General features: G+C 43.0%; 2 protein-coding genes across 5 annotated transcripts in view; both read left to right on the top strand.

The window, feature by feature from the left end:
- LRIG2 (leucine rich repeats and immunoglobulin like domains 2) overlaps nt 1–16,327 on the top strand; it is a 23,066-nt gene extending 6,739 nt beyond the window's left edge. Inside the window, exons 7-18 of the mRNA XM_066565202.1 lie at nt 553–696; nt 930–1,073; nt 3,193–3,273; nt 4,104–4,175; nt 4,315–4,383; nt 5,878–6,041; nt 7,285–7,605; nt 8,661–8,942; nt 10,165–10,614; nt 11,088–11,237; nt 12,115–12,396; nt 13,295–16,327. Coding sequence (XP_066421299.1) covers nt 553–696; nt 930–1,073; nt 3,193–3,273; nt 4,104–4,175; nt 4,315–4,383; nt 5,878–6,041; nt 7,285–7,605; nt 8,661–8,942; nt 10,165–10,614; nt 11,088–11,237; nt 12,115–12,396; nt 13,295–13,521 — 2,386 coding nt within the window. The 3' untranslated portion in view covers nt 13,522–16,327. The remainder of the gene's footprint in view (nt 1–552; nt 697–929; nt 1,074–3,192; nt 3,274–4,103; nt 4,176–4,314; nt 4,384–5,877; nt 6,042–7,284; nt 7,606–8,660; nt 8,943–10,164; nt 10,615–11,087; nt 11,238–12,114; nt 12,397–13,294) is intronic.
- Nucleotides 16,328–34,190: 17,863 nt separating this feature from the next.
- On the top strand, nt 34,191–91,655 carry MAGI3 (membrane associated guanylate kinase, WW and PDZ domain containing 3). Of its 4 annotated transcripts, none has more exons than XM_066565123.1 (22): nt 34,191–34,549; nt 61,094–61,210; nt 62,616–62,735; nt 64,119–64,328; nt 65,615–65,789; nt 66,551–66,630; nt 68,018–68,075; nt 69,126–69,220; nt 69,821–70,009; nt 71,388–71,987; nt 73,009–73,040; nt 74,767–74,917; nt 75,430–75,521; nt 77,202–77,394; nt 78,110–78,295; nt 80,044–80,229; nt 83,660–83,753; nt 83,844–83,964; nt 84,473–84,616; nt 86,756–86,894; nt 88,155–88,244; nt 88,654–88,767. In XM_066565123.1, the coding sequence occupies exons 1-21, from the start codon at nt 34,228–34,230 to the stop codon at nt 88,202–88,204; spliced, it is 3,354 nt and encodes a 1,117-aa protein (XP_066421220.1). In that variant the 5' UTR covers nt 34,191–34,227; the 3' UTR covers nt 88,205–88,244; nt 88,654–88,767. The 4 variants fall into 4 exon arrangements, with proteins under 4 accessions (XP_066421220.1, XP_066421219.1, XP_066421217.1 ...); XM_066565122.1 differs by having other exon boundaries at nt 74,764–74,917; XM_066565120.1 differs by having other exon boundaries at nt 73,009–73,055; nt 74,764–74,917.
- Nucleotides 91,656–142,687: the final 51,032 nt, after the last annotated feature.

The raw sequence follows: 142,687 nt of genomic DNA, 5'->3' as shown, positions 1-142,687 counted from the left end.
CTGAATAGGTTGAATAGAGCAACCTGGTCTAGTGGAAGGTGTCCCTGCCCATGGCTGGGAGCTGGAATTGGAAGATCTTTGAGGTCCCTCCAACACAAACCAGTCTTGTGATTCCTTTATATTGGTCCTCTTTCCAGCTTCTTCCTACGTGTTGATCAAGAATGTTTGCCTCTGTAGTTGCTTTTTGCTGGTTTTTATTTGCAGTCCCCATAGCACGGGGTTGTTCTTTCCTCCATGACTTTGACAGTGTGAACACAAGGATGTATGATGTGATGTTAGCAGAAGACTTCTTTTTTAAAAAGTTATTTTTGAGAATAGAGATTATAGTTTTGTTTCTGCCACTCATCCCTGAAGCTGGTGTTTAGTTACTCAGTTCTTCATATACTTTAGTTACTTTTTTTAAAATTTAACAGGATTGAAAGAATCATGCATTTTGTGTTGTCTGAGGCTTAAAGTTAATAAATAATTTTGACATCCATAAGGTGAAATTTTGTAAGTAGATGTTTCATTTATTATCTATTTGGCAAATGTTTTTTCCGTCTAATTCATTAGAGAACTGGAACATAATAACTTAACAGAAGTAAACAAGGGTTGGCTGTATGGGCTGCGGACATTGCAACAACTCTATGTTAGCCAGAATGCCATCACCAGGATCAGCCCAGATGCATGGGAATTCTGCCAAAGACTTGCTGAGCTGTAAGTCCTGGGCTACTGTTCATTGGGGATTTTTGAAATGTTGCAGTTATTGATTGGCAAGAATGAATTACTGAAGGAAGTACTCAATTTCCTTGCTAGGCCCATGGCAATGATGTATTTTAATTATAAGTGTTCTGTTAGAGAAATTAGAACACAATAGTCAATCAAGTCAGATAGTATCTTAATAATTAATCCCCCTGCATGCCATTAAAGTGTGTGTTGAATGTTTTCAGAGACTTGTCATACAATCAGCTCACTCGCCTCAAGGAATCTGCCTTTGTGGGACTTGGTTTATTGGAGAAGCTAAACCTGAGTGACAATCGCATTAATCACATTGCTGATGGTGTCTTTAGAGGTCTGACAAATCTTCAAACCTTGTAAGTACAGAAAACTTCAAACAGACGTTTCAGTTTAATGCAATTTTAGTTTAAGTGGAGCTTTTGGAAGTAGAGATAATGGATATTGCACTGTGGGAGCCTGAGATCATTGTTGGTGGTGTCCTGCCTGCAGGTGTGGAAGGGCTGATAATCTTTTGGTTGCCAAGATGACAGAATTCCAGCCCAGCTAAAACAAGCCAACTGCTCAATAGCAGAGGTATAAGAAACAATGACTTGGTGACCTTGGGTACTCAGATGTGTGTTCTGTGGCTTCTGAGAGGTGTGGGTACCTTGTGTATCCAGTTGTGAAGCAAATAGCCTGGAGCTCTTTATTCTAGAGGGTTTCCCTAGGTTTGGAACCTCAGAAACCAAGGACTGAACCTTTCTGTGTTGTAGAAGGTGTGGTTTAGCCCATCTTGCTCATGTTCTGACCTCACAAACATAACTGGGGGTGTAGAGTTGCTTCTTGCTGTTTAAGGCACAGCTTTGCACTTGCCAGAACCTTTTCTGGCAGATCTTGGATATTTCTGAAGAGATCCAGTCCTGTCCCAAGTAGCTCTGAACAGTTGTAATTATCTTAAACAACAGTACTTGAGAAAGGAGTGAAAATTTATAACCCCTCTGTCACTTCATTAAATAAATGCTTAATTAAGCAAATTCACCGGAGAGGTTCATGTAAGCAGTCATACTCTGTTAACTTTAATACAACCTTTTAATTAAATAATTAAACCTAATTTCTTAGATTTAGAGTAGCATGAAAAAGAACAAGAGCAGATTAATTAGTAAGTTGTCCTGGGCTCTCAGGGATGTCAACAGTGAGGGCCTGGCCCTTTGCTTTGGGACTGGAATGTGCAGGATGGAGAGCAGGGGTGATTAACAAGGCTCCAAGCATTAGTGCCCAGCCAGGCATGAGGAGCCAACTCCTCTCTCACACAATGAGGGGTTTTCTTTTGGGCTGCTCACTCATTTTGCTGAGTGGTCTGAGTAGTGGAGTGTAAAAATACCTCAAAAAATGAGAGATAGCATGTGGTTTTTGTTCCATTGTTGGTTGTGTGCTGGTTGTTTGGTGCTACAGCTGGTGTATGTATTTCTGTGTGTGATTTTAACAGGACTTTATTTCAGAGTAAGAAAAGTAAGAAAATTGTTGTTACCACTGATGATATCCTGGAGGTTGATCCCAGTCTCTTCCACAATGGTGTTCTACACAGTTTACAGTCTCACATAATGGGAAAGTAGATACCTCATTTTCCCCTCATTAGCACAGGGAAAGAGGTGCTTGTATGAGTGGTATATACAGTTGCCTGTGTATGCAGCTAGATTTGTGTCAGTTGACTTGTTTGGAAGCTTTATCTAGCTGTTCGTAGAATATTTTTTATTAGCATGATTTCCTTTAAATACACTCCTCTCTATGCATGGTGGTATCAAAACAGCTGCTTTTGGCTCAGTCCATGCCATTCAGGCTAAAAATGCAAGTGAATTTATTTCATCTTCTTTCTGAAGAGCATTTAATCCTCTCCAAACTGTATTATTGCTGTATTGCTTTTGCTGTTCAGACCTTTCTTCTCCATGAGGGGCTGAAGTGCTATGCTGAGGTCAACCAGAAATACCATTAGCTGATAACAAGATTTGTGAGCAGAATATCAACTTCATCTTGAAAAAGCCACCAAGGTGTGCCTGACAGGCCTACACTGTAGCCTGGGTGTAATTCCTTAATATGCTAATGCTGGTATAAGCCTGTTACTTGTGAAGGTTAATGCTGCTGGTGTATTGGTTAATTCCCTTACATGAACCAACTTGCTTCAAGAGCCTCTCCCAGCTCCTGGCATATAGTCCATCACATGAAAAGTACTGGTCAGACTGGGGCTTTCCTTAAATGCCACATCAAGAAGTTCTGCTGTGGAATTTGTTTGTGGTGCTTACTGCAGCACTTATCATGAAGTTTTCCCTTTTGCCCCTCTGAAGTGAGAAATTCATTTCCTGACAAGTTTAGTTTTGTAAAAGTTTGAAACCTTGCGGGTGTGCCAGAGCCCCATACCTGGCCTGTCTTCCCCAGCTCACCACTAGCCCTGGTTAGAATGATGTTCCAAGTCTTCTTTCTGAGAAATGTCTTCTCCTGCAGGGACTTGCGGAACAATGAGATCTCCTGGGCCATAGAAGATGCAAATGAAGCTTTTGTGGGACTCAGCAGGCTGGATAAACTGTATGTATTACAAATTAGGGGAGCAACAGCATTTCCCAAGCATGCAGAGAGGGAGAGTGCAAAATATTAAGTAATTGCCAGTCAATGACATGAGGTAGAAAGCCTTTCTCACAGTGTTTCCACTTGTGTGTAACAACCACTCGATGTAGTCCTGAGTTCCTTGTTCAGGGGCATTAGATCCATGTAGCACTGCATTTCCTTACAGCACCAATTTGATGAGATGAAGCATAAGTATTTGACTGCATTTATTATTGAATACTTCACACCCTCTGTGTGGTGATTGTCATTTTTTGTGTTTCTGTGGTTTGGGTAAAAGTTACTACTTATCAAAAAAACAACCCCCAAAATACAAAGTATTTTTGAGCAAATTTGAAACACTATTGCATTAACAAACTGCTTGATACTTAGACTGTGCCCTTTTCATCCAGTGCCACGTGTTTTCTGGGAAGCTCCATCCTGTGTAGTTACAAACTTTGTTTATAACAAATAGCCTGGTGTGAGGGTGCGGTCCAGGAAGTTGTGTGGTGGTAGCAGGTTGGTATTAGGAAGTTATTGCTCCATTCCCAAATTCTACTTACTGCTCTTTCATCCTCCTGACTTAAATTATCTTCTGACACATTTCTGACCCAAATCTCTAAGTTGAAAATAGAAAAGAAGCCCTGTTCTCAGGAAAAATAGTTGAGCCTTTAAGCTAAAAAGAATAGTGTTTAGTCCTGTATCTCAGCTACAATTAGAAAAAAATGTAGTTAAGCATCATAGGGTATTTCTTTTGGGTCTTGTTTCTGAACTCATAATGACATTCAGACTGGTTTCTGGGCCTTTATTTTCAGAATCTTGCAAGGAAACCAAATTAAGTCAATTACCAAAAAAGCATTCTCTGGTCTCGAAGGACTTGAACATCTGTAAGTATTTTAATTTGTAGAACTCCTAATTATTTGTCAACTTTAGTCTTGTGTTCTTTGTGAGATTTTCAAGTATTTAACTGAAGGCAGCATATGAAATCACACTGACTCCTCATTGTACTCTTTGCTTAACTTACAGAGATTTAAGCAACAATGCAATAATGTCCATCCAAGAAAATGCCTTTGCCCAGGCTCAGCTGAAGGAGCTGTAAGTTCATAACAATTATTTAGAGATTCTTTACTAGCCCTACCTTGGAAAGAATTCTTCAGCCATTGTAGGGTTGTTTGAAGTTGTCTGAAGTGTGCCTGCTTTCATCATGAAATATTTGCAGCAATGCTGGTAAAATATCAACTCCAAGTTGGTAGCAAAATATTTAGATTTAAGGTTTGATAAAATCTTCAACTGCATTTCCTTATTTGCAGTTAGGAGGAGTTAACTTTTTCTTGCAGTACTGAACCATTAAGCTTTTCCTATCCTGATTTTGCAGCAGGCTCAGTGCTGCATGTAGGCAGTGAACAAAACAAATAATTCATCAGGAATCTCTCAGGGGGATTAGCAAATCCTGTGTTTTTCTTCCTATTTATGGGGGCTAGGGAAAGGCTTTAAAATTCACAGCTAGACAAGATTTTCTATGTGCTCAGCAGATGTTTAAGCTGATAGGGTCTCTTGTGGTCTTTAGACATCTGAAGTAGTATAATGTGAAATGACCTTCACACCCAAGACTAATACTACTGTAATGCAGTCCTTTCTGTGAGATAAAGTCTCTGACTGTTGTAATCTGGTCTAAAACTGTTTACTACTCCATTAGTTAACCTTGGCCAGATGGACTTAGTCTGCAAGATCTGCTGCTGTGAGGAGACTGTTTCAGGTATTAAAGTTGCCTTCTCTGATGTATTTTAAAAGTGATGAGACATTGATATATGCAGGCAAAGAGCAGGATGGAATCCTGGCTTGTTTGGTGCCTCTTTTCTCCCATGACTGGCTGCATCTTAGGATACATCATTAGGATACATTCTTATTAAATGCTAGACTGTCTCAAGTCAGTCAAACTCATATTTGGAGTATTTGGCAAAGAAAATTCAGCCCCCATGTCTTGAAGGCAGTTCAGAGGTGGCGTCTGGCTCTCCAGCGAATGAGTAATAATACTTGGGAAACTTTGAAAGCAGATGGTAGGAAAGAAGAGACCCATCATTGCTTTCTGTCGGTAGGTCTTCTGTCAAGCAGAGAAAACAAGCTGTTGCAGTTGATATCTGTATGAAATAAATCACTTTTGGCATTAAATATTTATCAGCTGGCATTAAAATGAGAATTGAGGCTTTTGCTCATTTCATAATGGCAGTTGTGTTTAGTTTGAAACATGGAGCTGCGCTGCAATGTTATGTTCTTTTAATTGCTTTAAAGAGGGATGAGATAATTGTAAAGACAGGCTTAGTGGTTTTGGGATTGTTTTTTTAGAAGTTGAAACTCTGAGTTTATATTCTCCAGGATTAAAATGAAATGTTAGGTTTTAATGATGATATAGAGGGATTGATTCTAGCATAAATACCCAAGATTTTATAATAAATACCTATAAGTATAAAATAATACTGTAAATATGATATGTCTGTATGTGTATGCTTTAAGTCGCTTTGCTGTGTGAAATCACATGTATGCATGTGAACTAACCTTCACTCACCCTTTTGTTTTGCTCTGTTTCTGCAGAGTGTTGAACACAAGCAGTTTGCTTTGTGATTGCCAGTTGAAATGGCTGCCCCAGTGGCTCAGTGAGAACCATTTGCTGCGGGCTGTCAGTGTCAGCTGTGCTCACCCTGACTGGTTGGCAGGACAAAGCCTTCTCAGTGTGGACCCTGATGACTTTGTTTGTGGTTTGTATTTTTAGTGACTTTTGATACAAAAGCACAGTAACACAAGTCATGTAGCTGAAATCAGGCTGCAGTTCTGAGGAGGTACTTGGTCCTGGCCATGGTGCCCATGTACATCCCTGAGTCTGCTGTAAGTTTGGGGTTTAATTCTGCATCTCTTTGCTCTGTTTTGTGGTGTTTGAGCACTGAAGTTAACCTGAAGGAGTAGTGCTGTTGGGCATTGTTTTTTATTTAGCTTACTAGTAAGAAAGGATTATGCTTTCATTCTCCCTGCTTATGACTACCTTTAGCTTTGTAAGGTCTGTTTGACATTTTCTTCCTGCTTCTTGCCCGTACCAGCAGAATATTGCAGAATCATAAAATAGTTTGGGTTGGAAGGGACCTTAAAGATCATCCAGTTCCAACCCGTGCCCTAGACAGGGACACCTTCCATGAGAACAGGTTGCACGAAGCCCTGTTCAACCTGGCCACGAGCTCTTCCAGGAATGGGACAGCCACAGCTCTGGGCAGAAATTAGAGTAGTTCAGGCTCTGGCACATTTTCTGGTGCTCCATAACTGTGATGTTTATGGTGATCTGAAACTCTTTGCCCAGAGTCTGCATGAAACCTGTGGCAGGCCTGATGTTTCCTTTTCCTGGTGGGCAAATTTTAAAACAGTTACTTGTGTATGTGCAATTCTTTCATTGCTTTGGTGGCAAAGGCTACAATAGTAATCGTGTAGGTGCATGCACCTACTTCTCCACTCCAGTACCACCACAGTGGCATCTGACAGAGCTCTGCATGTGCCTGTGGGAGTGTCTTGGCTGAATTTATGGATATGGAAACCATTTTCATCGAGTGGGATGAGTTAGTGGAGTTCCAGCTTGTTATGCTTTGTGCTTGTAGAACTTCAAGGCTCTTCAGGGTATTTAAACTATCTGAAAGTAAGTCTCAGTCCTTCATAAAATGGTCTGGCTCTTCAGCTGAGCAGGATTTTTGAGTGTGATCTAAATGTAGCAAGTTTCAGAAGCTGGACAAAAGGCAGGGCTGCTCAGCACCACATTTCTACACTGATTGTTTTCAATGCTGGTTCTTCTGCGTCCTTCACAGCTTGATTTCCAGCTCAAAATAGCTGAATTTGTGCCCCTCAAGCACGACATCTGTTCCCAAAGTTTTGGTTTTGTTTGCATTCTTTTGAGTGAGTTTTCTTGCAATATTAATTCAAGTTTAAGAGGAAAGTAGCTGATCTTCGTGCTTTTCTTTTCAGATAATTTCCCTAAACCACAGATCAGAGTGCACCCAGAGACCACGGTGGCCCTGCGAGGCACAAATGTGACCCTGATGTGCACTGCTGTGAGCAGCAGTGACTCCCCCATGGCCACAGCCTGGCGCAAAGACAGCGAAGTCCTCTATGATGCCGACGTTGAGAACTTTGCCAGGTACCAGCAGCAAAGTGGGGAGGTGCTGGAATACACCACTGTCCTGCACCTCTTCAATGTGAATTTCACTGATGAAGGGAAATACCAGTGCATTGTCACCAATCACTTTGGCTCCAATTATTCCAACAAAGCCAAGCTGACTGTCAATGGTAAGTGATAATGGTAAAAAAGGAGAAACACTCTGAACCTAAAACTCCATTTAAGTAGCTACAAGTCTATTTTTCGCAAGCTGGCCCAAAATACTCTTGCAAATATCAATTGGATTTAGATGTATCACACATAATTTTATAAAGCTGGAAAGAAGTGATTTTTTTTTTTTTGTGGATGAAAAGCCTCTGTTCACTTTTTTGACAGTGGCGTTTATCTCCCATGCTTGATTAGAACACAATTAGTTGTTCATTTTGTTAATTGGAGGTGGAATTCTTTAAACTAAAAGCTCCCTCTACTGTCTCCTCAGAACTCAGCACCTTTCCCACATGTTTGTAAAACTGGGGAAGACTCATCAGAAAATAAGTGGTAAAAACTCTGAAAAGTCAGAAGTGAAGTATTTTTTTTTATTTTTAGCCATCATGATTGTCTTCTTACCTCCCCTTCCCTCAAAATAAACAATGTTCACATCAGTCAGCAGACCACTGGTCCCCACAGTACCTCAGAGAAGAGGTGATGAGATGGAAGCATGCCTTCCCTGTTAGCAGAGAAGAAAAATGTGGCAAAGACTTTTCCCTTGATTCTTTCCATGAGAAATCATCTTCTTCCCTTCATCATCTTAGAGGAACTTAAGGGCTTTAAACTGAAAGAGAGTACATTTGCATTGGATAGTAGGAAGAAATTTCTCCCCGTGAGGTTGGCACAGGTTGCCCAGAGCAGCTGTGGCTGCCCCATCCCTCTAAGTGTTCAAGGCCAGGCTGGATAGGGCTTGGAGCAAGCTGGGAGATGGGAAGGTGTCCTTGCTCTTGTCTTAAGGATCTCTTCCAAATCAAAGCATTCTGTGGTTCTATGAACACTGTAGGTGTACTGCATTTAAATTTTGGGAGAAAGGCTCTTAAAACTAACCACTGAAAATTTGTGCAGTTCTTCAGAAGAATCTGTTGCTCTCTCTTATGGAGTGTTTCAGATATGTTTTCAAATTTGCTCTCTACTGTGGAGATTTTGCTGCATTTTACCTGATAATGAAAATGCTGAATTGATGTCCCCTTTGTTCCAGAGCTCCCTTCTTTCCTGAAAACTCCCATGGATCTCACTATCCGCACCGGGGCCATGGCCCGCCTGGAGTGTGCTGCTGAGGGCCACCCACCCCCACAGATCTCCTGGCAGAAAGATGGTGGCACAGACTTCCCTGCTGCAAGAGAGAGGAGGATGCATGTCATGCCTGAGGACGATGTGTTCTTCATTGCAAATGTGAAGATGGAAGACATGGGGATCTACAGCTGCATGGCCCAGAACATCGCAGGGGGACTGTCAGCCAATGCTACCCTGACTGTGCTGGGTAAGTGTGACTGGCCTGTACTGGCAGATGGGTCCCTGCACATCTGCGGTGGAAGTGTAGCTTAGCTATAAGTAGCAAGTTGAAATGGTGGAGAATGAAGTTAAAATACAAGGAGCAGCATTTGGTGTGATGTTTACACAGTGAAGCTTTAGAACCTGAGTTGCAGAGCTGCCTGGTGGAGTTGGAGTTAGTGTGATCTTTGCAGGGAGCTGAGGGGCATATCTTAGTCCAGCAGTGTAGGTCAGGCAAGTAATTGGTGTCGCCTTATAGCAAATTTTGTCACAGGTAACAAACTTGCCACAAAGAAGACCAATGGGATTTTGGGATGCATGCGAAAGAGCATTGCCAGTAGGTCAGCGAGGTGATCCTGCCCCTCTGCTCAGCCCTAGTGAGGCACATCTGGAGTGCTGTGTCCAGTTCTGAGCTCCTCAGGACAAGAGGGAGAGTCCCTGGAGCAAGTCCAGCAGAGGCTACAGAGATGATGAAGGGACTGGAGCATCACTCTTAGAAGGAAATGGTGAATGGTTGGACTTGATAATCTTAGAGGCCTTTTCAAACCTAAATGATTTCATGATTCTGTGAAAGGCTTATGGAACTGGGCTTGTTCAATCTTGAGAAAAGATGGCTGAGAGGAGCCCTCATCAGTCTGTGTCCGTGTCTGCAGGGAGGGGTCAGAGGATGGACCTGGCTCTGCTTGGTGCTGCTCAGCAATGGGACAAGAGGCCCAGGGCAGAAACTGATGCACAGCAAGCTCTGCATGAATGTGAGGAAGAACTTCTTTACTGTGCAGGAACAGGCTGCCCAGAGTGGAGTCTCCCTAGCTGGAGATGTTCCTGGATGCAATCCTGTCCCATGTACTCTGGGATGACCCTGCTTGAGCAGGGAGGTAGGACCAGATGACCCACTATAGTCCCTTCCAAGCTGACCCATCCTGTGAACTATGCTGAGTAATAATGGAAGGTCAGTTCCTTCCAGACTCTTAACATTATGGCCAAATTTAGAATTGGAGTGGCACAGGTTTCCCAAAGCAACTGCAGCTGCCCCATCCCAGGAAGTGCTTGAAATGCTTGGGTGGGCCTTGGAGCAACTTGGTCTAGTGGAAGGTGTCCCTGTCTATGGCAGGGGATGGGACGGGATGATCTTTGAGTTTCCTTCCAGCCCAAACCATTATATTTTTCCATGATTCTTTAAAGTTATCTTACAATTTCACTTTTTGTCCCAGAAACTCCTTCCTTCATGAGGCCCCTGGAGGACAGGACAGTGACCCGAGGTGAAACTGCCGTCCTGCAGTGCATAGCTGGTGGCAGTCCTGCCCCTCGCCTCAACTGGACCAAGGACGATGGTCCCTTGACAGTCACCGAGCGGCATTTCTTCGCTGCAGCAAATCAGCTCCTCATCATTGTGGATGCAGGACTGGAGGATGCTGGGAAGTACACATGCATCATGTCCAACACACTGGGCACTGAGCGTGGCCATATTTACCTAAATGTCCTGGCTTCCCCCAACTGTGATTCTTCCCAGAGTGCCATTGTCCATGAAGACGATGGCTGGACAACAGTAGGGATTGTGATTATCGTTGTTGTGTGTTGTGTGGTGGGAACGTCCTTGGTGTGGGTTATCGTCATCTACCACATGAGGAGAAAGAATGAGGACTACAGCATCACTAACACAGGTTAAGTGTCAAATCAACTGTCTCTGGTCCTGTTTTTAGTCAAAAACACTTTAAATTTCTGGATTTGTTACAAATGGATAAGATTAAAGAACTGAAGATTTCCTTCTAAAATCCCTTCAGGGTTTTGCTCAAATTCCTCCATTTTAGAAGTTCTTTTAAATACCAGAAGTGTGCTAATTCTATTCCTTATACACTAGGTTTGCCCTACATTGAGGGAAAACAGTAAAGTTTGGAAGTAGATATTTGAATAAATTTAGAAATGTTTTCAGGGCCTGGAATAATAGGTGTAAAGTATCTTTCTGGCCCTGTCAGCTTTGAACTGGCTGTCTGGATTTGTAATTACTGAGGTAGAAAAACGATACCTACATTCAAGTTGAAATTCTGGATATTCTTGTTAATGTGGGGAATAGTGGTGTTAATACCTTGAAATCTTCACACTGTTTAATGTTGCCAATGTTAATTCTGCCTTGCAGAGGAGATGAACCTACCTGCTGACATTCCCAGCTACCTGTCCTCCCAAGGAACACTGTCTGAGCCTCAGGAAGGCTACACTAGCTTGGAGGCAGGGAGCCATCAGCAGCTGATGCCTCCAGCTGGCAGCTACATGCACAAAGGCACAGATGGTAAGCAAAGGCCTCAGGTGTATTGCCAGTGCCTCATCAGGATGCCAATGCACAGTCTCATCCTCACAGGTTAAGTGTCAAGATAGATCTTTATCCTGTTTCTTTCCTTTGGCATCTCAAGAGCCCAGGCAGAAGAGGTGGAAAATAGATTTTGCTTGGCAGATGACTAGCTGTGACTCCTATCCTTGGTATAAGGTTGGCTGGTTGGTTTGTTTTAAGGTTGGTTGGCTTGTTACAGTTTTAACTAAAGGGTCTGCACTATTTCCCTACCTCGTTTGGACATTTTTCTGGATGTTCGTGTCATTGAGATGCCTTCTTTGTCATCAAAATGCTGAGGACTCATCACTCGTTACATAGGCTGGCTTGAAAATTGATCCTCAGTGTAAATTTTTCACACCCATCCATGGTCCCTCCAGCCCAGTCCCACTGCACTAGAGTCTGTATGAGGAAGGAGTTGAGAAGCAGCTCATCTAAGTGACTGGTTTATCATCAGCTCTGATCTGTGTGGGCATGCAGGGGCAAGTCAGGTCCAAGCTGGATGTGGGCAGGTATCCCAGTTTAATCCCTAGGCTGTTTCACCCTGGTGCCCAAGCTGGCTGCACCTGCATTGAACTTTTTTGCCCATGAAATAGGGGAACATGTCTATGGTTCCTCTGGTCAGCTTCAGAAGGGGACTGCTGTGGAGAATTTGGATGGGGGAACCTGGGGGATTTCTCATGTGACCTCTCAAGCCAAGTACTCTGTTACTCCCTTAACTCTAAAAAGAGCCTTCAATCTGTGCTGCTGTAATAAATGATCATACCAGGACATAAAGCCTGTGAAAATCTGGCATCCTCATCCTTTTGAGAGTATTTTATTTTTCCATTGTGTTCATCAGGTGGTGCAGCACCATTAGTGATCTGCTCCGATTGTTATGACAATGCCAACATCTACTCCCGGACCCGAGAGTACTGTCCCTATGCCTTCATCACCGAGGAGGACCCCCTGGATCAAAGCCTCCCGAATCTCATGGTGCAGATGCCCAAGGAAACGTACACAGCACACACCCACAATGAAACCAATGCTCTGGGTAATCTCTTAGGAGACAGAGATGTGCCTGTCCTCCTTGCCAACCATGACAAAAAAAGTGATAAGAAAATCTCTTCCCAGCAGATTATTGGTGAGTGCCCACTTTTCCTTTTGTTGCTTTGTATTCCCTAATAACTTTGGCTTTCATTATGCTGCCCTTCACTATTGACAAACAGCTTCAAGTGCCAGTAGTTTGTGGAATAACTCACATGTTAAAACACTTGTTCTCCAAATGCCCATGTTGCATCAGCAAGCAACAGCTTGCATCCAGTACCTGAGATTGAAGAGGGTGATGTTAAAAAGATAGAATTTCTTAATTTGCAGGTTTAAGTTTGTGGAATGTGAGTCTTTGCTTATACTTCAAGGACATGTGTTAACCAAAAGTTGGAGCTTCACATAAGAAATTCAAATAGCCTTTCTGTTTGAGCTGGCCTTAAGTTCAAAGAACTCCCTAAATTGGTTATTTTTCTGTTGACTTTCTTCCAGATCACCTTTTTAAAAATTCACACTGAAGCTCTATGTGTTCCTGGTTACCGTAAGAGATTGCTGGAAAAGGAGAGCATCTAGTAAAATATGCTCTCAAAACCAGAGAAAATAATCTCAGAAGGATTGTAATTGCCGAGTCACAGAGCTCAAATCTTTTTAAAATCTCAGTGTGATTGATCTCTGCTCTTTATGAGCAGTGACAGCACCTGAGGAACAGCTGGAGCTGTGTCAGGAATGGTTTGAATTGGGTATCAGGAAAAGGTCCTTCCTCCAGTGGGTGGTTGGGCACTGCCCAGGTTCCCCAGGGAATGGTCATGGCCCCAAGGCTGCCAGAGCTCAAAGAATGTTTGGACAACGCTCTTCAGGCACAGGGTGGAATTTGTTGGGGTGTCTGTGCAGGGCCAGGAGTTGGACTCCACGATCCTTGAGGGTCCCTTCCAACTTAGGATATTCCTTGACTCTATGAACTTGCTTCTGTTTATCTTCTAATTTTTCTCCCTCAGAACCCTTCCAGGTTCCTCTGTGGGGAGGCAGCAAAGACCTGGCTTGCTCTCACCCGCAGTTCCTGCACCATCCGTTGGCCCACGAGGCGTCACAGCCACTCCGGAGCGACAGTATTGCCAACAGTGGCCGGGACCAGGCATCACCCAGGTCCTGCCGCAGGCTGCGGGAGGAGAGTTTTGATTTTAACAGGACACGGAACATTCATGACCACAGTGAAACCACATAAAACACTCGCAAAGCCTTGAAAGCAAATCCACGTTTTGACTGACTGTATTTACTACCTCAGTACTAACCTAACCCCAAGGCCAAAGATGCTTGTGTACGTGTCTGCAAGTACTAAAGAGTCAGACTCTCTTAGAGGAGATGGCACATGCCCTTTTTTCTGCAATTTTTCCATTGGAAATGGGAATGTGCACCAGAGAACACATGGAAAATTAGTGCTATCTACAAAAATAACATTAAAACATGGATTGTGTGATGCTGGAAGCAGTCTTTGTGGTGGTGCATGTTTTGGAAAGCTCTGAAGAATGTGTGTAGCTATTTCAGTGTTTTGTCTGCTTGGAAACAAACCATCAGGGCCTCCTCATGGAATTCCCCCGGAACTGTAAGTGTAAAACTCTTGGCCAGCTTTTCCTTCCTTAGACTGTTGGCAGGTGTCTGTTGCCAGTCTGAATTTGGGGCTTGTTTTCTTCTAGGAATAATGGACTCTAGTTGTAAATAAACTCGCATTTATAAATATTTTGTATACACTAAGCATATAAATGTGTTGACTGTAATGTAAATTATTTTTTATTATGCTAAAGTATGTATCATACTGTTAGTCTTGACAGCTGCATATTAAGCCATATGGGGAGCTTGGGGGGACTGAAAGCTTGTTTGTGAGGGAGTAGAGCTGTCTTTGTTTTGAAAAGTGCATTTACTTATAGATATGTGGTAGAACTGTGATATTGATGAATTTCATTGTTGCCTACAACTGTGTGCCTGGCTGCAAGCTGATTCATTTCATGATAGTAGCAGAATTTCAAGGTTTATCTAAGCTTTTATCTATGAAAAAACCCTTTGTATTGTATCTGCTGAGAGGGTCTCCAGCTGACAGTTAAGTTAACTTTTAAAAAGAATGTGGTGATGAAAAGCATGAGGTAAATTGAGAGAGCACTTGGTGAATACTTATTTCTTCTGCATAGCCAAAGGCATATGGAATTTAAAACACCGATCCTTTTCTGTTGTAAAATATCAGGCTACATTGTTGAACTAATAGTTCCCTTAAATCTTGGTGTGGTCAAAATATTTAAATATTTGACAGGTGAGAAATGATACAATGCAGGGAACCCCTCACTACTGAAAGATCTTGCTGACACAGAGGAAGCTCAGACTCCATAGTTTCAGTGAGATGTGCCTGAGAAAATGAGGATGACAAATGACATTATAAAGGCTTCCTGGAAAGTTGTTCTTTTTGGGGGAAAATGCCCCTTTTTGGTAGAAGGTGTTAAAAGACTCCTCAGGGATGGGTTTTCAGCAGGTACATTGTGCTCTGTCACGCCTTTAGAGTGAGGTGCTTCCTTCCTGGTCACTACTGTCTGCTTTGGAGCTATAGGATTTGGACCCAAATAAAGCCATCTGTGTGATATTTTTATAAAGAAACCCCTTTTTGGCCCAGCTCAGTTGTAGGTATGTGAGAATTCCCATTGATCCATTCCTGGACTGATAGATTTGCGACTCAATTGTTAGGTCTAGTCGTGCAGAATCACAGCAGAATTTAGAGACTGAAGTATTTGAGTAAATGAGTGGGGAAACACTGGGATTAATGATGCTTTTCCCATGACTCTTTGGACAGGAATAATAGTCAAAACCTTGCAAATGAGTAAATATTTTTAAGGCCTTTTCCCATGCTCTCAAAGCCAGCATGGCTGCTTTGGTAGACAGCAGCTTTAGTGGGGAGGGGATGCAATTGTCCTTGACCTTTTGGTAAAATAGAGAGAAACACTGGTTTGTAAATTTTGGAATTCTGACAGGTGAAATCTTTAAAAAAAGAGAAATTTATCAGTTCATTTCTTTCTGGTTTTATTTCCTCCAGACTTTTCCTTCCCAGACAGCATTTAAGGCACAGTGCTTATTCTGAATCCAAAGTGCTCCCTGCTGCAAGGACCCAGCACTGTCAGTTTAAATCCAGATGAAAAAGGTCAGGTCATGCCATGAAACTATAGCAGCAGCAAAGCCTTATCATTTTGGGCTGCTCTCTCAGCCAGTAGTCACTCAGGCTACTGGGACAAGGTGCTGCTGGCATCTGTGATTGCCAGCAGTGGGAAAACCGCGTCCCTGCTGCTGCTCTCTCAGCGCCATTTGGCAAATGCTTATTCCTGTTTCTTTCATTCCTCTCTCGCTTTGTAGAAGCTGAGCTCACACATCTGTCACAGTGCAGCTGGCATCATCCAGACCCTGAGAGTACTTGGGGTACAACTCTCTGGAGCAAGAGAATTCACTTTAGGTAGGTGAGACCTGCTTGTCCTGGGTCAGGGCTTTAAAATCGCTACTGTCTGTACCAGGACTATACTGGCTGTCAGAGAGTGCAGCTAAAGCTGCTCTGATTTCTGTGAGAGATTGGCCTATAAAAGCTGAATCCTGATTTAAGACATTTACATCCTTCCATGAGCATTTAAAGTCCATAAGCTGGTTGTAAATAGCTGATGCTTGTAAGTAGGTGACACTTTGCTGCACTGTGGAAAAACTTCTTTGGTAGACTTGGAGGAGAAAATCATGTGTGTCTTGTTTTCCCTTTGTAGAGGGACAGAGTGGCCTTTCTTTTTTTCAGTAAAAACAAGCAATTGCCTCAATCAATGCCAAAGCACTACCGGTACAGGAACTGAGGGGGTTCAGAAGCAGCAAGAGCAAAGCTGCTTCTGTTCCCTCTTGCTATTTCCTATTGTCTATTTATATTTTTTTTTCACAGCAGAATGTATATTTTGTATAGCATATGTAATATATGATTGTCCATTGTAACATATGTCCAAACAATAAAATGCTGTATACATTGAGCATTCAGTGTAACTCTGTTAGTTTGCAAATTGAATCATTATATTTTTTCCTATGGTATTTAATTTTCATAGGGGGAAAAAAATAGAGTAAACTTTGCCAACTGGACATGGTTCTGGGACTCTGAGATTTGGACAAGGTGACCTCTGGAGGATGTTTGCATCTCAACCATTTTCTGATTCTGTGGTTGTCATTTCAGTTTTCCTGCAGGAAGTACCTGTACCCTTTTTGGAAAATGGAGGAGGGGTGGTTCTTCCACAGTAGTGTTAACTCTGTGCCAGGAGCCTTGCACATCACTGTGCTCCCCACACTTTTCTCCTGCTTTTCCAATGCTGCCCTCCTGCACTCTGGATCCTCTGAAAAGATGATTTTCTTTCTAGCAATGAACTGTCAGCACAAGTTAGTGGGAGCATCTCCCACATGCCAGCTCAGCTGCAGGAGGTGCCGCTAGCCCAATCCCTCCTGAAAACCAGCATGAGCTTTTTATTCCTTTGAATAACTCCCTCTCTCTCTCCCTGCATTCTCCTGCTGGTTCACGTTCTGATAATCACCTTTGTTTTCCTGTGCTCTGTCCTGTGTTCTTCACTCTTGTACCTGTTCCCAGATCTTAGCACTGACTAGCTTTTCCCAGGTTAACTTGAGCTCCTGCAGCTGCTTCATCCCCGACTCCTGCTTACAGATGTTTACACCCAGGGAGAGGGCTCCCAAGACCTGCATGTGCCTTGTTCCCCCCACCCTAGACATGCTGACCTTCATGCTTATTCTGGACTAGGACTTTGCACAAGGGCATGCAGTGTCAGGACAAGGGGGAAAGGCCTTAAGCTGATGAGGGAAGGTTTAGAGTAGATATTAAGAAGAAATTCTTCCCTGTAAGCGTGCTGAGGCCTTGGCACAGATTTTCCAGAGCAGCCGTGGCTGCCCCATCCATTGAAGTGTCCAAGGCCAGGTTGGGCAGGGCTTGGGGCAGCCTGGTCTACTGGAAGGTGAACCTGCTCATGGGCAGGGGGTGGAACGAGATGAGCTTTTAGGTCCCTTCCAACCTAAAACATTCCATGATTCTGTGATTTATCAGCTCACATTCCTGATAATCAGGGATTCCTTCAGCCTCTGCCTGGACTAGGACACTACCTGGCTGGGCAGGGGACAGCAGAGTCCCCTGGCACCTCAGGAGGACCCCCTTATATTTTTAAACCATATTTGGGTTTCCCTGGAGCTGAAGCATTCAGAGTGTCCACAGCATTCCCCAGATCCCAGCTTTTTGTGTCCTCCTAAGTATTTTCAAGCCACCTCAATTGCAGGAGAATGGCCTCAATTATCCTAACCAGCCCCACAAGCCCTGATTTATCCAGGAGTGTTATGGAACTCCACCCCTGTGATCATTTCAACAAGATGCTCAGGAAAAACCAGCTACTGCCTTCCCAGGCAAGTTCAGCTCTCCCTAGCACAGTGTCAGAGCCAACAGCTATTGCAGATAAGATCATGAATAGTTAATGTTCTCAGTTACCCAAGCATATTTAAAAATTAACACAAGCCTGGTGCTGATGAGAGTAAAAAACTGGGTTATCAAAGACAGGAAAAAAAACAGAAAACAATTGCATTTGCCCTTGGGCTTCACTAATGACTGGGTTTTTGTGGAGGATCCTAGTCCTTCCTCTCTTTAAGCCTTCAGTGGTTTAATACTGGATGCTTCATTAAAGCACCTTCCCTTTTGCCTGCCAGGTTCTCCTTCCCTCCTGCAGGAGTTTCTGGCCCCTTTGGATGTGTCTCCAGGCTCCAGTGTGATGGTTGGTGCCGTGAGCATAGGCCTGGGCACCGTGGAGTGAAGGAGCTGATGAGCACAGGGGGGTGGGCAGGGTTGTGGGACATGAGCAGGGGCAGGGGACTGGGTGAAGCCCCCTCTGGGAGCAGCCCCATGTGTCCCTGGGGTACCTCCAGACACCCACTTGGAAAAGTTACCCCCTCATTTGTGGGTTGATGTCGTCACCTTCTGTTAAATTGACCCTCAAGTCCCTCAGGTCTGGTCTTAGCAAGGGAATAAACAAATAGCTGAGTTGGAAGGAGAAGACAGTCCTTGGGTTCACGGGACCCTCAGCCTTGGGGGCTTTGGACTCCAATCTCAAAGCAGCCAGGGCTGTTACCTGCATTGGAAGCCCCATGAACTCCAGATTGCTCTTCCCTGCACATAGGAAGCTGGAAGATACACAGAGTCCTTTTTCAGAATGTACCCACATATTCATAAGCAGACAAATAAACTCCAAATCCTAATTTTTATGGCTTTGGCCCTGAAGTGGCTCACTGGGAACACCAGCAGCAGGGATCACAACCCCAATTGCACAATTGTTGGCTCCATGTGGAGGGGGTAACTTCAGACAGACAGCAGGATATGTTGTTCCTGTGTGGCTTCATGATGGGAATTACAGTCTTCATGTGGGGTTCCCCCCAGTCCCTCACAGTAATCGTCTGCCTGTAGCACCCACCACACTGTCAGTCAGACCCTCATTCCAAAATGGGGGATCCCCAAGGTCCTTAGCGAGAGTCAGGGACACCCTCTCTGGAGGAGAAGGTCTGTGTGAGGGGGATGGGATGGAAGCATTTCTGGTTAGTGGGAAGCCCTCACTCAGCAGAGCTCAATAACTCATTGAAAAACACTCCTGCAGCACTGCCTCTCTCCCAGGCAAGTCCTCTCAACCACACTTGTGGTCATGGAGCTGGCAAGTTTCTGAGCTGGCTGAGGTGACACCAGGGTCCTCTCATCCTCCCTGTGGCCACATCCTGAACCTGAGATCCTACGGTGCCGGTATGCCCCATGAGCAGTGATACCTGGCTCCTTGCTGCACTCCTGCCCTCCCTTTCAGGTTCTGCTTAGATCTGGCTGTTCTGATTTCTTGCTCCTGGTTAAGGAACACAAAGTTTGTGACAGACGCCTTTGCCATTATTCTTCCCTTAATGTTGTTGTTGTTTTGTGTTACTGTCAAATTGCATCTTCCCAAAGTCCTTCCCATCTTGTCAGCTGCAGATGAAGCGCACGAAGGGCTGAGTAATCTCCTGGCTCTGACTGGGGAAATTGCCTTTTATTATTGATGAGGCAGCACTGCCTTTGGAGGACACAACTCCACTGTGAGCTGGAGCAGGAGCTGGGGAGCAATGCTCAGCCCTGCCAGTGCCTGTGGGTGCTCCCAGGGAAGTCAACCTGCCTCTGGCCTGAGCAGGTGGTGAAAAGAACCAAGCAATGCTGCATCAAGGTGGATCTGAGGCTGGGAAACTCCCGTCGGGCACCTCTCCTGGAGGAGAAGCCTGCTGCAGTAAAGAGGCTGATGCTGCTTGGAGCATCCCTGCTTCTCCTCCTGCACCTCACAGGGAGCAAGGAAACCACTTTCCCACTTTGTGCTTGTCCCCGTTGCAGGTGAGCAGTGTGGCACCTAGAGGCATGGCTCAAAGACAAGCCCTGTGAGGATGGGACAGTGGGCAGAGAAAATGTGCTATCCTGGCTGATTTGGGCTGGGGGCTGCTGTGCACAGAGGTGAGCTGTGCACGTCCACATCCAAGCTCCCATTTTGTTCAATCCCCTTGGGTCCTGGTGGGGCATCACGGGGAGAGAAATCTGGGTAATGGTAAAAACTCTCTCTCCGAAGAATAAATATTTATGTGTGTTTACAGTGTGTTCCTGCTCCTGGCTGCACAGGAGGGGCTGCTCGGAGCAGTGAGTGTCCACACACGTGTTGTGGAGTGAAGACGTAGGTGTGACAAGGTGGCCATGGGCCCCTCAGCCACGGGCGATACAGACATGACTGGGTCTGGCTCCTGTGCCCATGGCTCTGCTGCTGCTCTTGGAGGGCCTTGGTTTGTTCCCACCTGAGATTGGCACTGGCTAATGGCCCAGTGGGGTACCTGTCGCAGGAGCTGGAGGAAAAGGGTAGAGGGTGCTGACTGGGAAGGGAGCATATAGGGGAAGGACATTGCTCCTCTGAGCACTAGTATCCCCTTTCTAGGGTGGATCTTGAGCTGCTGAGGAACTCTAGTTACACTTCACTCCATGAACAGTCCCACCTTTGCAAAGTGACTGACACTTCCCATGATGTGCTAAAAGGTCCTTGGCACCAGAACAGTTCCTGCAGCATGGTTCAGCTGGTGTGAGCTGCTCCTACCCCCAAAACTGTGTACAACAGACCTGGACTGCTGCAAAACAAGAGGAGCAGGGCAGACCCTGCTCCCAGGTGTGGGAAGCGGCAGCTCGGAGATCCATGAGGCACAGGGCAGGTGGTGCATTCCAGGATGCAGCTTTACAAGAACTGCCTGGATCTTCCCATACATATTTATACCCTCCTGTGCCACATAGGAGTGTGGCCAATGCTCAGCTGTTCCTTTGGCCTTTCTCCCAGGCAGCCACACAAGGATCTGCCAACAGTGGGCACAGGGATGACACCCCTGGTGCCGATGCTGCATCCTGGGACCCTCCACAGGACCTGCTGCCACCACTGGTACATGTCACAAACTGTGTTAACCCTGCTTTGTGGGTGCTGTGGAGCAGGACAGACTGTTGAGCACAGCGTCCAGCTGCCCAAACAGGATCCAGGCTCTTTGCAGCACTGAGTTCATTCTGCTTCCATGAAGGTCATTCCCTTGGTGTGGGCCTCCTCCTGCTCGGTTTGCTGGCGGAAGTCCAAAGTCCAAGGCGGTCCATATCCCAGTGGTGCTGTAAGCAGAGCACTGTGGCTGGGAAGGGGCTGAGGGCTCTGTGCTAGTGCCCTTTGGTGATGAATTGAGCAGAAAACTGCCGAGTCAACACAAGCTCAGCAAGATACTCTTGTTGGAAGCCACCATAGCAAGTGCTACTATTTTGCTGATAAATCTGATTTTTAAATGAGCTGCATGTCAGGCTGGTAAATAATGCATCTTGTAAATGAAGAGAGCTGTAACCAGGCTAGAACAAGCAGCCAGTGCTGCAGGTACTGCAAGTCCTGCACAGCAGGGAAAGCAGTGGCAGCCGTTCTTGGGAGCACATTCCCTGAACTGCTTCTCAAATTGTTAGTTCCCACAGCACATTCCACGAGCTTTTCACATAAGCACAAATCCAGGAGTAGCAGTGATGGCAACAAAAAGGTTTTATACATATGAACTTCAGAGAGCAATAGGGAAAGCAGGAGGCTCTTGAGGCAACAGTCCTTGGGAGAGATGAATCTTTTTCATTTCAGGAGCATTTGCAGCCACATCAGAGCCATTCTGGTGGTCTTCTTGCTCCAGATCCTGACAGACAGCTTTTCCTAGACTCTTACCACCAATACTTGAGTAGAACTGATTGTTAATTACTATTAAAATTCCCAGGAGCTGCACAGTACTGTGTGCTTCCTACCTGCCTGGAACAGATGGGGCAGAAACTCCCTGAGGTCTTGGATACATGTGGCTTTGCACTGGATAAAACTCCCTGTTACCTCCAGCTTTTTGTGGGGAATTCCAGCCCTGAGTGGGATGTGCTGGGGAGGCGGGGGGGGGGGGGGGGGGGGGTCAGTCCTGGGTGCAGCTCTGAGCTCAGTGCTATGATCTGAAGGGTTTAGAGAACCCTTAAAGAGAACTTTAAATCACCATGGCTGATCAGTCTTGAAAACCACTTGTGCTGAGGGCTGTCACTGCATCCCCGTGCATATGCTAGCCATACGGAGTCCCAAAGTTGTCCTGATTGGGTTCCAGCTCCTCCACAGATGCTTCAGGTTCTTTGGGTGCATCAGCCAGAGAAGAGATCTGTGCAAGGGAAGGATTTGGAGTCAGAAAGCACTTGGACTGCATAGCAGCTGGAGTGCGTCCTGATGAACAGGTTTCCTCAGGGCTGCAGGGGAATAAACCTGGGGCAGATCCCAGTTTGTTTTTTAAGTCCTGTCCCCATCACATCTGGTGGCGACCTGGGACCTTCTGCAAAGCAGGGACACTGGCACAGAGCAGCATTAATGCAAACACCCCAGGAGCGAGGCTGGAGCTTGGTTTGGTGGCAAAGCTCCAGGAACCCTGACTTCCCAGGAAGGCTGCTGCCCATCTCTGGAACAGGCAATGGCACAGGCTGCTCAGAGCAGCTGTGGCTGCCTCATCCCTGGAAGTGCTCAAGACCAAGTTGGACAGGACTTGGAGCAACCTGATCTAGCGGAAGGTGTCCCTGCTCATCACGGGGGGTGGGGTGGGGGGGGTGTGGAATGGGATGCGCTTGAAGGTGCTTCCAGCACAAACCGTCCTGTGATTCTATGATCTTTGGGCGGGCTGCAAGGAGCAGAGTTGGTCAGTGATTATGTGCTATTGGAAGCAATTACTGATCAACAAAGTGCCTTGAGGTAGCCTGAGGCTGCGGGAGGGGTGTGAAACCAGTACAATGGTCTCCTTGAACACTGCTGAATGTGCAGGGAAGAGTTAATGGCTACTTAAAACTCTGGATGATTTCCAGGGTGATAGTCAAGGTGCTTGTGAACTGGTGTTGAAAGACAAATTCTTCATTGCCAATCCAGCTACCATCCTTGTTCAGTTAAACTCTGCAGCAGATCTCCCACAAAGCTAATTTTCTGCTTCTCTGGCTTAATTCTATTCATATTTTAGAGGGTAATTAGCATCACTTGGTGTCCTTATATGCCCAACTCAAACAATTGCACCTAGATTCAGGAGTGAAAGTTAATGCCTCTCCATGTAGGTTAGTGCCACAATTTATGAGGAGGGCTGGGGCCAAGCAGAGGTGGGAACCAGGGCACCGTTGCCACTGCTGCTGCCAGAAGCCTGGTGCTTGCTCTAGTGCAAAGATTCCCCAGTTTCCATTTGAGCTGTTTTCTGGATGCTGTGGCTGGCAGCAGTGAGCCCACAGTGCCAGCGGCTGCCTCTGCTACTCAGCAATGGTCAGAGGGGTGCAGGACAGGCCTGATTGTGCCCGGCAGCGTGTGACAGCAAAAGGATGCCAAGGGCACACCATGGGCACACATTGGTTTCAGGGTCATGGGGGACAGTGACAGGGCTGTCACCTGCCACACAGTCAGAGAGGCTCAGCCAGCAAACAGTACCCAGCAAAAGGCAACCAGACATTGTGTTTGGAGGCCTCATTTATGGAGCTGCTGATGAGGCATCAGTGATTTGATAATGTCAAGGACTAGAAAGTAAATGCTTCCACTATAAATCTTGTCTGCTTTAAAAGTAGGTTATACTTTCAAAGTGTGCTTTAATTCTTAGGAATTTGATATTTCTATGTCAATTGTAAGACAAGTAATTGGATGATGAGCAGGTTGTTACTGGAACCTGAGATTAAAGGCAGGATTTGAAATGCTGTGTTGCGTGAAGATGGGTGTTTTTGTTCGCTGCAAATGTGACTCTGGAGGTTTTGCTGGCACCATTTCTTTTTGAAATTGTGGTAGCATAGAATATCCTGAGCTGGAAGGGACCTGCATGGATCAGCTCCTGGCCCTGCACAGGAAAACCCCAAAATCCATCCTGTGCTTGAGAGCATTGTCCAAATGCTTCTTGCATTCTGGCAGCCTTGTGACCATTCACAGGGGAGCCTGTTCCAGCGCTCAACCACCCTCTGGGGAAAAATCTTTACCAAATATCCAGCCGAAACCTCTCAGCACCCATGGAATGGCCCTGGCAGAGAAGACCACTCTCCCAGGAGTGCACCTGCCATGCCCAGGGTACTCACCCACAGAGTGGTGTGTCCATGGAGGGAGCAGCTCCAGACCTGGGCTGAATCCTCCCTGGGAGTGGGTTGTTTTAATCGCACCAAGCAGTTTATCTTGAGGGTATCAAAAGCTCTTTTGGCTGGGAGACACTTGGGCTGCTTCTAGCAAAAACTCTGCCTCCTCCTACCCTCATTCTCCCCTTCCTGCGTAGGGAAGGAGTTTTCCACATCCCATGAGCAACATTTCCCTGGTCTGTCCCTTTCCAAATTGCAAGCTGCACTACTGAAAGCTGGCATCAAGACTCTGAGGTGAGCACGAGCTGGCAGAATCCAAGCCCTCCCTGTGGGGCCGCAACCCCAGAGCCCCTTGACATGCACCATAGCTGTAACACCTTGGCCGTGGATTCCCCTGAATGGATGAAGCATCACTGGTAGAGGTCCTGGGGCACCCTCTGTGAAACTGCTCTCACCTGAGGGGTGCCAGAACCATGCAGCTCAGTCCCAGAGCTCCATGCCCAGCCTGCCTGAGCTGAGAGGAAAATGGGCTCCGTTTAATGACAAGAATTTCATCTTCCAGCCTTAAACTTTCTGTAAACCAGCAGCTGCTGGACAGATGAGCTGGACTCCTGTGCCTAATGTAGATTGATAGCAGAGCAACTTTTCTGTCTTAATTTGCAATGACCTAGAGAATTAGCAGAGAGGATCTGTTATCCTGCCAGTGCACTAATGACTCTGGCAAGAGAAGGGCTCCCGAGGGAAGCAGTGGTATTTGGTAACCTTTCCCCAGTTTGCTTTACATAATAACACACTCCTCCAAATGTCCTCAGCATGACTGGCCATACCCCTTCACCTGCACACACCTTGATATTTCACTTTTTAAATTTCAAGACTATTGCACAGTAAGAAAAGGTGCTGAATGCCTCATGTCATTCATCTTCCCTCTCCCTTCAGAGGCTATCCTTAGCCATGCCATTGGTTTAGCAATGCAAAGGGAGGTACTTTTCCTTTTCAAGGTCTCTAAAGATTTCCTGTATCCATATGTCCAGCTAGAAAAGAGAAACAACCTGAATCTGCCTGCCAGTCTACCCTTCAGCTCACTGCTTTTCTCCAAAATGGATTGCAAGGCTGGGAGCATAGCAGAGATCCTCTCCAGGGGCATTTCTAAAGGCAGTGGGACAGCTGAGCACACAGTGTGCTGAGGATCAGGCAGGACACTCCAATGACATACCATCCCAATGAGTGTCACTGCAAAATATCATGGAGTAGCCATGGAAAAAAGGACCTGGGGCTGCTGGACATGCACTAGCCACATGTGCTGGGACCCAGAAACCACCCTGAGCCCTGGGCTGATCACACAGTGTGGGCAGCAGGGGAGGGGGGATTCTGCCCTGCTCAGGTGAGATCTCACCTGCAGAGCTGCTTCCAGCTTTGGGAACCAACATCAGGAAGATGTGGAGCTGCTGGAGCAAGGCCAGAGGAGGCCACTGAGATGCTCCAATGGCAGCCAGGCTCCTGCCAAGGACAGGGATGGGGAGGATGGTGTCACCGATGTGTCCCTGCTGGCTGCCGGGTAACAAGTGTCTGCTCTCGTTCACCTGACAGTACTCCAGAACACAATGCACCTTCCCTCAAGAGCAGGCTGCAGCTGGCAGCCCTTCATTTCTCAGGCTTAAAAATAGTCAGAGGAGTTATAAACAACCTTGCACATAACACAACAGAAATCTTGTTTTTCATCCTCTCTGTGTTCCTTGTGGGAACAAAGGCTCTTATCTCCTTTCTGTGCTCGGTTGACCGCTCTGTGCAGGAGAGAGACATGAACAATACAGCACATCCAGCACCTTGCCTTGTGTAAAGGAAATTATCTATTTATTTATTTCTGCTTCTGTGATGCTCCAAGTTCTTCAGGGGAACCAGGATGAAGCAATGAAGCAGCAGCTCAGCAGCCACTGGACAATTGTGTGGAGACTGGTAGCCACCAGCCTCTGAACTTTCAAAAAAATCTGCTTACAGAGGGCAGACTTTGGCTCTTTCTCAAGAGCTCCTTCCAAATCCAAGGGCTGTCTGGAAGACTCACATTAATAAACAGTTGCACATTTACAGTTATGAAGTTTTTATCTTCTGCTAAAAGGTATGAATTATGCATCGGGGAAATACATGAGTTAGTAGTGTGTAAAGAGCTCAGAGCAGCCCACGGATCCACTGTGTGGAGGTGCCATGAGCCCTGTGGTTCCCCTGTCTCTGCCAACCCCATTCCGGCTGTTGGCAAGTCGGTGCACAGGCTCCTGTGCCGGTTTGGTCCATGCCGGTTCCCAGGCTGGCCTGGGAAGTCTGTGAGCATGTCTGGCTCTGCTCTCCCTGGGAATGACACAGCAGCCAGTGCTGGTCCTGCTCTTGCTGTGCCACCAGCTTTACCACATCGGGCTTTCCCCACAGAGTGGTGATAGTGAAAACCAGAGCCACACTATTTTGCTGTAATAAGGCATTTTCTTTAATCTTTCAGAGCCTTCCCTTCACTGCCACAGGGGAAAGCTCTTGATGGTGGCTTCAAGTCTGGCAGTAGGTTTGGTTTTTGGGGACCTGACTATACGGGACTGAGTGGTTCATCCCACCCATGTGCTGCAGCTATGGCAGCATTGCCTTCCCGTCCTTGTTCCCTAAATCAGCTGCTGTTAAAGCTTTGTCTATAGCTCTGCTTAACTAACAGAGTGTTGCATGTAAAGGTTCTTATTTATTATTTGGCAGATGGGGGTCTGTTAAATTCCAGTTAGAAATGAGTTGTGGGAAGATCAGGCTCTTTGCAGAAGCTTCCTCCTAAAACAATGGAATGGGACCAGGGACATGGAACTCATGCACCCCATGGCACTGTCCTGGGAATGAGGGAGAGCAATTGTCAAAATTAACTTCATAGAATCATGAAATGGTTTGGATTGGAAGGACCGTGAAAGCTCATTCCCTCACCCCTGCCACGGGCAGGGACTCCTTTCCCAGGCCAGGTTGCTCCTCACCACACAGGATTCTGTGCCACAACTCCCTGGTCCTGTTGTGCCACTCAGGCACGTGATGCTCTCCTGCTTTATGTATGCTGTAAATCCTGAGAGATTTCTTGTCTTTTTTCTCTTCCTTCTCTCCATGCACAGCCCCTGAATAGCCACCTCTCTGCCTGCTGCTCTGTATGGAATTTTTACTGGTGTAATGCATATTTTGACAAGGATTGTGAAGGCCCGAGGGTGACAAATATTAATTGCACACTGAATTTTCCACTCATTACTAGGACAAAGCTTCCCATGAAATAATTCAGAAGTGGAAGAGATGCTGAGGAAACAACTTCTCCAGAATAGTGTCCTGGCTCCCATGAGCTGAAGGAGAGAGTTTCGAATAAGCAACAGGCAAACAGTTTGACATAGTTTTATTTTCTCCCAGCACCACTGTGATCTATAAGCCATGGCAGGCAGATTTTTCCAAAGAAGCTATAAGAACTCATTAATATTCATGTTGTTTAATCATGAGGCAGCAGTGGCGCAGCAGTGATAATACCCAATGAGTTTTGATGCACTGAGCTCACATGCCTAGAGGCTCCAGCTCTGTCAGCTGGGCTGCTAGGTGATGGACAAGATGCTCTGCTCCTCTTGTCTTGCTCGGGCTTGTCTCCCACCAATCCAGCCACTGCTCTTTTCCATCAGTCTGCATCTCAGCCAGAGGCTGTGCTCTGGGAAAAGCCTCGCTGCTGTGTTTACCCATGCAAGACAATCCTTGGAACCTGCTTCATGGCACCAGGCAGCATTCAACATGAACCTGCAGTTAATTATGCGTTCTTGCTAAAATGGTTGAGTAGCCTACATTCTGATTGCTGTAATTGCATCCTAATGAATTTATGTGTCAGCTTGTTACATGCAACTTTGGTGTTCTGTAAATACCAAATTAAGTTGATTGTTCAGTCTTGAGGCACCTGAGGCACAAGTAGTCTACAATCAACTTCCCAAATGGAGAAGGCTGGACTTGATTATCTTGGAGGTCTTTTCCAAGTTTAATGATTCTATGATTCTATTCTATAATTATTCCAGGAGCTTAGATGGGGAAGGGCTCAGTGCCAGACCTTGCCAGGGACAGAGTTGGGCTCTGCTGGGCAAACAGTGGGATGTGGCTCCAGTGCCAGACCAGTGTTGGGCAACCCCTGCCACCAGCCCAGCTGTTGGAAAACACTGCCGATGTTCTGCCAGTCCATGGGCAGGGTTCCTGAAGAGTCAGAGAAGAAACTACAGAACCATCAATTAACCTGGAGAACAGAAAACTGTAATCCTATTGACTTCAGTGAGAGTTAAAAGCAAACACTTCTGTTAACTGTTAATTATAATTGAACAAGATCAGAAGCCCAGCCTCTGCTCTATGAAGAAAATTGAGGCTTCTACAAAAGTTACCAAAATGATGCCATGCTTCCATTATGGCTCTTTACAGAACATTACTTATTGTCAATGTCTTTCATGTTTGCTACCAAAATACAAACAATAGCTCCCTACAAAACTGTGCATGTTAGTTAACCTCATTAAATCCTAAAGGATTAGTCAGCTGTTCCTCAAAGTTATGTGGCTTGGAAGGTGATTTTCTAATATGCAAGCTTCAAAGGAATTTTGAAATCCTGCAGCGTAAGCGAGACAGACAAATGTTAATCCACTGGAGTGCTGCTTAATGGCCTGTTTAATTTTCATCTTGCTTGGTCTCTGTAAGCAGCTGGACATGAAGGCTGCTTGAAATTCAGCTTCCTCTTGTATCACCCCACTCATCGAACACGGATTCCTCTTCCACATGGATGAGAGTGCATTCAGGTATGGCCACGCTCCTGCGTCTTTTCCCCAACCTACAGCTATGCATGGACACAAACCCACTTGGGGAGGGCCTCCCCAGGACCACTGGTGGGTGATCATGGTTTGAGTTGGAAGGGACCTAAAAGCTCATTCAAAACCCCCTGCCATGGGTAGGAAACTCTAGCACTATCCCAGGTTGCTCCAAGCCATGGACGACCAAGGCAAGAGCCTTGGACACTTCAGGGATGGGGGAGCCACAGCTTTTCTGGGCCACCTTTTACCAGGGCCACCTTTTACCAGCCACACCTTTTACCAGGGCCTCAGCACCCTCCCAGGGAAGAACTACTTCCTAATAGTTAACCTAATTGTCTCCTGTTTTAGTTAGTGTTAGGGAGGACAGGGAGTCTGTGCCTGCCCAGCATATCATGTGGAATTGGGAACCCACCATTGCACAGTCTTGTTGGGAACTACCCTGACTCAAATAAATAATGCTATTAACCGGGAAGTAATGAAGGAATTAAACACACTGAATTTTGAGAGCACAAAGAACTGAAACCCACAAATTAATTAAGGTTCACAGCCCCCCTGTGCGATTCAGAGGTAATTGCTCAGTTCATGGTTCATGTGGGAGAAGAGGGAAAGGAATGTGGCACAGTTGTAGCAGCTCTGTAATGTAATAGAAGAAGCACAAGTGGTACTTCAGCCCCAAGAAGCATCTCCTGCCTCCCCTGCACCTCCTGGGGCTCACAGGGGACTGGAGGAGCTGGGCTTGTGTGCTCCGGTGTTGTGAATGGAGTCTGGACAGAGATCCCTGGCTCTGGTCCCATCCCATTGCTTTTCCCCATTAAGCCCTGCAGCATCAGCCACGCTCTGCCAGGACACTCAGATGACTCTTGAGATCCCTACCCATAAGTGTTGGAGGATGTTGCTGTAATGGAGACAGCCAGCAGTAAAGTCAGCAATCCAGGCTGAATAATGTATTCACTGATGTGTTATCAGCTGGGAAACCTGTTAGTAATAAAAATACATGAGCAGAAGCAAGAGCACATGAATGTTTAAAGGGACGAGGCCATTCTTGAGGATGACACTTAGGCGGGCCCAGTGTGAGTCTGGGTGTCAGACATATCAAAAGGCTGCTGTATGGAAGCATTTCAGCATGTCTAACATGCAGGGAGCACAGCTTTGCCTAAGGGATCTTATTTCATTCACCTAAAAATGAAAAGCATCACACCATACTCTGAAGATCAGTGAAAGATCCTGACATTGGACTCAAGGATCTCAAAAGTCCTTTCTAACCTAAATGAGTCTCTCCTCTTCCAAGTAAAGCAGCAAGATGAGAGGAGATGGCTTCAAGTTGCACCAGGGGAGGTTTGCATGAGATACTAGGGAAAATTTCTTCATCAAAAGGGTTGTCCATCATTGGAACAGATTGCTTAGGGCAGTGGTGGAGTAACCATCCTTGGAGAGATTGAAAAGATATGCAGATGTGGCACTTGAGGACAAGGATTAGTGGTGGCCTTGGCAGTCCTGGGTTAATGGTTGGACTTGGTGGTCATAAAGGTTTTTTCTGACCTAAATGATTTCATGATTTTATGATTCCTGACCCTTATGTCAATAACAAATAGCGTCCAAAACCCACAAGCGGGAGACATCTAACAACAGGACATGCTCTTTTTCTCTTTTTTTTTTGCAGAACTGGTTTTGAGGGCTGACATTGAAAGATGAAGTACTGTGTAGTCCCTCCCCTCATCCTTCAGTGAGATTGAGCCCAGCAGTGGGAGTTGAGAAGTGATCAGTAAAACAGATGCATCAGCAAAGAAAGAAATGTCCCTGCTTTGTGAAAGGGAAATTAACTTTAACATCTTTGTTATAAGTCAGAGGAAAGGTTGGTGCTGGAATGGTGAGCTTTGAAGATTGTCATATTGTCGTTATTCATTAATGACTACAAAAGAAGCTGCCTCTAAATGATAACATTATATGGAGTATAATGGGAAAACTGTGAGGCTTCTATTAGATCCCATTTACTCCCAAACAGTCCTTTGCAAATAACTTATTAACAAAACCCAGCAATATTAATCCGGTTTTGGCTACAGTGACATGTGTTGCTGTACAAACACTGCCAGGAGAAAAAAGAACCTAGAAAAGCTCTCCCTGTATTTAGAGCAATAATTTAATAACTAAATTATAATAGGACAGGAGCTCCAGACTTATGGATGTCATAATGCAGTGGGAGGATTTTTGTCTGGCTGATGCAGGATGAAAAAGTAACAAAGAAATAACATAGAGAAAGGTGTGTCACCAGTGTTCTCAGAGGAATGGTGACATTGTACATAAGCTCTGGTTCTGAGACTGCCTCTGCAATGTGCTGAAAACCATGCTGAAAGGGAGGAACCTGATCCAGAACTGGACACAGTGCAGTGGGAAGACAATTTATTTCTCAGTGGATGCTCAGCCATGGCATCTCTCAGCAAGAGTGTTGTGGAAGTCACAGAAAATAAAGAGACTTTTACATCTCAAGCATGGGGAGCTCTGGGTGAGTTGCCATGTACAGCCCCAACCCAAGGGACCTCTGGACCCCAGGTGTATATTTTTTCCAAAGTTCTGCCTTTATTGTAGCCAGAGCTGGGTGACCTCTGCCTAGAGGTGAACTTTTTTTTCTGTCAGAGTGCGTTATTCTACTTCCTGTACTAAAATGCAAATTAACTTAAAGCCTTTGTAAGCAGCTTATTCAATATGAGCTGTAATTTCAGCTGGGGCTGTAAAAAATTCTCTCTGTAAAACTTTTATCAAAGTTATTTTGTGTTATTATTGCTTTCTGTGACATGTCTGGATTTTCTAAACAGCAAATAATTCTGCACTTATCTTGGTTCCTTTGATAATATTTCCTATGACAGATCTACTGAGACTCTAGCTACATTATTAACATGAAAAAAGAAGAATGGGGACATTCTTTTCTAAATAACTCTGTGTAAACCCTTGCATGCTGCTGCTTAAATATTAATCATGGAAAGACAAGAAATGTATTAACCATATAGATTTATACAAGTAATGTAACCAGATCTGCATGAGCTGTTGCTCAGAATAACGAAGGCAGTCATCCTTATGCTGGGCAAGGCTGATCTGCTCAAATGAGGCTTTCTGGAAGGTACAAGCAGTTGGAAGACTGACAGAGTGATGAAGTCGGTGATGTCAATAGCAGTCAAAGAAAGGTTGGCTGTGTCAGTCTGAAATCACACCTCAAACACTAGGGAATGATTCCAGGAGAGGACTGATGCACACACAGGTAACCCTAGTGCTCCCTCCAAATGTAGGGGTGGGGAAGGAGACTTGTTTTTCACTTCCTAACACTCCACTGCTCTTCCTTCATCCTCTTTTCTAGAAGTCAAGAGAATTGTTAGTGTGTTGTTGCAGCTCAGACCCGTCTCCTCTGTCAGTAGGGCTAGTGGAACTGGAGAGGGCAGGATAACGCCCTCAATCCTCTGTCACTGGTTCCAGTCCACTCAGATATTTCAAGGTGTTCTGTGAAAGACAGGCTCAGACCTGATATGCAAGACTCAGGCTGGGAGGTGATGACTGACAGGAGTGGGCATCAAATCTCAAGAAAATTGAGTTTCCTTTGGCATTCTCCAGAGAAGTTTGTGCACAGACACAGAGGGCTGGGAGTGCTGCTCTGTGAGCTTTGACTGGTCCTCCTTGTTTCCCCAGGCTGCTCAAGCAGCTGATATTCAGTGAAGAGAGAGAAAGTGACTGCTGAAAAGGAGCCAGAATCAGAGAGGTGCTGGGGATTACTTTTATGAGACAGACTGGGACAGGCTTTTGGACCATGCCAGCTATCCCAAATCCCTGTGAACAGGGTTATAAAACTTGACAAGGCTGCTGCAGATATTTCATGTCCTATTAAAGATGTAAAACCACTGACAGAGATGAACTGCTTACAGATGCTAACTCACTGCTGGCAAAGGAGGCTGACAGCAAGGGGAAGGTCAAACAAAGGATTTTAGTGGGTGATGATCAGAAACACACCCAAATGGAGAGAAATAGCTGAATGGATGGTAAAAATTATAAAACATCACCAAACCAATAGCTTCGGCCATTCCTAATAAGTGGATGAATAGCGTACTTTGCCGGTCAGTTCCACATGCAGAGGAGAGTTGGCCTGTGACACCCATTAGCCAGGGTTTTATCCCAGCACAGACCATTCCCAGTCATTGAATTTAGAGCTACAAAGTTGATCAAGAGACTGGAGCATCTCTTACAAGGAAAGGCTGAGGGAGCTGGGCCTGTTCATCCTCAAGAAGGGGTGACAAAGAGGGGAGCTCATCCATGTCTATAAGTGTTTAAAGGAGGGCTGCCAAGAAGACGGACCAGGCTCTGTTTGGTGGTGCCCAACAGTAGGACAAGAGGCAACGGGCAGAAACTGATGCACAGGAAGTTCCACCTGAACATGAAGAAGAACTTCTTTATATGTGAGTGACACAGCTAAATATATTTGTGAATCACAGCTAAATAAACAGGCTCATGTGAAAAGAAAACCCACTGGGTTTGTGGTTTCCAGTTGAAAAAGTATCTGCATCTGTTCATATTGAAATTGTACGCACTGTTCTGAGCTCTGCTTTGGCCTGAGGTGCTCAAGCTACTTTGAACCAACTGGTTCCAGTGGCAGTAGCCATGGGAATGCTGGGAATACACAGGAGTGATGTCTCTGCCTGTCTGGTTGTGCAGGCACTAAGTTCAAACATGAGAGCGGATCATGCACGCCCCACCTCAGCTCTCACACCTATCTCGAACCCAGCTGCCAAGGGGGTCTCCTCGCTAAGGGATGACCCTGGCTGAAGGTAAACTCTTCCTTCGGTGGGAGCTGACTGGGGGCTCTTAGCTGAGAAAGGCCCTGGCTGAGGGAGGCTCCTGTCTGAGGAGAGATCCTGACAGAGATGCTTGCTGACAGGAAACCCTGCCTGGGATGGGCACTGACTGAGGAGCTCCTGGCTGAGGAGAGATACTACACAACGCAAGCCCTCGCTGACAGGGCACCCTGCTGCAACGGGTGCTGGCTGGGGAACTCCTGGCTGAGGGGATATCCCGGCCTAGGCGGGGACTGCCTGAGGGGCTCTTTCCGGAGTAGGGGGCCACATCCGGAACGTGCCGCAGCTCCTAGAGGGTCCCGGCCGGGCCGGGTCTGAGCCCCCTACATGCCCCGCCCCGGCCCGGCCGGGCCCGGCCCAGCACCGCACGGCCTGTGACAGGCAGCCCCGCGCCAGGAACGGGTCCCGGGCGCGGCAGGAACGGGAGGGGCGCGGCCAGTGAGGCCGGCAGGGCGCGGTGGAGACGGGAAGGGCGGAGCCTGGAGGGGTGGGGCCGGCGAGGCGGAGCTGGGGCGGCGCGGCGGGGCGCAGTCGGGCGGCAGCCGCGGCCGGGGCGGGAGCGGCGGCAGCGGCAGCGCGGGGTGGGTTGCGTCGCCCCGTGTTGCGGCATGTCCAAGACCCTGCGGAAGAAGCGGCACTGGCTGAGCAAGGTGCAGGAGTGCGTGGTGTCCTGGGGCGGCCCAGCGGGCCCCGACCCCGATCTGCTGCGCGGCGGCGCCGAGCGCGGCGAGTTCCCGTACCTGGCGGGCCGGCTGCCCGCGGGCGGCGAGGGCGCGCCGGGCCCCGCGCTGCTCTCGGGCAAGGCGCCGGCGCCGGGGGACGTGCTGCTGGAGGTGAACGGTACTCCGGTGAGCGGCCTCACGCACCGCGACACTCTGGCCGTGGTGCGGCACTTCAGGGAGCCCGTGCGCCTCAAGACCGTGCGCCCAGGTGAGCGCCCTCCGCCGCCGAGCTGGACCGAGGCCCTCCCGCCGCCGCCCAGCCGGCCGCGCGTAGGCCTGGCCGCGCCGGCGCCCTGCAGGGCGGCGGGAGGGCCGCGGCGGGAAGCGGCGCCCGGAGGCAACCGGGCGGAATCCGGGGCGCGGGTGCCCCGCTGGGAAAGTTTCCGCGGGTTCGGGACGGCGGCACTGCCGAGGGGGGTGATGTAAGGGGGGAGGCGGTCCCGGAGTCCCGGGGCGGCCCCAGGACGGTGCTCGCTCGCCCGTCCCGTCCCGGTGGCTTCTCCCGAGGGTCCTCTCCCCGCCCGGAATGCCCGGCTTGGCGCCGCCGCGATGCGGTGTTTGTGCGGGTGTGACCCTTGCGGACCTCCGGGTGACTCAATGGCCCCCGGAGGGTCCGGTGCCTGCGTCCTTCTCTCGGAGGTGCAGGAAGTGCTTTCCGTGGTGTTTATATAATCCGCTGCTTGCAGAGGTCGAGGGTGGCTGGGGAATGGCCGGGATGGAGCACCGGACTGCCATCGCTTCATCCTGTTGGTTTCCCATTTGGCAGAGATAAAAGCCCTGAGAACAAACTCCGGCTGTTCTTTTTTCCACAGATTTGTATTATTTTTGAGTACACTTCAATTAACTAATGCTTATGGTAAAATCATTTTTATCAACGTGCCTGTTAAATGTCAAATTAATGCTGAATAGTGGCACCTGCAGCTGCGTGAGTTAATTCATGAGCTCCAGGGGTACCTACTGCTTTCTTGGTCAGGCAACCTAGATGTGAGCCTGCTGCTTTATATGAAAGTGTCTTGGGAAAAAATATTTTTCTCTGAATCCCAGTGGATATCAGTATTTCTATTATAGAACCCCTGTGACTGGGGTCTGTAATATTTCTCATAGAGCTTCTTTGCTGAATACTTGTCTTGTTCTTCTTTGGTAATTGGTGGGTGCTATTTGACTTCATGTAATACATATTTTAAGTCAGGTTTTCCCTGTTTGACCACTAATGGAAAGTCGTCTTCTATGTAGAGACTGTACTGTTGGTCCTGATTCATATGACTTGCTAAATTAAAACAACAATCAAAAAAAATGAAACAGACGCACATCTTAAAAGTACCTACAGAAGCTTGGTGGGTTTTGAAAAAGGTCTTAATTTACAAAATTGGAAATCTTTTCTGAAGGGAGAAAATGGAAAAGAACAAACAGCTGCAAGTTAGATGTGAACTAAGAGGATTTTAAAAAGAGGGACAAATTGTTCAAGATAGAAAATAATCTCTTCTTAAAAGAGAAAGCTTGTGGAAGATGAAACTATAGATCAAAGGGATTTCTTGTATTTCCTATGGAGGGAAATAGGAATTTTCTTGTGCTGGGAATTTCTATAGCAGCGATGTCAAACTGTCAAAACTGCCAGAAAAGATTTAGAAGAAATTGCTGAAATTAGCAGTAGAAAATGGCAAGAGCCAGATGATGATCCTGAGGACTTCCAGGTATCAAGTATTAATAGTAGTGTGTTACCTGTTCCTTAAATTCTGGGTGTTGCAGAAGGAATAGGAGTGGGGAATATAGAGTACTGATGAGAAAAGGATCCAGAAGATCAACAGAGGCTGGTTGGTGATTCCAGCAAGTTGATTAAAATTTGAGTTTTAGAAGAGAAGGAGAATATTGGGGATGTGAACCAATACCACTTAATGAGGAGAGAGGGCTGCTTTCACTGGCTGGTTTAATCAAATCTGAGTATTTTGGTGAGGTGGATTTTCAAGTAGGCTTTCAGTAAGGTATCACTGACTTGGATGAAGATCTTGCTGAGTGAGCATGGTGTGGCAGTGTAGCTGCCAAAATACAAGAGCAGAATTCTCCTGTGGCTTTAGTAACTGGTTAAAACAGAGGAATGGTTTTTTCAACAGAAGAAAACTGCTGCTGGAGTCTTGTAAGGACCTGTGCTGTTTAGCATAGTCATCCAGAGCTTGTAAACCCAATGCTGGTGAGTTGCACAAAGAGAAGTAGCATTTTTGTGCTGATTTTATGTAACTTTTGGAACAGATAAAACTGAATCTTCAGATCCAGCAATTTTTCCTATACTGGGACATATGTACCACATCAGATGATTTTTGTAGTCCTTTTCTCTGTTAGATTTAGTGTCCTTGAATACGGTATTTTGAAACATACTGGTTTTTGGTTGTTTTTTGCAAGGCTGCTACAGCCGCTCAGTGGCGGTTTTCCAGTCAGGGTATATGTAATTAGGAAAGTTGTTGACAAGGCATTCTCTATGAAGACTGATGACTTTGAATTTGGCTTCCCTTTTGATCCAGAGGCATCCAAACCTGCCAAGTTTTGGAAGGCATCTGGGAAGGTGCATGGGACCATGTGGGTGGTTGAGGCGAAGGGAGTGAGGGCCAGGAGCTGGTGGTCCCTGGTAGGCACATAATATGTCTGCATTCTCAAGGACATGTAACTGCCTTACTGCGTTTCAAGGTCCTGTGTTTCATGATTTTCCTCAGTCAAAACTGAAACCATCATTTGAAAGGCATGGAGTGTTCTGCCAGCAGATCTTTGTATGCCTCATGGCTCTTCAGGCTTGGGTGCTATTGGGACAGAAGACTGAGGGGATCTATTGTCAGGGGTTGACAGTGAGGGATTTGTCTCCTTGAATCTGAATGGTAAGGTGTTTTTAACGTCTTGATGCTCACAGTCTCCCTGTGCATTTTAAAGGGTGAGTTTGGTGCTCCATCTTCCTGGTGAACTCTGTGCAGGTGACCTTGGGCAGCAGGATCTGGACTGCTTTCGTTCAAGTCATGATATAGTCACTCCCTCATTAAAGGCAGTAACAGCTTTAGTTGACAGCAGTAAAATCTGTGATACTTCTTGCAAGCTCATGGAAAATTTTAAATGGAAATTTCAAAATGCTGTTTAGGCTTGTTTAAGACACTTGAAGGATATGAATGTTAATTTGAACGCCATCTGTTAACTGCACACATCACAAATGATGGACCATTTTGTTGATTAAGAAATTTGTCCTTCCCATTTTTGTTCTGTCTTTATTACAGAATTACACAATCAACTAGGTTGGAAAAGACCACTGAGATCATCAAGTCCAACCTATGACCTAACAGCATCTTGTCGACCAATGCCATGGCACTAAGTGCCACTTCCAGTCTTTTCTTAAACACCACCTTCACCACCTCCTTGGGCAGCCAATCCAATGCCCAATCACCTGTTCTGTGAAGAATTTCTTCTTAATGTCCAACCTGATTAGCTGAGGAGGGAGAACAAGACCAGTGTGCCAGGGCTGAGTATCATGTCCCATGTGAGGATGGTCTCAGGTGTGTGCAGACTAGCCAGAAAATCCAGAGGTCCATTATGGATAGGGATTGACACAGCATAGTCTGTGGAAGGCCAGTGTTGAGTACTCTGCCAGTGGCACTTGGGACTGATGCTGGGATCTAAGCTGTCTAAATAAAACTTAAATTCTAGAGGAACTTTGAGATGATAACCATACCTCTGTTTATGTGTAGTTTATCATTATCATCTTGGTTAGATGAGCGAAGCAGCCATACAGAGAGCTAGGGCAGCTTGTGCAGTGGGATATCTGTATGGATGTGCACGGAAGCTGCCAGGGGCCAGCTCATCCTAATGAGTCCATTTGTATTTTAGCTGTGCTTGAGTAGTGCTGGTTTTCAGCTAATTGCCTGCTTACATGCATTCAAACAATGGCTGCTGTGTGCTCAAGGACCTTCCCTGTCTGGCATTATTCGGATTAGGGTATTAGCCTTGTAACTGGCCAGTGCTGCTGCAGGGTCTTCTATTTCCATTAGTGAAATAGAATGTTGTAGTCATATCCATGGTATTTGAGTGCTAAGTTCATCCTCTATAGGTATCTACTTTCCTTCCGGTACGTGAAAGGAACCTACAAGAAAGATGGATATTTTTGGAAGCACAAGTTGCGATAAGACAAAAGGGAATGGATTCAAACTGCAAGAGAGTAGGTTTAGATTAGATACCAGGAAAAAATTCTTTATTGTGAAGCTGGTGAGGCATTGAAACAAGTTGCCCAGGCTGTCCCATCCCTGGAAGTGTTCAAGGTCAGGTTGGACAGAGATTGGAGAAATGTGGTTGCGGCGTAAAACTTTGATGGTCTTAAAGGTCCCTTCCAACCCAAACTAGTCTGTGATTCTGTGATTGCATAAAATTTATGGTTGCATGCATATTCAAGGGCCCTGAGCAACCTGATCTAGGGGTGGTATCGCTGCCTGTGGTGGGAGGATTGAAGCTGGATGGTCTTTAAGGTCCCTTAAAAACTAAAACCATTTTAGGATGGTGATTCTGTGATGATTCAGAATTAGGCAGAAGGATGTTTGTATGTGCAAATGGGGTTGCTAAAATACTCATCAGGACAACCCTGGGTGCCTTCTTTCTTCACAGCAGCATGGTAACTAAAATACACCAAAACTAGACTGGAGACTTAAAGTAAGAAAAACTACTGATATCTACAAGTTCCTCTTTCTGCAGGCTGAGTTGCCAGATACTATGTAGGAAGGAATGTGTTCTCCTTCCAGATTAAGGAGCTTTGATGAATACAGCTACTCTGTGTCAATTACTATACTTTCATGGCCGCTATGAGGAGGATGTGGGAGGAAATGGGCAGAGTCTTAGGGCTCTTCCACTTGAGAATGTTTCCAGAGCACATAGTTTGGTTCCTTGGTTTTGGAGCAAATGCACCTTGGCTCCATTGTGTCAAAACTGATCTTTAATCAAAAAATGCAGCAAGATGTAAAAAGGATGAAAAGTCTTCTTCAGGTTAACTTTTTTTTCAGTGCTCCTGAAGCTGTTAAACCGTGATTTCCTATAGTTTTGTTTCCTATAGTTTTCTGTTCAGTTGTGGCTGGAGCTCTTCCTCCAGCTGGTGCATTTATTTTGTGTCTCCAGTCAGGATTGCCTGGCCTCTGGTGAGTCTCAGTTTGTGCTTTGATTTTTTTTTTTTTCCCCAGTGGAACACGTGGAGGACATCCCAGCTCGTACTGACAGAACTCACGTGATCTTTTTCCAGTCCTTCATGCGGTTTTCAATAGGTTCAGTACACCCCAGTCCAAAGCAGATGTGTTGCTGCTCTATGTGCGCTCAACCATTGTCTGCAGTTTTGTGATGTGACACCTCTAAGTGCTTCAGATCTATTGCTTTATTTGAATTACAGAACATTAGTGCAGAGGATGAGAGGATTGACAGGTGGAGGTACTCATACCAAACTGGTTTTTTTTAAGTCTGTGGCCTTACCTTCCCAAAGAGCTTTCCTGATCAACATGTAATAGAAGCTTACAAGAAGACAACTTATTGCTGGAACCATTTTTTCACATGACTATGATGAATCCCTAATGCTTCTGTTACCAGCAGGAGTTAATGGGAATGTTATGACTTGGTTTGTGCATGGTGGGGGGTCCTTTCTCTGATGCAGAATGAATGAAAACGGTGACAAATCCAGTGACTTGGAGCCAGATTCAGCACTTGAGACACAATATTTGAAGCCAAGTATCTGAGGTTCATTTACATTTCCTCTTGTGCTTGAGGTAGGCACAAAGCCTCCATATGGGGGGGTAAACATTTACATGTGTAGCAATTAACGCAGAGAGGAAGGTGAGCCATACTCCCTGGCAATTTTCACAAAATTGGATGAATTCTAAAGGTGCCATGTTGAAACAGAGATCAGAGTACATACACTAGGATAATTTTGTCTCTCAGGGGACAGGCATTACCCTAATTCTGTGTTTCTGTGGAAGCTGGCAGTGGTCTAGCTCTACGATGGAAGAGAGGAATGTGTTACTCAGGAAGCCCAAGGAGCCGTGCATCCACCTTAGGTCCCACAGCCCTTGGTGGGTGTTGGGTAGAGGCTACAGAGTGCTGCTGTGGGAAACTGCCCTCCCTGCTTGAGAGTTAGTGGGGAATTGACCTGTTCTGGACTGCAGAGGAAAGCTTGAGTCATTTAATCATGCTACAAAAAGCCCAAAGCATACAGGTCCGCTGTAAAGAATGGAGGTATCCCAGTTTCATCAGATGATGCTGTCTTGAAAAAGAAAACAGAAGGGGAAATGCTTTCTGCTGGAGGCTGTTGTCTCTAAAACTGTCCTATATCAGTTTGGGAGCTGCCTTGCACAAAAAGCTTGCACCTTAAATGTATGGATGCAGAGGACTATTAAGCACTATTACCAGTGGGTATTAGGATGTTCATGTACTTTATAATCTTGCTTCTAATTTTCCTCTTTATATAAATGTACTCTTGACCAAGACCTTAGTGCCTTTCCCTTTCACGTACTTCCTTGTTTAAACTTTACTCCGATGAGTGCTGTGGTAATGATCACACCAGCGATGCCCTCTAATGATTCTGCTCTTTCTTGGTGTGGTCATTTAGATGATAAGGAGGCCTCACGTGGCTTTTGCGACTAATTTGTACTTTGTTGTTCCTATCAGGAGAACAGTTTTCTTCTCTGTTTCTGTCCTTGATGTCTCTCAGGGGAGACCCTGTAGGATAGTGCATTTATCTGGAACTGGTGATGGGGCAGATGGTGCTGTCTGTGTTCTCTAAACCCACCTCTTTGGATCCGCTGTTTTAGGGGAATCAGATTTTCACCAGGACTGTACAATCGAGTACTTGTATTTCAGATATTCCTGGAAAGAACTTTCCTTGTGCGGGTAGACAGTTTCAATTGAAATTCTTTCATATATGTTTATGTTGGGTTTTTTCTGAGCCCCCACCAGCCTTAGATGTCCATACCAGCAGAGATCTTGCTTAAAATCACTGAAGGGTAATTTTGCTGCTACTCTGCAATGGCAGGAGAGTTTTTTTATCTGTGAATGAAGTCAAGAATGAACTAAAGATGAACCTTTATTAGAAGTCATGATTTTAACAGCAGATTTAATCTCAATGACTTTTGTCTAGGTATGACTCTTCAGTTCTTGTCTGGTTTTAATGAAATGCTAGTCAGTTGTAGAAAATGGCCTTTTTTATCTCAGAAGATACAATAACCTTACTTTTTTAAAGGAAGTTTCATTTTGCTCTGATAAAGCAAAGACACTTTGAAACTAAACAGTCTTTTTGAAAACTTCCTAAAGTAAGCAAGTGATGCTCATATAACTTGCTATGCATTGTGCTCTTTTATTATTGAAGCATCTGCTTCAAGTTATTTTTCAGCTGCAAAACTTAAAAGAATCTTAAAATGTGACAAGGATTGTACATTCAAATTGACAGGTGAAAAAATTATTCTAGTTTTCATTATTGCTCTGTTTGAAGATCTTTAAATTCATTCTTTTGGTTCTTGCTTTTAATTCACAATGCATCCTTTTAAGAGATATCTTGTTGTGTTCATGGGCTGTTAGTTAAATTGCTTCTTGTTTCCTGAATGGGAACAATTTTCTTCTTCGAAGCAACCGTATTCTTGAGAATACTAAATTTGAATTCAGAAAAATAGGAGCTCTTTGTATTTGCGAGTAAATTACTTATGTAGTTCTGCTGAACAGAAGGTGAGAGGAGAAATGCAATAGGAAGATTGCAGACTTGTGTTGATCTGCTACATCATCACAAAAATCAGAATTACTAGTAATTTGTCATCTCTGTTGTTAATTGGTGTTTGAATTTGTGTTAAATTGGTCTTTTTTTGGGCCCTCTGTGGGTCATGATGGAAACGGGATCTTCTCCCAAGTGCTATTTCAGCAGAAGCTGGATAATGTGGCTTCCAATCTGATTAGCTTTAAAAGCAGGAGCAAGTACTTTAGGTGGAAAGGGTGGTATCTTAGGAAGGGTGTTTGTCAAGGAGACACTAAAGGCGTTAATGGTGACAAGGGGGTTGTAAAACCTTTGTAAAGCTGTCCCCAGTTGTTTAAGGTGCAGATGCAAGTAGTTACACACAGCAGTGTTCTGCCATTAGTCTGGGTGCACCTTTCAATATGAAACACAACCACAGCAAGCTTTTGTTCAGGCTTATATCACTGTGCTTATGCAACCTGTTAAAGAAATGGTTTTGTGTGGAAATGTGATTCTGTTTGCAAAGCACAGCCAGGTTGTTAGTTGTAACTCTGACAGGAAGCTTTTAAAGTGTGTTCTCAGGGCTACATTTTAAAAAGCTTGCTTAAAGCTACTTTTCAATATGTATGAGTCTCAAGCCTGTAATTTTTTATGAATTGGTGATTGTTCTCAATTGAATGCAGCTTCTTCAAATTGGAAATCTCTAGTGTGTTTACTATCCATCCTGTATCGCTCTTCACTTGCTGAATAGTGTAGTTCGTAGAACTGGATCCATTGTAAATTATTTTCCTGAGATACAGTTAAAAAGTGAAATCGTTTAAGTTCTGAATTGTCATGTCTCTTCAGTTACTTGTAAAAACAAAAAGTAAAGCTTGAATTGTAGTTCTATCAGATCATGGTGCACTTGAATGGTGGTTCTTACTGTGTTCTACTTCAGTGCTGTTTCATTATTACCTTTGGTAATAAATACAATCAGCCTGGCAGCTGGTGGCTGATGAATATGGATTGAGGGTGCTATATGAATATCAGCAGTATTCTGGGTTTTGGAATCTGGAAATGCATTTTCCATCAAAATGGTAATGAAGTATTCTTTAGAAAAGGTGGTAGAGGCAATTAACAAGGTTAATGTGGTCGTGTAAATTGTCTGTTAGTATTTCTCTTCTTTCATCGAGTGCATTTGGAGCTAGTGAAGATGAAATCCAGACTAGTTTGCCCTGATGTGAGAGCCTAACAAAATCTGACTACAACCACAGTTGTCGTAGTACAAAACTGGGTTGGGTTGGTAAGGCTGGGACTATCCAGGACTGTCTCTGGCACTGGTGGGAGAAGCTGGAACCATCACTGCCCTCTCAGCAGTCCTCCAGCCAAGGTAGGAGCAGGGCACAGTGGCATAAACACCAGCGTTGTGTTTAGGTAGAAGAAACATATTAAAAATATCTCTTTCATGTTGCTGAAAGAAGAGATGAGAGAAAAAATTCTCTCTGAGACATCTTCTTAATTACTGTTGGATACAGTGATGTAGTTTATTAAATTAAGTTGTTCGTGGAAGTACTGTTAGGATAGAAAGTGGTTTTTACCCTGGAGCAGTAACTTTCAACTTATTTATCTGAATTTTCCAGTGTCACCAAGTTTTGTGTGGCAAACTTAAGCCTGCTTGAAATCTGTCTACTCCTCCTAAATATTTCAATTAACACCATGAGAGTCACTTGGGGCATCTCTGTCTTCAATGGCTTCAAGCTGGGACCCACTGCTGTAGGGTGTCTGACAGTGCTGTGGCTTCTGGCAAATGACCAAAAATATTCCCAGAAAGAAATTCAAAATATGGGGTTTAAGGTATTTGAGTAGGTGTTAGATTATTTGTAAATATGTCTGTCCTAGCTCATGAAATCAGGCAACTGCGTGAATCCAAATAATTAAATGAGTTTTAGTTCTTGGTATTCTAAGAAAAAATTACCTGATTTAGTTTTATGTATAAAGAACATAGTCTTGTAAGTCATTGAGAATGAAATTCCTGTGGTGGTTAAGACTATTAGTAAAAGTTATAACAAAATAGACAAAGCAGCAGATAGGCAACTTCGTGCTTTTCTTTTTGTGGTGTTTTTCACAGAGTTAACTTGAGGACAAGAAAATGAAATATGTATTTGAGCATGATCTAGTGGAAGGTGTCCCTGCCCATGGCAGGGGGTGGAGCTAGATGAGCTTCAAGGTTCCTTCTGACCCAAACACTTTCAGGATTCTATTATGTGATCTTTAGATGACTGGGTGGTTTGCTGTCTAGTTTAGTAATCCCTGTAAAAGTATTGTGTCCCTTCAGTAGTTGCTATAGTTTAGTCTAACTTTAGGAAAAAGCATGCATGGTGTTTTGGGTGTGCGCTGTGGGTTCTGTACGCACAACATGTATCAGAGGAGGGATGTTCAGCTTAAAACTTAGTGAGTCTGGGCAGGAAAATCACTCTCTTAAATCACTCTCTTAAAAACTAATTGAAACACAAAGCAGAAGTGCCTGTTTTCATATAAGATTCCCTTTTCCCTACAGGAGTTTTTGGAAGATCACAGCAAAAGTGTAACTGAAGCAGAAGTGAGGGCCATGTGCTGTGTCTGGCACGTTTCTGGTGTTTGTGCAGCTGGTTTTGCCTACCAGCTTTGTCCTGCAGCTGAGTATAGAGGTGCATGTATGTAACTTACTTCTTTTGCTGACATTATTAAAAAACAAAGCATAAACCCATTGATAAATAATTTGAACGTGGTGTAAGTTGATATGCTGATTAAGTACTTCCCTCCTCTAAGTTATTTCTATGAAAAACCCATGAAATGTTTCTACGATTTTAATTCTATGCATCTAAAAATTATTTTGACACAACTTTTTTTTCCCAAATAGACAAAACACCCAAACCACTTAAGCCATCCCCCTATTTGAGATTTCATTTCCTGGAGATGCAACTTTGCTTTGGTTGTACACCAGGTTTGCCATGACCTTGTTGCAGCAAAAAGCAGCAGAGTGTGCTGGTACTATTCATTAAATGCAAGAGGATTATCATCCAGTTTATTTCCTCTAAAACCACAGAACTATCAGGAAATAACTAAGCCTTAAAGTTTTAGGTTTGTAGAAATGATTTCCTCCTAATGCATGTACTTGGTGGGGGGGGTGGGCAGTGGGGGAATTTCAGAATCCTGTTATGTAAAAGAGAGTCAGAGCCCTGGGAATTATGTTTAATGGCTTGTTTCATCCTTTATTGCTCTAAAGAATTCCTCAAAAATCAGCTGACCAAAAGTACCAGGGAAGTATTTTTACCTCTGTTGCTGCAGCTATTATCTCTCAGTGATTTCACTGATCTTCTTTTCAGTGAGATTAGATTGGAAATGCTTTGGTGCAGGGAGGACTTGTTTGTGAAAATTGCTTGGTACTGTGGGTGCCATCGAGGGAAAATACCAGTGAGTAAACAAATGTGGTGTTCCAGTGCTAAGGAATGTATTGGAAGATGTACTGCCTTGGCTTTCCTTCTAGTTGACAGTGCTTCCTTGGAAGATGATGTTTGGAACGTGAACTTCAATGAATTGTATTTGTCATATTAAAAAAATACTCATGGCATAAGTTTGACAACAAAATTGCTGTGGTTTTCCTTCATAGCAAGTGTTGGTCCCTGTTTAAAAAAAAAAAATTAAAAAAGAAAAATTGTTCTAACCCAGACTATGCTATGATGATTCTATGGTTCTGTGACTTAAGATCTGACATAGTCAGATGCCACTTATGCATGTACTTTTTGTTTCACATGGCAATAATATGCCATATATACAACTAATGTATTTTTAAAATGTGTTCCCTGCTAGATAAGGTGTGAACTGTGGATGGGTGTGTGCAGCTGGGGTTAAACCATGCAGAACAGCTGAGGTAATAGCTTGAGCTGTGTCCTCTTATACATTTTGAAAAAGGCAAGTAGTTATGTCCTTGACACACCTGGGTACTATTATTAAACTCTGTTTAGCAGTTTATTTACAGGCAGCAGCAAAACAGTTTTACTCAATCCAGGGCCTGAAGTATTGGTCATGTTGTGGAATTATGGACTACACAACTTGACTCTAAGTTGCAGGCTTTCCTCTCTGCCCTAGTTACTCACTCAAAAAAAACCTAATCCTGTGGATTTTATTTCCCTCTCTGTACGGCAGCAGTGAGTAATTACTTTTCTGTGGTGAAGGTAGAGATGCTGGAAAACTTTAATTAATGCTCATTAGGAGAAGCTGCTAGTACCTAAAGGAATTCATTAGGGCAGGACTCTTAATGTTCGTCAGAACAGCAAATAAATGCAGTGAAGTGAGTGTAATTTACGCTGTACTGTGCTGTATATTTTTCTGTTCTGCAAAATGTTTCAGAACATGTGGGTCCTCCACAGCCAAGGGTGTCTTTTAGCCTCTTTAAAGTGTCCAGATTCAAAATGACGTTTAGGTTTATAGCATAAATCTCTTAAATCTCCTGTCACTTTATCAATATGGAATTGAGGAACTTAGGAGAAAAGTTATATATGTTGGCTCAGCCATAAGGTACCACACTGGGAACACTTCACTATGACTTAGTTTGGGTGGCTGAATGGCCTTATTAATTTGAATTTTTCATGTTATCTTTCTACCATAGTAAATAGCTCGCAGGAGGTGTTTGAGAGCATGGTGACAACTTGTTTTGTGCCCCAGAACCGCTGCATAGTGCCAACAGGAGTGAAGAAATAACATCACCTGTAAGCTGATATGCAGGTTTGGGTGTCTTGAGTTGGAAATAACCTTGAACTTTCCTCCCAGAGCAGCCCAGACAGCAGGTGAGATGCCCTGTGGCCACGGCTCCGGTTGGCCTTTGGTGTCTCCCTGTTGGTGGGTGTTGGTCAGATCTGGTGGGTTCAGAGTCTGCCCTGAGTTCATTTAAACTCAAGTTGTGGTTTGAACCTGAAGCTACAACTTTTTGTAAATCAGAGGTACTTTTATTGTTGAAACAATGCTCTTAGCACATTTTTTAAAACTTAAGTTATTTGCACAGCTCTTCATTTCCAGCTGTTAGCTGTCTGACACTGGAGCTGGCACTTGCCTCATAAACAAGCATTGGAAGCATTTGTGTTACTCCAGCAATTCCTCATCTGAAATACTGAGAATTGGATCTCTCTGGATACTGGAAAATTCTGTTACTGTGCTGTGATTTGCATAGCTTTAATAGATTTTGACACAGTCAGATTTTACCGCAAATTCCGTAACAAAATACAGGCAAGACAGGTGTGTCTGGTACGAAGCAGGAGGTTATTTACTTTCTCTGGCCTTTTCAGAGGGAGGGAACCTGAAATGAGGGAGCATGAAAACTATTGTGTAGATGAGCCCCTATTTAAAAAGTGGTGTTGGACACTGCTTAAAATGGAGTTATTTTTATCAGACATTGGCAGCCATTCGGGGGCAGTGGAGGATGGGATCTTCGGGGTATTCATTAACCTTTTCATCAGTCTGTATTTGTACACAAGTGCGGGTAGTGTGTCCACAGGGAAGCTGGAAAGTATTCAGAACTACCAATTGTTCTCTCAGTGAAAAGCCTACTAAAAATAGGGTATTCTTCCATTCAGACATCAAAACCCGATCTCTAATGTGAAGTGCCATGCTGTAGGAATAGTAAAAAAGCTTTTACGTGAGGAAGTTCTTTCTGTGAGCTGTTTCTTACAGTGGGTGAAATGCAGCAAAAAGAAAAAGGACTTGAGTCACTTTGTTTTATTGAATTACCTTTGGGTGGCAGGAAATTTGTTTGAAATCCTTATTTATTGCCTTTTGGCAAATACTTTTTTTTTTTTTTTCTATTTGAACTGTGTTCTTAAGAGGTCTGCTGCTCTTCCTGGTGTGGGGCTGCAAAGATGTTGGATATTAAGGAAACGGCAAAGACAGTGTTTTCAAAAAAACACCCAGTTCTTTGACAGAACTTGGTGTTATCTAAAGATTTTGAAATTGGGACACGAGAATGGGGTGCTCACTTCAGACTGCAGTGATCTGAAAAGATTCAGCATTCATTGTTTCTTGGCAGTCTAAGTCTTAAATGCTGAATGCAAGGCTTTTCTCAAATTCTAAATGCAAAGTGCTAGGTTTTTCTTATTTAATGAATAAGCGTAGATAAAAATAAAATCTGCTTTTTAAGGTAACAATGTGCATCTGGTTCAAACACAGAAAATTTGAGCGATGCCTGCAAACTTAGCTGGACCTCAGTGCTGTGGCAAATTATGTTGGTCCTCTCCAGTCAGCCACTCCTGGTACCATAAATCTTCCAGGTGCCCTGTGCTGGGCGGGTGAGGATGTGCTGCACACACGGCACAGCCTTGGCTTCACCTGATTGCTCTGACAGTGCCTCTGGGAAAGCCTCGTTAAGTCTCTTAAGAAGAATTTAAACTGGCAGGTAAAGACAAGCTAATCTCTATTTCATCCCATGATTTATTTGAACAGCAAGATGTCTGCTTCCTTTTCTTTGCTGTTGCCGTCGATCTGCCAACGGGGACTGAACAATGAATTTGGGAATTTAAATGGATTTATTTAGTAACAATCAAGTGCTTGCTATGTAATTGCTGACTGATTCTGACTCAATATGAAGAGTAAAATTGGGAAGGGTCTTGACTACATTCCAGTCGCAGTTTTGTGAAATGATTAATGTGGTTAGGACAGGTGCCTGCTGTCAGATTTGTCCAATGTAATTCTTACGCTTGTAGGTGCAGGAGGGGTTTTCATCGCCTAGCTGAATGTTTTATTACATTGGTCAATTGATATATAACATATACTGGTATTCAGATAAAAATATAACCTTTTAAAACTCTTACCTTCATGTTCATGTGTGTCCTGGAAGTGAGGAGAAGAGGGAGTGTTTTAAAAAGAACCATCTATTGAGGGTAACAAACTCTGTGCTCTAGTGATCGTGGAGCATTTCAGATTGAATACTGCAGATCCTGTATGGTCAGACAAGGATGATAGTAAAGGAATGATGCAATAAAGACAGGAACAAGCTCTGTGCTGTTAGTTCCTGTTGGGTTGCACAGCCATAACTGCCTGCTGGCTGATTGCGAATTGTGAACAGAAATTGGATTTGGCTTTGCCTTCAAAGCTGTCTCTTTATTTGAAGTGCTTTCTTTCAAGGATTCCATTTCTGTGTCAGTCTTTAATTTAGTGAGCTCTTTAAGCAAATATAAATGACTCCAGCCTTTGGAAACAGCTCCATACAGATGCTGGTTGGCGAGCTTCCCTAGTGGAATGCACTGCACTCTGAATGCATTGAAATTTCTGTTGTTATAACTGAGGACTTTTCCTGTCTCCTGACCTAGACAGCATTACTATTTTGCTTACAACATTCACCTAGTGCCAAACATGGCTGCGCAAACATTAAGTTATAGAATTGTGGAATTGTTAAGGTTGGAAAAGACCTTTAAGGTCACCAAGTCCAGCCATCAACCAGCACCACAAAACCATGTCCTCAATCAATATGTTTTTTAAACACCTCCAGGGATGGCGACTCCAGCAGTTCCCTGGGCAGTCTTAATTGAAACAATGCAACTGGTGCAAGTTAATCACTGAATTTAATGGCATATCAGCCAGCCAGATTTAACGGTGTATCAGTTGTTGCAGATGTCTGCTGGGGAACAGTTGTTTGCTGCCCTGTTCTCTAGACTTTGATTCTTGTTCACTGCTGAAATGTTTATTTTGTCATTTATTGTACTTGGAGAACAGCTAGTAGGTATCTTTGAAGCTGGCCAAAGTGACTGTACCATTTGTACCCTGACTACAGCCATGGCCCTACAGGATTTTCTAAAATCAGATGGTTTGGGTTTTTGAAGTGTGTTTGTACATGGCTTGTGCTGGAAATCACAGTGTGAAAATGAAGTTACTGTGGATTTATTGCCCATGTTCTTTTTCTCTGCTTTGAGTAGTTCTAGTTTATTGTATAGAGTAGTGGAAGAAGTTTGCCCTGAAGTTACAGATAATTGGAAATACAGCTGTGGTGTTCCCCATGTGGAATGACCTCTCCATAGGTGAGGAAGTACTGACACATGCCAGCTAGGACCGAATCTGTTATACAACTGACTACTGAAAGAGCAAGTTTTCTTTTAATGTTCAGTAAATTCTGATTGTGAAAATCAAATTTATCCTTTTAATGAATAGGTTATTTGCCCATTTTTAATCTGTCAATCTCTTCGATGCAGGTGGTCCAAATGCTTTATTGCAGAAGTATTTCTTGAAAGGAGATCATCATATTGCTGTTATATTGGAGTGGTTGTGTGCATGGCCAGGAGTTGGACTTCATGATCTTGTTGGTCGCTTCCAGCTCAGGATATTCTATGATTCTGTGATTTGGTTATTAATATGAAGGTTTATGTTTTAATGGCGGTTGGTTACCAGCTTCTTTTTCCACATACTGACATCCTCCATTGAGACACTTCTGTTGCTAACTACGGATAGATAAGAAAAAGAAGTGCTGAGAAACAGATGTTGCAAGACCAAGTACCCAGCTGTGTGCTAACATAATGAATATCATGGTGATTAGTTAACAATTCCTTGGCAGGCAGAGGCATACGTAAAACAGTAAACACAGCATGCGGAAATAATAATATTAATTTAGGAAAAAAAAAGAAATTTCTGAACGTTAAACATTGGCAGCATCAGTTCAACCACCTGTGTTCCTGAAGAGCTGACTCTATTTTGGTAAGTCACACCAAGGTCAGCCAAGCTGATTTTAGAACTGGTTTTAGTCATATTTTCCTGCAAACTGGTGATGGGGAAGTGCATGGGTTTTTCAGGTTAAATGCTGCATCAGTAATGAGAAGAAGTCTGTCACCATCAGCTGTCTGGGTTTGTTAGAAATTCCAATGACTGTGCCAAATAGTGAGGTTGAGCACCTCTGGCAGCACTTTGAATGAGCTGTGGCTGTCAGTAGGATCCTGCACCACTCCCAGACATGCTTTGGAGCTCATCAGTCAGCACCTCTGGTGTATTTTTGCCAGGTTGGCTGCTGTGACCTGTGTTCCTGCAGGAAAGGGCTGTGATGGGATGTGCCAGCACTGCCTGGGCAAGTCCAGCGTGCTTGTACTTCACTAGAAAGCAGCTGTATCTCAGAGGCTGAGCAATTCCTCTATTGCTGGCATCCAGCTCCTCACATGTGTACTCCTTGGAGAAAGCACTCTTTCATAGTTAATTGAAAATCCTGGGCTCCATAACTAAAAATAAGTCTTATTAAATGAATAGTGATGAAATAATAGGCTATCTTGTGCAAGCAGAAAGAGAAATTCCTTTACTTTTTAATATTATGTGATGATTACCTGAATATGTAGGGAAATGGTTCTTCTTCTCTTACTTGATTACTTAAACAACCGCCTGTGATAAAGATTGTAAACTGAGGCTTCCCTGGAAAATTGGGTTATAATAGAATTGGAGTTCATGCAGTGACACCGGAGGGATTCATGGGTGTGATAGATCAGCATGGATCAGTGTCTCTGCTCTTTGTGGGATGCTGTGCTGCACACTGTTGTGCCCCTGGCCCTTGGGTGTTGCAGCAGACTGAGTAAAGCATCCCTCGGTGTAGAATTGGAACTGTGTGAGTCAGGCACTGACGTTAGTCATGGCTGGTACACATCTGGAGTTCCAGGGATTTCACTGACTGCCTGTGTTGTGCAGTGAGAGCACTGTGGGGGATTGTTTTCCAATTAAACTGTGAGATGTCTCTAATCAATACTGCTGTGATGCAGCACTTCTATGGGTTTGATCAGAGGAGTGCTGCCCTGGCATGTAGATCTTGGTGATTCCAGGTTCCTGAGAGTCCTCCAGAGTGTGGTGAGTCACAGCAGTGCAATCTGCAGCCTTAAGCATCGGCTGTCCCTTGGGAATGCTGCAGCCCATCCTGCAGCAGTGCTGGGATTTCCCAGGCTCCTTGAAAAGCCGTTTTCAGGAAGCTCTAATTCCTTCATAAAGGTTGCATAATGACTCATGTTTGTCAGATCAGGAATTGCTCCTTTACCCTTGTGCTCAGGGGAGCTTTGTGGTGGTGGGACCTTGGGGAGGGGAGGTCTCATGGGAAAGGGGCATTGAGAAGCCACTAAAATGCCCTTGGGTGACATTCTTGTATGGAAATGATCTGTTACAAGAGGTGTTATACTTGCAGGCAGTGCAAAGCAGCTATGTTCAGAATGAGGCTGGTATTTAAAAGCCCAATTTGCTGTTGTGTAAATTAGTTTATGGGTCCAGCTATGACAGTCCACCCGCTGCTGCTCACTGACACAGCTAGAGGACACCTCTGCTGGGAACATTTTCTGTTTTCCATGGTGGATGGTCACCCCACAGGTTTGTCTGCTCAAAGGAGAACAGGCAGGCAGCATCTTTGTCAATAGTATGTCTTTGTCAGACTCCTGCCCTGCCAAACTCCATACTGAAATAGGTTAGTGGGCCTAGACATTATGCAGAGTGTAATTGCATATCTTACTTCCTATGGAAAGTAGGCTAAAAATAAACCTGTCTGTGATTTGCATAAATTCTATTCTAATCTGAATACTCAAAAAAGGTCTTGGCATGTGAACACGTACCCTTCTGTTGGGAAAGCAGTGCCAAGTCCCAAGTAGATTAAATGGCTTGTGTAACAAAGAGCAGCTGCAAGGACATTTTTCTCTGGGGATGTGATTAAGCAATGCGATACGGTATGTTAGACATACATCACATGCGATACGGTATGTTAGACATACATCACATCTGAAACATGCTGCACTCTCTGGACAGACAGAAGGATTGGCAGTTTCTGCCAAGCACTATGACAGGTTAACTTGCACAGGTGCGCTGTGTGCAGTCCCTTGTTGCAGTGTGACATGGAATAATATTAAATGTCAGTAAGTTTGAATTTGCACATAAGCTGGAGATTTCCAAAGGGAAGCATTAATATTAGAATAGTCAGGGGCCTCAAGTAACATTTTGTTCAGTTGGATATGTTAATTGTGCTTTCCAAACCAAATGGATTTGTTTGCTGTCTCAGTAAAGCATTTTCTGTAGTGTGAATAAATTAAAACCTCACATTGTAAATTTAAGGGAATGAGTGGAAGATTATTTATAAATTGGGAAAAACGAGCCATAGTTAGCCCTAGGAAAATCATCTCCATTGTTCAGATTACTTGTCTTTGTTTTGGTGCTCCACTTGTCAAATAAGAGCAGACTAAATGATTTATGTATTACTGTAACCTGTGGCAGCTATAGAGGACTCTTATTTCATAGCTGTAACTTCACAGTGCAAGTGTTGCAGCAACAGATACTACTTAACCAAAATAGCCTCTGTAGTGTATTGAGCTGCACAATGATTAAAACTCAGCAAGGCCTTGAGTGCATAGTTAAGAAGTTCTAATAAAGTGCTATTGTTAAAACAATTTTGTATTTTAATTTTTTAACGTGTCTTTGTATTGCAAGTTCTGATTGTTGCTTTGACCTTTTAGTGTTGTAACATCCTTTTAACATGTTTGAACCCATTGGTGTGTTGCTGTACCAGCTCTGTCACTTGCATGCTGGTCTGAGTAGATCATGATCAGGAAATGGCCTCAAGTTACACTGGGGCCAGGGTTTATACTAGGTGTTGGGACATTTTTTTTCCATGGGAAGGGTTGTAAAGCTTTGGAACAGGCTGCCCAGGGAAGTGATGGAGTCACTATCCCTGAAAGCATTCTAAGAAACATGTGGATGTGGTACTTGAGGACATGGTTTAGTGGTGAACATAGTGGGTGCTGGTTGATGGTTGGACTGATGACCTTAGAGTTCTTTTCCAACTTTAACAATTCCACGTTCTATTCTGGTCAGTGTATTTGATTCATCTGCCGTTGTGGTGTCAAAAGCCTGTTTCCTCTTGTGCTTTACGTCCCTTTGTCACTTTGAGAGTCATAATTAGATCTTGAGAATCACATTTGGTTTTTGTGAGGTGTTTCAACCTCCCAGGCTGGGCTCAGTGATTTTTCCCTGCATCCCTGTAAATCCTTTTCTCTGTCTCAAACCTGACAGTGGCAGAGGCTCACAGGGTGCAGTTTATCAGGCTTCTTGTTCTTTACCATCCCTGTCAATGCATCTGACTTGAAATGGAAATCATGGGCCAGTTTACCCCATTTTTGAAAATACAGCAAATCTTTATAAATAGGCAAAATGTTTTTAATCTGTTCAGTGTTTTTTCACTTCTCGAGAAAATATCAAATTAAGGGGAAGTCTTCATATATAATAGAAAAGGTCAAACTTCCCTTGTGTAAAGTTATTTTGCATTTTTCTTCCCCACTATAAGTTAAAGGAAATGGTTATGTTTGCATTTTGTTTGAAGCCCATTCATTATTTTAAATTACTTGAGTTCTGTGTATATCTCCTTCAGTGTCTGATCTTCTATCAGAAACAGCTGCACAGACCTTTCAGCCTTGCTGTTCTCCTATTTAATAGTAAAGCATTAAAATACTTGGCATTATCAGAGTAAACCCTGGTCACTGATAATTCTCCTGACTGTATTCCCATAGTTAATGGATTTTTGTGTGCGTGCGATGTATTACTGTAATCATATCTGATACTGGTGTGTGTGAAGCTGGAGTCTGAAAGTTGGAACTACTTTACTCAAAAGAATTTTCATTTAAAAATCCTTAAGGTTGTAGGCAATTCATTAGGCTATGCAGGTTTTTTTTACTGCCAATGCAGGGCATAAAACCAACTTAAAATGCTGCCTTTCTGTGGAAGTCATGCATAGACTGAGAATGTCTACAGATGTAACGAGATACAGAGAAGAAAAGTAGAGACCTGTGCTAGAGCCGTGTAACTGAGTAGTATTGCTGCCCTACATACGGGTTTCCAAATGCAGCTGGTTTCAATTTCCTACTTTTTCTTTAGTTCCAAAGTGGTGCATGACCCCGCCCTGCCATGTGCTGGCTGGGGATGCCCTGCGGAGGCATGGCCTTGTCCCAGGAGCAGATGGAAGGGAAGGGGCTGGCATCTGCCCGGAGCTCTGCTGATGCTCTCCCCGCTCAGAATGTGTTTTGGCATGTGAGCTGAGTGCTTGTGCATTTAGGTGGTTTAAAAAAAAAAGCTGTTTGTTACTGGTTGTGCTTAGACCAGAGCTGCCCTCTGTGGATGCAGGAGAGTGTCCCCCCACCCTGCGCATGGATACGCTGGAGCAGGCAGGGAAATGAGCTCAGGGTAGGTGGCAAAAGGCTAAGAACCTCTTGGTTTCACAGTGCTGGATCACAAAATCCCAGAATGGTTCAGGTTGAAAGAGACTTTAAGGATTATCTCATTACATAGGCAGGGACACCTTCCACTAGACCAGGTTGCTCCATGCCCAGTCTAAGCCAGCCTTGAACACTTCCAGCCACAGCTTCTCTGGAGAACCTGTCCTAAGGCCTCAGCAATGTCACGGGGAGGAATTCCTTCCCTCTGGCAGTGGGAAGCCATTCGCCCTTGTCCTGCAGTTCAGGCTTATTCTTCATTTCCAAGCTTCAGTGGTTCTGGTACATCTGTGAACAATGGCAAGTCTTAACTGGGTACCAAGTGTTATTTTCATACACTGCCCAAATGGCACTGACAGCTCTAGCTAGATTTTTTTTTTTCATGGCAGATCAGGAACCCACCCATAGATACTCACACTCTAGAGCCTTCTGTTACAGGTGACTTTTTCTATACAGACAGAACTAAAATCCAGGAGGATTGCATCCAAGCTCCCACTGTTTACATTTCATATGTTGTCCCTCTCAGCTCCAAGTATATTTTGGAATAAATAGCGCGTGATTTGCCACTCCTTCTTGTGTTTCTCAAATATGTTTTGGTGACATGCCTTCGAAAGGATATTTTAGTTATCTTCAGAAATTGAAATGCTTTAATGATGGAATTTCATGCGCAAACACAATCATATTAGTTTTGCACTGGTTTGCTTACAGTGGCCAGATTTATTGGGAGAATCTTTCCAGCCCTGTAGGATTTCAAGGAAACAGCACAGAATGGGATATTCAAGAATGTGGAATGAGAAGCTTTGTCTCTCTGAATCGGTCACCACCTCAAGTGAGGATCTGAAGGCATCCTGTGAAGGCTGGTGTTGAACACCTCTTAGTTTTTAGTAATGAGTGATCTAAATCTGGAGGCTTAAAAAGTCAAAATACATAGTTATTGGTGGTTCTGGAGTCGATTTTCTTACTGACAAAAGTAAAAAAATCCCCAAAGTCAACTGGGATGTACATTCTGTAATGGAGTTTGTGGTAACTTTATTTCCTTAATCTGGATCAACAGGTTTTCATTTCTTTCACTAGTACTGTAAACACCGTGTCAGTATTTTGAGCAGTCTGGTAAATGATTTATTAATACTGTAATGCTTATCTCTACCATAATTTCTGTAAGTTAGGCTATATTACCAGGAATTTATTGGATGGCATATAGCAAACTATGACTAAACAAGCCTTTTGGTATAACCCTGTCTAATATTTCTCAGCTTTCAGATAGTAAATGAGTTTGGTTTAATGGATTATTGTGGCTGTGAAGAGCCTTGAAATGTAATGCTTCACCTGACAGGGAGCTTGCCTGCATTTTGAAGAAGCTGCAGTTTTTCAGGGAATGAGCAGAAGTTACCCGGAGTCCAAAATGGGGCCAAGATCTCTTTTCCCACATGGGTCACTGGTTCAGGCATGGTTGTCACCTCACCTCCCAAAGTGGCCTGGATGTTCTTTTGGGGGGGAACTCGTCTCTTCCACAGGCTGAGTCCCAGCTTGGGTTCCTACCTTCATCACCTGGAAGGGAGAGAGGGAGGTGTTGAGTGTGAGCATGCCATGGAGCCCTTGGTGGCCTGGGACACAAGCTGCCAGGCATTGCTGCTAGTCTCAGCCTTTCTCCTCAAAAATCCCAGGGCTGTGGGCCCCCTTCCCTGAAGAAAAAGCAGGCTTCTGCACAGGAGTCCATCTATGCTTCTAACCCACAAAATGAGGAAGCACCTGCTGACTGGGTTGGACATTCTCAAAATGATCTAGTCTCTTTTCTGTATTAGTCGTAATAATTTGAACCTCACACCTTCTCCTTGTGTTGAGAGCATCAGTGTGTATTTGCCAGGTCACAGTGAAGTACTTGCAGGTGGAGGACGGCAGGTACTCACGGCTGTTTCATCACTGGGTCTTTCCAACCTCTCCACATTTCATAAATACAGTGATTCTCTTGCATGCTTGGAAATCATTCATTGTCCTCAGTGAATGCACGTGTTCAGATCTGGAACTTACGTGAAATCATCATATGTTAATAGTTGTTGGGGAATATAAGAAAGCTAATGTGTTACACACTGATTCTAGCTTGTGTTTCCTGGCACTGCATCCCTGATTTGTGGAGCTGAATGTTTCCTTAAATGGCTTTTGCTTGATCACATCAAAAATCACTTAATCTCAGTGGGTGCATTGACAGCCCAGTTTAATTAAACAGTAGCTGTTTTCCACTTGATGAGCCCTGAGAATTCCTATTTTAGTTAGACTGTGAGTGAAATCATGGAGCTGCTTTATAGCTCTCAACGCGTGTTTCACTGGAATTTCCATAGTCAATGGCCTATGGCAGCCACAGCTTATGTAACACATCATACAGCTGAGCGGAGCCCTTGCATACTCTGGGTTTCTGTTCACAGTGTGGAATTCTGGATGTACCAGATGATACTCTGGTTACATTTCTCCTGTGCTGTGCTCTAAGTGAGAAAACAAGATTGCATCTCAGTATGTAATATCTCCAATTTTCACCCTGTGCTGTTCAAACTCCCCTGGGGAGGGGAGCGAGGAGACTTGGGGGTGGAATTAAGGGGATCAGCAGGAGGTGGCGGCAGATCACTGCGGGCTGGGCCGGGACAGCTCCTTCCTGCCCGGTCCTTGAACTGTGGGGGCTGTGTTTTGGTGGATGAGAGGCTGGGCATACCCTGGCTACATGCACTGGGACCCAGAAACCAACCCTACCCCCAGCCCCCTTTGTCCCCTTAATTTGTCTCCCTAATTCACAATGCTGTGTTTTACTGCACTGGCACTTGGGCCTTTTTTTTTTTTTTTTTCTCCAGTAACTTAATATTCTCCCCCTACTCCAGTGGGCATATACTCATCTGATCAGTCCTTTTTGGTTAATTTAAATTAAAACTGAAAACAAGAGGCTTGTGCCTGTTCATCTGGGTTAAAATAAAGTATATTATTCTTCTTGACTGGTGCCTGTGTTGCTGGTGTCATCCTCTAGAAGCGGCTCTGCAGCACAGCAAACACCAACCCAACATTTATCAGGTCATTTTGGAGAGGCTGATACATGAGGTTTTCCTAAAAGCCTGTGTGAAAAAATATAAAAGAAGCATGCTCAGCTCCTGGCAGGAAAATAATCTGACTTTTGCCAGAGGTTGCCTAAAGCATCCTTACAATTACTTTATTTTTCTGCTTTCTAATGCACACCATCCTCTCTGTGAATTTCTGTAACTTTTCCTCTGCCCACTATTTTGTTTGACTTTTTTCTGTTTTCCCCAGGCAATCCTGTCAGTCTTCAATTCAGTCATCTTGGTCTCACAGTATAGTGTAGTCTCCAAGCTTTTAATATAAAGATTAACCCCTCAATATTGGTGTATCCTTAGTAGCAGCCTTGCCTTTGTTTTGTCTTTAAACTGAGTTGATATTTATTGAAAAGGGTTTATAAGCTTTTAAAATTTTAAACATGAAGAGGGAAAGATCAGTGGGTAAATAAAGTCTGTAATTCTACATCCAGAACAGATTCTCACATATTGACTGGTTTTTTTCAATGTGCAGTACTCTGAAAGTAGCTGATGAACAGATCCATCTGCCTCAGTGAAATATAAGTGTATTGATCTGCCTAAGTGAAATATGCTGGGATTGCTGAAGTGCATATCTGGCTTTGACCAGGAGATGGATGGACCATTCCAAATCTGGTCGTCTTCTTCCCAAGATCAGGCCAGGCGTGCAGACACAAAAAAGCAGGCCAAGGGAATAAGGGAAGCAAAACAAACCAAGCGCGCGGTAATATTACTATTTCTGTAAGTGAAGCAGATGCTTCAAAGACAACGTCTGCTGGTCCACTGTTGAAAGTGAAACAAAATAACCTTTGTTAGGTTCCATATTCCACGATGTGTTGTACTCCTTATGCTGCAGGAAGCAAATCCAAAATTTTATGAGGAACAGTTCATGCTGGTAAAATAGGGAATTGAGGTGGGGACTGTGGAGTTGCAGTGCATTCCTGGGAAGGGGTTGGTTGGAGAACTGCATTAGGAATTGCTGTTGCTTGTGTGATTGCTGGACAGCCACAAGGACGATGCTGAGGTGTTGTCCTAATACTGCAAAATGCCTTTTATGTGTTTGGAAGTAATTTTTAAATAAATGATGGTGTTTAAGGAGATGAGAAGTCGATTTCATTTGGAGCTCAGGATTTGTGTTCAGCACAGGATGTCCTGCTTGTTCAGAGGGTGTGCTGGGCTTATTCTCTCTCCTTGCATGAGGGTTTAAGGTCATTTTGTAATCTGTGGACATCACTGACCTCTCTGAAGGACTGATAGGTAATCTTGGTTCTATTTTGAAATACTCGTCGTGACATGGAGGGAAGAGGGTGCGGATTGAAATTCAGTTTGCTGTTGGTGAGTGGTGGTTGCTGAGGGTATGTTTGAGAGTTGAGAACAAGATATGGAATGCCCTCACCTTGGCTAAAAGGGAAGGGTAAGTATAAACTTGCCACGGCCAAAACATGCAACTAGCTTTGCAGAAGTGACACATGGTTGGGAAAACTTGGTTAGTGGTGGGAGGATTTTGATGGTTTGGATTTTTTCCAAATTTTACATATATGTAGGTACTGTAATGGTTGAAGATGTAGGTGAATGGGCCTTGTATGAGGACTGCTGTGGGGTCTGTGATCTGTTTGAGGTGGTCTCCTCGGCAACTTTGAGCTCATAGGCTTCAAAGGCTCCTGTCAGAAATGCTTCTGGGGCAGGTTTAGGCGTTTCATAACCTGTTGGTGATGTAATTTTACAGGAGCAGTTGTCTGTTCCAGCCTTTTTCCCTGCTGTTGTGCTACACCAGCATCCATCTGCTGCTGCCCATCTCCTTCTCTAGGTTTGGAGACAAAGGTTGAGCTTTTTCCCTAAAGCCCTGAGTGTTCTGCTGTAGTGCCTAACTTAAATTTACCAAGGTCACTGAACCCTATTTACTGTGTTTTCTGGGAGGCTGACAGGGTACAAAAGATTGGTTTGTACCCTCCTGTCTGAAGGATGAGACAGTAATACAAGAGCTCAGTTATTTGTGTGCTGAAGGGGCCATGGTTCTCCAGTGATGTGACAGATTCACTAATGATACCTGACAGAAGTATTGTAAAGGAGTAACTGTAAAAAAACCCAACTCCCTTCTATTACGCAATGTTTTTAAGAAGGAAATATTTTCTTTCTATAATTTGAAGAATGCAAGTTCCCATGTGACAAAATATTGAACTCAGGTGACTGGTGAGTAGGTGTAAATTGAATGGAAACTACTTCAAAATACAGTTAAATAGTTTCTTGTCTGTAGAGACTTTGAATTTTGGTAATAGGTTTTGTATTTTAATACTTTATATTGATTTTCAAACAATTCCAGACTATAGTCAGTGCCTTGTTCAGGAGATGAGGGGGAATGGTTGTTAGTCAGCTCTGCTTAAAACCACTGTGCCAGAAGAAATTCTTGCCCGTGACGGTCGTGAGGCCCTGGCACAGGGTGCCCAGAGAAGCTGTGGCTGCCCCATCTCTGGCAGCATTCAAGGCCAGGTTGGATGGGGCTTGGAGCAATCTGGGATAGTGGAAGGTGTCCCTGCCCATGGCAAGGGGTGAAACAAGATGAGCTTTAAGGTTCCTTTCTGACAAAAACCATTCTGAGATTCTGTGATTTGATAGCACAAAATGATACTTTCCATCAAGGTTGTTGTATTTAAAACAACGCAACTCTTCCAGCTGCGTGCTTTTTCTGAAACTACTATAGCAGTAAAACAGAGTTCTTATTGTGAGATCCTGATTTCTTTACAGATTATTCTAATTTATTCTTTTTTCTTTCTAAGGAAAAGTCATCAACAAGGACTTGCGCCACTACCTAAGCCTTCAGTTCCAGAAGGGCTCGATAGACCACAAACTTCAGCAAGTGATCAGAGACAATCTCTATTTGAGAACCATCCCTTGTAAGTATGTAAAGATCAGCCTCATTTCATCTGTTCCTGCTAACTTCCACATAATTCATGAGTTTGAAATACCTTCTCTCTTAATCTGATTTAGATTTTACCTTGTAGTGGAGACTTCTGGCTTTGCTACAGTAGCTTCACATCTGAAGTTGTCATGAATTGGTGCAGCCAGTATGGATTGAAAACCAGCAAAAACTTGAGAATTCAAAGTTCAGATTGTTTCAGTAATATCTGTGTGTGGCTCTTCACAAATTTGTCAGTAGTTGTTAGAATGACCCAGCCACCACAAGAAATAAATCTTTCTCAGCATGATCAAGCAGTGCCAAAACATCCTGAATTTTGTCAATGTGTTGTGGTTTTTTTCTTCACAAAGAGCAAACTGAGACCTTAAGTGTCAAGTGCATTTGGCAGAGCAGGGCAGCTGGGAGGAGGGGTTGGGTGCAGAAGGGGTGACAGTGGCAGAACGTACAGGCAGACTGTTTGCTCATCCTGAGAAGACTGATTATAAAAAGGCTCATCATTGACTGTTTAAATATTCATTGCACTAAAAACTTTGTCAAGTAAAGTTTTTGTATCTACAGGAATTCTACTCTCTTCTCTCTGAGCACACCTGAGAGTTAGCGGCTTTCTTAAACTGCATTTCATTATTACTAGCTTTTATTTACTAGCTCTTGTTCATGCTGCTGCCTGAAAAAAATGATACATGCTTTTAAAATGCTATTTGGTTGTAGGCAGTAATGAATTGTAATGAATCAGTGAAGTTCTTTCAGGAGAGCTTTAATTAAGCTGTTATAACTATGGGAGGCCTGTTTTTATAGACAAACACTTTGAGAACCTCTGCATTAACGCAGCAATTTACTGATAAAGTTTACCTACAGCCAGGGGTTGGAGTGTGGCTGAATTACACTCTGAATTGTAGGTTAAAAAATAAATTCTGTGCTGAGTTACGGATTCGGTGGCCCAAAAATCAAATGTGCTTAGTCATGATAACCTCATTGCAAATTAGAGAGCTGGTGCTGGTGGAAATAGGGAAAGATGCAGCACCCTTACAGCTGGGTTAAAATAAAATAACCCAGACTGGGATTGCGTGTCGTCAGCTGCCACAAAAGTTGTTGTTGGTTCACTGACTATGAGAAAGCATTCTCTATTAATTGCCACCTCACCGAGCTGCTTCCCTCCTCCTCCCCCAATACCCGAAGTGTTGTTCCTATGGAATTTACCGTCTCAGTTTTTATACATTATTGTTCACTTGCTTACCAAGAGTTGTTTTAACTCTTACTGAAGTGACATAATCTTTGTATAAAGATTTGAAAATACATTGTTTTTACTGAACTGTACAGCAGGCAGCATTTGGTAACAAGCAGCATTTAAGTGTCTTACAAGAGTGTTTTCTCTGTCTTTGCAGGCACTACAAGGGCTCCTAGAGATGGGGAGGTCCCTGGGGTAGACTATAATTTCATTCCTGTTGAGCAGTTTAAAGCGTTGGAAGAAAGTGGAGCCTTACTAGAAAGTGGAACATATGATGGTATGTCAGTGATGTTTAATGGAATGGGAATAAGGACCCAGTACTTGTGTTCAGGTGTAGCTCCTTGTGATACCAGCTTTCCTGCTCACTTGATGGTCGTGACAGTAGTAGAGAGACAATAGTTAGTTTGGTTTTGGGTTACTGTGAAGAGGAGGAGCAATCCTGTTTTAAAGCTTTCTAATAATCTGCAGATTGTCCTTTCAACTGCTCTTAATCCCACCAGATTATTTTCACCATTGCATTTTTGGGAAGCATTCTGAAAAGGTTTGTCTGTGCCTGGTACAAATTTAAGAGAATTTAGTCAATTTTGTGTACACCTCAAGAGAATGGAGCCATGTTCTCCTCTCAGGTGTGCATCAAAAGGACAAAAGGCAAGAGAAATTCTGACCCAGCAGAGAAACAAAAGCATTTTTCAATGAAAAGTTGAACATCACTAGACCAGATTGTAGGAAAGGTGAGTTTGTTAAATGTGGTGAGGAAAAACATTGTAATGGAGATGGTGATCAATCCCGTGAAAGGCTCTGTGCCTCTGGTTTTCCTCATCCCACACTATCTTATATTGTCCAGTCTGTGGAAATCTAGTAAGCAAATTTAGGCGACATTAGTAGTTTTTTTTCTTTATTCCTGAGCTGCACTTTATCTGACTGTCCCCTCTCTGAGCCTTGCCCTTGCTTGATATTTGCAGAAGGGTTTTCTTTCTATATGTATGTATTTCCATGGTCAAAACCATATCCAGGCACTAAAAGTTACTCCAGCAGGAATTCTGGGAAGCTTCCTTGCTTTGTGCTCAATTCCCTAATAAAAATCATATGAGCAGTCAGGAGAGAGGTCAATTGCTGAAATTCTTTTTCCAGAAAACAGCAGATGAGTCCTTTGTACTATATTGAAGGAAAAATCTGTTCTTTTTTCTGAAGTAAAAATATCAGCATGTTGATATGAAGCCATATCAACATCTTTGTTTTGCAAGTGTATTGTCAGTAGAAAATTGCAAGTGTTAAAAATCAATTACTTGTTAACTGGTTTTATGGAAATAAATACCTTGTGTCTGCATAAAAGTAATTTGCTTTTTGACTTCAGTATTTCTGTTGCTCCAAATCCATCTTTTTCTTTAGAAAACTTGTAGCAGGATAAAAGTTTTCAGATAATCTCTTGGTTTTTGACAATTAGTGCTGCATTAGCAAGAAGTCAGTGTATGAATAAATAGGCTTTGACTGTTGATTTAGTTTTGGTAGTGCTGATGTCTTCTTTGAGGCTTTAAAATGTCACCAAAATACATTTGCATGGGCACTAAACTGGTAACAGCCACTGCTAGCGCCTTCAGCAGTGCTGAAGTATCCTGAAGTATTAGTGCTTCAGTGCTCCTGATTTCTGTCTCATTTTCAGGTAATTTTTATGGTACTCCAAAGCCTCCAGCAGAGCCCAGCCCCTTTCAGCCTGATCCAGTGGATCAAGTTCTTTTTGACAATGATTTTGATACTGAATCACAGAGGAAAAGAACCACATCCGTCAGCAAAATGCAAAGGATGGAAAGTTCTCTCCCTGAAGAGGAGGAAGAGGAAGAAAAGGAAGCAGTTAATGGCAGCGGAGGGATAGGTTGGTTGACAAGGGGAGAAATTCCCTGGAGTATTGTATGAATGGACATGGACTATACAAAAAACATTTGTGCTTCCTTAGTTTAGGTGAAGTATGAAGGCAGTTTCTGTTCAGACTGGTGCTTCTATTTGATTTTGAGATGACCTTTTAAAAAGAACCAGCTGTTCTCCCAGCCAGATGTGCAGTTGCATCATAAAATGCACTGCTTGGTCAAGAACATGTGGTGCTGGATATGGGCCAGGGCCAGTTACACGAGCAGGAAGGAAAAATTTGTCCACTCTTGAAATAACAGAGTCCTTCACAGCGTGGAATTCATACCCTGCAAATGTTACTGTTGAATTTTGAGGCAATCACTGAATTTGTACACAGGAGATTTTAAGGAAGTGATTGGTTGAAGGGGCAACATTGGCTCATACTGTAAAATTTTCGGATGATTTTGCCTGGGGGAACTATCGCACAACCTGAAATCACCCAAGGTGGGGGGGCGCTTGTAGTGAGAAACAAAGCCAAGCATGTTGAGACTGGAGCAGTGTCCATCAGGACCTTTCTGGGATTGGCAAGGTGCCCTTTTCCTTTTGCTGTCATGGTTACTCATCTGGAGGGGGGCGAATTGATGGTGGAGAGGAACTGTCACATTGCATTTGCAGTTGATCCTGTGTGTGACTGTTTAGGACAGAGTTACACTGACCAGACCTGACCTAGTCTTGTCATCTTCAGGGCTGGCAACACCACAGAGGGGCCAATGGTCAGGCTGGTGGTTGGGTGAAGGTCGTGGACATAGTCATGTCACAGCGGGTATCAAGCATAACCTCAGTTCTGAAGGGTAGAGGCTTCTATTTAAAGTTTCCTGCCAGAATTTTTGGGATCTTCTTTCTAGTTGTGGCTTGTAGCAAGCTGTTGTTTATTTTACTGGCAGTTTGGGTCTTCTCTACATTTCCTTCTGATTCTTTAAAGAATATTAGTAGGATTTTTTTGATTGTTTTATGGCATTACAAACACTGTTCTCTCTGTAGAAATGGCAACAGAGCATAGTCAACTTGGATTTCTGCCAGTGTCGATTTTTCAGAGTAGGCTCAGGCACAGCATACAAGGTTAATTCTGTTTGGCAGGGGAAGAGCAGAGTTCAGTCTTTTCATGTCAGCTTTTCGAAGTTCACATCTGAAAAAAAAAAATGCACCTCACATAGAGAGATGTGTTTGACATCCACTCGTAGCCAGATTAAGAGGGTGGTTCTTTGTGAGAAACAACATAAGCATCTGACAAACACTTTCCCTGAACAACTACAGGAGACAAAGAAAAACATTCAGATTCTCCTGACTGGATGAAACCTGTTCCCAGCTACAACCAGACAAGCAGCAACATGGACTTCAGAAATTATTTGTCAAGGGATGAGACCCTGGAACCACTACCCAAGAACTGGGAAATGGCCTACACGGACGCTGGCATGATCTACTTCATTGAGTGAGTAACTCAACTCCTTGGAGGAGACAAGTGCTGGTGGCTGCAGTCTGGAAAGCTTGCTCTTTCACCTCTCTTCTTCTTGTGCTGCTTCTATTTCTTTATGAAATTTACTATTTTCCTACTGTTACACTCCTTACTCATCGTCCTCAATGTTGCACGCTCGGTAAAATGCCCATTGTGCAGGAAGACCATATGGTTCCACCTGCAAAGTCAGTTTGTTTGTTCTAAGTTTTGTATCTCACAGATACAAAGCTGGCTGAGTATTGCTAAGTGACACGTGACATGGAAACTTCCTGTTTAGCTGTTTAGCTTCTCTGCTTGTGTTCCTTGGCTGGGAATGGACGTTTCAAAATACAAATAGCCCAGATGAAAGCCCAGGATAGGAAAGTAGCTCATGTGTGCACATGTAAAACTGCCTCATTTATGAGTTCTAAGGCAAAAATGAAACAGAAACCTTCCTGAGAGTTTAGCATATAAGGAGGCTAAACATTTTTTTTTTCCTATCAGGTAGAAGCAGCTGCTGTTCCCATATGAGCTTTTGGGGGGCTGGGGGGAGGATCTGTGCCTCCAACACTTCCTGTGTGCCCTGGAGAGTCTCCAGTGTGCTGATGCCTTTTCTTTGTAGCATTTTGTGACGTGACTGAGGCACAAATAAAGGTTGTATTATCTAAAGTCTACATTTTCCTACAATAGTAAATACTTGAAGGAAAGTTTCTTCAGTGTGAGGGAGTTCTCTTACTGGCATGTGTTCTGCTCCACAGTCACAACACCAAGACAACGACATGGCTTGATCCCCGACTCTGTAAGAAGGCCAAAGCTCCTGAAGATTGTGAAGATGGAGGTGAGATGTTCAAAATGCATTTGCCACCTGTCACTGATAAATGTATGAGTTTATTCCAGCTGGATACAGTCCATTACTTCCGTGGAAGAAGCTTCTCCCCGGTAGATGTGACTCTGGAGCTGGCTGAGTGTTGAGTGTCCCCTGTTTGGTGGCAATAGGAATTTACATAAGACTGGGAAAGTCCATGGTGTATTTTCCCTGGAGTAGTAGAATCTGGCCAAACAAAATGTTTATCTACATTCCTGAGCAGAATATGAGATGTTTTGTTCCAGTGTCATTCTTAAGGAGAAAGCTGCATGTGAGTGATGTTCTCACTGGAAACTGTTGTATAGGTGGAATATGGCAGAAGAAGGTCCATAAGTAACAGAATATAGGAATAACAAAGAAGGTATGGCAAAATACATATTTCTGATGATAACGATTGCATGTGACATAGTATTTGAATGCAGAAGCTAAGGGAACAATCTGACTGATTGATTTAAATTCCTTCAAGACTTCCAGGTCAGTAGCCTCCAGGCAATTAGGCAATTTCTGCAACCATTTCCTACACAGGTGGGCAATTTAGTCTGCTAGGAAAGAGCATCAGGTAGCTCTGTCTTCAGCAAATGCTTGACATGTTCCAAAAGCTGAAGCAGGCTCAGAATGACCTGTCATCCTCCAAAATTGCCCAGCCTAACAGCCATGTATCCATAATGAAGCCAGCTGGAGCAGCTTTATTCTGCTGCTTATTAAACGTACATGCAGCTCTTTAAACAGAGATTCGGGATATCCAAATGAACAATACTTAAATTAATAGACCCGTTGGGTCTTTAGTCAGACCCTGTGGACCAATACTGGTATTAGTAATTGGTAATATGCTGTCATATGCCAAGGAGATTCCTGTTATTGTCAAACTTAGGGCAGCCTCAAACAAGATTGCAGGGCAAATTTATCCTTAAAATGTCTGGCTGACTATATTCATTATTCTAATATTTAAATTTCCATGGTCAAGATAACTAGAACAATAAACTTGATAAGCTGACCTCTGTGGTAACTGCTTATTACCTTCAGTCAGTCATGAGCTGCTGGCACCGTCTTACCAGATGCTAAATTTGCCATAAAAAGGAGCCTTTTGCATGTAATTTTCAGTACAAACAGGTCTTTAAGTTTATTTATGTTTAAAGTTGCGGGATTTCATTGAATACAAGGCTCATCATTTAGTGCAAGAAGGAGTAAAAGTTGCAGGGCTTCAGATTCCCTGGAACGGGTTTTTACCTTTCATCAGGGAAGAAAACGGGACCTGAATTTTCCTCGTATTTTTCATGAGCCTAGGTGTTCTTTAATGAAAACTCTGATATTTGTGGATAGTTTTCCCCTGTAATGGAGAATTCGGTCTTTCTGATTGCAGAACTTCCTTATGGATGGGAGAAAATAGAAGACCCTCAGTATGGGACATATTACGTTGAGTAAGTGCTAATTATTGATTTGGCATACATAAAAATTGAGCATGAAACTCTGAAGTCCTTGATCCCCAATAAGTAGCGATTGTAATGCAGTGAAAGGCCAGGTTGGACAGGGCTAGGAGCAATCTGGTCTGGTATCCATACTTGTAGCAGGGGGTGGAACTGCTGGATGGGCTTTAAGGTTCCTTCCAGTCCAAAACATTCTGTGATTCTGTGAAACTATTACATATATCCAGGAAAAACAGTTCTTGGGTTGCAAACTCATGGCACAAACTTCTGGTAGCACTGGCATGAGGGAAAATCCACAGTGTGACCTTAAAGACTTAAGGACTGTTTTTCATTTGGGGAAAGAAAGCAAGTTGCAACCAAAATAATTTATAGATGGAAGTGAGCTGATGTCATTTTTCTTAGCTTACCAAAAACAGAGTCACTTGATTTAAGAGTGGCACCTGATAACTTTAAAAGAGTAAAAATAACTTGTAGACCATTGCTGTTTTCAAAAAGCCAAGTCAATAACCACTAAACTGCTGCAGGAGCTCTTTTGAATCTCCTTCAGGCCAGAGGAAATTAAATCTCTCCTTAACCATGGAGAAGAAAAATGGTAGAGGTGAAAATGTAGCTTCAGAGAACAAGCAAACATTTTTCACTTAGCAAAGCCAAGGTATTCGAATTATGCTCAAATTTGTTGGTTTTCCCCTCCTATGCTGTACTTCTCTATCATCTGCTAGGGAAAAGGTGATGCCTGAGTTTGTAAATAGTATAGGTCGATGGGTCAAGAGAAAAAGCAGGTTTGCTCGGATCTAAACTATTACAACTCTGCCTGGCGATTAAAGGAAGTAAAATTTTATTTGCCTCAAAGTAAGTAAACCGCTGGAAGAATGAGCATATTTTCAGTATTAGTTATGAGAGGTTTTTTGTTCATTTCTCCAGAGCATTCATCTGACATAATGAAAAATAGTGTTTGTAGATGTGGTTTTTTTGGGGTTGTCTTTTTTGGGAAGGAGTCAGAATGTTTTCTGTTGAAATCCTGACCTACCTTTTGTATGCCTGCAGTCATATTAACCAGAAAACTCAGTTTGAAAATCCAGTATTGGAAGCCAAAAGGAAAAAACAGCTAGGACAGACTGATGCTGGCCCTTCCAAATCAGGTATCACTGAATGTTGTGTTCTTTGTCACATATATCTTTATCTGCAAGTATGCTTTATAAAAACCCAATTCTGGAATTCATGAAGGCATCAGCCTTGTCTTTTCACTAGCCATTACAGTGTTACCCTCCAAGATCTTTTGGGTTTTTTGAAGGAATTTTTCATGTTAAAATTGAACCGACACACTAAGACTGCTTCTAAATCATTTTGGTTGTTCTGAAGCCGGTTGTCATAAACAGCTTTGGAATATATGGAGGGTTAGAAGAGCCATCTGGAAGTGCAGGTAAAGCCACACCTGGAGTTTTTATGCTTTTGATCTACTTTAAGCTTGGTATTCAAGGATAAAAATTGGGAATTTGAGGTGGGAGGTTTGCATACAGCTCTGTTGCAATCTGTCCAGAAAAACTCTTTTCCATGCCCTGAATTCAGCTGGAAAATGAGTGTAGCACTTCCCTGTCTGTTTATCCTTTAAAACTGCTTCAGAAGCTGATCAACAATAAACAAATCATTAACCTTTGTGACACCTTAAAAATAAACAAAAAACTTAGCAGAATTAACCCTGGCTTACTGCCCTCCTGTCTCTGTGTTCCATAATTCCAAAGGACCGGGGAGGTCTCTCTTCACTCGAGATCCATCCCAGCTTACTGGAGCACTCATAAGGACATCCCTGAAGAAAAGTACTATGGGATTTGGCTTCACAATCATCGGAGGGGACAGGCCTGACGAGTTTCTTCAGGTGAAGAATGTGTTAAAAGATGGACCCGCTGCGCAAGATGGAAGAATTGCTCCAGGTCAAGTATTATTTCTGTAAGCTTCCATTTCCTGGGGTACTTTGGGGAATACAGCTTGAGGCACAGGAGGTTGGAGGACTCCATACACATCCTCACTAAATTAAATATTTTCATATTTGTGAAAGATCTTTGCAGAGCAGTGGCTGAAAAGGAAAAGAAGCAGCATTCTAGATAAAAATTGACTTTAAGGGCACTTCTGAAGATTTCAGTACTTCTGCTTTAGCAAAGACACTTATCTTCATGTTTATTCATAGAATGGTTTCTCTCTCTGTAAGTGAAGTAAAAATAATGTGTTTGAGTCCTGGTCTGTTTTGCCTTGTTGCTGCCAGAAACCATGACACCGATTATTAAAACTGCAAAAAGCCCACAGCAGGAGTGAGGAAACAAAGTTGTGTGAGCTGAACAAGTGAGGAGAGAAGAGGGATGAGCAACCCATGAGGATTTATGCTTTTTTTCATGGTTATTACATGTGTAATTAGGTTACCTGTAACCTTACCATAACCTCTGGTTTGCATATTAGAAAAGGTGAAATGCTTCTTTACCTATAACATAAACACTTACTCTTGAGCAAATGAGTAAAAGAATTCATACTTTGGAAGATAAATACTATTAACTTACAAAATGGAACAATTTCCTGTTTTGTTGCTGATGTGTTGTTTGAACTTGTTTGTATGTGGTTCATTTTCCACCTCTGCAAAAAAGTAAACAATCCTGCAGAAATGTTGGAATGGAAAAGATGTGCAGCTATTCTGGTTGTAGTTCATGGAATAAGGGAGATCCTGTTTTACTGATGCCTGGGCATTAAAGGGATAGGACAGTTTGCAGGACATATTGTACCTCACATGCAAAGTTTCACATCAAAATTATGAAAACACGAACCAAGGTTTTGGGATCTGAAGCCCACATAAGTTCATTTTGAAAATGTATTCTTAGCCACGTGTGGCAGCAGTGTAAGAGTGTGGAGCATGTGTGTGTGCACGATCCTAGCTTAAGTTCAGCCAGTCCTAAAATAAACACGGGGCCAAAAAAAATCCGATTTATTCTGCATTGGGTTTAGGATGCTCTGCAATATGAATTAAAGTAGAAGACATCTGCTTGCTGTAGTGTGCGTGCTCTGCTTCATCTCCCGTGGCTGTACAGTATCATTTTTTAAATCTGCTGCAGATTAAACTTTATATATTTAGCGCACTGTGTCCTGAGATGAAATAGAATAAATGCAAAGAGGAAATCCTTTATGCTTTTTGGCAATATTAGCCGTGAGGTAATATCCCAGACACCAGTTATTCATTCGAAGACAGCACTGTGATTTCTTCAAGGTAGGCTTTTGTTGAAGGTTTCGCTTCTGTTTTTGACACCGTCAAAATTTCTTTCGTAACAGGTGACGTCATCGTGGACATAAATGGAAGCTGTGTCCTTGGCCATACCCATGCAGATGTTGTCCAGATGTTTCAGCTCATTCCCATAAATCAGTATGTGAACATGACTTTGTGTCGTGGGTACCCTCTTCCTGATGACAATGAAGACCCCGTGGTGGATATCGTGACAGCCACGCCTGTCATTAGTGGTCCGCCGGTGGCCAAGGGAGATGCTTCCATGTCCAGCCAAGATTTAGTAGCAGCAACAGTTGTGTTGGACCAGAATGGGAAAGTGTTGGTCAACGGTCGCCTGAACGGCCCTTCTGTGGATTCAGGAGAGCAAAGGGTCTCCTTTGCCTCCTCAGGAGGCTCTCAGCCAGAGCTGGTCACCATCCCTCTGATCAAAGGGCCTAAAGGCTTTGGGTTTGCCATTGCAGACAGTCCCACAGGCCAGAAGGTGAAGATGATTTTGGACAGCCAGTGGTGCCAAGGCCTACAGAAAGGGGATGTCATCAAGGAGATTTGCCATCAGAATGTGCAGAGCTTGACCCACTTGCAGGTGGTGGAGGTGCTCAAGCAGTTTCCAGTCGGAGCAGAGGTGCCCCTGCTTATCTTAAGAGGAGGTACAGACAAAATTGCAGTTGTCATATTGGTTATAAGTTTTTAAAAGTCCTATTTTAGTGTGATATCTAAATTGTGTCCAGTCTTGACAGCTAAGCAGCAGTTCATTCCATCTCTGAGCCATTATGTTCTAAGTTTGATTTATACCCCTCACTATTTAGGGTGAGAGCATGTTGCTGGGATTTTGTTTGAAGATTTAGTTAGGTTTTTCTTTGGGTCTTTTTCCCGCAACAATTATATGGTGATATGTTTATGCACTGTCTCATCCAAGTCTCTGGGGAGTGCTAAAGCAAACACGTGGTCTCCAGTATAATGCAAAGCATATGATGGACTGAGTTTTGTGAGGTTCTCCAAATATATTCTAGTAACTGTGTCTGTAAAAAACAGGGGATTGCAGGAGATGGGAAGAAGCATTAGTGAAGAGGTGGGGCTGATCACTGGGAATAGCAGAAAAAATTCTGATTTTTTCCTTTGCATATTCATACTCCTTCCTTGATTGTCAGTCACAGACCAGAATGCATCTTCTCCCCAGAAACTGTAGCAGATAGTGTCCCTCTTTCAGAGGAAGCTGAATCTGAATGAATTATGAGGTAGCTCGTGGCCGTTCAGTGTCCCTTCAGGCTTTATTGTAACCCTAACTTCAGCCAGTGGTATTTGCAAAAATCTCTGGATCTTTTTCTCTATAAATACTACTATTCCTTAATCAGCTAAGGAAGTAATTAGATTTATGTGTGACAAGTGAAATTCCCTCAGACAAATTCATAAGTCTCCTTATCCCATGAACTGAGGGGTGACTTGGCTGACCAGCTTCCAGCAGAAAGAGAAATAGATATTTTTCATTGTTGTACAGCTTTCTGTTCTAATTGAGACTTCTCTAAAGTGATGGTTTTGGTCACTTTGCCATTTAAAAGCACAGTGAATCAGCTGCTATTATTTTCACCCCAGGGGCAGCTGATTATATTGCTGAAATGTTGTTGAAACTTTTTGTAACCTGCTATTAAAGTTACTTTCTATTTTCTTCAGGTCCACCCTCCCCTACTAAAGCTGCCAAAGGAGTGAGTATTTGTGATGTATGTAACTTGTTTTTGACCTGCTTTGTAATCTCATTTCGTCTGGATTTTAGTCCCTGTGATAACCTGCAAGATGGTTTATCAAAACCACATCTGCTTGGTAGCCAAAATTCTTTGTCTAAGTTAGAGTACCCATTAAAAGGGAAACAAAATACAGCATCTATTTTTTTCCTTCCTAAAGGAAGTTTATGATCCTTTGATTCTTCTCAGTCCTCGCATAGAATTAATGGACTGGTTACTGCTCCCTTTTGGAAATGCTTATCTTTGGATCCATATTTTCAGCAAGTCTCTATGGAGCTGTACATTCCTAGCTCGATACTCATTGCTCTTGGAATTTTGATCTGTCAGGGCATCTTTAACATATGTTAGCTCAGTAGAGAATCCTTGGTCTTAATAGAACAACCTCTGATTTAATGATGCTGATATTAATACTTATGTTTTTTATGAAGGTTCTGTTGTAAATTAGAGTGGTCGAACACAGATACTTCTTTAAAAATGCTTCTTGTAAAGAACAAACAGGGCAATTTATGAAAACCCCATTACCAGAACATAGCTGTAACTTCCCTTTCTATCTTTATCCTGCTGTTTGAGTGCAACCTTAGTTGTATCCCAGCAGTGGAATGACACAAGCACACATGTTCAGCATGCTCAAAGATGACTGTGCTCAATAAGATCTTCAGATTCAGTTCCTTACAAGCATCCACCTGCCCGCACTGAATAAATCAGAGCAGAAATCCCTGCAGTTGGAGGGCCTTGGTCCTGTCAGCATGGATCCCATGGCAATGTGCTAAAAATAGTTTGGACTTGGGTACTGGCATACTATTCCAGCACACATACAGCAGCCACAGCCCACAGAGTGCTTGATGCTCAGTGGCATTAAGCAGCGTGGCAAAATAATTCACTTAAAAAGGGCAAGTTCTTGTGTTTATAAACATACAAGAAGTGTCACACTGCTGAATGGCTCTGGGCAGTTTCTTCTGCTCTTGGTGAAAGGGCATATCTACATCTGTTCTGCTCCTGCTGTGGTTTGGCATGCACTGCCACGTGCCAGTTTTCCGGGCTGGGCTTCTGCACAGAAGAAATATTTAGAGTTATTTTGTTGCATAATTGATTGGGGATTTAGATGAGGGACCACAAAGTGTCCTTGCCTCATGAACAGGAGAGTTGCAGCTCATGAAAAGACAAAAAAGGCAAGTTGTTAATACCTCACACTGCCCAGGTGTGTCCTCCTGCCCCATTGTATATTGCTCCAGCAAACAGCTCATGCTGGGAGCACCCCTGGTGCTTGTGGGGAGGAGCTTGGCAAAGGACAGGAGGCAGTGCCGGTAAGGAGCAGCCTGTGCCTTTGGTGCTGGATTGTGGCCCAGAGCCAGGCAGGCACCTGACAAGGATTCGGTGTCTTCTCCAAACATGATCTGTCCTTTTGCCCCACTTCATCCCATGTGTTGGTAACTAGCAGCATCTGCCCATCTTCACTCCTCTCTGAGCATCAGTCACTTCAAACTCTTTCCAAGCCTAGTCTCCAGTAGAAACTCATGTACAAGTGAGGAAGACTTTAGTACTCTGGTCAGACACATCCACTGGAAAAGCTGTAATTCTGTTCCTTTCTTCCTGTCTATTTCTTCTGCATGGTGTTCATTGTCTTTGCACCCACAAGTATAGTCATGCCTTTATTTAATGTGGATTTTGCATCTCTGGGCTGTTTCAGAAGGACAGGCAGGACAGTTCCGGGAGTTTGGAAGCTGTCAGCGATACCATTCCGCAGCCGATGCCCTTCCCGCCCTCGGCTGTGCGACCAGGCTCTCCTAAACTGGACCCGTCTGAAGTCTACCTGAAGTCTAAGACAATTTATGAGGACAAACGTAAGTACATCATCTTCATCTTGAAAATACTGAATTATGAAGGAATTTTTTCTTTTGTTGCATGTGCAGTGAAACTACTGAGACTTTGTTGCTAAGTTTGTTAACCTGCTGCGGATAAAATGTTTCAAGTAATGCATCATTCAAACAGCAATCAGAAAAACAAAAAAGATAAAGTATGTTTCAACCGTATTTTCAGTAAAACAGTTAATTGCAGAAATAATGCCAAGGATGGTTGTGAAGTAAACTGCAGCAGACCTGCTTATAAAAGTAGTTCTGAATTGTGTTACAGAGTGGCTTTTTTCCTGGTCTGCTGCACAGATGTATTTGAGATTCCTGCTTTGAAAATTAATGATACCATTTTGAAAAGAGAATATCACTGTATTTCTGGTTGCTGTGTTTTGTCACTAGAAGACTCAGAGTGTACCACCAAAGCATAATCCTTCAAGAATCCTTCAATAATCCAAGATAGCTCCTTACATGTTTTGAAATACTGTTTTTTTTTTTTTTCTTAGCTCCAAACACAAGAGATTTAGATGTTTTCCTGAGAAAACAAGAGTCAGGCTTTGGTTTCCGGGTGCTTGGTGGGGACGGACCAGATCAGCCTGTAAGTGAAACTGATCACAGTTATCTCACAGTATTGCTGTTGAAATGTTCCTACTCTGTCATCCCCATTTCAAATCATCCCATCCAGGCAGCTCAGTGATGGCAAAATTGATTGATTCATACCTGCCTTTCAGAGATCAGGAATTAGTCCTCATTACCTTTGTTTTTTCCCCTCTTCTTGGACTCCATTCTCCAAGGTTCTGCGCCCTTCCCGCTACCGAGCCCGTCCTTTGCCGCAATTTTCTGTCGAGCCGAGGACACTGGCGGTGTTTCTACAGCTGTTGCTGCGTTGCTGTGTCTCGGAGCCCTCAGAAGGGCCATGCTGGTCCCCAGCCTTTGCCCATTGTCACCTGATCCCAGTGGTGGTCAGTCATTGGTGAGATGTGCACAGCAGCGCATCCTGGAAAGCAGCTGAGTGGAAGGAAGTGATTGCTCCTTCTGTCAAAATTTCATTAGGCTGTTCCTTTCCTTGCAGCCCAGTGAAATGAGGTTTGAGATGGTGACACACCCCTTTTATTCCCTGCTTCTCCTGCTGGATTTTTAAGCATGCATTGTGTTGGAGGCAGCTGGGCAAATGCCAGAGCAGACACACCTGGATGGTCTGTTCTCCAAGGGCAGGTTTTAGGAGACTCCCCTGTATTTTCAAACATGCATAAATTTCTCTTTGGGAAGAAGCTCTAAGACTTGTACTATATATCAGGGACCTTTCTTTAAGCTGTTTAAGTGGGGAGAAAAAGCTTTTGGAATAGATCTGCATAGATTGTTTTCTCATTACAGTGAAGGAATTCGGTTTTTCCATTCCCAGCTGTGATCCAGTGCTAGCCTTTTTTTTTTTCTTCCTCCCTCACTAACATGCATTTAAAGTAAAAAGCAAACACAGAGAATGTTACTTCTGTTGCACTTTATAGCATTTATGGTGTTTGGTTTCCATAACACCCATAGGAGGTGTGGAGCTGATGTCTTGAGTGCTGTGTACGGATGAGCTGCCCGCCATTCTTAACCTCCAGCATGCTAGCTGTGGTTACCCTTAATCTTCCATTTAATTGAAAATGATTGTAGCATGTGAAATTGAGTGTGGTTCTTCTCTGTATTATATTTAGTAGCCCTTTTTGAGGTGGGGGGTAGGCAGAACTGTTGGTGTTTGAATTCATTATCTCATTACCAAAAGCTGAGACCTGAAGCAACTTGAAATGTGGAACTGTCTATAAGCAACTTTTCAGAAACAAACTTGAGTTGGTTCAAAAGCTTTTATTTCTTCCCCAGTCATTCTTCCTCAGTCTTGGTAAAAAAAAATAAAAATAGAGTAGAATGAATGTCAGAGGCTTTTGTGTCATAAATGTCTAGGAAATCATATATATAATAAGTACATGGTGTGTGCTCATTTCAAAAATTTTGCTTTCTAATAAACTGGCAAACATGCTCAAGAGAGAAGAACTGACAAAAATATAGATTAAAGATTTAAAGTAGTTAGTGAATGCTTTGAGACTCCAGATTGTCTCCACTAGATCAGCTTGTGCAGAGTACACTTGCTGGCTGCATTTCTGCTAGAGCTGGACAGTGAGGTAATCTTTAAAAAAGTGTTCCCCAAAAGACCTCTTCTGCACTGATTTATGTGGATTCCAACCACTGTGTGTTCTGATGAACTCATGTTCCCTTTCAAACCCCTGGACTCTGCTCACAGATTTATATCGGAGCCATAATCCCGTTGGGAGCAGCGGAAAAGGACGGGAGGCTGCGTGCAGCGGATGAGCTGATGTGCATTGATGGAGTCCCTGTGAAAGGGAAGTCACACAAGCAAGTTCTGGATTTAATGACCAGTGCTGCACGAAACGGGCAGGTGCTGCTCACTGTCCGGAGGAAGATCTTCTTCAGTGGTACGTGTCTGCTTGCCTAGAAAGAGCACTTAGGGCTTGTAGTCAAGTCCACTGAAGTTGCTCTGGAACTTAATTACTGCACTGGGGCTGAGCAGCCTGAGACAGAGGAGAGTAGGGTGAGCTATAAATGGAGAACTCTTAAATGAAGAAAAGCAGAATTTAATAGGCTTGGACTCTGTTGCTCGCTAGCTTGCACTGCTCACACAAGTAAGGCTCTGAAGGTTATGATGCAGGGGTTTCTTCAAACCTTTTTGCAAGTAGTAGTTAGAACAGCCATTAGTGCTATGGAAATTGCATAATAATGCAGTCTATTTTCTCAACATCCCAGAATGGTTTGGGTTGGAAGGGACCTTAAAACTCATTTTTTCCCACACCCTGCCGTGGGCAGGGGCACCTTCTATATGCTGTATTCTCAAGTCTTTTAGCATTAGTGTGTAGGAAGATTAACTGTATTCAAACTGGAGCTGTTTCAGAGCAAGATCTTGAGATGCTGCAGTTTTAGATCAGTGTCCAGATCAACACTTTAGAGAAGATTAGTCTGTGACTCCATGAATGACAAAGCTGGGGTGGGATTTACAGCTGACAAGGGCCCCCTGCTCTGATTAGTAACTGCTGTTGCCACCTCATGCTGGTACTGACAACTGAGCTTCATGGCTGTGCTGAAGTTGCTTTGTGTGATTTGTTCCTTATTTGTTGTTCGTCTGTTCCCTGCAAGGGGAAAAGCAGGCAGAGGAGGAGGAGCCGCAGCCTGTCCTGACACAGAACGGCTCTCCTCGGCTGAACCGTGTCAACTTTGCCAACCAACCATGCCCGGAGGTCTACGACGTCCGTCTGCAGCGGAAGGAGAACGAAGGATTTGGCTTCGTCATCCTCACCTCCAAGACCAAACCTCCTCCTGGGGGTAAGTGCCATGTCCTGGTGGCTCTGCCTCTGCTCAGCCTCGCTGGGGCTTCTCCATGGATCTCTTCCTGTGCAGTGCTGGTATTTCCCTCATAGTCAGCTTTCACTCACACTGGCACAGCCCAGCCATTTGAGTGTTGGTATGTCTTGTTCACCCAACTGTGACATAAATGGGGAAAAGGGAATTTATATCTCACACAACCCATACCCAAGTGTGTGCACTTGTCCCAGGGCAGCATTTGGGATGTCGATATTTGTCAGGCTCTAGTGATGTTGCATGAATTTATTGGCATTTTAATGGAAGCATAGTTTCAACCTTGGCTTTATATTACCTAATCAGGTAAAAATTCTTATTCTGGAGATCTGAGGAAGTAGAGTGTACAGTATTTGGTGGAAAACAATGAACTTGTTACTTACTGTCTTTGAGTGTGTTTGTCTAGAAGGATCATCAAAATGAAAAAGCAGTCTGGTCTGGTATTGCAGTTGTGAGATATTGATGCGGCTCAGGCATAGTTGTCTCTAGTTCTGCCTCTGTGCTCATCTCTGGGAAAAGGACTGAAATCGATCTTTTTGCCTTCTACTTCTCAGAACATTTCTTCTGTTCTTTTCTCCAGTCTGTCTGTTCTGGCCCCAGAGCTTTGGTTTCTGGAGGAGTCTGTGCAGGGCATAATGTCACTCTGGGGTGAACTGAGGGAACCAAGCCAGGAGAGCTGCAGGAAATTTGAGGCAATTATTACAAGTGCATATTCATCTCAGAGACCAGGAAAAGCGGTCACATCTATGCAAAGCTGATGTAGCACCTTGCTGGCCTTGCACAGGCTCCCTGCTCAGGTCCTCACCTGAGTGAATCAGTCCCCAGCAGGAGAAGTTTGATATATTTTTAAAGTGTGTTAAGGGTTAATTTTTGTTTGCAAGTAGGAAGAGTTAGCCCATGCATCTGAATGCCTGTGTTACAGTGGATGACCGTAAATCTCTCTGAGCCCACACTGTCTGTCAGGGTCGATGCATGAAATGGAAAACTACATTATACATGGTAAAACCAACTGTTCTGGTGCGCTCCAGGGACATACATTCTCACTCGTCCCTTTGCAAAATATGATCCATTTCCTTCCCGTGTTTTCCTTCAGGCACAGCACCCTGTACATGACAAGGCCATGCTGTGTGGTTGGCATCTCCATTCACTCACAGTGAAGCATTCCTTGTTATTTGCAGGTGTGTCCTGTACAAGCAATTTCACCCTTTGGAGCAGGAGAGGAGGGACAAACACTGATCTCTGCTCTGTGGTGACCAGTGACAGGACCAAGAGAACAGCTGGAGCTGTGCCAGAGGAGAGTTAGGTTGAATATTAGGAAAAGCTTCTTCACCCAGAGGGTGGTGGGGCACTGAACAGGCTCCTCAAGGAAGCAGTCACAGGTCCAAGGCTGCCAGAGCTAAAGCAGTGTTTGGACAGCACTCTTCAGGCACAAGGTGGGATTTGTTTGGATTTTGGGATGTCCTCTGCAGTGCCAGGAGTTGATGATCCTTGTACGTCCCTCCAACTCAGCATATTTTGTGATTCTGTGACTGGCAGTTCTGGGTCTTTGTGATGCTTATCTGATGTGCACATGATGTGCACATGGTAGGATTCTTGAGGCTGCCCTGTGCAGGGCCGGGATTTGGATTTTCATCCTTGTGGATCCCTTCCTGCTCAGGATATTCCATAATTTTGTGAATACTTACAGTGTTGCTGTGCCTGTTCTTGTTTCTTAGTGATTCCTCACAAGATCGGGCGGATTATCGAGGGAAGCCCGGCTGACCAGTGTGGGAAGCTGAAAGTGGGTGATAGAATCTCAGCGGTAAACAGCCAGTCCATTGTGGAGCTCTCCCATGACAGCATTGTGCAACTCATCAAGGATGCAGGCAACGTGGTGACCCTCACAGTGGTGGCTGAGGAAGGTAAGGAAGGTGCCACCACACTGTCAAAGTTGGGTATTTATCACTGCTGAAGTTTGTTGGCTTAAATGGAGCATTTGAAGATGTTTGGAAATTTAGGAGAGTAAATCTTACAATATCCTGAGTTGAGTGGGACCCGTGGCGATCATCAGCTCCTGGAAGTTGAGTAAGTTGGAAGCTCATGTGTTTGCTCTGGAAGAGCTAAAGGCAGGTGGGATAGAGAGAGGAGCTGCCACAATAAGGTGCTTGTACCCAATAAGGAGCTAAAATTAGTAACAGTGCAATGAAGAGTGAGAGAAATTCTCATGTGTGAGAGACAGAAAATGCTGCTAACATAGAAACGTCCTGTCCGGACCTTGTATTCTCCAGCCAAAGAGAAATGACCCCTCAGGGGGCTGCAGCAGCCACAGGATCATGCTTAGTGAGAAAATCTCTCCCCAGCTCAGGGGCCAACCTCCTGCTGCTGCAGGTCCTACCAGAGCTCTCTTCCCAATGCTGCCAGGATGCTCTGTCCCTGCTCCAAGGCCACAGGGACTCCTGCTTTTCAAATCTCTCCATTTAAACCATGAGTTTTTGCTTTCTCCCGTGTTAAAACCCACAAATTCTCTAATGCTGCATCCCTGCAGCAGAAACACGCTGCAGTTCTGTCTGCCAAAGCTCCTCTTTGGAAAAGGGTCACATCCTACCACACAGGGAAAAAGCCTTGACAGGGGTTTCCTGCCAGTCTTGCACCTGCAAAACCTGCTGTGTCACCTGAGCAGCAAAGCGAGTCCTAGGTACTGCAAAGTCCCATCTTCAGAGACTGTGACTTAATGACAGCTCCCATGTAACACTGCATGCACTGTGATATTGTTTCTAAACAAAAATATAAATATATAAAATCCAGTAATTTGGAGAGAAAAGCTGTTTTCCTGCCCTGCATTTTTCTTGAATGCTGCTTAATTAACTCCCTATCATTATTTTGTCAGAAAGTTGGCTTTCTTCACCTTTGAAATAAGAAATAGGTAGCGCCAGGCTGTGAATAAAGCCAGCAGATGATTCTCTAATTTCACGTTCATTGCAAATATTTAACATGCCATCTCAGCCTGTAACACAGAATTTCAAAGACTTAATGTTCCTTTTTGTTAATGCTTGAAGTAGAGAGACCTCTATAAGTTGTTATTTTTCTATTAAGATTTTTATTTTTATCAAATCTGGTTCATTCCAGTTTGAAGGGACACACTTCAAAGCAGTTGCCATGGGTGATGTTTATAAAGCAACTGAAGTTTGAGTTGGTTGAATTAGATCTGTTTTCTCTGCAGCTTTTAGTCATGAAATACAGACTGATTTGGGTTGGAAGGACCTGAAAGCCCATGGGGCTGCCATGATCAGGAACACCTTCCACTTGTTTTCAGAATAAATTTTCTGAATATCATATTTCTACCCATTATTTGTGTATGACCTTGCATGGGCTTTGTGTAAAAACCTTTCCCACTGCCTCAATTACAGATTTGGAGCCAAAATACAGAGAGAAAAACACAACCTGGGGAGGCTCAACAAAGAGAGGAAAGAACCCCTCAGTAGCAGGTGGTAAAACCAGAGAAAAGATCAGTCAGAAAAAAAATCTGTGGCTCAGAGGAGCGGAAGTTGGCATGTTTGAGATGTAAAGAATTTTGTGACAGTGAAGGAGAAAGAAGCAGAACCGGTTCCACTGGAGTGGGAATATATCTCCACTTTAAAATTCCCCTCAATGTAGCTGAAGAAATAAGAGTTTAGCTCACAGTAGAGCCCTGTGTAATGGGGGAATCCAGCATGGATGTGGGCGAGTCGAGGCTTCAGACACTCAGGGACAGAGCTGAGCCTCACAAGGATGGTTCACACCCAGGAAAATCCAGGATACAGCTCCAAAAACACAAAATGCCCTTTTTGCTGGAAGCTGTTGAGCAGCGCAAGGCAGAAACCCGGATAGAGTTTGCTGTTCCCTAGCTTTGTCCTCTGAGAGTGGCAACAAAACCTCTGCCTGGTCCCCTTCCCTGCCCCTAGGCTTTAACAGGCCTGTGATCTTTGCTTTTCATGGGATTAAATGAATTCCCTTCATGCGCCAGAAGAGATTCTTTAACATTTTTCACAAAAGCAGGAGCCTGTTAGCTTTTGTCATGTATTAGTTGGGAACACACGAGACAAGGCTGCAGAGAGGGCTGCAGGATTTGTACAAACAGATGGCATTTTTCTTGCCTATGCTTCTAAATTAAAAATCTGAGGATAAACCAGGAGTAAAAGTCGACATTTTGTCTCTAGAGAAAAACCTCTTTAAGGCATGTCATGAGAACAGCATCAAGCAGATGTGTGGAGGGCTCGGGAGGTCTCACATACCTGAGAAATTCAGTGTAATATGCTTTAAATTTCTCTTCCCTTAACATTCTTGACCACTTTTTTGTATTTTAGTGGAATTTGTTTGTTCTTAATTAAGAAATGCGGTGATGTGCTGCATCTAATGAGGCTGGAACATCTCTAGTTCTGGTGCTGGGAATTATTGATTGCTTTCTAACCCTTTCAGGGAAAAGGAGTTAATAGTTTATATTTCAGCACAGAAGTCCATCTTGGGCCACTGCTTGCCATTCAGGTTCCAGCTAAGAGGCAGCTTTTTGCATAGGCTGTGGTTCTTTATTCTTAAGCGAGAGTGTCATTTTTGTATCCTGAAACACGGGGCTTTTTCCAGAAATGCACTGGATGTTTGTAAAGTGCACACTAACAGTATTTTCCCTGGAGGGAAAAATAATAGGAAGTTATTTTAAATGGTTTTATCAAAACCTTTTTTTTTTACTTAGCTTTTGGGAGAAGGCAAAACACATTAACATTCCTCTTGATTGCCTGCCAGTGAACTCCTTCTCCCAAGAGACCAGTTCCTTACCTGGAGCTGGGCAATGGAAAACTGTTGTGCCTTAAATGAGTTGGCAATTTCCCTTTATTTGATGGGGCCTTCACCTCTAAATCCCCATTTCTCCTGCAGATCTTCATTCCCTTACCTTAAAGAGGGGTATTTCTCAAATGGACATTGTTCTTCATCTCTTAAAAAATCTTATGGTAATGATTATCTGAACCAATTTCATGGATCTGATCAGCCCTGATCCCCTCTGGCATTTATCAAGTTGCAAACAGGCTAAAACCCTTCTGTTCATGTCAGGACATACAATTGTGTTGGTATTTCCAGAGGAAAAGCAGAGTAAAAGAATAAAAATAAAGACTAGAATTCCTAAGAATTAATTCCATGGAACTGATGAGCTGTACTTGTGTTCCTGGTTTGGAAAATCCTCTCTCTGTTGTGCCCACATGAGCTTGGCTCAAGGTGCTGTGGCTGCAATTCCTTGGGAGCAGTAGCTCCCAGCACTGGTGGTGACCATTGTCTGGCTGCAGATTTTTAAAGTTGTGACTGTTGATTTTGTTTGGATTCTAGAGCAACGTGGTCCTCCATCAGGAACAAACTCGGCCAGGCAGAGCCCAGCCCCACAGCACCGACCACTGGGATTGGCACCGATCAACCCTGACAGGTTGGGAAAAAGGGGCTGGGAATGGTGGGAAAAGCATGGCCAGAGGGATTAATGTGAAGGCAACATCCACGTCCTTTCACCTTTCCGTAGGGGAGCTACAGAAGGTGAAGCTGGAAAAGAAGTTTCTAGTAGTTACCGGCTGTCCTGGCCTGAGCACAAGCACATGGCACAGTTGGATGCTGCTTCAGGTGTTGGCAGCCGTCATTCCCAGGTACAAGAATCCATCTAGAGGGTGTGGAGACACGGGGAATACTCATCCATCAAGGCACTCTAGTGGCATTACCACAGAGTTCTCAAAAGCGGAATGTTAAAACATTTCCCTGTCGGATACAGGTAGAACAGTTGTATATAAAAACATACTGAAGTGTCTCACAGAATGTTTTTGCTCATGTTTCAAATGTGATTATCTCCTATGGGTAGTTGAACATTCATTATAGCTATGAAAGAAACGCAAAATGCTTGTAATGGAGTGACTATAGACCCTTTGGCAAAGTTTCCTCAAGAATTTTGTGCCTATCTCAGACTAAGAAGGAAAGATACTCTGAATGTTTGGACTTGGGTTAAAACTGAGTCACCACCAAGTTGGGATGAATGCTGTTTAAGTGCTCAAAATATAGAAATATTGTGATATTTTTCTAGAAAAACAGAAGGTTAAATCTGCCTACAGGTCCTCATCTCTCTTTTTTTTTTTTTTTTTCCCCCTGTGACTTCCTGCACAGAATGCTGGCTGTTTCCCAGTGGAGTTGGAAAGGGGCCCTCGAGGGTTTGGATTCAGCCTCCGAGGAGGAAAGGAGTACAACATGGGCTTATTCATCCTCCGTCTGGCTGAGGATGGGCCGGCAGTCAAGGATGGGAGAGTCCACGTAGGTTTGGCTTCTCTAACCAATTTGTTGATGCAGTTGATACACTAATTTACCCAGAGTGGCAACAAACTTGGATTTTCACAAGCACAGGGTCCCAGAACAGCATCTTGAGCCTTTGCCCTTCTTCCATGAACAGCTCTGGCCGTCCCAAAGGAATTGTCTGCTTTGCTGGGGTTACAGTAGCATCCCTGGGTGTGAGTAGCAGGTACTCATGGGTATTTTAGGAGCCCCAACAAGAGATTGCACAGTGCACCAGAGAGCTGGGAGGAGAATCACTGTCCAAGTCAGTTAATTTTTGAGGAATGTTTGTGTGTACATTGTGCTGCGGCTGTTCTATGCCATTTCTGGAGATACAATCCTGATTTTTTTTCCCCAAATATTATGTTAATTCTCGCCTTTGTGTAAGGAATACATTCTCAAATATTGTAGTAAAAGCAAAGTACATGGATACAACAGAAGGAACAATGGTAAGCGAGACTCTGTATTTGCTGCCCAGGGCTGGATTTTCAGAGACTGGAGCATCAAGGTGAGCCAGGTGCCCATGAGATGCCATCCTTTGCAGTCCTTGTGCTTCCCTGTTGCTGGCATGTGGCTCTGCCTCTCTTTGTCTTTTATTTGCAGAATGGGGCTGGCACAGATACTTGCTGTGAGGCTTAAATGGATGTGGAATTCTTAGTATTCTTAACTTCTCCTGTTCTTCACAGTAATTGGTATTTTCCCCCATTTGCTTGAGAGGCAGCACAAGTTTAGCATTCAGTGCTAATATTTTTTCTCCTAGTCCTTCAAGTGGTGTTACATTGAGCTCCAGGGCTTTGCTTATTGGGCAAAGCAACCAAAAAAATTGTTCAGCCCAGAGAAGAAGAGCCAGAGGTCAGACCTCACTGGGGTCTGCAGCTTCCTCCTGAGGGGCAGGACCAGTGTCAGGCCCTGGGGGAGTGGCTGGAGCTGTGTCAGGGGAGGGTTATGTTAGATACTGGGAAAAGGTTCTTCCCTCTGAGAGTGGTCTGGCAGTGGAACAGGCTACCCAGGGAATGGTCACAGCCCCAAGGCTGCCAGAGTTCAAAGAGTGCTGGACAATGCTTTCAGGCACAGCATGGGATTGTCTGGGCGTCTTGTGCAGAGTCACGTCTTTGATCTTCCCATCCTTGACACTAAGCTCCTCCCAGTGCTGGCATGTGCCAAGTCACCAGCCCAGCCCAGAGCACGGATGGGCTGAGCTCGCCCAGCCTGAGGTTATTCACATTTTTAATTTCTTGTCATCTGGATGTGGTGTCTCTTTCTGGTTGTACTTCAACGGTGTGAGGAGGAACTTCTCATCCAGCTACCTGAGCTGTCCCGGTGTGTCTCAGACCCAGCCTGTCCATGAAGAGCCGGCAGTGACCTCCTTTTGCAGAGTGACTTCAAGAAAGCCCAGGAAGCCTCTTTAAGCTGCTAATGTTACACACCAGTGACATCTGTTGGCTGCTATGTGCAGTGCTAGATAGGCTCCCGCTCCCTTTTTTTCCCCATTTCCCTTCTCAGTTTTGCCTGATAGAGAACTATTTTTGGGGTATGCTATTCCAGCAGCTTCCAGCCCCTTTCCAGCAGCCAGGGAAGTTAACGCTGGCTGAAATTAACCTGCCTGGTACCTGTGAGAATTGTTTACTGGCTCTGAGACCTCACCACTGATCTGACCAACAGAAAATAACAATTCCTTTCCCTACATCAAATCCGTTTGTGTGGTGTTCAGCTTGGCAGTGGGTATAGGGAAGGTGCTGTGTCCTCCCCTGGATAAGGTGACCTCAGACGAGTGTGATGTGGTTGATCCATGTGCTACCTCCACAGCATGATCCAGGATCAATGAAAATGTATTCAAGCACATCCTGTATCTGCCTCATCACTTGTAAATAAATAGAAGATGTGGTTAAGATCTCTGAGATCTTTTCCTGAGCAGACAACCTCTGTGCACCTCTGAACCCCCAGATCCTAGGGTAACATCCTGCTTGTAATCCATGGAATGGTGTCACTAACGCCCACTGGATTTTAGCACAAGAAGGAAAACAGAAGCATCTGCCTCTGTTACTTTTTCTTTCTCAATTAAAAACCAGGTCACAGTGTCAGAGATTCCCAAAAACTAATCTGCTGCTCTTGTTTCCTCAGGTTGGTGACCAAATTGTGGAAATTAATGGAGAGCCTACCCAAGGAATCACTCACACACGAGCCATTGAGCTGATTCAGGCTGGAGGAAATAAAGTTTTGCTGCTGCTGAGACCAGGGACTGGATTGATACCAGATCACAGTATGTTGTCTTAAGGGCTTTTTGGTGTTGAGGGTGCAAGGCAGGGAAGTAAAGTGGGATAAGGAGATTCTGCTGCTTGTTCACTGCAGTAGTTGGCAGTTGCCTTTGTGACAGCTGTGCATTTATTATTGAATTAAATTCAAAATTAAAATATAAAAATTGAAAAATAAAATATCTATTTTCAAATACAAGGAATATTTGGGGTAAAATTAACACATGACGGTACATAGGAGTATTGCACAATCTGAAATTATTCCATATTTCTAATTAGTTTCTCAGCTCGGTCCAAGCTAATCAAATTTTTCTATAAAAATATAATGATTAACCCCGATTGCCTTTTAATTTAAATGAAAATTCTCTGTGCTACAGTATTGTTAAAAGTTTGTTTCTGTACGTATTTACTTCTGGTTTTAGCCTTCTAAATTATGAAGTGCCTTGTTTTTCAAAGCCAAAACTTCAGGAAGCAGGAAAGGGACAACTTTACTCTCCAAAGGCATTCAGTTTGATTCAAGGTGATTTCTGTGTCTACAAAAGGAAACCACAGCTTTGTAGGCCAAAAAAAAAAACCAACCCAAAAAACCTAGGAAGGACAGCAGAGCAAATGTTTGAAGGAGCCACAGAGTTCAGAACTGGTGACTTTGTGTCTGACGCAGTCCCAAGACTGCAAATCAGAGACTCGTGGCAGTGGCAGCAGCAGCATTTTAAAGCAAAGAACATATAACTTCCTTAGTCTTTGTAAACCCTGATGCTGACACCAAGGTGCTGATGGCTAAACTTCCTAAATTGTAGGGTCACTTTTTCTGATAAGGAGTTTTTCAGTCACAGTGACCAACCCCAAGCTTATCCTTTCAAAATCCCAAACACACAGTTTGAGCTACCAAATACTTTGTGTGTTCAGTCACTGGCATTACTTACTGGCCTCACTCAAAGGGCAAAATCTGCTCAGAACCGTCTCAATTGCTTTCCTCCCGAGAGCTAGAAAAGGATCCTGAGCATCACTACTGGCCCTGCTGGTCACAGAAATTCCCTGAACTTGAGGAGAAACAGAATCAGACAAAAGGGAACCTCTGGAGCATGTCCAGGCCAGCCCTCTGTCTATAGTGGGGCCTGGGATAGGTGAAGGAAATGGTGGAGTGGGGAAGGGTTTATGGCCTCTTGCCTTGCTGTTAATCCCACATTTCTGATTGAAGTCTTGCTTGCTGTACTCTGTGATTTTTTTTTTTGGTATGTACTTCTGGGCTTTTTCTCTTCCTCCTTCAGGTTTGGCTCCTTCCAGTCTGTGTCCCTACGTGAAACCTGAGCAACATTAAGGGCTTTCAGTGCTTTTCTTGGTTTTTCCTTAAAGACTTGGTAAATCTGCATGTCTTGTTTCATCTCTTCCTATTTTTAAAGTGCAAAGCTATGAATAACCCCAACTTTTCACTGTTTCAGATTTCTTTAGGCATAGCAGTTCTAGTTTGTTAGGTTTTATTAAATAGTGTAGGTCAGGGACTTTTTAATTTGAAATTTTGCTTTGTAGGCTCTAAAATTGTTTTGATTCAAGACCGTGTCAGTCCTGCAGGGATACGGCATTCTGAGCACTAGATATTTTTATCTAAAATCACATCCTCACGGTTGTTGTAGAACAACACAATACAGAAAGCTGGCTAATAAAGCTTTAAAAGTATGCTACTCCATAATGTTTTTTGAATTGAACTCAGTAGTTTGCAAATTATTACTTTTTGTGTGTTTAACCAAATCTCTTGCCATTTGCTTCCAGGTGATTGGGATAGCTACAATCCTGCTTCATCAAATGTAATATATGAAGAACAGTCACCATTATTATCTTCATCTTCCCATTCTGCTTTCCCATCTGAAGTGTGTTATTTAGCAGTACCAGGAGAAGCTTCAACCGGAGTTCAGCTGTCTGAGGAACTGGAGCAAGCAGAGAACACTGTGCCTGACAAGATAAGCACTTTAACTGAAAACCTGTGTGAGAGGAAGCCTCAGTCTTCTCCCCAGAGAACAAAGAACAGATGGGAATGTCCCTCAAGTCCTGGGTTTGGAATCACTAAAGGTAGTTCAGAAGCAAGGACCAGAAGGGGCAGATCTGCCAGTCCAGCTGCTGAAGGATACCCTCACATGGGATTCCACAGCCCCAGGAAAGGGGATCCTGAGAAAAACAATCTCTCATGTAAATCTGACAGTTCCAGGAGTGAGAGTAAAATCACAGGAAAAGGGATGAAGAATAGTGACAAAAAGGAGTCTTCCCATGGAAATCGAGGAAGGTCAGCAAGTCCCCAAAGGCATCATGGCAAGCCAGGAAGCACAGAAACAGTGGGAAGGATCCAAACATCCTGTTCTGTTGAGCAGTTAAAAGGTGGGAACGGTAAACCAGAAGTCACCAGTAAAGAAATAAAGCAGAAGACCCCAGGAAAGACAGAAGGGTGTTCTGCAGACCAACATTACCCATTGTTTAGTGGGAATAACCTTCTCTTTAGGGACTCCAGGAGAAATGCCTCTGAGGATGATTTATTAACCAAGTCCAGCTCTGGAGACACAAGTTCCAGCAGATTCAAAACCTCCAGCCTTTCCAATATCCCACTGCTTTCCATGGAGAAACAAAAGAGGGTGGAAACACAGGAAGCTCTTATGCTGAACAGACACCATGGAGAAAGACACATGGAGAGACACAATGAAACCAAAGATGGAACTTCCCAACCTGAGAAGAATTCTCCAGTAAGGAAAATACTGATAACTCCTGGGCCGTGGAGGGTCCCCAGTGGCTGTAAGGGCACCCCAGCAGCAGGGGTGCCTGGAAAACGGGTGTGACAGACTGAGAGACGCTGTTTTTTTTTTTTTGAGAACAAACATGTTTTGATCAATTTTCCAGTAAGGGTAATTTAAAGCATTGGTTTTTCTCACACAGTTGTCTTTTTTTTTTTTCTTCTTCCTCAGAAACTGGTTGTGGGGGGGAAGTATTTGATTTGTTCTTAAATTATCTAAACTCCATGAAGGATTTTCAGATTGCTTCAGTGAAACCCTTCCTGAGCTGCTGTCCCCATGTCCCTTTGCAGGCCATGTCTGCTGCTCCCAGTGTTGCACTGCTGCAGCTTCCCCGAGTATTGTGAACTCTGAACAAAGTTATTTAATGCCTCTGTTGCCAATGTGATCCTGACTCACTTGCTGTTGTTATGCCAAGCTATCTACTGAATCCAGTCAATCTAACCCTTCCCACATGGATTCCAGTCAGAGACAAGGCAGGTTTAGGTGTTTTCTCTAGAGCAGGTTGCATGTTTACATCAGGAAACCCACATGTTCTTGCTGGGTCAGGGAGAACACAGGCGAGTTGGTTCTGTCAGTTCCAGGACAGCAAATTAGCTGCTGATGCTGCTCAGTTCATATGTTTCCTGGAATTTTTATACCTAATACAAAACCCTGGTATATGTATTTGACACAATTTTGTAATTTTGCTTTTTCTGACACAGCAGAATCACTTTAGTTCCTTGATTCACAGGGATTTGGGTTGCAAACATCCATGAGAGGAAAGAAGATTCTGAGTTCTGTTAAATAACACAATTCCTTTGGTTTCACTTGTGGCACCATGACACCCTCAGCCTCAGTGTGGAGTTCATACTGAAGTCCCATCTTTAATTATTTAATGCTAGTTAGGAATTGGGGTTTTTTTCCCCTCTGTAGAGGTAAGAACCGACCTTAGGACAGACTCAGCTACCAGAGCAGCTTTTTCAGTGAAGTTCTTGCCTGTATATTTTAGAACTCTCCCCTATTTACTATGGATGTGTGATCAAGGAGCATTGGTGACAAACAGGATACAGGAGACATCCCATCTATGGTTTGGGCTGGCAGAGATGTTTTAAAGAGGGATGTTACCACCAGAACCTACTGTCACATCAGTCCTACAATAAGTTCTACAGTAAGAACAATAGAAATGGAAGGGGTTTATTTTATTCACAGTTTTAGTGATTATTTCCTGACATCTGAGATTTTTAATGACTGGAGAAAAGTGGTGAAAGAAGGCCCTTTGCTGGAGAAAGAAGAGTAAATCACTGAGCTTTACTTACTTAAAATACAAACATAATTTGCTCTTTGCAAGTGAATATCTCATTTTGGCTTTGAAACATTAAATGTTTTTGAAGGCTAACAAAGCACAGTGAGGCAGTTCTGAGTGGAATTCTTCACGAGTACAGCTGAGTGCTCAAACAGCTTTTAAACAAAGACTTTGGGAATGCAAAAGGCTTTAAAGCAGCTCTGAACTGTGCTCACCTGCTTGACACCAGGGTTGCTATGTAGCATAACACGTACAAATACTCCCTGGGTGGAATATGACTGTGAAAATTTAATACTTTGAAGTAGCCTGTGTAGAAAATGCCCTGTGTTCTTCCCCAGAGGTTGGCTGATGTTGAGCTGTGTGCACTTGGCCTGACCACTGAGTATAGTGAAAAATCCAGTCCTTTAATTCCAGATGAATTAGCCCCACTGAAATTATTTCCCTGCCATCAACTGTATTTTTCTATATGTTCATGTCACCTGATAATGTCTTACCTGTGTGTGATTTCTCCTTCCATAGACCTTGTATCTGTACTTCCTGTATCGGACATAGCCATGTGGCCTTGGAATGCTACGCAATGTATGGATGTACTGGGTGTAAATGTTTATATATTGTACAGCACCTTTATACAGACTTCTGAGGTTCTGACTAGAGAGAGACCTGTAAATCGCTCATTATTTTTTATATAGATATTAAAAACAAATTCCAGTTCATGGCCTGTTGATTCTGCACTGTCTAAACCAGGTTCTTGCTTGGCTTTCAGGGGTGTCATGCAGGTTTTACCCACAAACATGCTACTCATCTGGAAAATGAATGCAGTTTCTCACTGGAAGTCCTTGATCCCCTGTTCAAAAAACAGGGTATCAAAACCATTAAGTCCTGTCAAAACAGTACAGTCATGAAGTACTTGTCCTGTAGGTTTATTTGTACATTTTGCTATATAAAATTGTCGTCTCCTTTTATATCTCACAACTTTTCCTTGTATAGAAAATAGCTGTAAACAATTTAGTACTAGCTGCAGCTCTTGTATGGCTTTAGTGCTTGATGTCCCGCACCAGTTCCTACTGGTTTCAGTGCTAGCTGCCAGGATTCAGCCCCATTAATCCAGTTTTTCTGTGCATGGCATGGGATGACTTGATGAGGCCAGCACATTCTGGATATTGTAGAACAATAAAGCAGAAGGAAAACTTCTGATATGTACACTGAGAATCTGTTTAAAAACTGAATGCCAGTTCCTGAATTCAGTTTGCAGGAGGCGTTTGGCGCTGCCAGGGCAACCAGAGTTTTACTTCGCTGCAGCTTTGGTCTGGGAGATTCGGAGTTGCCCCCTCCTAACCCTTACCTCCTCCCCTCAGCCCTCTTCTGTCGTGTCCCCTTCTCAGCCCCTCACCCCTACTCGAACTTCCAGCCTGCCCCTGCCCCATCCCTCTCTCTGCCCTTCACCACTCCCCAGCTCGCCCTGCCCCATCCCTCTCTCCCCCCACCGCCAGGCTTTTACTATAGTTCTAAGATCTCATTTTCTTTTAATATAATAGAGATCATAAAATAATAAATCAGCCTTCTGAAAGGTGGAGTCAAGACACTCATCTCTTCCCCGTGTCCTGGGGACCCTCGAACACCACCACAATCACCGGCTTGAGCTGGTCTGGGAAGCACCAAATAAAATAAAATACAAAGCATTAAAAAGATAAAAATAAAAACTAAAAAAAAAAGCTTAAAATTTAACAATAAATTTAATTAAAAATAAATGAAAAACAAAATAAAAACGGTAAAGTGCTGTAAAGTGCCGTAAAAGTTCCATAAAAGGTAGTGCCATAATGCAAGACCCTCAAACACCACCACAATCACCAGCTTGAGTGGGTCTGGGCAACACCAAATAAAATAAAAAGCTTTAAAAATAATAAAATTAAAAAATAAAATAAAATAAAAGATTTAAAAATAGAAAAATTAAAAATTAAATAAGAAATAAAATTTAAAAAATAAAATAAAAAGCTTTAAAAATAAAACAAAAATAAAAATAAAAAATTAAATAAAAAATAAAATAAAAATATTTAAAAATAGAAAAATTAAAAATAAAAACTAAATAAAAATAAAATTAGAAAAATAAAACAAATGCTTTAACAAAAGCAATTAAAAATAAAAATTAAATAAAAAATAAAATTAAAAAAAACCCGTAAATGTTCCTTAAAAGGTAGTGCCGTAAAGCGCGACTGTCGCAAAAGGTGCCGTAAAGCGCGACTGTCGCAAAAGGTGCCGTAAAGCGCGACTGTTGTAAAAGGTTCGTTTTTTCGACAGTCGCGCTTTACGACACTGCCTTTTATGGAACTTTTACAGTACTTTACAGCACTTTACGGATTTTGGTTTTTATTATTTTTAATTAATTCTATTTTTTAAATTTAATTTTTATTTAATATTTTTTAATTTTCCGATTTTTAAAGCTTTTTTTTAATCTTTTTTTAGTTTTAATTTTTCTATTTTAAAGCTTTTATTTTATTTTTAAATTTTCCTTTTTATTTAATTTTTGGTTTTTATTTTTTTATTTTTAAAGCATTTTTTAATGTTTTTTTAATTTAATTTTTATTTTTGATCTTTCTATTTTTCAAGCTTTTAAATTTTTTTTTATTTTTCAGTTTTAATTTTTTTTATTTTTAAACATTTATTTTATTTTTTAATTTTATTTTTTATTTATTTTTAGTTTTAATTTTTTATTTTTGAACTATTTTATTTTTATTTTTTTATTTCATTTTTATTTTTTGCTTTTTCTATTTTTAAAGCATTTATTTTATTTTGTTAATTTTCTTTTTTATTTAATTTTTAGTTTTGATTTTTTTATTTTTAAAGCATTTTTTTATTATTTCTTATTTAATTTTTATTTTTGATGTTTCTATTTTTAAAGCTTTTTTTAATTTTTTATTTAATTTTTAAAAATTTTTCTATTTTTAAAGCTTTTTTTTATTTTTTAATTTTATTTTTTATTTCATTTTTATTTTTTGCTTTTTCTATTTTTAAAGCATTTATTTTATTTTTTTAATTTTCCTTTTTATTTAAATTTTAGTTTTGATTTTTTTATTTTTAAAACATTTATTTTTTATTTTTTATTTAATTTTTATTTTTGATCTTTCTACTTTTAAACCTTTTTTTATTTTTTATTTAATTTTTAGTTTTAATTTTTTTATTTTTAAACATTTTATTTAATTTTATTTTTTAATTTTCTTTTTTATTTATTTTTAGTTTTGATTTATTTTTAAAGCATTTATTTTTTTAATTTTATTTTTTATTTAATTTTTTAGTTTTGATTTTTTTATTTTTAAAGCATTTCTTTTATTTTTTTAATTTCATTTTTATTTCATTTTTAGTTTTAATTTTTCTATTTTTAAAGCATTTCTTTTATTTTTTAATTTTTTTTTTAATTTTTAGTTTTAATTTTTCTGTTTTTAAAGCTTTTTATTTTTTTAATTTTCTTTTTTTTTATTTTCCCATTTTTAAAGCATTTATTTTATTTTTTTTATTTTATTTTTATTTTTAATTTCTCTATTTATAAAGCTTTTTATTTTATTTTATTTGGTGCTGCCCAGACCAACTCAAGCTGGTGATTGTGGTGGTGTTTGAGGGTCTTGCAGTTACCCCGATTAATAGGTAGAGATGATGTTTGGAGGCCACAGTGTTACAGGTAGGGGTTAAACAGTTTTTTAGGGTCATTCAGGTGATTTTTCAGGGATGTTTAGGGATATTTTAGGTTTTTTTTTACAGGAGATTTTTAGGAATTCTCTGGAAATGTTTAGGATACGTTTAGGGCTTTTTCAGGGCTTTTAAAATAATTTTTAGGGTGTTTTAATGACTGTCTTACCGGGGCGCCCCAGCCACCCAAGGCACCCCGTGCCGGCGCCGCGGCGCTCCAGCCCAGCCTCCCGTCAGCGCCGCCCGTGGTCGCTTCCCCTCTCCTGCCGCCCCCGCTGCATGGCGGGCCGAGCCGCGCCTTCCCCACCGCACCCTCCCGCTTCAGAGCTGCTGGATGGCGCGGCTGGGCCGCCTCCTGCAACCACGGGCGTCCCGGCGTTCCCTTCCACGGCCGCAGCCGCGGCCCCGTTCCCGTTCCTGCAGCTCCGCCGCCTCCCGCACGCCCCGGCCCGCCCGCCGCCATGATGACTCTCCGCGCCGCCGTAGTGACGGAACCCACGCATGCGCAGTTGCTACAACCCCCGCACCAGCGATATCACTCCGCGCCGACTCATCGAACCACAGCGCTGCTTCCGGGATCAGCCGCACGCATGCGCAGTTCTATCTCCACGGCCCCGCCGCCACCCCCCGCTGCGTTTGCCGCAGCTTTGATACAGCCCGGTCCCGGTTCCGAGCCGCTGCGTGCCGCTGTCCAGCCACAGCCGGCATCCCTGTGCCCTGTCACGCCACTTCTGCCGCCACTGCGTCTATACACGGCACCACAGCAGGCGAAAACTGCAGCGCCTTGCGTGTATCCTTCCGCGTCTCTCCCTCTGCCGGGCACCGAGAGATCCCTCTGCAGCGCGTAACCCTGAGCAACCGATACCTGGTGTGCCTCCGCCTTTTCGCCTTCCACACTCCTAGCACCCAGTGGGACTACTTTGTGTCACGATTCGTCTGCACAGCCACATCCATGCACACAAACCGTGCGACGAGGAGGAGGAGGAGGAGGAGGTTGGAATATGACAGCTGCTTTAATAAATACAGGACAGACAGAGAATTATTTTGCCCCTGCAAATGCCAGCTCTTTGATCCCAACACAAAAGAATTTTAAAAAAGAACTGTTCCCAAATAGCTCCAGAGTCCCCTCAGTGTTTGGGACAGATTTCTCGACCCACAAATAGACAGTAAACCCTGAAAATTTGCCAGCATTAATGCCAAAATTAGAAAACTCACAAAAATCTTTTGATAATTTTCACCTAACAGACTGGTGTGAAAAACGCCAATCACTTGCTTTTAAAATTTTTGAAAGTTTAATAGTAATAAAATGGTTATAAAAATAGTCATACAATTAGAGTAATAATAATTTGGACAATTTGAATTAGGACAATATGAGACAACAAAAACAAAGAGTTACGGACGTCCGGGTACCTTTTTCTGGGCAGCATGGGCCCGAAAAAGGACCCCCGTTAACAAAGGATTAACCCTTAAAAGCAATAGCCTGTTGCATAGTCATACACTTCATACATGGTGCATAAATTCCATTCAAACACAGGATTCTGTCTGCTCATCATCCACTTCTTCCTTCTAATCCTAACAGCGCCTTGGAGGCAGGAAGAAGTTTGTTTCTTCTGATAAGAGGGCAATATATATAAATTCTTTTTCTCTGAAAGATCCAGGTGTCCTGTGGCCGCTATCTTGCTGCAAGTCCTTTCTTTAAAAAAAGTATCTTACATAGCATCGTTTCTATTATAACAGTTTTTATAACCTAAAACTGTATTTAACACACTACTTAAGAGAATTAATTCCTTTCTAACACAACACATATAATATTCATTTTAATATTTCAAAAAAGCCAATCATAAAATACCTGCATTTGCCACAATCCCCACTCTTATTCTTTGTAAATCCTTTGGCTTGAGCAATATTTCTTATCTACTTGCATCTTCTGGACTATGCGGGCAAAATAAAACAGGGGATTACACAAGGAAGAAATATAAAAATAGTTGCAACACATAAAATGAAAGATCTTAATTTCTTCTAATACATTACCCTACCAGCTAGGTTTTAACATTGTTTTCTAAATTTTGGACTGGTACCTCGGTTATTATATGCATATATATTTTTTTCTTCTTTGATTTCTTTTGCTTTTTCTAGAATGACTTTTCTGTGGTCATCAATTTTCAACAATTTGATATATTAAACTTTCCACAAACACCCCCTTCTTTGGCCAATAAATAGTGTAAAGCCAACCTATTCTGATACCCGACAGTTTTTGTTTGGCTTAGCTGACTTTATATTAACTCCAATGCCTGGGCAGCTCCATTTGCTATCATTTCTATAACTGCTTGGAGTCTTGTAATACGACTCAATAGATAATTTGGGGTCAATACAGAGTTAAGTTGCTGTGCTGGTTTTACCTTTTCCTTTATTATTTGTTTTTTTACCAAATCTCAAACCGTCAAGATTAAACGTAAAACAAATCCCTCTCTCTCCTTTTGGACATTCAATTCCAAATCTATTACCACTTTTTCCTAAGTTTCTTGTAATCCAATAATTTACTCCATTTTGCCTACAGGTTCTTAATTTGGATGGGTTATAACAGTGGCTGTTGACATAGGTGTGTGTAATTAAAGAGGAACTTTGGTTTCTTTCCACGTGATGCTTTCTGCAGCATTTGTGACACAATCTTGCTGGTATCCCGAAAGGGAAAAGAGAACAAATGAGTGCCAGAAACAGGAATAACAGAGGTCCAGTATGCCTTATACTCCCACCTCCCAGGCCTGTGAGGTTGCAACCCACAGCAGGTGTATTTGATCTTCTCGGTGGCAAAAAACAGATGCCAATCTGGTCGTGCCCTCTATTTCCTTGTCACTTTCTCTTAAATAATGTCCAGGCAAATTGGTTTGGACACCCTTTAACTGTGGACTCTTACCGTTCTTCAGGTATCTCTCATTCACCAGGCACTAGTAATTCCCATCCACAAAACTAAGTTATTACTTTAACACTTTTTGCAATAAGAGCATAAATGTTGTGAACTACAATGCTAATTATTCTCACAATTCAAGCATTTACTTATAACCCAGCTAGCATGTCCAGTCTTGGAATGAATCAAATAAAGTTTACTGATGGAAATGGTAATTCCCCTTCTCCCCTGTACAATTCTCAGGCTAAGGTCAGAACACAAACACAGTCTTGATCCTTCTATCTGGAGTATTCCTCCCCTAAGGAGATGTTTTATTCAGGCAAGACCAGAATAAAACCAGGCAGTGTTTGAAATCAGTGGTACAAGCGTTGTCTTAATTCTTAATTCTGTGTTGTTCTTTGTACATTTCTTGGATCATTTGCCTTTTTTGAAACTATTACCACTCAGTCCCCTTTGAGAAAACGCCAAGGGAAGAGCCCTTTTGCCAAGGGGCAGCATCTGAGCAGGCCAGGCAGCATGTGGGGTTCCAGGAGAGGGCTTTCAACTTTCCCCTTTTACTGTGCCAGTCCCTCCCCAGAGCCCCCAGACCCTCCACAGCACTCCCAGAAAGGAGAGGGGTTATTAGGAGAAAAAGGGTTTAGAAAAAAGGGAAAAAGCTTCCTTTTCCTTTATTTTTTGTGTTCAAACTGGGAGGGACTCTGCTTCCCCTGCAATTTTAGTGGTCTCAGTTGAAAGAATCCCTGCCTTTTCTATGCTGTTAGGGGTGTTAATTGACAGGAAGTCCTCATTTTCTATTATTTACCAGTTTAAGTAGAAGGGGAAAATCTTGACAATGTTTCTTATGGGTTTGAATTAAGGGTAGCCGCCCCCTTTTTGTTGTCCTGAGGCCTAAATTGAGGGAGAAGCCCAGCTATCCCTCCATAAGAATTTGAACTGAGGGAAAAATCCCTCTTTTTTCATCCCTGGAGAGATTTAAAGAGAGAAGAAAACCCTTCTTTTCCCAATAATTAAGGAGAGTAAATTAAAAGGCAGAAGCTATTTATTTGCTATTGTATTAGTTTCAGTAGAGGTAACTGCCCCATTTCCTCTTTTTAAGGGGTTCACTGGAAGGAAGCTCTGCTTTTTTCAGCATTTTAAGGGTTTAAAAATACATTTCAGGGCCCTTCTTTCTGTGCCATAGGACCAAGTATCTCAGAGCAGGGTGAGCCTGGCATGCACTTAACCCTTACACTGCCTGGGAAGCTTTTATTTTTCTTATTTTTACTTATAATGTAGATAGGCCTAATTAGAGGTCCCAAGGAGACTTAGACGATTCATATCATAAGCATTCTTCTCCACCGGGCTCAGCCACACATGAAGTAGTACTTAATAGCCACTAAGGAATAATTATGTAAGTTCACATCAAATCACCCAATTTATCTAGTTATGCTGCCTAAACAGAAAGTTTTATTTCTTACCAGTTTCCTGCCCATTTACTCCAAGTTGTTGCTGCAAAAAAGAAAGTGCTGTTATTTTTCAGAAGAGTTTTCTTCTATAACAAGCCCTTTGCTCCCCTTGAACTTGAGTCAGAGGAGCCAAACAGCTGCAACTGCTCTGAGGGCTTTCATACCAGGTGGGATTCGCTCCCTCCCTTTTCCTGGGTGCCATGGGAACGAGAGGCGGGCACCATCAGGGGTATATTAACCCCAGCCTTTGCTCAGGGCCTTCATTCCCTCTCTGGGATGTGCTGGGATCAGAGCTCTCCTCTCATTTCACTCTCATTTCAGGTAAGAGGCTCTTTCAGCTTATCTCAGCTTGTTTTCAGCAGGTGTTTCTGGGCATCTAAAGCAACAGAGGCTTTGAAGATACTGTGAAGAAAACAGCATAGAATACAGGGAGTATTTAAGTTCACAATTTTGGGTTTTGTGTTTAGGGGTGGTAAAGTGCATTTGTAATTTCCTGTTTTGTTCTTATTTTGTTTTGTATTTTTTTTAGGAGGAGCGTAGCTTCCAGAGGCTCCAGGTTGTGTCAACTACAACACTTTTTTCAGCAGATTCATCATGTCACAAGAGGAATCTGGGAATCTGCCCAGTGTCCAAGATGATGTTTGAGATTAAGGCTTCAGGTGAGTTGAGGATTGTGACTAGGAGAGGGAGGGTGAGCGGGTATCCGGTTAGGAGTTATTGTCGGGGGGGTGGTTTTGAAGGCAGCAGGGTGAGAAAGGGTGCTTATTTGAGCCCCCCACCCAAGGCCTTTTAGAAGCCGATCAGAGGCATTCACACGTCTTACAGCACACAAGGTCATCCAGTGCACTCACAGGAATGCCATTTCACTTTGCCTTTCTCTAACCCAGGTGTCACTCACAATAACGGCCGCAGCCTTGGAATCAGGATGAAGCTGGAGCCTGAAGGAGCCAGGCACACTCAGGAGAGGGCAAGTAGCTGACTCGCTGGGATTTGGCCCACATAACTCTGTACTCATACTTTGGTTTTGGTTTTCTTTATTGTAGCTGACCGCGAGGCTAACAGGCAATCACGGGGCCCTCTGAGGCAGGCTCATTTCAGGTGCAACGTGGATCCTCATCACCGATCATCCAAAAGATAAGTCAGGGCCACGTCCTGGAGATGGGATGATGGGAGAGTAGCGGGTTGGGAGTTCCTGGGACAGATTTAAAAATTAGCAGTGGGAAAAGCAATCTCCTCCAAGGGGCCTCTTAGGACAGCTAGAGGGAGAGGCTCTAATTTTGATGGCAGCTTTCAGGCGGGCAGCGCAGAACAGTTCCGGTCCACGTGGTGTTGTCCAGTGTACCGTGTTACCTAGTGTGTCTTTGGGGTCCCTTTTGCCTTTTCCCCTCGAGACGCTCACCACAAGCATAATGTGTTGTGTTTGTTGTCCCCCTGTTTGTCACGTTCCGTGTCACGGGTGTCCGCACATATTTGTGCTGGAGCCGCTCTGCCCTGCCCTGCCGCATAGCCTGCTGCCAGAGGACAAGTCCCAGGGACTTGCAGTTTGTGGGGTGTTGCCAGACTCTAGATGATATTCCTAGATAGACAGAAGATGTTTGGAGCTGTGAAGTTATCCCGCAGCCCTTTGACTTTTGTCCTCGCTTTCTTTCAGATGCAGAAGGATAAAATCCAGGGCAAAATCCATCCACCCATCCTGAGTGAGGAGGTTCCCCCAAGCAGGTCAGTCACCGTTTGTCTCTGCAGGGGGAGTGTAAAGTATGACTCTGTTACAGCACTGTTCTTTTTCTTTTTAGGAAGTAAAGCTGGATATCAGCAGTCAAGGTGGGGTGGGCAAGGTGAGCATTGAGTAGGGTACAGAAGCAGTTGTTATTGCTCCAGTCTCACTTTCCAGTGCAACTCTAAGCATCTGTTCCTGTTTCTGCGTTTTAGGCAATCCACTCGGAGTACGCCGAGCCCCAGTCACCAACCGGCTGATGCACCGGCTGTGCCGCTCTCTCGAGCCCTGCCGAAGAATCATGGGACTCGTCGATGAAGCTGAATGTTCTTAGGAGCATGGTGAGTAGCAGACTTGTGGGGTTTTGGCCCATGGGCTGCCAAGATCGGGCACTGATGTTTGGTTTTCATTAATACAGCTGTCTAAGAGACAAAAGCCCGGTGCCAGCAGGATCTTCCCAGCTGACGAGGTGGCCTTTCTTCGCACCCGAGACTGGCCTCCACAGATGTGCGAGAGATAAGTAGAGGGCCATGACCCACAGAGGGGATGAAAGCAGGGTGCTGGTTTGGGAATTACTGGGAGGGGTTTTTGTTTCCCCTTTGGAGGTGGGGGTGTCCATGAAGCGGCCCCTTAGGCCCCATAAAAGCAAAGCCTGACTTTGGATCCCGGTGCTGAGGTGCACAGGGCAGAGCAGTCCCGGCGTGTATCGTGTCACTTGTCTTTTGTGTATTATGTGTTGTTTGGATATGTCATGTCCTTTACCTTAGGCCTTGGAGGGGCCTGTCAGAAACCCTGGCATCATTGTTAGCATCTGTGATCTCTGCATTCCTCGGCCTGGCAGCCAGGCCATAGAACTTTGGACTCGGGATCTCAGACAGGCATCAAACTCTCTTGTCTCTTTAGAAGCATCCGGTCAGATGTCTTTTCAGGTCTTGTTCTGAGCTGTATGGACAGCTCTGCCCCACCAGGATCCATTATGGCGGACTAGGACTTGTGAGAAGGTGAGGGCAGGTAGAGGCTTCTGGCCGTAGGATTCTCAGGCATCCATCTTTGCAGTTCTTGGAATAAATCATTCAGTTAGCATCTTCTTCCTCCAGGTTTCTCTGAGCCTCATCAGCTCACCATCGGTCTCCCCTCGGTCATCTCCTTTTGCATTCTCTCAGTCCTCGCAGCCATTTTCCTTGCCAGGAGCTTTCTGTCTGTGTTGTGTCCCCGTTCTCTGTCACGTCCTGTCCTGTGTCACGGGTGTCTGCACACACATTTGTGCCGGAGCTGCTCTGCCCTGCCGCATAGCCTGGTGCAATAGGAGAAGTCCTGGGGACCTGGTGTTTGTAATGTGGGGTGTAGCTGGACTCTAGGTGGGATTTGTCGATGCAGAAAAGATATCTGGAGCTCTTAAGTTATCCTGCAACAGTTTGACTCTTGTCCTAACTATTTTTTCAGATTCAGATGGATTAAATGTGTGCCAGAGGGCCCCATCCCGGGTGAGTGGTTTCCCCCGAGCAGGTCAGTCACCATTTGTCTCTGCAGCAGAAGTGTATGTGGTGACTCTGTTACAGCTCTTTTCTTTGTCTTTCTTTTTAGGAAGTAAATCTGGGTACCTGCAGTCAAGGTGAGCAGTGGAGAGAAGTAGCTGTTATTGCTCAGGTCTCAGTTTCTGGTGCAGCTCTAAGTTTCCATTCTCTTTTTTGTGCTTTACGCAATCCACTCGGAGCCTGCCAAGCCCCCGTCACCAGCCGGCCGATGCACTGGGTTCCCTGCACGTGTGAGCCCTGTGGATGCGTTACAGGACCTGGTGATGAAGCCCAGAACTTTTCTATTTAAAGGTGCCATCCAGGTGGCCTTGGGCACCTGCCAAGGAGTTGCGGTGAGTAGGGGAAGTAGGGAGGAGGAGCGAGGGTCCGCTCAGGTTTCAGCCATGCCAAATCACCTCATCTCCTCTTAACCCAGGCACCCCCTGTGACGACGGCCTCGGTCTCCGAGCGTGCCCGAAGCGTGCGGCCCGAGCAGCTGAGCGTTCTTAGGAGAAGGGTGAGTAGCAGACTTGTGGGGTTTTGGTCGCGGGGCTGCTGAGATCGGGCACTGATGTTTGGTTTTCTTTAATACAGCTGTCTGAGAGACACCAGCCCGGTGCCAGCAGGAGCTTCCCGGCTGACGAGGTGGCCTTTCTTCACACCCGAGACCGGCATCCCCAGATGTGCGAGAGATAAGTAGAGGGCCATGACCCACAGAGGGGATGAAAGCGGGGGGCTGGTTTGGGAATTACTGGGAGGGGTTTTTCAGTCCACTCCGGAGGTGGCGGTGTCCATGAAGCGGCCCCTTAGGCCCCATAAAAGCAAAGCCTGACTTTGGATCACGGTGCTGAGGTGCGCAGCGCAGAGCAGTCCCGGTGTGTATCGTGTCACTTGTCTTTTGTGCATTATGTGTTGTTTGCATATGTCATGTCGTTTGCCTGAGCCCTTTGAGGGGCCTGTCAGAAACCCTGGCATCATTGTTAGCATCTGTGCTCTCTGCATTCCTCATCCTGGCACCCAGGCCATAGAACTTTTGACCTCGGATCTCAGACAGGCATCAGACTCTCTTGTCTCTTTAGAAGCATCCGGTCAGATGTCTTTTCAGGTCTTGTTCTGAGCTGTATGGACAGCTATGTCCCGCCAGGATCCATTATGGCGGACTAGGACTTGAAAGGATGTGAGGGCAGGTAGAGGCTTCTGGCCGTAGGATTCTCAGGCATCCATCTTTGCAGTTCTTGGAATAAATCATTCAGTTAGCATCTTCTTCCTCCAGGTTTCTCTGAGCCTCATCAGCTCACCATCGGTCTCCCCTCGGTCATCTCCTTTTGCATTCTCTCAGTCCTCGCAGCCATTTTCCTTGCCAGGAGCTTTCTGTCTGTGTTGTGTCCCCGTTGTCTGTCACGTCCTGTCTGTCCCGTGTCACGGGTGTCTGCACACACATTTGTGCCGGAGCTGCTCTGCCCTGCCGCATAGCCTGGTGCAATAGGAGAAGCCCTGGGGACTTGAAGTTTGTAATGTGGGGTGTAGTTGGACTCTAGGTGGGATTTGTAGATGGGCACAAGATATCTGGAGTTCTTAAGTTATCCTGCAACAGCTTGACTCTTGTCCTGCCATTTTTTTCAGATTCAGATGGATTAAATGTGTGCCAGAAGGCCCCATCCCGGGTGAGGGGTTTCCCCCAAGCAGGTGAGGCACCTTTTGTCTCTGCAGCAGAAGTGTATGTGGTGACTCTGTTACAGCTCTTTTCTTTGTCTTTCTTTTTAGGAAGTAAATCTGGGTACCAGCAGTCAAGGTGAGCAGTGGAGGGAAGTAGCTGTTATTGCTCCAGTCTCAGTTTCTGGTGCAGCTCTAAGCTTCCATTCTCTTTTTTGTGCTTTAGGCAATCCACTCGGAGCCTGCCAAGCCCCCGTCACCAGCCGGCCGATGCACCGGGTTCCCTGCACGTGTGAGCCCTGTGGACGCGTTACAGGACCTGGTGATGAAGCCCAGAACTTTTCTATTTAAAGGTGCCATCCAGGTGGCCTTGGGCACCTGCCAAGGAGTTGCGGTGAGTCGGGGAAGCAGGGAGGAGGAGCGAGGGTCCGCTCAGGTTTCAGCAATGCCACATGACCTCGTCTCCTTTTAACCCAGGCTTACCCCGTGACAATGGCATCAGCCTCGGAGCGTGGCCGAAGGGTGCGGCCCCAGGAGCCGGGCATTCTTAGGAGAACGGTGAGTGGCAGAATTGTTGGGTTTTGGCCAGTGTGCTGCGGAGATCACGCACTGATATTTGGATTTCTTTCACGTAGCTGACTGAGAAACAACAGGGAGTTGTTGAACAACAGTGCCAGCAGGAACTTCCCAGATGTTGAGGCTTCCTTCTGTTGCACCTGACACGGACCTGCATCCCCAGATGTCTGAGAGATAAGTAGAGGGCTACAACCCACAGAGGGGATGAAAGTGGGGCGCAGGGTAGGTACCCACCGTGAGGGATTTTTGAGTCTCCTTTGGACATGGGGGTGTCCATGAAGTGCACACCCTTAGGCCCCATAAAAGCAAAGCCTGACTTTTGATCACAGTGCTGAGGTGAGCAGGGCAGAGCAGTCCCGGTGTGTATCGTGTCACTTGTCTTTTGTGTATTATGTGTGTTTGGATATGTCATGTCTATTACCTTAGGCTTTGGAGGGGCCTGTCAGAAACCCTGGCATCATTGTTAGCATCTGTGTTCTCTGCATTCCTCAGCCTGGCACCCAGGCCATGGAACTTTGGACTCAGGAGCTCAGACAGGCATCAGACTCTCTTGTCTCTTTAGAAGCATCCGGTCAGATGTCTTTTCAGGTCTTGTTCTGAGCTGTATGGACAGCTCTGCCCCACCAGGATCCATTATGGCGGACTAGGACTCGAAAGAACGTGAGGGCAGGTAGAGGCTTCTGGCCGTAGGATTCTCAGGCATCCATCTTTGCAGTTCTTGGAATAAATCATTCGGTTAGCATCTTCTTCCTCCAGGTTTCTCTGAGCCTCATCAGCTCACCATCGGTCTCCCCTCGGTCATCTCCTTTTGCATTCTCTCAGTCCTCGCAGCCATTTTCCTTGCCAGGAGCTTTCTGTCTGTGTTGTGTCCCCGTTGTCTGTCACGTCCTGTCTGTCCCGTGTCACGGGTGTGCGCACACATTTGTGCCGGAGCTGCTCTGCCCTGCCGCATAGCCTGGTGCAATAGGAGAAGCCCTGGGGACTTGAAGTTTATAATGTGGGGTGTAGATGGACACAAGGTATCTGGAGCTATTAAGTTACCCTGCAACAGTTTGACTTTTGTCCTGACTTTCTTTCAGATGCAGAAGGATAAAATCCAGGGCAGAGCCCCCCATCCCGGGTGTGGGGATTGCCCCGAGCATGTGAGTCCATGTTTGTTTCTGCAGAGGAAGCATAAATGGTGGCTGTTACAGCATTGTTCGTTGTCTCTCTTTTTAGGAGGTCAAGGCCGAGAGCAGCAGTCAAGGCCGAGTGGGCAAGGTGAGCATTGAATAGCGTACAGAAGCAGTTGTTATTGCTGAGGTCTCAGTTTTGGTGCAGCTCTAAGCATCTCCTCTTGTTTTTTTATTTTAGGTGGTCCACTTGCCATCTCTCCTGGCCGAGCACGCCTATGCCAGGTGTGTGCAGCTTAAGGTATCGGTGTGGCATCCTTGTCAGATTAGGGAGGTTGTGTTTTCACAGTATCTCAGCATGCTTTTCCGATTTGTTTCTTTGCAGGTGCTGTCGCTGCCGTAGGCACGCCAAGGAACAGAGGAGGGCAGGTGAGTCGGCGTTTAGGCAGGCTGACTCCTAGGTGAGCATTACACAGCAGCATGCTAAGCGTGTCCCTTTTCTCTTTGCAGGTATCTTCCGGGCACCCTCCGGAGCCAAATCAAGATTTGAGGTGAGCCGGGGCAGCGGTGCAGAGGAGTCCCGGGGATTACTGTTTTTGAGGGCAATAGTCAGGTTTTCTGTTTTGTCTTAGGTACCCTGAGGAGGCTCGTAGCCCAAGCTTGGAAACGGCAGCACCGAAGCACACATGGAGAGCATCTCAACGTCCACGTCTGACCGAGGATGGATTTTGTCGTCTCATCTTCCAAAAGCTAAGTGTCGGGGCCAGTGGCTGGGAGAAGGGGAATAGCCTTTACTATCACAGGAGGCAATCAGATGTCAGCTTAGGGGACAGGTCTGTAGCGGGGTGGGCTCTCTGGAAGTAAAGGGAGAGGGTTTCCCCTCAGCCTCGCCAGAGCCTTTGCCGGGCAGGGCAGTTCCGACCCATCTCCACATTCTCGGGAACTTTGCGTCGTCCGCCTCCCTCGACTCGACGTCGTCACGGATCTTTCCCCCGAGGAGCTCGCCTTCACGTCCGGAGCTACGGCCACGGTCACCCGGCAGTCGGCTTCCTTCTCTAGGCTCGCCGAGCCTCTCGAGCATCCTCTTAACTGCTTCGGCACTAACTTCTTTTGACGAGTTACATTTCATCATCACGTGCTCTCGTCCTAGGGCTTCCTTTCCTTTGGCATCATCAGCCTCTGGCTCACCTTGCGCTAGGAATCTCGGATCCCTACGGGGACAGTGCCAGGCACTTGTCACTCGTCTCTGTGTCATGGTGTCCGTGTTATGTCGTCCGTATCCGTGTTATGTAGTCCGTGTCCATCGTCTTACGTGTCACAGGCCTTTGTTACGTCTCAACGCTTTATCGGCACTATTCCGTGCCACGTAGGCCATATTCTACTCACGTTCCTTTCCGGATATCCCTTATTCCGGCATCTTTACATTTTTACTCTTTGAGACAGGAATGTCTCAAAGGGACAAGATGTTCTCATCCGTCTTCCTTTTCACTACCAGCTTTGGTAGTGCCTTTTTTTCCACGCCATTCTCTTGGACTTCCCGAGGGAGCGTCTTACACCCTCCTCACGTGACTGCAGGAGTTCTATAGGTTCCATCTTCTCAAAGGGTACAGGGCTCAAGAATTAATCTTCCAGAGAGCTATCTCAAGTCCTGGCTTATACTGTATGTACTTACATTGTTTGTACCTATGCTGGTTTATACTGTATGTACTTACATTGCGTTTACCTATGTTGGCTTACACTGTATGTACTTACATTGTGTGTACCTATGCTGGCTTATATTGTATGGACTTACACTCCATGCACACTTGCACTGTATGCGTCTGCTTTTATTGTGTGTACTCATGTTGTACCACTTATGGTCGGAGCTGCCCTGCCCTGGCATGTAGTCACAGTTAGGTAGCAGAGTTATAAAAACTTTACTGTTCATCTGTCTTTAGTGGGGTTTAGGGTAGAAAATTTATCGGTCAGAGCGGGGACAAGTCCTAGCTGTCAGCCACTCATCGACCGCTTCCTGTCGTCTCACAGGTCCCTGAGGCTACTGATTTCCCCAGAATCTACCATTTGACGTCGAGGAGCGGCAGCCAGAAGAAGCGTGGAAGCACGTTCTTCAGCGTCTCAAGGAAGAGCCGCAGGGAACGTTTAAATGGGAGGAGTGCGTGAGCGTGTGTGAGAGCACGTGTCTGTCTGTCGGCATCTGCTCATCTCTGCGTGTGTGAGCGCATGCTGTGACTGGATTTAACCTTGTGTGTGTGACTTGCTTTTCAGGTTTTTCAACTCGTTTGTAAATTTAGAGTAAAAAATCCCCAGCCGGGTTTAGCCCCCCCACCCCCCCCCGGCTGTTTTTTTTTCTTTTTTTTTCCCCCCGGCTGGGTTTTTTTTCCCGGGTCCTGGTCGGTCTGCGAGGTGACGTTCATCGCCAAAGTTTGGGCACAGACCCTCCAGGGACCGGGTATTTCTTCAGGCAGGAGGAATTTTTGGAGGCTCCAGGGAACCATGTTCCCGAGGACCAATGATTGCTGGGGTGTAATTTAGCAGTTGTGATCAGAGGGATGGTGAGTTTGTGTGTTATTTGAAGGGGGTGTTAATGGTAGATGAGTGCTGGTTTTTGTGTGCTTTTGTTGTTTTGGGTGTCCTGTAACAATAAATCCACAAGTAATGAAAATAGAAAAAGGTTATAATCTTGTGTTAATGTGTGTGTTGTGTTGTATTGCTCTGTATTGCAGTGTGAGCACAGGGTGAACTCTCTCCTCCTTGCTGTGACACCTGGGCTGGCAGGGATGACACAGTGACCTCTGCCAGCTGATGCTGCCTGTGCCATCAGCTGGCACTGACTTGTTTGATGAAAATGCTTTTGCTGGGTTTTTTCTCCTGAGAAGCCTCAGAACAGAAATGGAACCAATAACAATCTGCTGGCTGTGGAGTGTGGGCTGGAGATGGTTTAGCAACAGGGGCATCTTGGATTGGTCTCCTGTGCATTGTTTCTACTTGATGACCAATCATGGTCCAGCGGTGTCGGGGCTGTGAGCAGTCCCAGGTTTTTATTATTCATTCCTTTCCAGCTTTCTGATGTCTCCTTGCTCTTTTAGTGTAGTTCTAATATCTCATTTTCTTTTAATATAATAGAGATCATAAAATAATATTTCAGCCTTCTGAAAGGGGGAGTCAAGATTCTCATCTCCTCCCTTGTCCTGGGGACCCTCAAACACCACCACAATCAGCGGCCAAGCGGGTTTGTGCAAGCCTCTCACTAACCCTCGGCCGGTCCCAAGTTGGCAGACACCGGGGGGGCAGCCCCGACACGGCCAACAGCGGGGAGACACTGTCTGTGCCCCGAGGGTGCTGAGGGCACCTGGGCTGGGGGGAGACACTCTCTGTGTGTGCCCCGAGGGTACTGAGGGCATATGGGCTGGGGGGGAGACACTCTCTGTGCCCCGAGGGTGCTGAGGGCACCTGGGCTGGTCGCCTTTGCAGCAGAAGAGACACCAGAGACAGCGGTAGAAGATAAAGGGCCGACTCTTAGCAGGGGTTAATCCAAGGTTTTATTAGGACCCCCAAAGGAGCTCCTGCACCTCAAGGGGCTCCTGCCCAGAGCCCCGGGAGATGTGCCAAGGTTACATTTAAAGGGAGGTGGAAACCGAAAGTAGATAACATCCTACCAACCATTAAGTGACCCTAAGGGATGGATGCTGGGGGATAGACATATAGGACAGCGTATGGGGCAAGGCTTGGGGGGCTGACCCCTGGCCTCTGGCTGATCACTGGAGGACTTGGACTGAAACTTCTGCATGGAGGGGATGGGAGGCTGAGTGATTGACAGAGAGCCAGGGTGGGGGTTTGGGGATGATCTCATCCCGGGAGAGGGATAACACAGGTAAAGGGAGGGGGGTACAGTTTGGGATAAACCATTTGGGAAAAATTACATCAAAGTATTACAAAGTATAAAAATGCACTACAGCAGGTTTGGGCAGCACCAAATAAAATGTAATAAAATGCTTTAAAAATAGAAAAATTAAAAAAAAATAAATAAAATAACAAAATTAATTAAAAATAAATAATAAAAAAAACCAAACTGTAAAGTGCTGTAAAGTGCTGTACAAGTTCCATAAAATGTAGTGCCGTAATGCAAGACCCTCAAACACCACCACAATCACCAGCTTAAATTGGTCTGGGCAGCACCAAATAAAATAAAATAAAAAGCTTTAAAAATAGAAAAATTAAAAAAAAATTAAATAAAAAACAAAATTAAAAAAATAAATGCTTTAAAAATAGAAAAAATAGAAATGAAAAATAAAAAGAAAATTAAAAAAATAAAATGCTTTAAAAAGAGAAAAATTAAAAATAAAAATTAAATAAAAAATAAAATTTAAAAAATGCTTTAAAAATAGAAAAATTAAAAATAACAATTAAATAAAAATAAAATAAAATAAATAAAATAAATGCTTTAAAAATAGAAAAATTAAAAATAAAAATTTAATACAAAACAAAATTAAAAAAATATAATAAATGCTTTAAAAATAGGAAAATTAAATATAAAAATTAAATTAAAAATTAATAAAATTAAAAGCTTTAAAAATAGAAAAATTAAAAATAGAAATAAAAAATTAAATTAAAAAATAAAAAAAGGTTTCAAAATATAAAATTAAAAATAAAAATTAAATAAAAAATAAAATTAAACAATAATAAAGCTTTGAAAATAGAAAAATTAAAAATAAAAATGAAATAAAAAATAAAATTAAAAAAATAAATGCTTTAAAAATAAAAAAATTAAGAATAAAAATAAATAAAAAATAAAATTTAAAAATTCAAAAACTTTGAAAATAAAAAATTTAAAAAATAAAAATTAAATAAAAAACAAAATTAAAAAATAAATGCTTTAAAAATAGAAAAAATAAATATAAAAATTAGAAAAAAACCAAAATTAAAAAATAAATGCTTTAATAATACAAAAATTAAAAATAGAAAAAAAATAAAAAACAAAATTAAAAAAATAAATGCTTTAAAAATAGAAAACTTAAAAATAAAAAAAATTAAGAATAAAAATAAATAAAAAATAAAATTTAAAAATTCCAAAACTTTGAAAATAGACAATTTAAAAAATAAATAAAAAACAAAAAAAATAAATGCTTTAAAAATAGAAAAAATAAATATAAAAATTAGAAAAAAAAACAAAATTAAAAAATGCTTTAATAATACAAAAATTAAAAATAGAAAAATAAAAAACAAAATTAAAAAAATAAATGCTTTAAAAATAGAAAACAAAAATAAAAAATTAAGAATAAAATTAAAAAAATAAAAAGCTTTAAAAATAGAAAAATTAAAAATAAACATTCAATAAAAAACAACATTAAAAAATATAATAACTGCTTTAAAAATAATAAAATTAAATATAAAAATAAATAAAAAATTAATAAAATAAAAAGCTTTTAAAATAGAAAAATTACAAATAAAAACGAATTTAAAAAATTTCAAAAAGGCTTTAAAAATAGAAAAATTAAAAATTAAATAAAAAAATTTACAAATCAAATAAATGCTTTTAAAATAGAAAAATAAACAATCAATAAAAAACAAAATTAAAAAATATAATAAATGCTTTAAAAATAAAAAATGAAATATAAAAATTAAATAAAATTTAAAAAAATAAAAAGCTTTAAAAATAGAAAAATTAAAAATAAAAATAAAAAAATTTTTAAAAAATAGTTTAAAAAAAAATTTAAAAAATTAAAAATAAAATTTAAAAAATAAAAACCTTTAATAATAGAAAAATTTATAATAAATATAAATATTTAAAAAATAAAATAAATGTTTAAAAAAAAATTAAAAAATAAAAAGTTTTAAAAATAAAAATAAATAAAAAATAAAATTAAAAAATACAAAGCCTTAAAAATAGAAAAATAAAAACTAAATAAAAAACAAAATTAAAAAAATAAATGCTTTAAAAAAAGAAAAATTAAATTTAAAAATTAAATTTAAAAATATTTTAAAAATAAAATAAAAAGCTTTAAAAAAAGAAAAATTAAAAATAAAAATAAATAAAAAAATTTAAAAAATAAAATAAAAAGCTTTAAAAATAGAAGAATTTAAAAAACCCAAAATTAATAAAATAAAGTTAATTAAAAATACATGAAAAAAAAATAAAAACTCTAAAGTGCTGTAAAGTGCCGTAAAATTTCCATAAAACGTCGTAAAACTGCCGTAAAGCGCGACTGTCGTTAAAGAAGCTGTAAAGCGCGACTGTCGTAAAACTGTCGTAAAAGGTGCCGTAAAGCGCGACTGTCGTAAAACTGTCGTAAAAGGTACCGTAAAGCGCGACTGTCGTAAAAGGTGTCGTAAAGCGCGACTGTCGTAAAAGGTGCCGTAAAGCGCGACTGTCGTAAAACTGTCGTAAAAGGTGCCGTAAAGCGCGACTGTCGTAAAAGGTGCCGTAAAGCGCGACTGTCGTAAAACTGTCGTAAAAGGTGCCGTAAAGCGCGACTGTCGTAAAAGGTGCCGTAAAGCGCGACTGTCGTAAAAGGTGTCGTAAAGCGCGACCGTCGTAAAAGAAGCCGTAAAGCGCGACTGTCGTAAAACTGTCGTAAAAGGTGCCGTAAAGCGCGACTGTCGTAAAAGGTGCCGTAAAGCGCGACTGTCGTAAAACTGTCGTAAAAGAAGTCGTAAAGCGCGACTGTCGTAAAAGGTGTCGTAAAGCGCGACTGTCGTAAAACTGTCGTAAAAGGTGCCGTAAAGCGCGACTGTCGTAAAAGGTGTCGTAAAGCGCGACTGTCGTAAAACTGTCGTAAAAAGTGCCGTAAAGCGCGACCGTCGTAAAAGGTTCGTTTTTTCGACAGTCGCGCTTTACAACACTGCCTTTTATGGAACTTTACAGTACTTTACAGCACTTTCCGGATTTTATTTTGTTTTTTAATTATTTTTAATTAATTCTATTTTTTAAATTTAATTTTTATTTAATATTTTTTTAATTGTCCGATTTTTAAAGCTTTTTTTTATCTTTTTTTTAGTTTTAATTTTTCTATTTTAAAGCATTTATTTTATTTTTAAAATTTCCTTTTTATTTAATTTTTAGTTTTAAATTTTATATTTCTAAAGCATATTTTAAATTTTTTTATTTTTATTTTTTTCTTAATTTTTACTTTTGAGTTTTTGATTTTTGAAGCTTTTTTTATTATTTTTTATTTAATTTTATTTTTGATTTATCTATTTTTAAAGCTTTTTATTTTATTTTAAATTTTTTTTAATTTAATTTTTTTGTTTTATTTTTTTAAAGCATTTATTTTTTTAAATTTATTTTTTATTTTTTAGTTTTCATTTTTTATTTATAAACTATTTATTTTATATTTTAAATTTAATTTTTATTTCATATTTATTTTATTTTTTTAGTTTTTATTTAATTTTTAGTTTTTATTTTTTTATTTTTAAAGCATTTATTTTTTTTTTTACTTTTTATTTAACTTTAATTTTTGATTTTTCTATTTTTAAAGTTTTTTATTTTATTTTTTAATTTTATTTTTTATTTAATTTTTTGTTTTAATTTTTTTATTTTTAAAGCATTTATTTTATTTTTTTAATTTTATTTTTTATTTCATTTTTATTTTTTGCTTTTTCTATTTTTAAAGCTTTTTTATTTTTTAATTTTATTTTTATTTAATTTTTTGTTTTAATTTTTTTATTTTTACATCATTTATTTTATTTTTTTAATTTTAGTTTTTATTTCATTTTTATTTTTTGCTTTTTCTATTTTTAATGCTTTTTTAAAAAATTTATTATTTATTTAATTTTTAGTTTTTAGTTTTTCATTTTTAAAGCTTTTTTAAATTTTCTATTTAATTTTTATTTTTGATCTTTCTATTTTTAAAGCTTTTAAAAATTTTTTAATTTAATTTTTTATTTCATTTTTAGTTTTAATTTTTTATTTTTGAACGATTTATTTTATTTTTCAAATATTATATTATATTTCATTTTTATTTTTTGCTTTTTCTATTTTTAAAGCATTTATTTTATTTTTTTACTTTTATTTTTTATTTAATTTTTAGTTTTGATTTTTTTATTTTTAAAGCATTTTTTAATGTTGTTTTAATTTAATTTTTATTTTTGATCTTTCTATTTTTAAAGCTTTTTAAATTTTTTTTAATTTTCAGATTTAATTTTTTTTATTTTTAAACATTTATTTTATTTTTTAATTTTATTTTTTATTTCATCTTTGGTTTTAATTTTTTTTTTAATTATTTATTTTATTTTTATTTTTTTATTTCTATTTTTAAAGCTTTTTTCTATTTTTTATTTAATTTTTAGTTTTAATTTTTTTATTTTTAAACATTTATTTTATTTAATTTTATTTTTTAATTTTCTTTTTTATTTATTTTTAGTTTTGATTTATTTTTAAAGCATTTATTTTTTTAATTTTATTTTTTATTTAATTTTTTAGTTTTGATTTTTTTATTTTTAAAGCTTTTTTTTCTTTTTTAATTTCATTTTTATTTCACTTTTAGTTTTAATTTTTCTATTTTTAAAGCATTTCTTTTATTTTTAAATTTTTTTTTAATTTTTAGTTTTAATTTTTCTGTTTTTAAAGCTTTTTATTTTTTTAATTTTCTTTTTTTTTATTTTCCCATTTTTAAAGCATTTATTTTATTTTTTTTATTTTATTTTTTATTTAATTTTTATTTTTAATTTCTCTATTTATAAAGCTTTTTATTTTATTTTATTTGGTGCTGCCCAGACCAACTCAAGCTGGTGATTGTGGTGGTGTTTGAGGGTCTTGCAGTTACCCCGATTAATAGGTAGAGATGATGTTTGGAGGCCACAGTGTTACAGGTAGGGGTTAAACTGTTTTTTAGGGTCTTTCAGGTGATTTTTCAGGGATTTTTAGGGATATTTTAGGGGTTTTTTTACAGGAGTTTTTTAGGAATTCTCTGGAAATGTTTAGGATACCTTTAGGGCTTTTTCAGGGCTTTAAAAATAATTTTTAGGGTGTTTTAATGACTGTCTTACGGGGCGCCCCAGCCACCCAAGGCACCCCGTGCCGGCGCCGTGGCGCTCCAGCCCAGCCTCCCGTCAGCGCCGCCCCTGGTCGCTTCCCCTCTCCTGCCACCGCCGCTGCATGGCGGGCCGAGCCGCGCCTTCCCCACCGCACCCTCCCGCTTCAGAGCTGCTGGATGGCGCGGCTGGGCCGCCTCCTGCAGCCACGGGGGTCCCGGCGTTCCCTTCCACGGCCGCAGCCGCAGCCCCGTTCCCGTTCCTGCAGCTCCGCCGCCTCCCGCACGCCCCGGCCCGCCCGCCGCCATGATGACTGCCCGCGCCGCCGTAGTGACGGAACCCACGCATGCGCAGTTGCTACAACCCCCGCACCAGCGATATCACTCTGCGCCGACTCATCAAACCACAGCGCTGCTTCCGGGATCAGCCGCACGCATGCGCAGTTCTATCTCCACGGCCCCGTCGCCACCCCCCACTGTGTTTGCCGCAGCTTTGGTACAGTCCGGTCCCGGTTCCGAGCCGCTGCGTGCCGCTGTCCGGCCACAGCCGGCATCCCTGTGCCCTGTCACGCCACTTCTGCCGCCACTGCGTCTATACACGGCACCACAGCAGGCGAAAACTGCAGCGCCTTGCGTGTATCCTTCCGCGTCTCTCCCTCTGCCGGGCACCGAGAGATCCCTCTGCAGCGCGTAACCCTGAGCAACCGATACCTGGTGTGCCTCCGCCTTTTCGCCTTCCACACTCCTAGCACCCAGTGGGACTACTTTGTGTCACGATTCGTCTGCACAGCCACATCCATGCACACAAACCGTGCGACGAGGAGGAGGAGGAGGAGGAGGTTGGAATATGACAGCTGCTTTAATAAATACAGGACAGACAGAGAATTATTTTGCCCCTGCAAATGCCAGCTCTTTGATCCCAAAACAAAAGAATTTTGAAAAAGAACTGTTCCCAAATAGCTCCAGAGTCCCCTCAGTGTTTGGGACAGATTTCTCGACCCACAAATAGACAGTAAACCCTGAAAATTTGCCAGCATTAATGCCAAAATTAGAAAACTCACAAAAATCTTTTGATAATTTTCACCTAACAGACTGGTGTGAAAAACATCAATCACTTGCTTTTAAAATTTTTGAAAGTTTAATAGTAATAAAATGGTTATAAAAATAGTCATACAATTAGAGTAATAATAATTTGGACAATTTGAATTAGGACAATATGAGACAACAAAAACAAAGAGTTACGGACGTCCGGGTACCTTTTTCTGGGCAGCACGAGCCTGAAAAAGGACCCCCGTTAACAAAGGATTAACCCTTAAAAGCAATAGCCTGTTGCATAGTCATACACTTCGTACATGGTGCATAAATTCCATTCAGACACAGGATTCTGTCTGCTCATCATCCACTTCTTCCTTCTAATCCTAACAGCGCTTTGGAGGCAGGAAGAAGTTTGTTTCTTCTGATAAGAGGGCAATATATATAAATTCTTTTTCTCTGAAAGATCCAGGTGTCTTGTGGCCGCTATCTTGCTGCAAGTCCTTTCTTTAAAAAAAGTATCTTACATAGCATCGTTTCTATTTTAACAGTTTTTATAACCTAAAACTGTATTTAACACACTACTTAAGAGAATTAATACAGCATTCCTTTCTAACACAACACATATAATATTCATTTTAATATTTCAAAAAAGCCAATCATAAAATACCTGCATTTGCCACAATCCCCACTCTTATTCTTTGTAAATCCTTTGGCTTGAGCAATATTTCTTATCTACTTGCATCTTCTGGACTATGCGGGCAAAATAAAACAGGGGATTACACAAGGAAGAAATATAAAAATAGTTGCAACACATAAAATGAAAGATCTTAATTTCTTCTAATACATTACCCTACCAGCTAGGTTTTAACATTGTTTTCTAAATTTTGGACTGGTACCTCGGTTATTATATGCATATATATTTTTTTCTTCTTTGATTTCCTTTGCTTTTTCTAGAATGACTTTTCTGTGGTCATCAATTTTCAACAATTTGATATATTAAACTTTCCACAAACACCCCCTTCTTTGGCCAATAAATAGTGTAAAGCCAACCTATTCTGATACCCGACAGTTTTTGTTTGGCTTAGCTGACTTTATATTAACTCCAATGCCTGGGCAGCTCCATTTGCTATCATTTCTATAACTGCTTGGAGTCTTGTAATACGACTCAATAGATAATTTGGGGTCAATACAGAGTTAAGTTGCTGTGCTGGTTTTACCTTTTCCTTTATTATTTGTTTTTTTTACCAAATCTCGAACCGTCAAGATTAAACGTAAAACAAATCCCTCTCTCTCCTTTTGGACATTCAATTCCAAATCTACTACCACTTTTTCCTAAGTTTCTTGTAATCCAATAATTTACTCCATTTTGCCTACAGGTTCTTAATTTGGATGGGTTATAACAGTGGCTGTTGACATAGGTGTGTGTAATTAAAGAGGAACTTTGGTTTCTTTCCACGTGATGCTTTCTGCAGCATTTGTGACACAATCTTGCTGGTATCCCGAAAGGGAAAAGAGAACAAATGAGTGCCAGAAACAGGAATAACAGAGGTCCAGTATGCCTTATACTCCCACCTCCCAGGCCTGTGAGGTTGCAACCCACAGCAGGTGTATTTGATCTTCTTGGTGGCAAAAAACAGAGGCCAATCTGGTCGTGCCCTCTATTTCCTTGTCACTTTCTCTTAAATAATTTCCAGGCAAATTGGTTTGGACACCCTTTAACTGTGGACTCTTACCGTTCTTCAGGTATCTCTCATTCACCAGGCACTAGTAATTCCCATCCACAAAACTAAGTTATTACTTTAACACTTTTTGCAATAAGAGCATAAATGTTGTGAACTACAATGCTAATTATTCTCACAATTCAAGCATTTACTTATAACCCAGCTAGCATGTCCAGTCTTGGAATGAATCAAATAAAGTTTACTGATGGAAATGGTAATTCCCCTTCTCCCCTGTACAATTCTCAGGCTAAGGTCAGAACACAAACACAGTCTTGATCCTTCTATCTGGAGTATTCCTCCCCTAAGGAGATGTTTTATTCAGGCAAGACCAGAATAAAACCAGGCAGTGTTTGAAATCAGTGGTACAAGCGTTGTCTTAATTCTTAATTCTGTGTTGTTCTTTGTACATTTCTTGGATCATTTGCCTTTTTTGAAACTATTACCACTCAGTCCCCTTTGAGAAAACGCCAAGGGAAGAGCCCTTTTGCCAAGGGGCAGCATCTGAGCAGGCCAGGCAGCATGTGGGGTTCCAGGAGAGGGCTTTCAACTTTCCCCTTTTACTGTGCCAGTCCCTCCCCAGAGCCCCCAGACCCTCCACAGCACTCCCAGAAAGGAGAGGGGTTATTAGGAGAAAAAGGGTTTAGAAAAAAGGGAAAAAGCTTCCTTTTCCTTTATTTTTTGTGTTCAAACTGGGAGGGACTCTGCTTCCCCTGCAATTTTAGTGGTCTCAGTTGAAAGAATCCCTGCCTTTTCTATGCTGTTAGGGGTGTTAATTGACAGGGAGTCCTCATTTTCCATTATTCCCCAGTTTAAATAGAAGGGGAAAATCTTGACAATGTTTCTTATGGGTTTGAATTAAGGGTAGCCGCCCCCTTTTTGTTGTCCTGAGGCCTAAATTGAGGGAGAAGCCCAGCTATCCCTCCATAAGAATTTGAACTGAGGGAAAAATCCCTCTTTTTTCATCCCTGGAGAGATTTAAAGAGAGAAGAAAACCCTTCTTTTCCCAATAATTAAGGAGAGTAAATTAAAGGGCAGAAGCTATTTTTTGCCATTGTATTAGTTTCAGTAGAGGTAACTGCCCCATTTCCTCTTTTTAAGGGGTTCACTGGAAGGAAGCTCTGCTTTTTTCAGCATTTTAAGGGTTTAAAAATACATTTCAGGGCCCTTCTTTCTGTGCCATAGGACCAAGTATCTCAGAGCAGGGTGAGCCTGGCATGCACTTAACCCTTACACTGCCTGGGAAGCTTTTATTTTTCTTATTTTTACTTATAATGTAGATAGGCCTAATTAGAGGTCCCAAGGAGACTTAGACGATTCATATCATAAGCATTCTTCTCCACCGGGCTCAGCCACACATGAAGTAGTACTTAATAGCCACTAAGGAATAATTATGTAAGTTCACAGCAAATTAGCCAATTTATCTAGTTATGCTGCCTAAACAGAAAGTTTTATTTCTTACTGTTGTAGTGTGTTTTTATATTTTGTAATACTTTGAAGTAGTTTTGTTTTGTATTCCAATATTTTTCCCAAATGGTTTATCCCAGACTGTACTCCCCTCCCTTTATCTGTGTTATCCCTCTCCTGGGATGAGATCATTCCCTAAACCCCCGCCCTGGCTCTCTGTCTATCACTCAGCATCCCAGCCCCCCATCCAGAAGGTTCGGTCCAAGTTGTCGAGTGATTTGCCAGAGGCCAGGGGTCAGCCCCCCAGGCCTAGTCCCATATGCTGTCCGATATGCCTGTCCCCCAGTATCTATCCCCCAGAGATACCTATTGGTCAGTAAATGTTATCTGCTTTTGGTTTCCTCCCCCCTTTAAATGTGAACTCCGGACATCCCCCGGGGCTCTCGGCAGGAGGCCCCCTGGGGTGCAGGAGTTCCTCCGGGACTCTTAATAAAACCTTGGACTAACCCCTGCTGAGAGTCGGCCCCTTCTCTTCTACCGATGTCTCTGCTGTCTCTGCTGCGGCGAAGGCAACCAGCCTAAGTGCCCTCAATACCCTCGGGGCACAGAGAATATCTCCCTGCTGTCGGCCGTGTCGGGGCTGCCCTCCCCGGTGTCTGCCGACTCGGGACTGGCCCAGGGTTCCTGAGAGGCTCGCAGAGAGACTGAGACATCTTACCAGTTTCCTGCCCATTTACTCCAAGTTGTTGCTGCAAAAAAGAAAGTGCTGTTATTTTTCAGAAGAGTTTTCTTCTATAACAAGCCCTTTGCTCCCCTTGAATTTGAGTCAGAGGAGCCAAACAGCTACAACTGCTCTGAGGGCTTTCATACCAGGTGGGATTCGCCCCCCTCCCTTTTCCTGGGTGCCATGGGAACGAGAGGCGGGCACCATCAGGGGTATATTAACCCCAGCCTTTGCTCAGGGCCTTCATTCCCTCTCTGGGATGTGCTGGGATCAGAGCTCTCCTCTCATTTCACTCTCATTTCAGGTAAGAGGCTCTTTCAGCTTATCTCAGCTTGTTTTCAGCAGGTGTTTCTGGGCACCTAAAGCAACAGAGGCTTTGAAGATACTGTGAAGAAAACAGCATAGAATACAGGGAGTATTTAAGTTCACAGTTTTGGGTTTTGTGTTTAGGGGTGGTAAAGTGCATTTGTAATTTCCTGTTTTGTTCTTATTTTGTTTTGTATTTTTTTAGGAGGAGCGCAGCTTCCAGAGGCTCCAGGTTGTGTCAACTACAACGCTTTTTTCAGCAGATTCATCATGTCACAAGAGGAATCTGGGAATCTGCCCAGTGTCCAAGATGATGTTTCAGATTAAGGCTTCAGGTGAGTTGAGGATTGTGACTAGGAGAGGGAGGGTGAGCGGGTATCCGGTTAGGAGTTATTGTTGGGGGGTGGTTTTGAAGGCAGCAGGGTGAGAAAGGGTGTTTATTTGAGGGCCCCCCCACCCCAGGCCTTTTAGAAGCCGAGCAGAGGCATTCACATGTTTACAGCACACAAGGTCATCCACTGCACTCACAGGAATGCCATTTAACTTTGCCTTTCTCTAACCCAGGTGTCACTCACAATAACGGCCGCAGCCTTGGAATCAGGATGAAGCTGGAGCCTGAAGGAGCCAGGCACACTCAGGAGAGGGCGAGTAGCTGACTCGCTGGGATTTGGCCCACATAACTCTGTACTCATACTTTGGTTTTGGTTTTCTTTATCGTAGTTGACCGAGAGGCTAACAGGCCATCACAGAGCCCTCCGAGGAAGACTCATTTCAGGTGCAATGTGGATCCTCATCACCGATCATCCAAAAGATAAGTCAGGGCCACGTCCTGGAGATGGGACAATGGGAGAGCAGCGGGTTGGGAGTTCCTGGGACAGATTTAAAAATTAGCAGTGGGAAAAGCAATCTCCTCCAAGGGGCCTCTTAGGACAGCTAAAGGGAGAGGCTCTAATTTTGACGGCAGCTTTCAGGCGGTCAGCGCAGAGCAGTTCCGGTCCACGTCGTGTTGTCCGGTGTACCGTGTTACCTAGTGTGTCTTTGGGGTCCCTTTTGCCTTTTCCCCTCAAGACCCTCACCACAAGCATAACGTGTCGTGTTTGTCGTCCCCCTGTTTGTCACGTTCCGTGTCACGGGTGTCCGCACATATTTGTGCCGGAGCCGCCCTGCCCTGCCCTGCCCCATAGCCTGCTGCAACAGGACAAGTCCCGGGGACTTGCAGTTTGTGGGGTGTTGCCAGACTCTAGATGATATTCCTAGATAGACAGAAGATGTTTGGAGCTGTGAAGCTATCCCGCAGCCCTTTGACTTTTGTCCTCGCTTTCCTTCAGATGCAGAAGGATAAAATCCAGGGCAAAATCCATCCACCCATCCCGAGTGAGGAGGTTCCCCCAGGCAGGTCAGTCACCATTTGTCTCTGCAGGGAGAGTGTAAAGTGTGACTCTGTTACAGCTCTGTTCTTTTTCTTTTTAGGAAGTAAAGCTGGATATCGGCAGTCAAGATGAGGTGGGCAAGGTGAGCATTGAGTAGGGTACAGAAGCAGTTGTTAATGCTCCAGTCTCGCTTTCCAGTGCAACTCTAAGCATCCGTTCCTGTTTCTGCACTTTAGGCAATCCACTCGGAGTACGCCGAGCCCCAGTCACCGACCGGCCGACACGCTGGGCGCGCCGCTCTCCCGAGCCCTGCGGAAGAATCACGGGACTCGGCGATGGAACTGAGCGTTCTTAGGAGCATGGTGAGTAGCAGACTTGTGGGGTTTTGGCTGAGGGGCTGCCAAGATCAGGCACTGATGTTTGGTTTTCTTTAATACAGCTGTCTGAGAGACACCAGCCCAGTGCCAGCAGGACCTTCCCGGCTGACGCGGTGGCCTTTCTTCGCACCCGAGACCGGCATCCCCAGCTGTGTGAGAGATAAGTAGAGGGCCATGACCCACAGAGGGGATGAAAGCAGGGTGCTGGTTTGGGAATTACTGGGAGGGGTTTTTGAGTCTCCTTTGCAGATGGGGCTGTCCATGAAGCAGCCCCTTAGGCCCCATAAAAGCAAAGCCTGGCTTTGGATCACAGTGCTGAGGTGAGCAGCGCAGAGCAGTCCCGGTGTGTATCGTGTCACTTGTCTTTTGTGTATTATGTGTTGTTTGCATATGTCATGTCCTTTACCTTAGGCCTTGGAGGGGCCTGTCAGAAACCCTGGCATCATTGTTAGCATCTGTGCTCTCTGCATTCCTCGGCCTGGCACCCAGGCCATGGAACTTTTGCCTCAGGAGCTCAGACAGGCATCAGACTCTCTTGTCTCTTTAGAAGCATCCGGTCAGATGTTTCTTCAGGTCTTGTTCTGAGCTGTATGGACAGCTGTGCCCCGCCAGGATCCATTATGGCGGACTAGGACTTGAAAGAACGTGAGGGCAGGTAGAGGCTTCTGGCCGTAGGATTCTCGGACATCCATCTTTGCAGTTTTTGGAATAAATCATTCAGTTAGCATCTTCTTCCTCCAGGTTTCTCTGAGCCTCATCAGCTCGCCATCCATCTTACCTCAGTCATCTAATTTTCTGTCCTTGTGCTCCTTGCAGTCATGGTTCTTGTCTCGAGATTTCTGTCCGTGTTGTGTCCCCGTTGTCTGTCATGTCCTGTCTGTCCTGTGTCACGGGTGTGTGCACACATTTGTGCCGGAGCTGCTCTGCCCTGCCGCATAGCCTGGTGTAATAGGACAAGCCCTGGGGAGTTGAAATTTGTAATGTGGGGTGCAGTTGGACTCTAGATGCCATTCCTAGATTGACCTAAGGTGTTTGCAGGTTTTGAGTTATCCTGCAGGTGTTTGACATATGTTCTAACTCTCTTTCAGGTGCAGATGCATTGCATCCATGGCAGAGCCCCCCATCCTGGGTGACGGGGTTCCCACAAGCAGGTCAGTCACCATTTGTCTGTGCAGGGGGAGTGTCAAGGGTGACCCTGTTACAGCACTGTTTTTTGTCTTTCTAAAAAAGAAGGAAATCTGGATCCCAGCAGTCAAGTTCAGGAGAGCAAGGTGATCAGTAGCATTTCTTGTTGCTGAGCTCTCAATTCCTGGGGCAAGTCTAAGCTTCCATTCTCTTTTTTGTGCTTTAGGCAATCCACTTGGAGCCTGCCAAGCCCCCGTCACCAGCCGGCCGATGCACCGGGTTCCCTGCACGTGCGAGCCCTGTGGACGCATTACAGGATCTGGTGATGAAACCCTGAACTCTTCTATTTAAAGGCGTCACCAGGGTAGCCTTGGGCACCTGCCAAGGAGTTGTGGTGAGTCGGGGAAGTAGGGAGGAGGAGCGAGGGTCCGCTCAGGTTTCAGCAATGCCAAATCACCTCGTCTCTTTTAACCCAGGCTTACCCCGTGACAATGGCATCAGCCTCGGAGCGCGGCCGAAGGGTGCGGCCCCAGGAGCCGGGCATTCTTAGGAGAACGGTGAGTCGCAGAATTGTTGGCTTTTGGCCAGTGTGCTGCAGATATCATGCATTGATATTTGGATTTCTTTCACATAGCTGACTGAGAAACAACAGGGAGTTGTTGAACAACAGTGCCAGCAGGAACTTCCCAGATGTTGAGGCTGCCTTCTTTTGCAAATGACACGGACCTGCATCCCCAGATGTCCGAGAGATAAGTAGAGGGCTACAACCCACAGAGGGGATGAAAGCAGGGCGCAGGGTAGGGACCCACCGGGAGGGGTTTTTGAGTCTCCTTTGGACATGGGGGTGTCCATGAAGCGGCCCCTTAGGCCCCATAAAAGCAAAGCCTGACTTTGGATCACAGTGCTGAGGTGAGCAGGGCAGTGCAGTCCTGGTGTGTATTGTGTCACTTGTCTTTTGTGTATTATGTGTGTTTGGATATGTCATGTCTTTTACCTTAGGTCGTTGTGGGGCCTGTCAGAAACCCTGGCATCATTGTTAGCATCTGTGATCTCTGCATTCCTCGGCCTGGCAGCCAGGCCATAGAACTTTCGCCTCAGGAGCTCAGACAGGCATCAGACTCTCTTGTCTCTTTAGAAGCATCCGGTCAGCTGTCTTTTCAGGTCTTGTTCTGAGCTGTATGGGCAGCTGTGCCCACCAGGATCCATTATGGCGGACGAGGACTTGTGAGAAGGTGAGGGCAGGTAGAGGCTTCTGGCCGTAGGATTCTCAGGCATCCATCTTTGCAGCTCTTGGACTAAATCATTCAGTTTAGCATCTTCTTCCTCCAGGTTTCTCTGAGCCTCGTCGGCTCGCCATCCATCTTGCCTCGGTCATCTAATTTTCTGTCCTTGTGCTCCTTGCAGTCATCCTTCTTGCCCAGAGATTTCTGTCCGTGTTGTGTCCCCATTGTCTGTCACGTCCTGTCTGTCCCGTGTCACGGGTGTGTGCACATATTTGTGCCGGAGCTGCTCTGCCCTGCCGCATAGCCTGGTGTAATAGGACAAGTCCCGGGAAGTTGAAATTTGTAATGTGGGGTGTAGTTGGACTCTAGATGCCATTCCTAGATTGACCTAAGGTGTTTGCAGGTTTTGAGTTATCCTGCAGGTGTTTGACATATGTTCTGACTTTCTTTCAGGTGCAGATGCATTGCACCCGTGGCAGAGCCCCCCATCCTGGGTGACGGGGTTCCCACAAGCAGGTCAGTCACCATTTGTTTCTGCAGGGGGAGTGTCAAGTGTGGCCCTGTTACAGCTTTTTTTTTTTTTTGTCTTTATTTTTAGGAAGTATAGCTGGATCCCAGAAATCAAGTTCAGGAGCGCAAGGTGATCAGTAACATTTCTTGTTGCTGAGCTCTCAATTCCTGGGGCATGTCTCAGTCTCCATTCTCGTTTTTGTGCCTTAGGCCATCCGCTTGGAGCACGCCAAGCTCCCATCCCCAGCGGCTGATGGACCGGGTTTGCCGCTCTCGCCAGCCCTGAGTTCCGGGTCAGGAGCCGCCGAGGAGCTGCGGTGAGTCGGGGAAGTAGGGAGGAGGAGCGAGGGTCCCCTCAGGTTTCAGCCATGCCAAATCACCTCACCTCCTCTTAGCCCAGGCACCCCCTGTGACGACGGCCTCGGTCTCCGAGCGTGCCCGACGCGTGCGACCCGAGCAGCTGAGTGTTCTTAGGAGAATGGTGAGTAGCAGACTTGTGGGGTTTTGGTCGCGAGGCTGCCGAGATCGGGTACTGATGTTTGGTTTTCCTTAATACAGCTGTCTGAGAGACACCAGACCGGTGCCAGCAGGACCTTCCCGGCTGACGAGGTGGCCTTTCTTTGCACCCGAGACCGGCATCCCCAGGAGTGCGAGAGATAAGTAGAGGGCCATGACCCACAGAGGGGATGAAAGCAGGGTGCTGGTTTGGGAATTACTGGGAGGGGTTTTTGAGTCTCCTTTGCAGATGGGGCTGTCCATGAAGCAGCCCCTTAGGCCCCATAAAAGCAAAGCCTGGCTTTGGATCACAGTGCTGAGGTGAGCAGCGCAGAGCAGTCCCGGTGTGTATCGTGTCACTTGTCTTTTGTGTTTTATGTGTTGTTTGGATATGTCATGTCCTTTACCTTAGGTCGTTGTGGGGCCTGTCAGAAACCCTGGCATCATTGTTAGCATCTGTGCTCTCTGCATTCCTCGGCCTGGCAGCCAGGCCATAGAACTTTCGCCTCAGGAGCTCAGACAGGCATCAGACTCTCTTGTCTCTTTAGAAGCATCCGGTCGGATGTCTTTTCAGGTCTTGTTCTGAGCTGTATGGACAGCTATGTCCCGCCAGGATCCATTATGGTGGACTAGGACTTGAAAGAACGTGAGGGCAGGTAGAGGCTTCTGGCCATAGGATTCTCGGGCATCCATCTTTGCAGTTTTTGGAATAAATCATTCGGTTAGCATCTTCTTCCTCCAGGTTTCTCTGAGCCTCATCAGCTCACCATCAGTCTCTCCTCGGTCATCTCATTTGGCATCTTCTCAGTCCTTGCAGTCATCCTTCTTGCCCAGAGATTTCTGTCCGTGTTGTGTCCCCATTGTCTGTCACGTCCTGTCTGTCCCGTGTCACGGGTGTCTGCACACACATTTGTGCCGGAGCTGCTCTGCCCTGCCACATAGCTCGGTGCAACAGGAGAAGCCCCGGGGACTTGAAGTTTGTAATGTGGGGTGTAGTTGGACTCTAGGTGGGATTTGTAGATGGACACAAGATATCTGGAGCTCTTAAGTTATCCTGCAACAGCTTGACTCTTGTCCTGACATTTTTTTCAGATTCAGATGGATTAAATGTGTGTCAGAGGCCCCCATCCCGGGTGAGGGGTTTCCCCCGAGCAGGTGAGGCACCATTTGTCTCTGCAGCAGAAGTGTATGTGGTGACTCTGTTACAGCTCTTTTCTTTGTCTTTCTTTTTAGGAAGTAAATCTGGATACCAGCAGTCAAGGTGAGCAGTGGAGAGAAGTAGCTGTTATTGCTCCAGTCTCAGTTTCTGGTGCTGCTCTAAGCTTCCATTCTCTTTTTTGTGCTTTAGGCAATCCACTCGGAGCCTGCCGAGCCCCCGTCACCAGCCGGCCGATGCACCGGGTTCCCTGCACATGCGAGCCCTGTGGACGCGTTACAGGACCTGGTGATGAAGCCCTGAACTCTTCTATTTAAAGGTGCCATCCAGGTGGCCTTCAGCAGCTGCCAAGGAGTTGCGGTGAGTCGGGGAGGTAGGAAGAGGAGCGAGGGTCCACTCAGGTTTCAGCAATGCCACATGACCTCGTCTCCTTTTAACCCAGGCTTATGCCGTGACAATGGCATCAGCCTCGGAGCGCGGCCGAAGGGTGCGGCCCCAGGAGCCGGGCATTCTTAGCAGAATGGTGAGTGGCAGAATTGTTGGCTTTTGGCCAGTGTGCTGCAGAGATCATGCACTGATATTTGGATTTCTTTCACATAGCTGACTGAGAAACAACAGGGAGTTGTTGAACAGTGCCAGCAGGAACTTCCCAGATGTTGAGGCTTCCTTCTGTTGCTCCTGACACGGACCTGCATCCCCAGATGTCTGAGAGATAAGTAGAGGGCTACAACCCACAGAGGGGATGAAAGCGGGGCGCAGGGTAGGGACCCACCGTGAGGGATTTTTGAGTCTCCTTTGGACATGGGGGTGTCCATGAAGTGCACACCCTTAGGCCCCATAAAAGCAAAGCCTGACTTTTGATCACAGTGCTGAGGTGAGCAGGGCAGAGCAGTCCCGGTGTGTATCGTGTCACTTGTCTTTTGTGTATTATGTGTGTTTGGATATGTCATGTCTTTTACCTTAGGCCTTGGAGGGGCCTGTCAGAAACCCTGGCATCATTGTTAGCATCTGTGATCTCTGCATTCCTCGGCCTGGCACCCAGGCCATAGAACTTTCGCCTCAGGAGCTCAGACAGGCATCAGACTCTCTTGTCTCTTTAGAAGCATCCGGTCAGATGTCTTTTCAGGTCTTGTTCTGAGCTGTATGGACAGCTGTGCCCCGCCAGGATCCATTATGGCGGACTAGGACTTGTGATGACGTGAGGGCAGGTAGAGGCTTCTGGCCGTAGGATTCTCAGGCATCCATCTTTGCAGTTTTTGGAATAAATCATTCGGTTAGCATCTTCTTCCTCCAGGTTTCTCTGAGCCTCATCAGCTCACCATTGGTCTCCCCTCGGTCATCTCCTTTTGCATTCTCTCAGTCCTCGCAGCCATTTTCCTTGCCAGGAGCTTTCTGTCTGTGTTGTGTCCCCGTTGTCTGTCACGTCCTGTCTGTCCTGTGTCACGGGTGTCTGCACACACATTTGTGCCGGAGCTGCTCTGCCCTGCCGCATAGCCTGGTGCAATAGGAGAAGTCCCAGGGACTTGAAGTTTGTAATGTGGGGTGTAGTTGGACACAAGATATCTGGAGCTATTAAGTTACCCTGCAACAGTTTGACTTTTGTCCTGACTTTCTTTCAGATGCAGAAGGATAAAATCCAGGGCAGAGCCCCCCATCCCGGGTGTGGGGATTGCCCCGAGCATGTGAGTCCATGTTTGTTTCTACAGAGGAAGCATAAATGGTCGCCGTTACAGCATTGTTCGTTGTCTCTCTTTTTAGGAGGTCAAGGCCGAGAGCAGCAGTCAAGGCCGAGTGGGCAAGGTGAGCATTGAATAGCGTACAGAAGCAGTTGTTATTGCTGAGGTCTCAGTTTTGGTGCAGCTCTAAGCATCTCCTCTTGTTTTTTTATTTTAGGTGGTCCACTTGCCATCTCTCCTGGCCGAGCACGCCTATGCCAGGTGTGTGCAGCTTAAGGTATCGGTGTGGTATCCTTGTCAGTTTAGGGAGGTTGTGTTTTCACAGTATCTCAGCATGCTTTTCTGCTTTGTTTCTTTGCAGGTGCTGTCGCTGCCCTAGGCACGCCAAGGAACAGAGGAGGGCAGGTGAGTCGGCGTTTAGGCAGGCTGACTCCTAGGTGAGCATTACACAGCAGCATGCTAAGCGTGTCCCTTTTCTCTTTGCAGGTATCTTCCGGGCACCCTCCGGAGCCAAATCAAGATTTGAGGTGAGCCGGGGCAGTGGTGCAGAGGAGTCCCGGGGATTACTGTTTTTGAGGGCAATAGTCAGGTTTTCTGTTTTGTCTTAGGTACCCTGAGGAGGCTCGTAGCCCAAGCTTGGAAACGGCAGCACCGAAGCACACATGGAGAGCATCTCAACGTCCACGTCTGACCGAGGATGGATTTTGTCCTCTCATCTTCCAAAAGCTAAGTGTCGGGGCCAGTGGCTGGGAGAAGGGGAATAGCCTTTACTATCACAGGAGGCAATCAGATGTCAGCTTAGGGGACAGGTCTGTAGCGGGGTGGGCTCTCTGGAAGTAAAGGGAGAGGGTTTCCCCTCAGCCTCGCCAGAGCCTTTGCCGGGCAGGGCAGTTCCGACCCATCTCCACATTCTCGGGAACTTTGCGTCGTCCGCCTCCCTCTACTCGAAGTCGTCACGGATCTTTCCCCCGAGGAGCTCGCCTTCAGGTCCGGAGCTACCGCCACGGTCACCCAGCAGTCCGCTTCCTTCTCTAGGCTCGCCGCCCCTCTCGAGCATCCTCTTAACTGCTTCGGCACTAACTTCTTTTGACGAGTTACATTTCATCATCACGTCCTAGGGCTTCCTTTCCTTTGGCATCATCAGCCTCTGGCTCACCTTGCACTAGGAATCTCGGGTCCCTACGGGGACAGTGCCAGGCACTTGTCACTCGTCTCTGTGTCATGTCGTCCGTGTCCGTGTTATGTCGTCCGTGTCCGTGTTATGTCGTCCGTGTCCATCGTCTTATGTGTCACAGGCCTTTGTTACGTCTCAACGCTTTATCAGCACTATTCCGTGCCATGTAGGCCATATTCTAGTCACGTTCCTTTCTGGATATCCCTTATTCCGGCATCTTTACATTTTTACTCTTTGAGACAGGAATGTCTCAAAGGGACAAGATGTTCTCATCCGTCTTCCTTTTCACTACCAGCTTTGGTAGTGCCTTTTTTTCCACGCCATTCTCTTGGACTTCCCGAGGGAGCGTCTTACACCCTCCTCACGTGACTGCAGGAGTTCTATAGGTTCCATCTTCTCAAAGGGTACAGGGCTCAAGAATTAATCTTCCAGAGAGCTATCTCAAGTCCTGGCTTATACTGTATGTACTTACATTGTTTGTACCTATGCTGGTTTATACTGTATGTACTTATACTGTATGTACTTACATTGCGTTTACCTATGTTGGCTTACACTGTATGTACTTACATTGTGTGTACCTATGCTGGCTTATATTGTATGGACTTACACTCCATGCACACTTGCACTGTATGCGTCTGCTTTTATTGTGTGTACTCATGTTGTACCACTTATGGTCGGAGCTGCCCTGCCCTGGCATGTAGTCACAGTTAGGTAGCAGAGTTATAAAAACTTTACTGTTCATCTGTCTTTAGTGGGGTTTAGGGTAGAAAATTTATCGGTCAGAGCGGGGACAAGTCCTAGCTGTCAGCCACTCATCGACCGCTTCCTGTCGTCTCACAGGTCCCTGAGGCTACTGATTTCCCCAGAATCTACCATTTGACGTCGAGGAGCGGCAGCCAGAAGAAGCGTGGAAGCACGTTCTTCAGCGTCTCAAGGAAGAGCCGCAGGGAACGTTTAAATGGGAGGAGTGCGTGAGCGTGTGTGAGAGCATGTGTCTGTCTGTCGGCATCTGCTCATCTCTGCGTGTGTGAGCGCATGCTGTGACTGGATTTAACCTTGTGTGTGTGACTTGCTTTTCAGGTTTTTCAACTCATTTGTAAATTTAGAGTAAAAAATCCCCAGCCGGGTTTAGCCCCCCCACCCCCCCCCGGCTGTTTTTTTTTCTTTTTTTTTTCCCCCCGGCTGGGTTTTTTTTCCCGGGTCCCGGTCCGTCTGCGAGGCGACGTTCATCGCCAAAGTTTGGGCAGAGACCCTCCAGGGACCGGGTATTTCTTCAGGCAGGAGGAATTTTTGGAGGCTCCAGGGAACCATGTTCCCGAGGACCAATGATTGCTGGGGTGTAATTTAGCAGTTGTGATCAGAGGGATGGTGAGTTTGTGTGTTATTTGAAGGGGGTGTTAATGGTAGATGAGTGCTGGTTTTTGTGTGCTTTTGTTGTTTTGGGTGTCCTGTAACAATAAATCCACAAGTAATGAAAATAGAAAAAGGTTATAATCTTGTGTTAATGTGTGTGTTGTGTTGTATTGCTCTGTATTGCAGTGTGAGCACAGGGTGAACTCTCTCCTCCTTGCTGTGACACCTGGGCTGGCAGGGATGACACAGTGACCTCTGCCAGCTGATGCTGCCTGTGCCATCAGCTGGCACTGACTTGTTTGATGAAAATGCTTTTGCTGGGTTTTTTCTCCTGAGAAGCCTCAGAACAGAAATGGAACCAATAACAATCTGCTGGCTGTGGAGTGTGGGCTGGAGATGGTTTAGCAACAGGGGCATCTTGGATTGGTCTCCTGTGCATTGTTTCTACTTGATGACCAATCATGGTCCAGCGGTGTCGGGGCTGTGAGCAGTCCCAGGTTTTTATTATTCATTCCTTTCCAGCTTTCTGATGTCTCCTTGCTCTTTTAGTGTAGTTCTAATATCTCATTTTCTTTTAATATAATAGAGATCATAAAATAATATTTCAGCCTTCTGAAAGGGGGAGTCAAGATTCTCATCTCCTCCCTTGTCCTGGGGACCCTCAAACACCACCACAATCAGCGGCCAAGCGGGTTTGTGCAAGCCTCTCACTAACCCTCGGCCAGTCCCGAGTCAGCAGACACTGGGGGGGCAGCCCCGACACGGCCAACAGCGGGGAGACACTGTCTGTGCCCCGAGGGTGCTGAGGGCACCTGGGCTGGGGGCAGGCACTCTCTGTGCCCCGAGGGTGCTGAGGGCACCTGGGCTGGGGGGAGACACTCTCTGTGTGTGCCCCGAGGGTGCTGAGGGCACCTGGGCTGGGGGGAGACACTCTCTGTGTGTGCCCCGAGGGTACTGAGGGCACCTGGGCTGGGGGCAGACACTCTCTGTGCCCTGAGGGTACTGAGGGCACCTGGCCTGGTCGCCTTTGCAGCAGAAGAGACACCAGAGACAGCGGTAGAAGATAAAGGGCCGACTCTTAGCAGGGGTTAATCCAAGGTTTTATTAGGACCCCCAAAGGAGCTCCTGCACCTCAGGGGGCTCCTGCCCAGAGCCCCGGGAGATGTGCCAAGGTTACATTTAAAGGGAGGTGGAAACCGAAAGTAGATAACATCCTACCAACCATTAAGTGACCCTAAGGGATGGATGCTGGGGGATAGACATATAGGACAGCGTATGGGGCAAGGCTTGGGGGGCTGACCCCTGGCCTCTGGCTGATCACTCGAGGACTTGGACCGAAACTTCTGGATAGAGGGAATGGGAGGCTGAGTGATTGACAGAGAGCCAGGGTGGGGGTTTGGGGATGATCTCATCCTGGGAGAGGGATAACACAGGTAAAGGGAGGGGGGTACAGTTTGGGATAAACCATTTGGGAAAAATTACTTCAAAGTATTACAAAGTATAAAAATGCACTACAGCAGGTTTGGGCAGCACCAAATAAAATGTAATAAAATGCTTTAAAAATAGAAAAATTAAAAAAAAAATAAATAAAATAACAAAATTAATTAAAAATAAATAATAAAAAAAACCAAACTGTAAAGTGCTGTAAAGTGCTGTACAAGTTCCATAAAATGTAGTGCCGTAATGCAAGACCCTCAAACACCACCACAATCACCAGCTTAAATTGGTCTGGGCAGCACCAAATAAAATAAAATAAAAAGCTTTAAAAATAGAAAAATTAAAAAAAAATTAAATAAAAAACAAAATTAAAAAAATAAATGCTTTAAAAATAGAAAAATTAGTAATAAAAAATAAAAAGAAAATTAAAAAAATAAAATGCTTTAAAAAGAGAAAAATTAAAAATAAAAATTAAATAAAAAATAAAATTTAAAAAATGCTTTAAAAATAGAAAAATTAAAAATAACAATTAAATAAAAATAAAATAAAATAAATAAAATGCTTTAAAAATAGAAAAATTAAAAATAAAAATTTAATACGAAACAAAATTAAAAAAATATAATAAATGCTTTAAAAATAGAAAAATTAAATATAAACATTAAATTAAAAATTAATAAAATTAAAAGCTTTAAAAATAGAAAAATTAAAAATAGAAATAAAAAATTAAATTAAAAAATAAAAAAAGGTTTCAAAATATAAAATTAAAAATAAAAATTAAATAAAAAATAAAATTAAACAATAATAAAGCTTTGAAAATAGAAAAATTAAAAATAAAAATGAAATAAAAAATAAAATTAAAAAATAAATGCTTTAAAAATAAAAAAATTAAGAATAAAAATAAATAAAAAATAAAATTTAAAAATTCAAAAACTTTGAAAATAAAAAATTTAAAAAATAAAAATTAAATAAAAAACAAAATTAAAAAATAAATGCTTTAAAAATAGAAAAAATAAATATAAAAATTAGAAAAAAACCAAAATTAAAATATAAATGCTTCAATAATACAAAAATTAAAAATAGAAAAATAAATAAAAAACAAAATTAAAAAAATAAATGCTTTAAAAATATAAAACTTAAAAATAAAAAAAATTAAGAATAAAAATAAATAAAAAATATAATTTAAAAATTCAAAAACTTTGGAAATAGAAAATTTAAAAAATAAAAAATAAGTAAAAAACAAAAAAAATAAGAATAAAATTAAAAAAATAAAATCTTTAAAAATAGAGAAATTAAAAATAAACATTCAATAAAAACAAGATTAAAAAATATAATAACTGCTTTAAAAATAATAAAATTAAATAAAAAAATAAAGAAAAAATTAATAAAATAAAAAGCTTTTAAAATAGAAAAATTACAAATAAAAACGAATTTAAAAAATTTCAAAAAGGCTTTAAAAATAGAAAAATTAAAAATTAAATAAAAAAATTTACAAATCAAATAAATGCTTTTAAAATAGAAAAATAAACAATCAATAAAAAACAAAATTAAAAAATATAATAAATGCTTTAAAAATAAAAAATGAAATATAAAAATTAAAAAAAAATTAAAAAATAAAAAGCTTTAAAAATAGAAAAATTAAAAATAAAAATAAAAACATTTTTAAAAAATAGTTTAAAAAGAGAAAAATTTAAAAAATTAAAAATAAAATTTAAAAAATAAAAACCTTTAATAATAGAAAAATTAAAAATAAATATAAATATTTAAAAAATAAAATAAATGCTTTAAAAATAAAAATAAATAAAAAACAAAATTAAAAAAATAAATGCTTTAAAAAAAGAAAAATTAAATTTAAGAATTAAATTTAAAAATATTTTAAAAATAAAATAAAAAGCTTTAAAAAAAGAAAAATTAAAAATAAAAACAAATAAAAAAATTTTAAAAATAAAATAAAAAGCTTTAAAAATAGAAAAATTTAAAAAACCCAAAATTAATAAAATAAAATTAATTAAAAATACATGAAAAACAAAAAAAAAACTCTAAAGTGCTGTAAAGTGCCGTAAAATTTCCATAAAACGTCGTAAAACTGCCGTAAAGCGCGACTGTCGTAAAAGGTGTCGTAAAGCGCGACTGTCGTAAAACTGTCGTAAAAGGTACCGTAAAGCGCGACTGTCGTAAAAGGTGCCGTAAAACTGTCGTAAAAGGTGCCGTAAAGCGCGACCGTCGTATAAGAAGCCGTAAAGCGCGACTGTCGTAAAACTGTCGTAAAAGGTGCCGTAAAGCGCGACTGTCGTAAAACTGTCGTAAAAGGTGCCGTAAAGCGCGACTGTCGTAAAACTGTCGTAAAAGGTGTCGTAAAGCGCGACTGTCGTAAAACTGTCGTAAAAGGTGCCGCAAAGCGCGACTGTCGTAAAAGGTGTCGTAAAGCGCGATTGTCGTAAAACTGTCGTAAAAGGTACCGTAAAGCGCGACTGTCGTAAAACTGTCGTAAAGGGTGTCGTAAAGCGGGACTGTCGTAAAAGGTGCGTTTTTTCGACAGTCTCGCTTTACGACACTGCCTTTTATGGAACTTTTACAGTACTTTACAGCACTTTACGGATTTTATTTTGTTTTTTAATTATTTTTAATTAATTCTATTTTTTAAATTTAATTTTTATTTAATATTTTTTTAATTGTCCGATTTTTAAAGCTTTTTTTTATCTTTTTTTAGTTTTAATTTTTCTATTTTAAAGCATTTATTTTATTTTTAAATTTGCCTTTTTATTTAATTTTTAGTTTTAATTTTTATATTTCTAAAGCATATTTTAAATTTTTTTATTTTTATTTTTTTCTTAATTTTTACTTTTGAGTTTTTGATTTTTAAAGCTTTTTTATTATTTTTATTTAATTTTATTTTTGATTTATCTATTTTTAAAGCTTTTTATTTTATTTTAAATTTTTTTTAAATTTAATTTTTTTGTTTTATTTTTTTTAAAGCATTTATTTTTTAAAATATATTTTTTATTTTTTAGTTTTCATTTTTTATTTACAAACTATATATTTTATATTTCAAATTTTATTTTTTATTTCATATTTATTTTTGCTTTATCTATTTTTAAAGCATTTATTTTATTTTTTTAGTTTTTATTTAATTTTTACTTTTGATTTTTCTATTTTTAAAGCTTTTTATTTTATTTTTTAATTTTATCTTTATTTAATTTTTTGTTTTAATTTTTTTATTTTTAAATCATTTATTTTATTTTTTTAATTTTTTTTTTATTTCATTTTTATTTTTTGCTTTTTCTATTTTTAATGCTTTTTAAAAAAATTTATTATTTATTTAATTTTTAGTTTTTATTTTTTTATTTTTAAAGCTTTTTTTAATTTTTTATTTCATTTTTATTTTTGATCTTTCTATTTTTAAAGCTTTTTAAAATTTTTTTATTTAATTTTTTATTTCATTTTTAGTTTTAATTTTTTATTTTTGAACTATTTATTTTATTTTTCAAATATTATATTTTATTTCATTTTTATTTTTTGCTTTTTCTATTTTTAAAACATTTATTTTATTTTTTTACTTTTATTTTTTATTTAATTTTTAGTTTTGATTTTTTTATTTTTAAAGCATTTTTTAATGTTGTTTTAATTTGATTTTTATTTTTGATCTTTCTATTTTTAAAGCTTTTTTAATTTTTTTTAATTTTCAGATTTAATTTTTTTTATTTTTAAACATTTATTTTATTTTTTAATTTTATTTTTTATTTCATTTTTAGTTTTAATTTTTTATTTTTGAATTATTTATTTTATTTTTATTTTTTTATTTCATTTTTATTTTTTGCTTTTTCTATTTTTAAAGCATTTATTTTATTTTGTTAATTTTCTTTTTTATTTAATTTTTAGTTTTGATTATTTTTAAAGCATTTTTTTATTATTTTTTATTTAATTTTTATTTTTGATCTTTCTATTTTTAAAGCTTTTTTCTATTTTTTATTTAATTTTTAGTTTTAATTTTTTTATTTTTAAACATTTATTTTATTTAATTTTATTTTTTAATTTTATTTTTTATTTAATTTTTTAGTTTTGATTTTTTTATTTTTAAAGCATTTCTTTTATTTTTTTAATTTCATTTTTATTTCATTTTTAGTTTTAATTTTTCTATTTTTTAAGCATTTCTTTTATTTTTTAAATTTTTTTTTAATTTTTAGTTTTAATTTTTCTGTTTTTAAAGCTTTTTATTTTTTTAATTTTCTTTTTTTTTATTTTCCCATTTTTAAAGCAGTTATTTTATTTTTTTTATTTTATTTTTTATTTAATTTTTATTTTTAATTTCTCTATTTATAAAGCTTTTTATTTTATTTTATTTGGTGCTGCCCAGACCAACTCAAGCTGGTGATTGTGGTGGTGTTTGAGGGTCTTGCAGTTACCCCGATTAATAGGTAGAGATGATGTTTGGAGGCCACAGTGTTACAGGTAGGGGTTAAACTGTTTTTTAGGGTCTTTCAGGTGATTTTTCAGGGATTTTTAGGGATATTTTAGGGGTTTTTTTACAGGAGATTTTTAGGAATTCTCTGGAAATGTTTAGGATACCTTTAGGGCTTTTTCAGGGCTTTAAAAATAATTTTTAGGGTGTTTTAATGACTGTCTTACCCGGGCGCCCCAGCCACCCAAGGCACCCCGTGCTGGCGCCGTGGCGCTCCAGCCCAGCCTCCCGTCATTGCCGCCCGTGGTCACTTCCCCTCTCCTGCCGCCGCCGCTGCATGGCGGGCCGAGCCGCGCCTTCCCCACCGCACCCTCCCGCTTCAGAGCTGCTGGATGGCGTGGCTCCGCCGCCTCCTGCAGCCACGGGGGTCCCGGCGTTCCCTTCCACGGCCGCAGCCGCGGCCCCGTTCCCGTTCCTGCAGCTCCGCCGCCTCCCGCACGCCCCGGCCCGCCCGCCGCCATGATGACTGCCCGCGCCGCCGTAGTGATGGAACCCACGCATGCGCAGTTGCTACAACCCCCGCACCAGCGATATCACTCCGCGCCGACTCATCGAACCACAGCGCTGCTTCCGGGATCAGCCGCACACATGCGCAGTTCTATCTCCACAGCCCCGCCGCCGCCCCCCACTGCGTTTGCCGCAGCTTTGATACAGCCCGGTCCCGGTTCCGAGCCGCTGCGTGCCGCTGTCCAGCCACAGCCGGCATCCCTGTGCCCTGTCACGCCACTTCTGCCGCCACTGCGTCTATACACGGCACCACAGCAGGCGAAAACTGCAGCGCCTTGCGTGTATCCTTCCGCGTCTCTCCCTCTGCCGGGCACCGAGAGATCCCTCTGCAGCGCGTAACCCTGAGCAACCGATACCTGGTGTGCCTCCGCCTTTTCGCCTTCCACACTCCTAGCACCCAGTGGGACTACTTTGTGTCACGATTCGTCTGCACAGCCACATCCATGCACACAAACCGTGCGACGAGGAGGAGGAGGAGGAGGAGGAGGTTGGAATATGACAGCTGCTTTAATAAATACAGGACAGACAGAGAATTATTTTGCCCCTGCAAATGCCAGCTCTTTGATCCCAAAACAAAAGAATTTTGAAAAAGAACTGTTCCCAAATAGCTCCAGAGTCCCCTCAGTGTTTGGGACAGATTTCTCGACCCACAAATAGACAGTAAACCCTGAAAATTTGCCAGCATTAATGCCAAAATTAGAAAACTCACAAAAATCTTTTGATAATTTTCACCTAACAGACGGGTGTGAAAAACATCAATCACTTGCTTTTAAAATTTTTGAAAGTTTAATAGTAATAAAATGGTTATAAAAATAGTCATACAATTAGAGTAATAATAATTTGGACAATTTGAATTAGGACAATATGAGACAACAAAAACAAAGAGTTACGGACGTCCGGGTACCTTTTTCTGGGCAGCACGAGCCTGAAAAAGGACCCCCGTTAACAAAGGATTAACCCTTAAAAGCAATAGCCTGTTGCAGAGTCATACACTTCGTACATGGTGCATAAATTCCATTCAAACACAGGATTCTGTCTGCTCATCATCCACTTCTTCCTTCTAATCCTAACAGCGCCTTGGAGGCAGGAAGAAGTTTGTTTCTTCTGATAAGAGGGCAATATATATAAATTCTTTTTCTCTGAAAGATCCAGGTGTCTTGTGGCCGCTATCTTGCTGCAAGTCCTTTCTTTAAAAAAAGTATCTTACATAGCATCGTTTCTATTTTAACAGTTTTTATAACCTAAAACTGTATTTAACACACTACTTAAGAGAATTAATACAGCATTCCTTTCTAACACAACACATATAATATTCATTTTAATATTTCAAAAAAGCCAATCATAAAATACCTGCATTTGCCACAATCCCCACTCTTATTCTTTGTAAATCCTTTGGCTTGAGCAATATTTCTTATCTACTTGCATCTTCTGGACTATGCGGGCAAAATAAAACAGGGGATTACACAAGGAAGAAATATAAAAATAGTTGCAACACATAAAATGAAAGATCTTAATTTCTTCTAATACATTACCCTACCAGCTAGGTTTTAACATTGTTTTCTAATTTTTGGACTGGTACCTCGGTTATTATATGCATATATATTTTTTTCTTCTTTGATTTCCTTTGCTTTTTCTAGAATGACTTTTCTGTGGTCATCAATTTTCAACAATTTGATATATTAAACTTTCCACAAACACCCCCTTCTTTGGCCAATAAATAGTGTAAAGCCAACCTATTCTGATACCCGACAGTTTTTGTTTGGCTTAGCTGACTTTATATTAACTCCAATGCCTGGGCAGCTCCATTTGCTATCATTTCTATAACTGCTTGGAGTCTTGTAATACGACTCAATAGATAATTTGGGGTCAATACAGAGTTAAGTTGCTGTGCTGGTTTTACCTTTTCCTTTATTATTTGTTTTTTTACCAAATCTCGAACCGTCAAGATTAAACGTAAAACAAATCCCTCTCTCTCCTTTTGGACATTCAATTCCAAATCTATTACCACTTTTTCCTAAGTTTCTTGTAATCCAATAATTTACTCCATTTTGCCTACAGGTTCTTAATTTGGATGGGTTATAACAGTGGCTGTTGACATAGGTGTGTGTAATTAAAGAGGAACTTTGGTTTCTTTCCACGTGATGCTTTCTGCAGCATTTGTGACACAATCTTGCTGGTATCCCGAAAGGGAAAAGAGAACAAATGAGTGCCAGAAACAGGAATAACAGAGGTCCAGTATGCCTTATACTCCCACCTCCCAGGCCTGTGAGGTTGCAACCCACAGCAGGTGTATTTGATCTTCTCGGTGGCAAAAAACAGATGCCAATCTGGTCGTGCCCTCTATTTCCTTGTCACTTTCTCTTAAATAATGTCCAGGCAAATTGGTTTGGACACCCTTTAACTGTGGACTCTTACCGTTCTTCAGGTATCTCTCATTCACCAGGCACTAGTAATTCCCATCCACAAAACTAAGTTATTACTTTAACACTTTTTGCAATAAGAGCATAAATGTTGTGAACTACAATACTAATTATTCTCACAATTCAAGCATTTACTTATAACCCAGCTAGCATGTCCAGTCTTGGAATGAATCAAATAAAGTTTACTGATGGAAATGGTAATTCCCCTTCTCCCCTGTACAATTCTCAGGCTAAGGTCAGAACACAAACACAGTCTTGATCCTTCTATCTGGAGTATTCCTCCCCTAAGGAGATGTTTTATTCAGGCAAGACCAGAATAAAACCAGGCAGTGTTTGAAATCAGTGGTACAAGCGTTGTCTTAATTCTTAATTCTGTGTTGTTCTTTGTACATTTCTTGGATCATTTGCCTTTTTTGAAACTATTACCACTCAGTCCCCTTTGAGAAAACGCCAAGGGAAGAGCCCTTTTGCCAAGGGGCAGCATCTGAGCAGGCCAGGCAGCATGTGGGGTTCCAGGAGAGGGCTTTCAACTTTCCCCTTTTACTGTGCCAGTCCCTCCCCAGAGCCCCCAGACCCTCCACAGCACTCCCAGAAAGGAGAGGGGTTATTAGGAGAAAAAGGGTTTAGAAAAAAGGGAAAAAGCTTCCTTTTCCTTTATTTTTTGTGTTCAAACTGGGAGGGACTCTGCTTCCCCTGCAATTTTAGTGGTCTCAGTTGAAAGAATCCCTGCCTTTTCTATGCTGTTAGGGGTGTTAATTGACAGGAAGTCCTCATTTTCTATTATTTACCAGTTTAAATAGAAGGGGAAAATCTTGACAATGTTTCTTATGGGTTTGAATTAAGGGTAGCCGCCCCCTTTTTGTTGTCCTGAGGCCTAAATTGAGGGAGAAGCCCAGCTATCCCTCCATAAGAATTTGAACTGAGGGAAAAATCCCTCTTTTTTCATCCCTGGAGAGATTTAAAGAGAGAAGAAAACCCTTCTTTTCCCAATAATTAAGGAGAGTAAATTAAAAGGCAGAAGCTATTTATTTGCTATTGTATTAGTTTCAGTAGAGGTAACTGCCCCATTTCCTCTTTTTAAGGGGTTCACTGGAAGGAAGCTCTGCTTTTTTCAGCATTTTAAGGGTTTAAAAATACATTTCAGGGCCCTTCTTTCTGTGCCATAGGACCAAGTATCTCAGAGCAGGGTGAGCCTGGCATGCACTTAACCCTTACACTGCCTGGGAAGCTTTTATTTTTCTTATTTTTACTTATAATGTAGATAGGCCTAATTAGAGGTCCCAAGGAGACTTAGACGATTCATATCATAAGCATTCTTCTCCACCGGGCTCAGCCACACATGAAGTAGTACTTAATAGCCACTAAGGAATAATTATGTAAGTTCACAGCAAATTAGCCAATTTATCTAGTTATGCTGCCTAAACAGAAAGTTTTATTTCTTACCAGTTTCCTGCCCATTTACTCCAAGTTGTTGCTGCAAAAAAGAAAGTGCTGTTATTTTTCAGAAGAGTTTTCTTCTATAACAAGCCCTTTGCTCCCCTTGAATTTGAGTCAGAGGAGCCAAACAGCTGCAACTGCTCTGAGGGCTTTCATACCAGGTGGGATTCGCCCCCCTCCCTTTTCCTGGGTGCCATGGGAACGAGAGGCGGGCACCATCAGGGGTATATTAACCCCAGCCTTTGCTCAGGGCCTTCATTCCCTCTCTGGGATGTGCTGGGATCAGAGCTCTCCTCTCATTTCACTCTCATTTCAGGTAAGAGGCTCTTTCAGCTTATCTCAGCTTGTTTTCAGCAGGTGTTTCTGGGCCTCTAAAGCAACAGAGGCTTTGAAGATACTGTGAAGAAAACAGCATAGAATACAGGGAGTATTTAAGTTCACAGTTTTGGGTTTTGTGTTTAGGGGTGGTAAAGTGCATTTGTAATTTCCTGTTTTGTTCTTATTTTGTTTTGTATTTTTTTAGGAGGAGCGCAGCTTCCAGAGGCTCCAGGTTGTGTCAACTACAATGCTTTTTTCAGCAGATTCATCATGTCACAAGAGGAATCTGGGAATCTGCCCAGTGTCCAAGATGATGTTTCAGATTAAGGCTTCAGGTGAGTTGAGGATTGTGACTAGGAGAGGGAGGGTGAGCGGGTATCCGGTTAGGAGTTATTGTCGGGGGGGTGGTTTTGAAGGCAGCAGGGTGAGAAAGGGTGTTTATTTGAGGGCCCCCCCACCCCAGGCCTTTTAGAAGCTGAGCAGAGGCATTCACACGTTTACAGCACACAAGGTCATCCACTGCACTCACAGGAATGCCATTTAACTTTGCCTTTCTCTAACCCAGGTGTCACTCACAATAACGGCCGCAGCCTTGGAATCAGGATGAAGCTGGAGCCTGAAGGAGCCAGGCACACTCAGGAGAGGGCAAGTAGCTGACTCGCTGGGATTTGGCCCACATAACTCTGTACTCATACTTTGGTTTTGGTTTTCTTTATCGTAGTTGACCGAGAGGCTAACAGGCCATCACAGAGCCCTCCGAGGAAGACTCATTTCAGGTGCAATGTGGATCCTCATCACCGATCATCCAAAAGATAAGTCAGGGCCACGTCCTGGAGATGGGATGATGGGAGAGCTGCGGGTTGGGAGTTCCTGGGACAGATTTAAAAATTAGCAGTGGGAAAAGCAATCTCCTCCAAGGGGCCTCTTAGGACAGCTAAAGGGAGAGGCTCTAATTTTGACGGCAGCTTTCAGGCGGTCAGCGCAGAGCAGTTCCGGTCCACGTCGTGTTGTCCGGTGTACCGTGTTACCTAGTGTGTCTTTGGGGTCCCTTTTGCCTTTACCCCTCAAGACCCTCACCACAAGCATAACGTGTCGTGTTTGTCGTCCCCCTGTTTGTCACGTTCTGTATCACGGGTGTCCGCACATATTTGTGCCGGAGCCGCTCTGCCCTGCCCTGCCCTATAGCCTGCTGCAACAGGACAAGTCCCGGGGACTTGCAGTTTGTGGGGTGTTGCCAGACTCTAGATGATATTCCTAGATAGACAGAAGATGTTTGGAGCTGTGAAGCTATCCCGCAGCCCTTTGACTTTTGTCCTCGCTTTCCTTCAGATGCAGAAGGATAAAATCCAGGGCAAAATCCATCCACCCATCCCGAGTGAGGAGGTTCCCCCGAGCAGGTCAGTCACCGTTTGTCTCTGCAGGGAGAGTGTAAAGTGTGACTCTGTTACAGCTCTGTTCTTTTTCTTTTTAGGAAGTAAAGCTGGATATCGGCAGTCAAGATGAGGTGGGCAAGGTGAGCATTGAGTAGGGTACAGAAGCAGTTGTTAATGCTCCAGTCTCGCTTTCCAGTGCAACTCTAAGCATCCGTTCCTGTTTCTGCACTTTAGGCAATCCACTCGGAGTACGCCGAGCCCCAGTCACCGACCGGCCGACACGCTGGGCGCGCCGCTCTCCCGAGCCCTGCGGAAGAATCACGGGACTCGGCGATGGAACTGAGCGTTCTTAGGAGCATGGTGAGTAGCAGACTTGTGGGGTTTTGGCTGAGGGGCTGCCAAGATCAGGCACTGATGTTTGGTTTTCTTTAATACAGCTATCTGAGAGACACCAGCCCAGTGCCAGCAGGAGCTTCCCGGCTGACGAGGTGGCCTTTCTTCGCACCCGAGACTGGCATCCCCAGCTGTGTGAGAGATAAGTAGAGGGCCATGACCCACAGAGGGGATGAAAGCGGAGGGCTG

This window comes from Molothrus aeneus, chromosome 24, assembly GCF_037042795.1.
Source record: "Molothrus aeneus isolate 106 chromosome 24, BPBGC_Maene_1.0, whole genome shotgun sequence".
Taxonomy (NCBI): Eukaryota; Metazoa; Chordata; class Aves; order Passeriformes; family Icteridae; genus Molothrus; species Molothrus aeneus.
The sequence above is the reverse complement of the archived record's forward strand: the minus strand, read 5'-3'. Positions and strand labels throughout refer to the sequence as shown.

Bases quoted from the DNA above. Each gene is read 5' to 3' on its own strand.
- MAGI3 (XM_066565124.1), top strand. From the start codon at position 34,228: ATGTCCAAGACCCTGCGGAAGAAGCGGCACTGGCTGAGCAAGGTGCAG. The intron at 66,631-68,017 runs GTGAGATGTTCA...TTCTGATTGCAG, and splicing joins TGAAGATTGTGAAGATGGAG to AACTTCCTTATGGATGGGAG. The intron at 69,221-69,820 runs GTATCACTGAAT...ATAATTCCAAAG, and splicing joins TGCTGGCCCTTCCAAATCAG to GACCGGGGAGGTCTCTCTTC.